This window comes from Mesoplodon bidens (genome assembly GCF_964165515.1).
Source record: "Mesoplodon bidens genome assembly, chromosome: 6".
In the NCBI taxonomy this organism is placed as follows: Eukaryota; Metazoa; Chordata; class Mammalia; order Artiodactyla; family Ziphiidae; genus Mesoplodon; species Mesoplodon bidens.
In genome coordinates, this window is record NC_138162.1 from 119,099,635 (window position 1) to 119,241,125 (window position 141,491).

A 141,491-nucleotide genomic window follows, 5' to 3' on the forward strand; every position below is an offset into this window, starting at 1 on the left:
GCAAGGCTTAGGGCACAGGTGAGGGTACGGAAACGTGGAAGGGTCAGGCTATGTGCTGACGCACGTGTCATTTCAGCGTACGTGTCAGGAGTAGGGTACGGCGTAAGTTAAGGTGTAGGGCTGGTGGTGGGTTTCTTTTCAGTTCTAGGTTTAGGGTTAGGGCACGGCAAGGCTTAGGGCACAGGTGAGGGCACGGAAATGTGGGAGGGTCAGGCTACGTGCTGACGCACGGTTCAGTGCCAGCTTACGGGCCAGGAATAGGGAAAGCCGTAAGGTAAGGTATAGGGCTGGTGGTGGGTTTCCGTTCCGGGCTAGGGTTAGTGTTAGGGAACGGCAAGGCTTAGGGCACAGGTGAGGGTACGGAAACGTGGGAGGGTCAGGCTACGTGCTGACGCACGGGTCAGTGCCAGCGTACGGGCCAGGAGTAGGGTACGGCGTAAGGTAAGGTGTAGGGCTTGTGGTTGATTTCCGTTCCAGGCTAGGGTTAGGGTTAGGGAACGGCAAGGCTTAGGGCACAGGTGAGGGTACGGAAACGTGGGAGGGTCGGGCTACGTGCTGACACACGGGTCAGTGCCAGCGTACGGGCCAGGAGTAGGCAACGGCGTAGGATAAAGTGTAGGGCTGGTGGTGGATTTGCGTTCTGGGCAAGGGTTAGGGCTAGGGAACGGCAAGGCTTAGGGCACAGGTCAGGGTACGGAAACGCGGGAGGGTAAGGCTACGTGCTGATGCACGGGTCAGTGCCAGAGTACAGGCCAGGAGTAGGCAACGGCTTAGGGTAAGGTGTAGGGCTGGTGGTGGGTTTCCGTTCAGGGCTAGGGTTAGGGTTAGGGAACGGCAAGGCTTAGGGCACAGGTGAGGGTACGGAAACGTGGGAGGGTCAGGCTACGTGCTGACGCACGGGTCAGTGCCAGCGTACGGGCCAGGAGTAGGCAACGGCGTAAGGTAAGGTGTAGGGCTGGTGGTAGGTTTCCGTTCCGGGCTAGGGTTAGGGTTAGGGAACGGCAAGGCTTAGGTCACAGGTGAGGGTACGGAAACGTGGGATGGTCGGGCTACGTGCTGACGCACAGGTCAGTGCCAGCGTACGGGCCAGGAGTAGGCAACGGCGTAGGATAAAGTGTAGGGTTGATGGTGGATTTGTGTTCCGGTGTAGGCTTAGGGTTAGGGAACGGCAAGGTTTAGGGCACAGGTGAGGGCACGGAAACGTGGGAGGGTCAGGCTATGTGCTGACGCACGCGTCAGTGCCAGCGTACGGGTCAGGCATAGGGTACGGCGTAAGGTAAGGTGTGGGGCTGGTGGTGGTTTTCTATTCCGGGCTAGGGTTACGGTTAGGGAACAGCAAGGCTTAGGGCACAGGTGAGGGTACAGAAACGTGGGAGGGTCAGGCTACGTGCTGACGCACGGTTCCGTGCCAGCGTACGGGCCAGGAATAGGGAACGGCGTAAGGTAAGGTGTAGGGCTGGTGGTGGGTTTCCGTTACGGGCTAGGGTTAGGGTTAGGGAATGGCAAGGCTTAGGGCACAGGTGAGGGTACGGAAACGTGGGAGGGTCAGGCTACGTGCTGACGTACGGGTCAGTGCCAGCGTACGGGCCAGGAGTAGGGTACGGCGTAATGTAAGGTGTTGGGCTTGTGGTTGATTTCCGTTCCAGGCTAGGGATAGGGTTAGGAAACGGCAAGGCTTAGGGCACAGGTGAGGGTACGGAAACGTGGGAGGGTCAGGCTACCTGCTGACGCACGGTTCAGTGCCAGCGTACGGGCCAGTAATAGGGTACGGCATAAGGTAAAGTGTAGGGCGGGTGGTGGGTTTCCTTTCAGGGCTAGGGTTAGGGTTAGGGAACGGCAAGGCTTAGGGCACAGGTGAGGTTACGGAAACGTGAGATGGTCAGGCTACGTGCTGACGCACAGGTCAGTGCCAGCATACGAGTCAGGAGTAGGGTACGGCGTCAGGTAAGGTGTAGGGCTGGTGGTGGGTTTCTATTCCGGGCTAGGGTTATGGTTAGGGAACGGCAAGGCTTAGGGCACAGGTCAGGGTACGGAAACGTGGGAGGGTCAGGCTACGTGCTGACGCACGGGTCAGTGCCAGCGTACGGGCCAGGAGTAGGCAACGGCGTAAGGTAAGGTGTAGGGCTGGTGGTTGGTTTCCGTTCCAGGCTAGGGTTAGGGTTAGGGAACGGCAAGGCTTAGGGCACAGGTGAGGGTACGGAAACGTGGGAGGGTCGGGCTACGTGCTGACGCACGGGTCAGTGCCAGCGTACGGGCCAGGAGTAGGCAACGGCGTAGGATAAAGTGTAGGGCTGGTGGTGGATTTGCGTTCCGGGCTAGGGTTAGGGTTAGGGAACGCCAAGGCTTAGGGCACAGGTCAGGGTACGGAAACGTGGGAGGGTCAGGCTACGTGCTGACGCACGGGTCAGTGCCAGCGTAGGGGCCAGTATTAGGGTACGGCGTAAGGTAAGGTGTAGGGCTGGTGGTGGGTTTCCGTTCCGGGCTAGGGTTAGGGTTAGGGAACGGCAAGGCTTAGGGCACAGGTGAGGGTACGGAAACGTGGGAGGGTCAGGCTACGTGCTGACGCACGGTTCAGTGCCAGCGTATGGGCCAGGAATAGGGTACGGCGTAAGGTAAGGTTAGGTTTAGGGTTAGGGTTAGGGTTAGGGTTAGGGTTAGGTTTAGAGAATTGCAAGGTTTAGGGCACAGGTGATGGTACGGAAATGTGTTAGGTTCAGGGTACGTGTTGACTCAAGGGTTAGTGTCAGTGTACGCATGAGTATTAGGGTACCGCGTAGAGTAAGGTGTAGGGTTGGTGGTAGATTTCCCTTCCAGTCTAGGGTTATGTTTAGGGACCGGCAAAGTTTAGGGCACAGGTTAGGGTACGAAACGTGTTAGGGTCAGGGTACGTGTTGATGCACAGGTTAGCGTCCGCATACGGATTAGGATTAGGGTACGGCGTAACGTAAGGTGTAGGGTTGGTGGAAGGTTTCCGTTCCGGTCTAGGGTTAGGGTTAGGGAACGGCAAGTTTTATTGCAGAGGTGAGGGAACCGAAACGTTTTAGGGTCAGGGTATGTGTTGACGTATGGATTAGGATTAGGGTACGGCTTAGGGTAAGGTGTAGGGCTGATGGTAGGTTTCCGTTCTGGGCTAAGGTTAAGGTTAGGCAACGGCAAAGTTTAGGGCACAGCTGAGGGTACGGAAAACTTTTAGGGTCTGGGTACGTGTTTACTCACTGGTTAGGGCCAGCGTACGGATTAGGATTAGTGCACGGCGTAGATAATGTGTAGGGTTCGTGGTAGGTTTCCGTTCCGGGCTATGGTTAGGGTTAGGGAAAGTCAAGGTTTCTATTTCTAGTTTTTTTAAGGAAACTCCATACTGTTCTCCATAGTGACTGTATCAATTTACATTCCCACCAATAGTGGAAGAGGGCTCCTTTTGTCCACACCCTCCCCAGAATTTGTTGTTTATAGATTTTCTAATGATGCCGATTCTAACAGGTGTGAGGTTATATCTCATTGTAGTTTTGATTTGCATTTCTCTAATAATTAGTGATGTTGAGCAACTTTTCATGTGCGTCTTGGCCATTTCTGTGTTTTTTTGAAGAAACGTCTCTTTAGATCTTCTGCCCATTTTTGTATTGGGTTGTTTGTTTTTTCAAAATTAAGCTGCATGAGCTGTTTATATATATTGGAGATTAAACCTTTGTCCATTGATTCGTTTGCAACGATTTTCGCCCATTCTGAGGGATGCCTTTTTCCATTCCCGTTTTTTTAACAAAAAAGGAAAGAAAGAAAAAGGAACAGAACACTAATGTGCGTAAAATATGCCTTTTGAAACGGTCGTTTTGAAATATGGACGTCCTTTAAATTTTTTGGTCGATATGTGACCCCAGGATTTGTTTTCAGGGCAGGTGTCATTTACAGGCCTGCAATGATTATGAATATCAAGTGACCATTAGCACTGCGATTAAATCTTCTGTTGTGAGAAACGGCCACAAGGTGGCAGCTGTTCTCCCTTACCAAATCTGGTTACTAGGGCAACAGAGCCTCAATGGAAGTCGTGTTCTAGATTGGAATTTAGAATGGAATGTGCCAGGAGAAAGCCCCTCAAGTTTGTCTCACTACTTCTTGTTCGTGTTTTTAATTTAATTTTTAATTTTTTATTACAGCAAGATTGATTACAATCTTTGGCTTGATGTAGTCGTGGAAGATGTGGTTCTTTTACACATATACAGATGTCTGTTCTTCCTGGGATCCTTTTCCCATGTACGTTATGACAGAATGTTGAGTAGTCTTCTCTTGGTATTCCGTAGGTCTTTGGTGATTATATATGTCACCTGTGATTGTATATGTCTGTTAACCCCAATATCGTAATGAAACCAGTCCTCACACCTTTCCATTGGTGAAACATAAGTTTGTTTAATGAATCTGTGATTGCCCTTCTCCGTGGAAATATCTGCCCTGGTATCCATTTTTAGGTAACACCTATAAGTGATATGATATGATATGTGTCTTTCACTTTCTGACTTACTACAAGTCACGTGATTACCTCTAGACTCATCTACGGGGCTGCAAATGGCATTGTGTCCTTTTATTCCTTGGCTTCTATTCTGCCTTAGTGAGGTCCATTTTCAACAATGTGATTCCATGAGGGTTGTGGATTAGCTGACCTGGGAAGCCTTGCCCTGCCGGCCGGCCCTCCCCAGGTGTGCCTGTTTGAGGTCAATATAAACAGCGCTCCAGGCAGCAATAGCCCCTGAAGCTGTGCCTGACTCCATATTCTCTGCCCCGTCAGCAGTCTCGGGGCTGTGCTGGTGGAAGGGAGCGAGGGGCCACAGTTTTGTGGTTGGCCAGGTGTGAGTGGGGTTCTGCTGGCCGTTCTGCAGGAGTTGTCTGGCTGCCACCTGTAAAGAAGAGGATGTGTCACCTATACCTTGCACTGGAATTTCTCTCCGGACAGAGGTGAGGAAGGAAAAAAGGAGTGGGTGCCGTGACAGGAGGGGTATTTCAGGCAGGGCAATGGAAAGCTTCTGGAAGAATGGCCGGTGCCAGGACCACCCTGGCTGGCCTGCTGGCACCAAGTTGGCCTCCGTGCTGTGGCTGGTGTGGCTCCGTGGCCCTTCCTCTAGGCTTTTAAGCCCTTGTACATATTCAGGTGTTTTACCTGGGAAGGGTGGGAACAGTTCAGCAGCAGCTGGCCTGGGGCTCAGCTCACGTTTACCCACAGATGCCTCGGCACGGTCCCCCAGCTTTGCAATGAGGACGCTCCGTGCGTGGGGGTGTTTCTGGCTGTATGGGAGATGGTTCCCCACCTCTGACCAATTTCAGAATTGTTTACCGCTGGAGCAAGTGCCCTGATAGCGTTTTCCTCTGTATAACTGGGGTGTTCAGCTTTTTTTATCTTTTATGTTTCAAGTTAGATTTTATTACTCTTTTATGTATTTATAGATATAAGCAGATAAATAATTCATTCCTATAAATACATCTGTGTGAAGGGAAGAAATTTTTTCTGTTTTATTTTTAAATTTTATTTTTTAAAATTTTGAAATTTATTATTTTTTATTTTTTTATACACCAGGTTATTATTAGTTATGTATTTTATGCATATACATGTATACAGGTCAATCTCAATCTCCCAACTCATCCCACCACCACCACCCCATGGCTTCCCACACTTGGTGTCCATACGTTTGTTCTCTACCTCTGTGTCTCTATTTCTTCCCTGCAAACCAGTGCATCTGTACCATTTTTTAGGTTCCATATATATGCATTAATATACAATATTTGTTTTCCTCTTTCTGACTTACTTCATTCTGTATGACAGTCTCTAGATCCATCGATGTCTCTACAAATGACCCAGTTTCATTCCTTTTTATGGCCGAGTAATATTCCATTTTATATATGTAGCCCATCTTTATCCATTCATCGGTCTGTGGGCATTTAGTTTGCTTCCATTAACTGGCTATTTTAAATAGTGCTGCAATGAACACTGTGGTGAATGTGCCTTTTTGATTTTCGGTTTTCTCTGGGTCTATGTCCGGAAGTGGGATTGCTGGATCAGATGGTAATTCTATTTCTAGTTTTTTAAAGGAAACTCCATACTCTTCTCCATAGTGACTGTATCAATTTACATTCCCACCAATAGTGGAAGAGGGCTCCTTTTGTCCACACCCTCCCCAGAATTTGTTGTTTGTTGATTTTCTGGTGATGCCGATTCTAACAGGTGTGAGGTGACACCTCATTGTAGTTTTGATTTGCATTTCTCTAATAATTAGTGCTGTTGAGCAGCTTTTCATGTGCTTCTTGGACAGCTCTGTGTCTTCTTTGAAGAAACGTCTTTTTAGATTTTCTGCCCATTTATATATTGGTTGTTTGTTTTTTTAATATTAAGCTGCATGAGCTGTTTATATATATTGGAGATTAAACCTTTGTCCATTGATTCGTTTGCAACGATTTTCGCCCATTCTGATGGATGCCTGTTTCCATTCCCGTTTTTTTAACAAAAAAGGAAAGAAAGAAAAAGAAGCAGAACACTAATGTGTGTTAAGTATGCCTTTTGAAACGGTCATTTTGAAATATGGACGTCCTTTGAATTTTTTGATCGATATGTGACCCCAGGATTTGTTTTCAGGGCAGGTGTCATTTACAGGCCTGCAATGATTTTGAATATCAACTGACCATTATCGCTGGGATTAAAGCTTCTGTTGTGTGAAACGGCCACAAGGTGGCCCTTACCAAATCTGGTTACTAGGGCAGCAGAGCCTCAATGGAAGTCGCGTTCTAGATTGGAATTTAGAACAGAATGTGCCAGGAGAAAGCCCCTCAAGTTTGTCTCACTACTTCTTGTTCGTGTTTTTAATTTAATTTTTTATTTTTTATTACAGCAAGTTTGATTACAACGTTTGGCCTGTTGTAGGTGTGCAAGATGTGTTTCTTTTACACATATACATATGTCTGTTCTTCCTGGGATCCTTTTCCCATGTACGTTATGACAGAATGTTGAGTAGTCTTCCCTTGGTATTCCGTAGGTCTTTGGTGATTATATATTTCACCTGTGTTTGTATATGTCTGTTAACCCCAATATCGTAATGAATCCAATCCTCACACCTTTCCATTGGTGAACCATAAGTGTGTTTAATGAATCTGTGATTGCCCTTCTCCGTGGAAATATCTGCCCTGGTATCCATTTTTAGGTAACACCTATAAGTGATATGATACGATATGTGTCTTTCACTTTCTGACTTACTACAAGTCACGTTAAATCCTCTCGACTCATCTACGGTGCTGCAAATGGCATTGTGTCCTTTTTTTCCTTGGCGAATATTCTGTCTTAGCGAGGTCCATTTTCTGCAATGTGATTCCCTGAGGGCTGAGGATTAGCTGACCTGGGCAGCCTGACCCTGCCGGCAAGTCCTCCCCAGGTGTGCCTGGGTTGAGGTCAATATAAACAGCACTCCAGGCAGCAATAGCCCCTGCAGCTGTGCCTGACTCCATATTCTCTGCCCCGTCAGCAGTCTCTGGGCTGTGCTGGTGGGAGGGTGTGAGGGTCCACGGCTTTGTGGGTGGCCCGGTGTGAGTGGGGCTCTGCTGGACTTTCTGCAGGAGTTGCCAGGCTGCCACCTGTAAAGAAGACGATGTGTCACCCATAACTTCCACTGGAATTTCTCTCCGGGCTTAGGTGAGGAAGGAAAAAAAGGAGTGGGTGCCAGGACAGGAGGGGTATCTCAGGCAGGGAAATGGAAAGCTTCCAGAAGAGTGCCCGGGGCCAGGACCATCCTGGCTGGCCTGCAGGCACCAAGTTGGCCTGCGTGCTGTCGCTGGTGTGGCTCCACGGCCCTTCCCTTAGGCTTTCAAGCCCTTGTACATATTCAGGTGTTTTACCTGGGAAGGGTGGGAACAGTTCAGCAGCAGCTGGCCTGGGGCTGAGATCACGTTTACTCACAGAGTCCTCGGCACGGTCCCCCAGGATTGCAATGAGGACGCTCCTTGCTTGGGGGGGCGGGGCTGCTGGCAGTGTGGGAGATGATTCCCCACCTCTGACCAATTTCAAAATTGTTTACCACTGGAGCAAGTGCCTTGGTAGGGTTTTCCTCTCTATAACTGTTAGGTTCAGGTATTTTTTTTCTTTTTCCGTCCCAGTTACTTTCTGTTCTTCTTTTATGTATTTATACATATAATCATGGAAATAATTCATTCATATAAATACATCTGTGTGAATGGAAGAACATTTTTCTGTTTTATTTTTAAATTTTATTTTTAAAAATTTTGAAATTTAAGTTTATTTATTTATTTTATACAGCAGGTTATTATTAGTTATCTATTTTATGCATATACATGTATACAGGTCAATCCCAATCTCCCAACTCATCCCACCACCACCACCCCATGGCTTCCCCCACTTGGTGTCCATACGTTTGTTCTCTACCTCTGTGTCTCTATTTCTGCCCTGCAAACCAGTTCATCTGTACCATTTTTCTAGGTTCCACATATAGGCATTAATATACAATATTTGTTTTTCTCTTTCTGACTTACTTCATTCCGTATGACAGTCTCTAGATCCATCCACTTCTCTACAAATGACCCAGTTTCATTCCTTTTTATGGCTGAGTAATATTCCATTTTATATATGTACCACATCTTTATCCATTCGCCTGTCTGTGGGCATTTAGGTTGCTTCCATTAGCTGGCTATTGTAAATAGTGCTGCAATGAACATTGTGGTGAATGTGTCTTTGTGATTTATGGTTTTCTCTGGGTATATGCCCAGAAGTGGGATTGCTGGATCCTATGGTAATTCTCCTTTTAGTTTTTTAAAGGAACCTCCATACTCTTCTCCATAGTGACTGTATCAATTTACATTCCCACCAATAGTGGAAGGGGGTTCCTTTTGTCCACACCCTCCCCAGAATTTGTTGTTTGTAGATTTTCGGATGATGCCGATTCTAACAGGTGTGAGGTCTTACCTCATTGTAGTTTTGATTTGCATTTCTCTAATAATTAGTGATGTTGAGCAGCTTTTCATGAGCGTCTTGGCCATCTCTGGGTCTTCTTTGAAGAAACGTCTATTTAGATCTTCTGCCCATTTCTGTATTGGGTTGTTTGTTTTATTAATATTAAGCTTCATGAGCTGTTTATATATATTGGCGATTGAACCTGTGTCCATTGATTCGTTTGCGAACGTTTTCGCCCATCTGAGTGTTGCCTTTTTCCATTCCCTTTTTTTTAACAAAGAAAGAAAGAAAGCAGAAGAAGCAGAACACTAATGTGCGTGAAATATGCCTCTTGAAATTGTCGTTTTGAAATATGGACGTCTTTTGAATTTTTTGGTCGATATATGACCCCAGGAATTGTTTTCAGGGCAGGTGTCATTTACAGGCCTGTAATGATTTGGAATATCCACTGACCATTAGTGCTGGGATTAAGGCTGCAGTTGTGTGAAACGGCCACATGGTGGCAGCAGTTCTCCCTTACCAAATCTGGTTACTAGGGCAGCAGAGCCTCAATGGAAGTCGCGTTCTAGATTGGAATTTAGAACGGAATGTGCCAGGAGAAAGCCCCTCAAGTTTGTCTCACTACTTCTTGTTCGTGTTTTTAATTTAATTTTTTATTTTTTATTACAGCAAGTTTGATTACAACGTTTGGCCTTTTGTAGGTGTGAAAGATGTGTTTCTTTTACACATATACATATGTCTGTTCTTCCTGGGATCCTTTTCCCATGTACGTTATGACAGAATGTTGAGTAGTCTTCCCCTGGTTCCGTAGGTCTTTGGTGATTATATATTTCACCTGTGTTTGTATATGTCTGTTAACCCCAATATCGTAATGAATCCAATCCTCACACCTTTCCATTGGTGAACCACAAGTGTGTTTAATGAATCTGTGATTGCCCTTCTCCGTGGAAATATCTACCCTGGTATCCATTTTTAGGTAACACCTATAAGTGATATGATACGATATGTATCTTTCACTTTCTGACTTACTACAAGTCACGTGATTACCTCTCGACTCATCTACGGTGCTGCAAATGGCATTGTGTCCTTTTATCCCTTGGCGAATATTCTGTCTTAGCGAGGTCCATTTTCTGCAATGTGATTCTCTGAGGGCTGAGGATTAGCTGACCTGGGCTGCCTGACCCTGCCGGCAAGCCCTGCCCAGGTGTGCCTGGGTTGAGGTCAATATAAACAGCACTCCAGGCAGCAATAGCCCCTGCAGCTGTGCCTGACTCCATATTCTCTGCCCCGTCAGCAGTCTCTGGGCTGTGCTGGTGGGAGGGTGTGAGGGTCCACGGCTTTGTGGGTGGCCCGGTGTGAGTGGGGCTCTGCTGGACTTTCTGCAGGAGTTGCCAGGCTGCCACCTGTAAAGAAGACGATGTGTCACCCATAACTTCCACTGGAATTTCTCTCCGGGCTGAGGTGAGGAAGGAAAAAAAGAGTGGGGGCCGGGACAGGAGGGGTATCTCAGGCAGGGAAATGGAAAGCTTCCAGAAGAGCGCCCGGGGCCAGGACCATCCTGGCTGGCCTGCAGGCACCAAGTTGGCCTGCGTGCTGTCGCTGGTGTGGCTCCACTGCCCTTCCTCTAGGCTTTCAAGCCCTTGTACATATTCAGGTGTTTTACCTGGGAAGGGTGGGAACAGTTCAGCAGCAGCTGGCCTGGGGCTGAGATCACGTTTACTCACAGAGTCCTCGGCACGGTCCCCCAGGATTGCAATGAGGACGCTCCTTGCGTGGGGGGCGGGGCTGCTGGCAGTATGGGAGATGATTCCCCACCTCTGACCAATTTCAGAATTGTTTACCACTGGAGCAAGTGCCTTGGTAGGGTTTTCCTCTCTATAACTGTTAGGTTCAGGTATTTTTTTTCTTTTTCCGTCCCAGTTACATTCTGTTCTTCTTTTATGTATTTATAGATATAAGCATGGAAATAATTCATTCATATAAATACATCTGTGTGAATGGAAGAACTTTTTTCTGTTTTATTTTTAAATTTTATTTTTAAAAATTTTGAAATTTAAGTTTATTTATTTATTTTATACAGCAGGTTATTATTAGTTATCTATTTTATGCATATACATGCATACAGGTCAATCCCAATCTCCCAACTCATCCCACCACCACCACCCCATGGCTTCCCCCACTTGGTGTCCATACGTTTGTTCTCTACCTCTGTGTCTCTATTTCTGCCCTGCAAACCAGTTCATCTGTACCATTTTTCTAGGTTCCACATATAGGCATTAATATACAATATTTGTTTTTCTCTTTCTGACTTACTTCATTCCGTATGACAGTCTCTAGATCCATCCACTTCTCTACAAATGACCCAGTTTCATTCCTTTTTATGGCTGAGTAATATTCCATTTTATATATGTACCACATCTTTATCCATTCGCCTGTCTGTGGGCATTTAGGTTGCTTCCATTAGCTGGCTATTGTAAATAGTGCTGCAATGAACATTGTGGTGAATGTGTCTTTGTGATTTATGGTTTTCTCTGGGTATATGCCCAGAAGTGGGATTGCTGGATCCTATGGTAATTCTCCTTTTAGTTTTTTAAAGGAACCTCCATACTCTTCTCCATAGTGACTGTATCAATTTACATTCCCACCAATAGTGGAAGGGGGTTCCTTTTGTCCACACCCTCCCCAGAATTTGTTGTTTGTAGATTTTCGGATGATGCCGATTCTAACAGGTGTGAGGTCTTACCTCATTGTAGTTTTGATTTGCATTTCTCTAATAATTAGTGATGTTGAGCAGCTTTTCATGAGCGTCTTGGCCATCTATGGGTCTTCTTTGAAGAAACGTCTCTTTAGATCTTCTGCCCATTTTTGTATTGGGTTGTTTGTTTTATTAATATTAAGCTTCATGAACTGTTTATATATATTGGCGATTGAACCTGTGTCCATTGATTCGTTTGCGAACGTTTTCGCCCATCTGAGTGTTGCCTTTTTCCATTCCCTTTTTTTTAACAAAGAAAGAAAGAAAGCAAAAGAAGCAGAACACTAATGTGCGTGAAATATGCCTCTTGAAATTGTCGTTTTGAAATATGGACGTCTTTTGAATTTTTTGGTCGATATATGACCCCAGGAATTGTTTTCAGGGCAGGTGTCATTTACAGGCCTGTAATGATTTGGAATATCCACTGACCATTAGTGCTGGGATTAAGGCTGCAGTTGTGTGAAACGGCCACATGGTGGCAGCAGTTCTCCCTTACCAAATCTGGTTACTAGGGCAGCAGAGCCTCAATGGAAGTCGCGTTCTAGATTGGAATTTAGAACGGAATGTGCCAGGAGAAAGCCCCTCAAGTTTGTCTCACTACTTCTTGTTCGTGTTTTTAATTTAATTTTTTATTTTTATTACAGCAAGTTTGATTACAACGTTTGGCCTTTTGTAGGTGTGCAAGATGTGTTTCTTTTACACATATACATATGTCTGTTCTTCCTGGGATCCTTTTCCCATGTACGTTATGACAGAATGTTGAGTAGTCTTCCCCTGGTATTCCGTAGGTCTTTGGTGATTATATATTTCACCTGTGTTTGTATATGTCTGTTAACCCCAATATCGTAATGAATCCAATCCTCACACCTTTCCATTGGTGAACCATAAGTGTGTTTAATGAATCTGTGATTGCCCTTCTCCGTGGAAATATCTGCCCTGGTATCCATTTTTAGGTAACACCTATAAGTGATATGATACGATATGTGTCTTTCACTTTCTGACTTACTACAAGTCACGTGATTACCTCTCGACTCATCTACGGTGCTGCAAATGGCATTGTGTCCTTTTTTCCCTTGGCGAATATTCTGTCTTAGCGAGGTCCATTTTCTGCAATGTGATTCCCTGAGGGCTGAGGATTAGCTGACCTGGGCAGCCTGACCCTGCCGGCAAGCCCTCCCCAGGTGTGCCTGGGTTGAGGTCAATATAAACAGCACTCCAGGCAGCAATAGCCCCTGCAGCTGTGCCTGACTCCATATTCTCTGCCCCGTCAGCAGTCTCGGGGCTGTGCTGGTGGGAGGGTGTGAGGGTCCACGGCTTTGTGGGTGGCCCGGTGTGAGTGGGGCTCTGCTGGACTTTCTGCAGGAGTTGCCAGGCTGCCACCTGTAAAGAAGACGATGTGTCACCCATAACTTCCACTGGAATTTCTCTCCGGGCTGAGGTGAGGAAGGAAAAAAAGGAGTGGGGGCCGGGACAGGAGGGGTATCTCAGGCAGGGAAATGGAAAGCTTCCAGAAGAGCGCCCGGGGCCAGGACCATCCTGGCTGGCCTGCAGGCACCAAGTTGGCCTGCGTGCTGTCGCTGGTGTGGCTCCACGGCCCTTCCTCTAGGCTTTCAAGCCCTTGTACATATTCAGGTGTTTTACCTGGGAAGGGTGGGAACAGTTCAGCAGCAGCTGGCCTGGGGCTCAGCTCACGTTTACTCACAGAGTCCTCGGCACGGTCCCCCAGGATTGAAATGAGGACGCTCCTTGCGTGGGGGGGCGGGGCTGCTGGCCGTATGGGAGATGATTCCCCACCTCTGACCAATTTCAGAATTGTTTACCACTGGAGCAAGTGCCTTGGTAGGGTTTTCCTCTCTATAACTGTTAGGTTCAGGTATTTTTTTTCTTTTTCAGTCCCAGTTACATTCTGTTCTTCTTTTATGTATTTATAGATATAAGCATGGAAATAATTCATTCATATAAATACATTTGTGTGAATGGAAGAACTTTTTTCTGATTTATTTTTATATTTTATTTTTAAAAATTTTGAAATTTAAGTTTATTTATTTATTTTATACAGCAGGTTATTATTAGTTATCTATTTTATGCATATACATGTATACAGGTCAATCCCAATCTCCCAACTCATCCCACCACCACCACCCCATGGCTTCCCCCACTTGGTGTCCATACGTTTGTTCTCTACCTCTGTGTCTCTATTTCTGCCCTGCAAACCAGTTCATCTGTACCATTTTTCTAGGTTCCACATATAGGCATTAATATACAATATTTGTTTTTCTCTTTCTGACTTACTTCATTCCGTATGACAGTCTCTAGATCCATCCACTTCTCTACAAATGACCCAGTTTCATTCCTTTTTATGGCTGAGTAATATTCCATTTTATATATGTACCACATCTTTATCCATTCGCCTGTCTGTGGGCATTTAGGTTGCTTCCATTAGCTGGCTATTGTAAATAGTGCTGCAATGAACATTGTGGTGAATGTGTCTTTGTGATTTATGGTTTTCTCTGGGTATATGCCCAGAAGTGGGATTGCTGGATCCTATGGTAATTCTCCTTTTAGTTTTTTAAAGGAACCTCCATACTCTTCTCCATAGTGACTGTATCAATTTACATTCCCACCAATAGTGGAAGGGGGTTCCTTTTGTCCACACCCTCCCCAGAATTTGTTGTTTGTAGATTTTCGGATGATGCCGATTCTAACAGGTGTGAGGTCTTACCTCATTGTAGTTTTGATTTGCATTTCTCTAATAATTAGTGATGTTGAGCAGCTTTTCATGAGCGTCTTGGCCATCTATGGGTCTTCTTTGAAGAAACGTCTCTTTAGATCTTCTGCCCATTTTTGTATTGGGTTGTTTGTTTTATTAATATTAAGCTTCATGAACTGTTTATATATATTGGCGATTGAACCTGTGTCCATTGATTCGTTTGCGAACGTTTTCGCCCATCTGAGTGTTGCCTTTTTCCATTCCCTTTTTTTTAACAAAGAAAGAAAGAAAGCAGAAGAAGCAGAACACTAATGTGCGTGAAATATGCCTCTTGAAATTGTCGTTTTGAAATATGGACGTCTTTTGAATTTTTTGGTCGATATATGACCCCAGGAATTGTTTTCAGGGCAGGTGTCATTTACAGGCCTGTAATGATTTGGAATATCCACTGACCATTAGTGCTGGGATTAAGGCTGCAGTTGTGTGAAACGGCCACATGGTGGCAGCAGTTCTCCCTTACCAAATCTGGTTACTAGGGCAGCAGAGCATCAATGGAAGTCGCGTTCTAGATTGGAATTTAGAACGGAATGTGCCAGGAGAAAGCCCCTCAAGTTTGTCTCACTACTTCTTGTTCGTGTTTTTAATTTAATTTTTTATTTTTATTACAGCAAGTTTGATTACAACGTTTGGCCTTTTGTAGGTGTGCAAGATGTGTTTCTTTTACACATATACATATGTCTGTTCTTCCTGGGATCCTTTTCCCATGTACGTTATGACAGAATGTTGAGTAGTCTTCCCCTGGTATTCCGTAGGTCTTTGGTGATTATATATTTCACCTGTGTTTGTATATGTCTGTTAACCCCAATATCGTAATGAATCCAATCCTCACACCTTTCCATTGGTGAACCATAAGTGTGTTTAATGAATCTGTGATTGCCCTTCTCCGTGGAAATATCTGCCCTGGTATCCATTTTTAGGTAACACCTATAAGTGATATGATACGATATGTGTCTTTCACTTTCTGACTTACTACAAGTCACGTGATTACCTCTCGACTCATCTACTGTGCTGCAAATGGCATTGTGTCCTTTTTTCCCTTGGCGAATATTCTGTCTTAGCGAGGTCCATTTTCTGCAATGTGATTCCCTGAGGGCTGAGGATTAGCTGACCTGGGCAGCCTGACCCTGCCGGCAAGCCCTCCCCAGGTGTGCCTGGGTTGAGGTCAATATAAACAGCACTCCAGGCAGCAATAGCCCCTGCAGCTGTGCCTGACTCCATATTCTCTGCCCCGTCAGCAGTCTCGGGGCTGTGCTGGTGGGAGGGTGTGAGTGTCCACGGCTTTGTGGGTGGCCCGGTGTGAGTGGGGCTCTGCTGGACTTTCTGCAGGAGTTGCCAGGCTGCCACCTGTAAAGAAGACGATGTGTCACCCATAACTTCCACTGGAATTTCTCTCCGGGCTGAGGTGAGGAAGGAAAAAAAGGAGTGGGGGCCAGGACAGGAGGGGTATCTCAGGCAGGGAAATGGAAAGCTTCCAGAAGAGCGCCCGGGGCCAGGACCATCCTGGCTGGCCTGCAGGCACCAAGTTGGCCTGCGTGCTGTCGCTGGTGTGGCTCCACGGCCCATCCTCTAGGCTTTCAAGCCCTTGTACATATTCAGGTGTTTTACCTGGGAAGGGTGGGAACAGTTCAGCAGCAGCTGGCCTGGGGCTCAGATCACGTTTACTCACAGAGTCCTCGGCACGGTCCCCCAGGATTGCAATGAGGACGCTCCTTGCGTGGGGGGGCGGGGCTGCTGGCCGTATGGGAGATGATTCCCCACCTCTGACCAATTTCAGAATTGTTTACCACTGGAGAAAGTGCCTTGGTAGTGTTTTCCTCTCTATAACTGTTAGTTTCAGGTATTTTTTTTTCTTTTTCGGTCCCAGTTACATTCTGTTCTTCCTTTATGTATTTATAGATATAAGCATGGAAATAATTCATTCATATAAATACATTTGTGTGAATGGAAGAACATTTTTCTGTTTTATTTTTAAATTTTACTTTTAAAAATTTTGAAATTTAAGTTTATTTATTTATTTTATACAGCAGGTTATTATTAGTTATCTATTTTATGCATATACATGCATACAGGTCAATCCCAATCTCCCAACTCATCCCACCACCACCACCCCATGGCTTCCCCCACTTGGTGTCCATACGTTTGTTCTCTACCTCTGTGTCTCTATTTCTGCCCTGCAAACCAGTTCATCTGTACCATTTTTCTAGGTTCCACATATAGGCATTAATATACAATATTTGTTTTTCTCTTTCTGACTTACTTCATTCCGTATGACAGTCTCTAGATCCATCCACTTCTCTACAAATGACCCAGTTTCATTCCTTTTTATGGCTGAGTAATATTCCATTTTATATATGTACCACATCTTTATCCATTCGCCTGTCTGTGGGCATTTAGGTTGCTTCCATTAGCTGGCTATTGTAAATAGTGCTGCAATGAACATTGTGGTGAATGTGTCTTTGTGATTTATGGTTTTCTCTGGGTATATGCCCAGAAGTGGGATTGCTGGATCCTATGGTAATTCTCCTTTTAGTTTTTTAAAGGAACCTCCATACTCTTCTCCATAGTGACTGTATCAATTTACATTCCCACCAATAGTGGAAGGGGGTTCCTTTTGTCCACACCCTCCCCAGAATTTGTTGTTTGTAGATTTTCGGATGATGCCGATTCTAACAGGTGTGAGGTCTTACCTCATTGTAGTTTTGATTTGCATTTCTCTAATAATTAGTGATGATGAGCAGCTTTTCATGAGCGTCTTGGCCATCTCTGTGTCTTCTTTGAAGAAACGTCTCTTTAGATCTTCTGCCCATTTTTGTATTGGGTTGTTTGTTTTATTAATATTAAGCTTCATGAGCTGTTTATATATATTGGCGATTGAACCTGTGTCCATTGATTCGTTTGCGAACGTTTTTGCCCATCTGAGTGTTGCCTTTTTCCATTCCCTTTTTTTTAACAAAGAAAGAAAGAAAGCAAAAGAAGCAGAACACTAATGTGCGTGAAATATGCCTCTTGAAATTGTCGTTTTGAAATATGGACGTCTTTTGAATTTTTTGGTCGATATATGACCCCAGGAATTGTTTTCAGGGCAGGTGTCATTTACAGGCCTGTAATGATTTGGAATATCCACTGACCATTAGTGCTGGGATTAAGGCTGCAGTTGTGTGAAACGGCCACATGGTGGCAGCAGTTCTCCCTTACCAAATCTGGTTACTAGGGCAGCAGAGCATCAATGGAAGTCGCGTTCTAGATTGGAATTTAGAACGGAATGTGCCAGGAGAAAGCCCCTCAAGTTTGTCTCACTACTTCTTGTTCGTGTTTTTAATTTAATTTTTTATTTTTATTACAGCAAGTTTGATTACAACGTTTGGCCTTTTGTAGGTGTGCAAGATGTGTTTCTTTTACACATATACATATGTCTGTTCTTCCTGGGATCCTTTTCCCATGTACGTTATGGCAGAATGTTGAGTAGTCTTCCCTTGGTATTCCGTAGGTCTTTGGTGATTATATATTTCACCTGTGTTTGTATATGTCTGTTAACCCCAATATCGTAATGAATCCAATCCTCACACCTTTCCATTGGTGAACCATAAGTGTGTTTAATGAATCTGTGATTGCCCTTCTCCGTGGAAATATCTGCCCTGGTATCCATTTTTAGGTAACACCTATAAGTGATATGATACGGAATGTGTCTTTCACTTTCTGACTTACTACAAGTCACGTGATTACCTCTCGACTCATCTACGGGGCTGCAAATGGCATTGTGTCCTTTTTCTCCTTGGCAAATATTCTGTCTTAGCGAAGTCCATTTTCTGCAATGTGATTCCCTGAGGGCTGAGGATTAGCTGACCTGGGCAGCCTGACACTGCCGGCAAGCCCTCCCCAGGTGTGCCTGGGTTGAGGTCAATATAAACAGCACTCCAGGCAACAATAGCCCTTGCAGCTGTGCCTGACTCCATATTCTCTGCCCCGTCAGCAGTCTCGGGGCTGTGCTGGTGGGAGGGTGTGAGTGTCCACGGCTTTGTGGGTGGCCCGGTGTGAGTGGGGCTCTGCTGGACTTTCTGCAGGAGTTGCCAGGCTGCCACCTGTAAAGAAGACGATGTGTCACCCATAACTTCCACTGGAATTTCTCTCCGGGCTGAGGTGAGGAAGGAAAAAAAGGAGTGGGGGCCGGGACAGGATGGGTATCTCAGGCAGGGAAATGGAAAGCTTCCAGAAGAGCGCCCGGGGCCAGGACCATCCTGGCTGGCCTGCAGGCACCAAGTTGGCCTGCGTGCTGTCGCTGGTGTGGCTCCACGGCCCTTCCTCTAGGCTTTCAAGCCCTTGTACATATTCAGGTGTTTTACCTGGGAAGGGTGGGAACAGTTCAGCAGCAGCTGGCCTGGGGCTCAGCTCACGTTTACTCACAGAGTCCTCGGCACGGTCCCCCAGGATTGAAATGAGGACGCTCCTTGCGTGGGGGGGCGGGGCTGCTGGCCGTATGGGAGATGATTCCCCACCTCTGACCAATTTCAGAATTGTTTACCACTGGAGCAAGTGCCTTGGTAGGGTTTTCCTCTCTATAACTGTTAGGTTCAGGTATTTTTTTTCTTTTTCAGTCCCAGTTACATTCTGTTCTTCTTTTATGTATTTATAGATATAAGCATGGAAATAATTCATTCATATAAATACATTTGTGTGAATGGAAGAACTTTTTTCTGATTTATTTTTAAATTTTATTTTTAAAAATTTTGAAATTTAAGTTTATTTATTTATTTTATACAGCAGGTTATTATTAGTTATCTATTTTATGCATATACATGTATACAGGTCAATCCCAATCTCCTAACTCATCCCACCACCACCACCCCATGGCTTCCCCCACTTGGTGTCCATACGTTTGTTCTCTACCTCTGTGTCTCTATTTCTGCCCTGCAAGCCAGTTCATCTGTACCATTTTTCTAGGTTCCACATATAGGCATTAATATACAATATTTGTTTTCCTCTTTCTGACTTACTTCATTCCGTATGACAGTCTCTAGATCCATCCACTTCTCTACAAATGACCCAGTTTCATTCCTTTTTATGGCTGAGTAATATTCCATTTTATATATGTACCACATCTTTATCCATTCGCCTGTCTGTGGGCATTTAGGTTGCTTCCATTAGCTGGCTATTGTAAATAGTGCTGCAATGAACATTGTGGTGAATGTGTCTTTGTGATTTATGGTTTTCTCTGGGTATATGCCCAGAAGTGGGATTGCTGGATCCTATGGTAATTCTCCTTTTAGTTTTTTAAAGGAACCTCCATACTCTTCTCCTTAGTGACTGTATCAATTTACATTCCCACCAATAGTGGAAGGGGGTTCCTTTTGTCCACACCCTCCCCAGAATTTGTTGTTTGTAGATTTTCGGATGATGCCGATTCTAACAGGTGTGAGGTCTTACCTCATTGTAGTTTTGATTTGCATTTCTCTAATAATTAGTGATGATGAGCAGCTTTTCATGAGCGTCTTGGCCATCTCTGTGTCTTCTTTGAAGAAACGTCTCTTTAGATCTTCTGCCCATTTTTGTATTGGGTTGTTTGTTTTATTAATATTAAGCTTCATGAGCTGTTTATATATATTGGCGATTGAACCTGTGTCCATTGATTCGTTTGCGAACGTTTTCGCCCATCTGAGTGTTGCCTTTTTCCATTCCCTTTTTTTTAACAAAGAAAGAAAGAAAGCAAAAGAAGCAGAACACTAATGTGCGTGAAATATGCCTCTTGAAATTGTCGTTTTGAAATATGGACGTCTTTTGAATTTTTTGGTCGATATATGACCCCAGGAATTGTTTTCAGGGCAGGTGTCATTTACAGGCCTGTAATGATTTTGAATATCCACTGACCATTAGTGCTGGGATTAAGGCTGCAGTTGTGTGAAACGGCCACATGGTGGCAGCAGTTCTCCCTTACCAAATCTGGTTACTAGGGCAGCAGAGCATCAATGGAAGTCGCGTTCTAGATTGGAATTTAGAACGGAATGTGCCAGGAGAAAGCCCCTCAAGTTTGTCTCACTACTTCTTGTTCGTGTTTTTAATTTAATTTTTTATTTTTATTACAGCAAGTTTGATTACAACGTTTGGCCTTTTGTAGGTGTGCAAGATGTGTTTCTTTTACACATATACATATGTCTGTTCTTCCTGGGATCCTTTTCCCATGTACATTATGACAGAATGTTGAGTAGTCTTCCCCTGGTATTCCGTAGGTCTTTGGTGATTATATATTTCACCTGTGTTTGTATATGTCTGTTAACCCCAATATCGTAATGAATCCAATCCTCACACCTTTCCATTGGTGAACCATAAGTGTGTTTAATGAATCTGTGATTGCCCTTCTCCGTGGAAATATCTGCCCTGGTATCCATTTTTAGGTAACACCTATAAGTGATATGATACGATATGTGTCTTTCACTTTCTGACTTACTACAAGTCACGTGATTACCTCTCGACTCATCTACGTTGCTGCAAATGGCATTGTGTCCTTTTTTTCCTTGGCGAATATTCTGTCTTAGCGAGGTCCATTTTCTGCAATGTGATTCCCTGAGGGCTGAGGATTAGCTGACCTGGGCAGCCTGACCCTGCCGGCAAGCCCTGCCCAGGTGTGCCTGGGTTGAGGTCAATATAAACAGCACTCCAGGCAGCAATAGCCCCTGCAGCTGTGCCTGACTCCATATTCTCTGCCCCGTCAGCAGTCTCTGGGCTGTGCTGGTGGGAGGGTGTGAGGGTCCACGGCTTTGTGGGTGGCCCGGTGTGAGTGGGGCTCTGCTGGACTTTCTGCAGGAGTTGCCAGGCTGCCACCTGTAAAGAAGACGATGTGTCACCCATAACTTCCACTGGAATTTCTCTCCGGGCTGAGGTGAGGAAGGAAAAAAAGAGTGGGTGCCGGGACAGGAGGGGTATCTCAGGCAGGGAAATGGAAAGCTTCCAGAAGAGTGCCCGGGGCCAGGACCATCCTGGCTGGCCTGCAGGCACCAAGTTGGCCTGCGTGCTGTCGCTGGTGTGGCTCCACGGCCCTTCCCTTAGGCTTTCAAGCCCTTGTACATATTCAGGTGTTTTACCTGGGAAGGGTGGGAACAGTTCAGCAGCAGCTGGCCTGGGGCTGAGATCACGTTTACTCACAGAGTCCTCGGCACGGTCCCCCAGGATTGCAATGAGGACGCTCCTTGCTTGGGGGGGCGGGGCTGCTGGCAGTGTGGGAGATGATTCCCCACCTCTGACCAATTTCAGAATTGTTTACCACTGGAGCAAGTGCCTTGGTAGGGTTTTCCTCTCTATAACTGTTAGGTTCAGGTATTTTTTTTCTTTTTCCGTCCCAGTTACTTTCTGTTCTTCTTTTATGTATTTATACATATAATCATGGAAATAATTCATTCATATAAATACATCTGTGTGAATGGAAGAACATTTTTCTGTTTTATTTTTAAATTTTATTTTTAAAAATTTTGAAATTTAAGTTTATTTATTTATTTTATACAGCAGGTTATTATTAGTTATCTATTTTATGCATATACATGTATACAGGTCAATCCCAATCTCCCAACTCATCCCACCACCACCACCCCATGGCTTCCCCCACTTGGTGTCCATACGTTTGTTCTCTACCTCTGTGTCTCTATTTCTGCCCTGCAAACCAGTTCATCTGTACCATTTTTCTAGGTTCCACATATAGGCATTAATATACAATATTTGTTTTTCTCTTTCTGACTTACTTCATTCCGTATGACAGTCTCTAGATCCATCCACTTCTCTACAAATGACCCAGTTTCATTCCTTTTTATGGCTGAGTAATATTCCATTTTATATATGTACCACATCTTTATCCATTCGCCTGTCTGTGGGCATTTAGGTTGCTTCCATTAGCTGGCTATTGTAAATAGTGCTGCAATGAACATTGTGGTGAATGTGTCTTTGTGATTTATGGTTTTCTCTGGGTATATGCCCAGAAGTGGGATTGCTGGATCCTATGGTAATTCTCCTTTTAGTTTTTTAAAGGAACCTCCATACTCTTCTCCATAGTGACTGTATCAATTTACATTCCCACCAATAGTGGAAGGGGGTTCCTTTTGTCCACACCCTCCCCAGAATTTGTTGTTTGTAGATTTTCGGATGATGCCGATTCTAACAGGTGTGAGGTCTTACCTCATTGTAGTTTTGATTTGCATTTCTCTAATAATTAGTGATGTTGAGCAGCTTTTCATGAGCGTCTTGGCCATCTCTGGGTCTTCTTTGAAGAAACGTCTATTTAGATCTTCTGCCCATTTCTGTATTGGGTTGTTTGTTTTATTAATATTAAGCTTCATGAGCTGTTTATATATATTGGCGATTGAACCTGTGTCCATTGATTCGTTTGCGAACGTTTTCGCCCATCTGAGTGTTGCCTTTTTCCATTCCCTTTTTTTTAACAAAGAAAGAAAGAAAGCAGAAGAAGCAGAACACTAATGTGCGTGAAATATGCCTCTTGAAATTGTCGTTTTGAAATATGGACGTCTTTTGAATTTTTTGGTCGATATATGACCCCAGGAATTGTTTTCAGGGCAGGTGTCATTTACAGGCCTGTAATGATTTGGAATATCCACTGACCATTAGTGCTGGGATTAAGGCTGCAGTTGTGTGAAACGGCCACATGGTGGCAGCAGTTCTCCCTTACTAAATCTGGTTACTAGGGCAGCAGAGCCTCAATGGAAGTCGCGTTCTAGATTGGAATTTAGAACGGAATGTGCCAGGAGAAAGCCCCTCAAGTTTGTCTCACTACTTCTTGTTCGTGTTTTTAATTTAATTTTTTATTTTTTATTACAGCAAGTTTGATTACAACGTTTGGCCTTTTGTAGGTGTGAAAGATGTGTTTCTTTTACACATATACATATGTCTGTTCTTCCTGGGATCCTTTTCCCATGTACGTTATGACAGAATGTTGAGTAGTCTTCCCCTGGTTCCGTAGGTCTTTGGTGATTATATATTTCACCTGTGTTTGTATATGTCTGTTAACCCCAATATCGTAATGAATCCAATCCTCACACCTTTCCATTGGTGAACCACAAGTGTGTTTAATGAATCTGTGATTGCCCTTCTCCGTGGAAATATCTACCCTGGTATCCATTTTTAGGTAACACCTATAAGTGATATGATACGATATGTATCTTTCACTTTCTGACTTACTACAAGTCACGTGATTACCTCTCGACTCATCTACGGTGCTGCAAATGGCATTGTGTCCTTTTTTTCCTTGGCGAATATTCTGTCTTAGCGAGGTCCATTTTCTGCAATGTGATTCTCTGAGGGCTGAGGATTAGCTGACCTGGGCTGCCTGACCCTGCCGGCAAGCCCTGCCCAGGTGTGCCTGGGTTGAGGTCAATATAAACAGCACTCCAGGCAGCAATAGCCCCTGCAGCTGTGCCTGACTCCATATTCTCTGCCCCGTCAGCAGTCTCGGGGCTGTGCTGGTGGGAGGGTGTGAGTGTCCACGGCTTTGTGGGTGGCCCGGTGTGAGTGGGGCTCTGCTGGACTTTCTGCAGGAGTTGCCAGGCTGCCACCTGTAAAGAAGACGATGTGTCACCCATAACTTCCACTGGAATTTCTCTCCGGGCTGAGGTGAGGAAGGAAAAAAAGGAGTGGGGGCCAGGACAGGAGGGGTATCTCAGGCAGGGAAATGGAAAGCTTCCAGAAGAGTGCCCGGGGCCAGGACCATCCTGGCTGGCCTGCAGGCACCAAGTTGGCCTGCGTGCTGTCGCTGGTGTGGCTCCATGGCCCATCCTCTAGGCTTTCAAGCCCTTGTACATATTCAGGTGTTTTACCTGGGAAGGGTGGGAACAGTTCAGCAGCAGCTGGCCTGGGGCTGAGATCACGTTTACTCACAGAGTCCTCGGCATGGTCCCCCAGGATTGCAATGAGGACGCTCCTTGCGTGGGGGGGCGGGGCTGCTGGCCGTATGGGAGATGATTCCCCACCTCTGACCAATTTCAGAATTGTTTACCACTGGAGAAAGTGCCTTGGTAGTGTTTTCCTCTCTATAACTGTTAGTTTCAGGTATTTTTTTTTCTTTTTCGGTCCCAGTTACATTCTGTTCTTCCTTTATGTATTTATAGATATAAGCATGGAAATAATTCATTCATATAAATACATTTGTGTGAATGGAAGAACATTTTTCTGTTTTATTTTTAAATTTTACTTTTAAAAATTTTGAAATTTAAGTTTATTTATTTATTTTATACAGCAGGTTATTATTAGTTATCTATTTTATGCATATACATGCATACAGGTCAATCCCAATCTCCCAACTCATCCCACCACCACCACCCCATGGCTTCCCCCACTTGGTGTCCATACGTTTGTTCTCTACCTCTGTGTCTCTATTTCTGCCCTGCAAACCAGTTCATCTGTACCATTTTTCTAGGTTCCACATATAGGCATTAATATACAATATTTGTTTTTCTCTTTCTGACTTACTTCATTCCGTATGACAGTCTCTAGATCCATCCACTTCTCTACAAATGACCCAGTTTCATTCCTTTTTATGGCTGAGTAATATTCCATTTTATATATGTACCACATCTTTATCCATTCGCCTGTCTGTGGGCATTTAGGTTGCTTCCATTAGCTGGCTATTGTAAATAGTGCTGCAATGAACATTGTGGTGAATGTGTCTTTGTGATTTATGGTTTTCTCTGGGTATATGCCAAGAAGTGGGATTGCTGGATCCTATGGTAATTCTCCTTTTAGTTTTTTAAAGGAACCTCCATACTCTTCTCCATAGTGACTGTATCAATTTACATTCCCACCAATAGTGGAAGGGGGTTCCTTTTGTCCACACCCTCCCCAGAATTTGTTGTTTGTAGATTTTCGGATGATGCCGATTCTAACAGGTGTGAGGTCTTACCTCATTGTAGTTTTGATTTGCATTTCTCTAATAATTAGTGATGTTGAGCAGCTTTTCATGAGCGTCTTGGCCATCTCTGTGTCTTCTTTGAAGAAACGTCTCTTTAGATCTTCTGCCCATTTTTGTATTGGGTTGTTTGTTTTATTAATATTAAGCTTCATGAGCTGTTTATATATATTGGCGATTGAACCTGTGTCCATTGATTCGTTTGCGAATGTTTTCGCCCATCTGAGGGTTGCCTTTTTCCATTCCCTTTTTTTTAACAAAGAAAGAAAGAAAGCAAAAGAAGCAGAACACTAATGTGCGTGAAATATGCCTCTTGAAATTGTCGTTTTGAAATATGGACGTCTTTTGAATTTTTTGGTCGATATATGACCCCAGGAATTGTTTTCAGGGCAGGTGTCATTTACAGGCCTGTAATGATTTTGAATATCCACTGACCATTAGTGCTGGGATTAAGGCTGCAGTTGTGTGAAACGGCCACATGGTGGCAGCAGTTCTCCCTTACCAAATCTGGTTACTAGGGCAGCAGAACCTCAATGGAAGTCGCGTTCTAGATTGGAATTTAGAACAGAATGTGCCAGGAGAAAGCCCCTCAAGTTTGTCTCACTACTTCTTGTTCGTGTTTTTAATTTAATTTTTTATTTTTTATTACAGCAAGTTTGATTACAACGTTTGGCTTGTTGTAGGTGTGCAAGATGTGTTTCTTTTACACATATACATATGTCTGTTCTTCCTGGGATCCTTTTCCCATGTACGTTATGGCAGAATGTTGAGTAGTCTTCCCTTGGTATTCCGTAGGTCTTTGGTGATTATATATTTCACCTGTGTTTGTATATGTCTGTTAACCCAAATATCGTAATGAATCCAATCCTCACACCTTTCCATTGGTGAACCATAAGTGTGTTTAATGAATCTGTGATTGCCCTTCTCCGTGGAAATATCTGCCCTGGTATCCATTTTTAGGTAACACCTATAAGTGATATGATACGGAATGTGTCTTTCACTTTCTGACTTACTACAAGTCACGTGATTACCTCTCGACTCATCTACGGGGCTGCAAATGGCATTGTGTCCTTTTTCTCCTTGGCAAATATTCTGTCTTAGCGAAGTCCATTTTCTGCAATGTGATTCCCTGAGGGCTGAGGATTAGCTGACCTGGGCAGCCTGACACTGCCGGCAAGCCCTCCCCAGGTGTGCCTGGGTTGAGGTCAATATAAACAGCACTCCAGGCAACAATAGCCCTTGCAGCTGTGCCTGACTCCATATTCTCTGCCCCGTCAGCAGTCTCGGGGCTGTGCTGGTGGGAGGGTGTGAGTGTCCACGGCTTTGTGGGTGGCCCGGTGTGAGTGGGGCTCTGCTGGACTTTCTGCAGGAGTTGCCAGGCTGCCACCTGTAAAGAAGACGATGTGTCACCCATAACTTCCACTGGAATTTCTCTCCGGGCTGAGGTGAGGAAGGAAAAAAAGGAGTGGGGGCCGGGACAGGATGGGTATCTCAGGCAGGGAAATGGAAAGCTTCCAGAAGAGCGCCCGGGGCCAGGACCATCCTGGCTGGCCTGCAGGCACCAAGTTGGCCTGCGTGCTGTCGCTGGTGTGGCTCCACGGCCCTTCCTCTAGGCTTTCAAGCCCTTGTACATATTCAGGTGTTTTACCTGGGAAGGGTGGGAACAGTTCAGCAGCAGCTGGCCTGGGGCTCAGCTCACGTTTACTCACAGAGTCCTCGGCACGGTCCCCCAGGATTGAAATGAGGACGCTCCTTGCGTGGGGGGGCGGGGCTGCTGGCCATATGGGAGATGATTCCCCACCTCTGACCAATTTCAGAATTGTTTACCACTGGAGCAAGTGCCTTGGTAGGGTTTTCCTCTCTATAACTGTTAGGTTCAGGTATTTTTTTTCTTTTTCAGTCCCAGTTACATTCTGTTCTTCTTTTATGTATTTATAGATATAAGCATGGAAATAATTCATTCATATAAATACATTTGTGTGAATGGAAGAACTTTTTTCTGATTTATTTTTAAATTTTATTTTTAAAAATTTTGAAATTTAAGTTTATTTATTTATTTTATACAGCAGGTTATTATTAGTTATCTATTTTATGCATATACATGTATACAGGTCAATCCCAATCTCCTAACTCATCCCACCACCACCACCCCATGGCTTCCCCCACTTGGTGTCCATACGTTTGTTCTCTACCTCTGTGTCTCTATTTCTGCCCTGCAAGCCAGTTCATCTGTACCATTTTTCTAGGTTCCACATATAGGCATTAATATACAATATTTGTTTTTCTCTTTCTGACTTACTTCATTCCGTATGACAGTCTCTAGATCCATCCACTTCTCTACAAATGACCCAGTTTCATTCCTTTTTATGGCTGAGTAATATTCCATTTTATATATGTACCACATCTTTATCCATTCGCCTGTCTGTGGGCATTTAGGTTGCTTCCATTAGCTGGCTATTGTAAATAGTGCTGCAATGAACATTGTGGTGAATGTGTCTTTGTGATTTATGGTTTTCTCTGGGTATATGCCCAGAAGTGGGATTGCTGGATCCTATGGTAATTCTCCTTTTAGTTTTTTAAAGGAACCTCCATACTCTTCTCCATAGTGACTGTATCAATTTACATTCCCACCAATAGTGGAAGGGGGTTCCTTTTGTCCACACCCTCCCCAGAATTTGTTGTTTGTAGATTTTCGGATGATGCCGATTCTAACAGGTGTGAGGTCTTACCTCATTGTAGTTTTGATTTGCATTTCTCTAATAATTAGTGATGTTGAGCAGCTTTTCATGAGCGTCTTGGCCATCTATGGGTCTTCTTTGAAGAAACGTCTCTTTAGATCTTCTGCCCATTTTTGTATTGGGTTGTTTGTTTTATTAATATTAAGCTTCATGAACTGTTTATATATATTGGCGATTGAACCTGTGTCCATTGATTCGTTTGCGAACGTTTTCGCCCATCTGAGTGTTGCCTTTTTCCATTCCCTTTTTTTTAACAAAGAAAGAAAGAAAGCAAAAGAAGCAGAACACTAATGTGCGTGAAATATGCCTCTTGAAATTGTCGTTTTGAAATATGGACGTCTTTTGAATTTTTTGGTCGATATATGACCCCAGGAATTGTTTTCAGGGCAGGTGTCATTTACAGGCCTGTAATGATTTTGAATATCCACTGACCATTAGTGCTGGGATTAAGGCTGCAGTTGTGTGAAACGGCCACATGGTGGCAGCAGTTCTCCCTTACCAAATCTGGTTACTAGGGCAGCAGAGCATCAATGGAAGTCGCGTTCTAGATTGGAATTTAGAACGGAATGTGCCAGGAGAAAGCCCCTCAAGTTTGTCTCACTACTTCTTGTTCGTGTTTTTAATTTAATTTTTTATTTTTATTACAGCAAGTTTGATTACAACGTTTGGCCTTTTGTAGGTGTGCAAGATGTGTTTCTTTTACACATATACATATGTCTGTTCTTCCTGGGATCCTTTTCCCATGTACATTATGACAGAATGTTGAGTAGTCTTCCCCTGGTATTCCGTAGGTCTTTGGTGATTATATATTTCACCTGTGTTTGTATATGTCTGTTAACCCCAATATCGTAATGAATCCAATCCTCACACCTTTCCATTGGTGAACCATAAGTGTGTTTAATGAATCTGTGATTGCCCTTCTCCGTGGAAATATCTGCCCTGGTATCCATTTTTAGGTAACACCTATAAGTGATATGATACGATATGTGTCTTTCACTTTCTGACTTACTACAAGTCACGTGATTACCTCTCGACTCATCGACGTTGCTGCAAATGGCATTGTGTCCTTTTTTTCCTTGGCGAATATTCTGTCTTAGCGAGGTCCATTTTCTGCAATGTGATTCCCTGAGGGCTGAGGATTAGCTGACCTGGGCAGCCTGACCCTGCCGGCAAGTCCTCCCCAGGTGTGCCTGGGTTGAGGTCAATATAAACAGCACTCCAGGCAGCAATAGCCCCTGCAGCTGTGCCTGACTCCATATTCTCTGCCCCGTCAGCAGTCTCTGGGCTGTGCTGGTGGGAGGGTGTGAGGGTCCACGGCTTTGTGGGTGGCCCGGTGTGAGTGGGGCTCTGCTGGACTTTCTGCAGGAGTTGCCAGGCTGCCACCTGTAAAGAAGACGATGTGTCACCCATAACTTCCACTGGAATTTCTCTCCGGGCTGAGGTGAGGAAGGAAAAAAAGAGTGGGTGCCGGGACAGGAGGGGTATCTCAGGCAGGGAAATGGAAAGCTTCCAGAAGAGTGCCCGGGGCCAGGACCATCCTGGCTGGCCTGCAGGCACCAAGTTGGCCTGCGTGCTGTCGCTGGTGTGGCTCCACGGCCCTTCCCTTAGGCTTTCAAGCCCTTGTACATATTCAGGTGTTTTACCTGGGAAGGGTGGGAACAGTTCAGCAGCAGCTGGCCTGGGGCTGAGATCACGTTTACTCACAGAGTCCTCGGCACGGTCCCCCAGGATTGCAATGAGGACGCTCCTTGCTTGGGGGGGCGGGGCTGCTGGCAGTGTGGGAGATGATTCCCCACCTCTGACCAATTTCAGAATTGTTTACCACTGGAGCAAGTGCCTTGGTAGGGTTTTCCTCTCTATAACTGTTAGGTTCAGGTATTTTTTTTCTTTTTCCGTCCCAGTTACTTTCTGTTCTTCTTTTATGTATTTATACATATAATCATGGAAATAATTCATTCATATAAATACATCTGTGTGAATGGAAGAACATTTTTCTGTTTTATTTTTAAATTTTATTTTTAAAAATTTTGAAATTTAAGTTTATTTATTTATTTTATACAGCAGGTTATTATTAGTTATCTATTTTATGCATATACATGTATACAGGTCAATCCCAATCTCCCAACTCATCCCACCACCACCACCCCATGGCTTCCCCCACTTGGTGTCCATACGTTTGTTCTCTACCTCTGTGTCTCTATTTCTGCCCTGCAAACCAGTTCATCTGTACCATTTTTCTAGGTTCCACATATAGGCATTAATATACAATATTTGTTTTTCTCTTTCTGACTTACTTCATTCCGTATGACAGTCTCTAGATCCATCCACTTCTCTACAAATGACCCAGTTTCATTCCTTTTTATGGCTGAGTAATATTCCATTTTATATATGTACCACATCTTTATCCATTCGCCTGTCTGTGGGCATTTAGGTTGCTTCCATTAGCTGGCTATTGTAAATAGTGCTGCAATGAACATTGTGGTGAATGTGTCTTTGTGATTTATGGTTTTCTCTGGGTATATGCCCAGAAGTGGGATTGCTGGATCCTATGGTAATTCTCCTTTTAGTTTTTTAAAGGAACCTCCATACTCTTCTCCATAGTGACTGTATCAATTTACATTCCCACCAATAGTGGAAGGGGGTTCCTTTTGTCCACACCCTCCCCAGAATTTGTTGTTTGTAGATTTTCGGATGATGCCGATTCTAACAGGTGTGAGGTCTTACCTCATTGTAGTTTTGATTTGCATTTCTCTAATAATTAGTGATGTTGAGCAGCTTTTCATGAGCGTCTTGGCCATCTCTGGGTCTTCTTTGAAGAAACGTCTATTTAGATCTTCTGCCCATTTCTGTATTGGGTTGTTTGTTTTATTAATATTAAGCTTCATGAGCTGTTTATATATATTGGCGATTGAACCTGTGTCCATTGATTCGTTTGCGAACGTTTTCGCCCATCTGAGTGTTGCCTTTTTCCATTCCCTTTTTTTTAACAAAGAAAGAAAGAAAGCAGAAGAAGCAGAACACTAATGTGCGTGAAATATGCCTCTTGAAATTGTCGTTTTGAAATATGGACGTCTTTTGAATTTTTTGGTCGATATATGACCCCAGGAATTGTTTTCAGGGCAGGTGTCATTTACAGGCCTGTAATGATTTGGAATATCCACTGACCATTAGTGCTGGGATTAAGGCTGCAGTTGTGTGAAACGGCCACATGGTGGCAGCAGTTCTCCCTTACCAAATCTGGTTACTAGGGCAGCAGAGCCTCAATGGAAGTCACGTTCTAGATTGGAATTTAGAACGGAATGTGCCAGGAGAAAGCCCCTCAAGTTTGTCTCACTACTTCTTGTTCGTGTTTTTAATTTAATTTTTTATTTTTTATTACAGCAAGTTTGATTACAACGTTTGGCCTTTTGTAGGTGTGAAAGATGTGTTTCTTTTACACATATACATATGTCTGTTCTTCCTGGGATCCTTTTCCCATGTACGTTATGACAGAATGTTGAGTAGTCTTCCCCTGGTTCCGTAGGTCTTTGGTGATTATATATTTCACCTGTGTTTGTATATGTCTGTTAACCCCAATATCGTAATGAATCCAATCCTCACACCTTTCCATTGGTGAACCACAAGTGTGTTTAATGAATCTGTGATTGCCCTTCTCCGTGGAAATATCTACCCTGGTATCCATTTTTAGGTAACACCTATAAGTGATATGATACGATATGTATCTTTCACTTTCTGACTTACTACAAGTCACGTGATTACCTCTCGACTCATCTACGGTGCTGCAAATGGCATTGTGTCCTTTTTTTCCTTGGCGAATATTCTGTCTTAGCGAGGTCCATTTTCTGCAATGTGATTCTCTGAGGGCTGAGGATTAGCTGACCTGGGCTGCCTGACCCTGCCGGCAAGCCCTGCCCAGGTGTGCCTGGGTTGAGGTCAATATAAACAGCACTCCAGGCAGCAATAGCCCCTGCAGCTGTGCCTGACTCCATATTCTCTGCCCCGTCAGCAGTCTCTGGGCTGTGCTGGTGGGAGGGTGTGAGGGTCCACGGCTTTGTGGGTGGCCCGGTGTGAGTGGGGCTCTGCTGGACTTTCTGCAGGAGTTGCCAGGCTGCCACCTGTAAAGAAGACGATGTGTCACCCATAACTTCCACTGGAATTTCTCTCCAGGCTGAGGTGAGGAAGGAAAAAAAGAGTGGGGGCCGGGACAGGAGGGGTATCTCAGGCAGGGAAATGGAAAGCTTCCAGAAGAGCGCCCGGGGCCAGGACCATCCTGGCTGGCCTGCAGGCACCAAGTTGGCCTGCGTGCTGTCGCTGGTGTGGCTCCACTGCCCTTCCTCTAGGCTTTCAAGCCCTTGTACATATTCAGGTGTTTTACCTGGGAAGGGTGGGAACAGTTCAGCAGCAGCTGGCCTGGGGCTGAGATCACGTTTACTCACAGAGTCCTCGGCACGGTCCCCCAGGATTGCAATGAGGACGCTCCTTGCGTGGGGGGCGGGGCTGCTGGCAGTATGGGAGATGATTCCCCACCTCTGACCAATTTCAGAATTGTTTACCACTGGAGCAAGTGCCTTGGTAGGGTTTTCCTCTCTATAACTGTTAGGTTCAGGTATTTTTTTTCTTTTTCCGTCCCAGTTACATTCTGTTCTTCTTTTATGTATTTATAGATATAAGCATGGAAATAATTCATTCATATAAATACATCTGTGTGAATGGAAGAACTTTTTTCTGTTTTATTTTTAAATTTTATTTTTAAAAATTTTGAAATTTAAGTTTATTTATTTATTTTATACAGCAGGTTATTATTAGTTATCTATTTTATGCATATACATGCATACAGGTCAATCCCAATCTCCCAACTCATCCCACCACCACCACCCCATGGCTTCCCCCACTTGGTGTCCATACGTTTGTTCTCTACCTCTGTGTCTCTATTTCTGCCCTGCAAACTAGTTCATCTGTACCATTTTTCTAGGTTCCACATATAGGCATTAATATACAATATTTGTTTTTCTCTTTCTGACTTACTTCATTCCGTATGACAGTCTCTAGATCCATCCACTTCTCTACAAATGACCCAGTTTCATTCCTTTTTATGGCTGAGTAATATTCCATTTTATATATGTACCACATCTTTATCCATTCGCCTGTCTGTGGGCATTTAGGTTGCTTCCATTAGCTGGCTATTGTAAATAGTGCTGCAATGAACATTGTGGTGAATGTGTCTTTGTGATTTATGGTTTTCTCTGGGTATATGCCCAGAAGTGGGATTGCTGGATCCTATGGTAATTCTCCTTTTAGTTTTTTAAAGGAACCTCCATACTCTTCTCCATAGTGACTGTATCAATTTACATTCCCACCAATAGTGGAAGGGGGTTCCTTTTGTCCACACCCTCCCCAGAATTTGTTGTTTGTAGATTTTCGGATGATGCCGATTCTAACAGGTGTGAGGTCTTACCTCATTGTAGTTTTGATTTGCATTTCTCTAATAATTAGTGATGTTGAGCAGCTTTTCATGAGCGTCTTGGCCATCTCTGGGTCTTCTTTGAAGAAACGTCTATTTAGATCTTCTGCCCATTTCTGTATTGGGTTGTTTGTTTTATTAATATTAAGCTTCATGAGCTGTTTATATATATTGGCGATTGAACCTGTGTCCATTGATTCGTTTGCGAATGTTTTCGCCCATCTGAGTGTTGCCTTTTTCCATTCCCTTTTTTTTAACAAAGAAAGAAAGAAAGCAGAAGAAGCAGAACACTAATGTGCGTGAAATATGCCTCTTGAAATTGTCGTTTTGAAATATGGACGTCTTTTGAATTTTTTGGTCGATATATGACCCCAGGAATTGTTTTCAGGGCAGGTGTCATTTACAGGCCTGTAATGATTTTGAATATCCACTGACCATTAGTGCTGGGATTAAGGCTGCAGTTGTGTGAAACGGCCACATGGTGGCAGCAGTTCTCCCTTACCAAATCTGGTTACTAGGGCAGCAGAGCCTCAATGGAAGTCGCGTTCTAGATTGGAATTTAGAACGGAATGTGCCAGGAGAAAGCCCCTCAAGTTTGTCTCACTACTTCTTGTTCGTGTTTTTAATTTAATTTTTTATTTTTTATTACAGCAAGTTTGATTACAACGTTTGGCCTTTTGTAGGTGTGAAAGATGTGTTTCTTTTACACATATACATATGTCTGTTCTTCCTGGGATCCTTTTCCCATGTACATTATGACAGAATGTTGAGTAGTCTTCCCCTGGTTCCGTAGGTCTTTGGTGATTATATATTTCACCTGTGTTTGTATATGTCTGTTAACCCCAATATCGTAATGAATCCAATCCTCACACCTTTCCATTGGTGAACCACAAGTGTGTTTAATGAATCTGTGATTGCCCTTCTCCGTGGAAATATCTGCCCTGGTATCCATTTTTAGGTAACACCTATAAGTGATATGATACGATATGTATCTTTCACTTTCTGACTTACTACAAGTCACGTGATTACCTCTCGACTCATCTACGGTGCTGCAAATGGCATTGTGTCCTTTTTTTCCTTGGCGAATATTCTGTCTTAGCGAGGTCCATTTTCTGCAATGTGATTCTCTGAGGGCTGAGGATTAGCTGACCTGGGCTGCCTGACCCTGCCGGCAAGCCCTGCCCAGGTGTGCCTGGGTTGAGGTCAATATAAACAGCACTCCAGGCAGCAATAGCCCCTGCAGCTGTGCCTGACTCCATATTCTCTGCCCCGTCAGCAGTCTCTGGGCTGTGCTGGTGGGAGGGTGTGAGTGTCCACGGCTTTGTGGGTGGCCCGGTGTGAGTGGGGCTCTGCTGGACTTTCTGCAGGAGTTGCCAGGCTGCCACCTGTAAAGAAGACGATGTGTCACCCATAACTTCCACTGGAATTTCTCTCCGGGCTGAGGTGAGGAAGGAAAAAAAGGAGTGGGGGCCGGGACAGGAGGGGTATCTCAGGCAGGGAAATGGAAAGCTTCCAGAAGAGCGCCCGGGGCCAGGACCATCCTGGCTGGCCTGCAGGCACCAAGTTGGCCTGCGTGCTGTCGCTGGTGTGGCTCCATGGCCCATCCTCTAGGCTTTCAAGCCCTTGTACATATTCAGGTGTTTTACCTGGGAAGGGTGGGAACAGTTCAGCAGCAGCTGGCCTGGGGCTCAGATCACGTTTACTCACAGAGTCCTCGGCACGGTCCCCCAGGATTGCAATGAGGACGCTCCTTGCGTGGGGGGGCGGAGCTGCTGGCAGTATGGGAGATGATTCCCCACCTCTGACCAATTTCAGAATTGTTTACCACTGGAGAAAGTGCCTTGGTAGTGTTTTCCTCTCTATAACTGTTAGTTTCAGGTATTTTTTTTCTTTTTCGGTCCCAGTTACATTCTGTTCTTCCTTTATGTATTTATAGATATAAGCATGGAAATAATTCATTCATATAAATACATTTGTGTGAATGGAAGAACATTTTTCTGTTTTATTTTTAAATTTTATTTTTAAAAATTTTGAAATTTAAGTTTATTTATTTATTTTATACAGCAGGTTATTATTAGTTATCTATTTTATGCATATACATGCATACAGGTCAATCCCAATCTCCCAACTCATCCCACCACCACCACCCCATGGCTTCCCCCACTTGGTGTCCATACGTTTGTTCTCTACCTCTGTGTCTCTATTTCTGCCCTGCAAACCAGTTCATCTGTACCATTTTTCTAGGTTCCACCTATAGGCATTAATATACAATATTTGTTTTTCTCTTTCTGACTTACTTCATTCCGTATGACAGTCTCTAGATCCATCCACTTCTCTACAAATGACCCAGTTTCATTCCTTTTTATGGCTGAGTAATATTCCATTTTATATATGTACCACATCTTTATCCATTCGCCTGTCTGTGGGCATTTAGGTTGCTTCCATTACCTGGCTATTGTAAATAGTGCTGCAATGAACATTGTGGTGAATGTGTCTTTGTGATTTATGGTTTTCTCTGGGTATATGCCCAGAAGTGGGATTGCTGGATCCTATGGTAATTCTCCTTTTAGTTTTTTAAAGGAACCTCCATACTCTTCTCCATAGTGACTGTATCAATTTACATTCCCACCAATAGTGGAAGGGGGTTCCTTTTGTCCACACCCTCCCCAGAATTTGTTGTTTGTAGATTTTCGGATGATGCCGATTCTAACAGGTGTGAGGTCTTACCTCATTGTAGTTTTGATTTGCATTTCTCTAATAATTAGTGATGATGAGCAGCTTTTCATGAGCGTCTTGGCCATCTCTGTGTCTTCTTTGAAGAAACGTCTATTTAGATCTTCTGCCCATTTCTGTATTGGGTTGTTTGTTTTATTAATATTAAGCTTCATGAGCTGTTTATATATATTGGCGATTGAACCTGTGTCCATTGATTCGTTTGCGAACGTTTTCGCCCATCTGAGTGTTGCCTTTTTCCATTCCCTTTTTTTTAACAAAGAAAGAAAGAAAGCAAAAGAAGCAGAACACTAATGTGCGTGAAATATGCCTCTTGAAATTGTCGTTTTGAAATATGGACGTCTTTTGAATTTTTTGGTCGATATATGACCCCAGGAATTGTTTTCAGGGCAGGTGTCATTTACAGGCCTGTAATGATTTTGAATATCCACTGACCATTAGTGCTGGGATTAAGGCTGCAGTTGTGTGAAACGGCCACATGGTGGCAGCAGTTCTCCCTTACCAAATCTGGTTACTAGGGCAGCAGAACCTCAATGGAAGTCGCGTTCTAGATTGGAATTTAGAACAGAATGTGCCAGGAGAAAGCCCCTCAAGTTTGTCTCACTACTTCTTGTTCGTGTTTTTAATTTAATTTTTTATTTTTTATTACAGCAAGTTTGATTACAACGTTTGGCTTGTTGTAGGTGTGCAAGATGTGTTTCTTTTACACATATACATATGTCTGTTCTTCCTGGGATCCTTTTCCCATGTACGTTATGGCAGAATGTTGAGTAGTCTTCCCTTGGTATTCCGTAGGTCTTTGGTGATTATATATTTCACCTGTGTTTGTATATGTCTGTTAACCCAAATATCGTAATGAATCCAATCCTCACACCTTTCCATTGGTGAACCATAAGTGTGTTTAATGAATCTGTGATTGCCCTTCTCCGTGGAAATATCTGCCCTGGTATCCATTTTTAGGTAACACCTATAAGTGATATGATACGGAATGTGTCTTTCACTTTCTGACTTACTACAAGTCACGTGATTACCTCTCGACTCATCTACGGGGCTGCAAATGGCATTGTGTCCTTTTTCTCCTTGGCAAATATTCTGTCTTAGCGAAGTCCATTTTCTGCAATGTGATTCCCTGAGGGCTGAGGATTAGCTGACCTGGGCAGCCTGACACTGCCGGCAAGCCCTCCCCAGGTGTGCCTGGGTTGAGGTCAATATAAACAGCACTCCAGGCAACAATAGCCCTTGCAGCTGTGCCTGACTCCATATTCTCTGCCCCGTCAGCAGTCTCGGGGCTGTGCTGGTGGGAGGGTGTGAGTGTCCACGGCTTTGTGGGTGGCCCGGTGTGAGTGGGGCTCTGCTGGACTTTCTGCAGGAGTTGCCAGGCTGCCACCTGTAAAGAAGACGATGTGTCACCCATAACTTCCACTGGAATTTCTCTCCGGGCTGAGGTGAGGAAGGAAAAAAAGGAGTGGGGGTCGGGACAGGAGGGGTATCTCAGGCAGGGAAATGGAAAGCTTCCAGAAGAGCGCCCGGGGCCAGGACCATCCTGGCTGGCCTGCAGGCACCAAGTTGGCCTGCGTGCTGTCGCTGGTGTGGCTCCACGGCCCTTCCTCTAGGCTTTCAAGCCCTTGTACATATTCAGGTGTTTTACCTGGGAAGGGTGGGAACAGTTCAGCAGCAGCTGGCCTGGGGCTCAGCTCACGTTTACTCACAGAGTCCTCGGCACGGTCCCCCAGGATTGAAATGAGGACGCTCCTTGCGTGGGGGGGCGGGGCTGCTGGCCGTATGGGAGATGATTCCCCACCTCTGACCAATTTCAGAATTGTTTACCACTGGAGCAAGTGCCTTGGTAGGGTTTTCCTCTCTATAACTGTTAGGTTCAGGTATTTTTTTTCTTTTTCAGTCCCAGTTACATTCTGTTCTTCTTTTATGTATTTATAGATATAAGCATGGAAATAATTCATTCATATAAATACATTTGTGTGAATGGAAGAACTTTTTTCTGATTTATTTTTAAATTTTATTTTTAAAAATTTTGAAATTTAAGTTTATTTATTTATTTTATACAGCAGGTTATTATTAGTTATCTATTTTATGCATATACATGTATACAGGTCAATCCCAATCTCCTAACTCATCCCACCACCACCACCCCATGGCTTCCCCCACTTGGTGTCCATACGTTTGTTCTCTACCTCTGTGTCTCTATTTCTGCCCTGCAAACCAGTTCATCTGTACCATTTTTCTAGGTTCCACATATAGGCATTAATATACAATATTTGTTTTTCTCTTTCTGACTTACTTCATTCCGTATGACAGTCTCTAGATCCATCCACTTCTCTACAAATGACCCAGTTTCATTCCTTTTTATGGCTGAGTAATATTCCATTTTATATATGTACCACATCTTTATCCATTCGCCTGTCTGTGGGCATTTAGGTTGCTTCCATTAGCTGGCTATTGTAAATAGTGCTGCAATGAACATTGTGGTGAATGTGTCTTTGTGATTTATGGTTTTCTCTGGGTATATGCCCAGAAGTGGGATTGCTGGATCCTATGGTAATTCTCCTTTTAGAGTTTTAAAGGAACCTCCATACTCTTCTCCATAGTGACTGTATCAATTTACATTCCCACCAATAGTGGAAGGGGGTTCCTTTTGTCCACACCCTCCCCAGAATTTGTTGTTTGTAGATTTTCGGATGATGCCGATTCTAACAGGTGTGAGGTCTTACCTCATTGTAGTTTTGATTTGCATTTCTCTAATAATTAGTGATGATGAGCAGCTTTTCATGAGCGTCTTGGCCATCTCTGTGTCTTCTTTGAAGAAACGTCTCTTTAGATCTTCTGCCCATTTTGGTATTGGGTTGTTTGTTTTATTAATATTAAGCTTCATGAGCTGTTTATATATATTGGCGATTGAACCTGTGTCCATTGATTCGTTTGCGAACGTTTTCGCCCATCTGAGTGTTGCCTTTTTCCATTCCCTTTTTTTTAACAAAGAAAGAAAGAAAGCAAAAGAAGCAGAACACTAATGTGCGTGAAATATGCCTCTTGAAATTGTCGTTTTGAAATATGGACGTCTTTTGAATTTTTTGGTCGATATATGACCCCAGGAATTGTTTTCAGGGCAGGTGTCATTTACAGGCCTGTAATGATTTTGAATATCCACTGACCATTAGTGCTGGGATTAAGGCTGCAGTTGTGTGAAACGGCCACATGGTGGCAGCAGTTCTCCCTTACCAAATCTGGTTACTAGGGCAGCAGAACCTCAATGGAAGTCGCGTTCTAGATTGGAATTTAGAACAGAATGTGCCAGGAGAAAGCCCCTCAAGTTTGTCTCACTACTTCTTGTTCGTGTTTTTAATTTAATTTTTTATTTTTTATTACAGCAAGTTTGATTACAACGTTTGGCTTGTTGTAGGTGTGCAAGATGTGTTTCTTTTACACATATACATATGTCTGTTCTTCCTGGGATCCTTTTCCCATGTACGTTATGGCAGAATGTTGAGTAGTCTTCCCTTGGTATTCCGTAGGTCTTTGGTGATTATATATTTCACCTGTGTTTGTATATGTCTGTTAACCCAAATATCGTAATGAATCCAATCCTCACACCTTTCCATTGGTGAACCATAAGTGTGTTTAATGAATCTGTGATTGCCCTTCTCCGTGGAAATATCTGCCCTGGTATCCATTTTTAGGTAACACCTATAAGTGATATGATACGGAATGTGTCTTTCACTTTCTGACTTACTACAAGTCACGTGATTACCTCTCGACTCATCTACGGGGCTGCAAATGGCATTGTGTCCTTTTTCTCCTTGGCAAATATTCTGTCTTAGCGAAGTCCATTTTCTGCAATGTGATTCCCTGAGGGCTGAGGATTAGCTGACCTGGGCAGCCTGACACTGCCGGCAAGCCCTCCCCAGGTGTGCCTGGGTTGAGGTCAATATAAACAGCACTCCAGGCAACAATAGCCCTTGCAGCTGTGCCTGACTCCATATTCTCTGCCCCGTCAGCAGTCTCGGGGCTGTGCTGGTGGGAGGGTGTGAGTGTCCACGGCTTTGTGGGTGGCCCGGTGTGAGTGGGGCTCTGCTGGACTTTCTGCAGGAGTTGCCAGGCTGCCACCTGTAAAGAAGACGATGTGTCACCCATAACTTCCACTGGAATTTCTCTCCGGGCTGAGGTGAGGAAGGAAAAAAAGGAGTGGGGGCCGGGACAGGAGGGGTATCTCAGGCAGGGAAATGGAAAGCTTCCAGAAGAGCGCCCGGGGCCAGGACCATCCTGGCTGGCCTGCAGGCACCAAGTTGGCCTGCGTGCTGTCGCTGGTGTGGCTCCACGGCCCTTCCTCTAGGCTTTCAAGCCCTTGTACATATTCAGGTGTTTTACCTGGGAAGGGTGGGAACAGTTCAGCGGCAGCTGGCCTGGGGCTCAGCTCACGTTTACTCACAGAGTCCTCGGCACGGTCCCCCAGGATTGAAATGAGGACGCTCCTTGCGTGGGGGGGCGGGGCTGCTGGCCGTATGGGAGATGATTCCCCACCTCTGACCAATTTCAGAATTGTTTACCACTGGAGCAAGTGCCTTGGTAGGGTTTTCCTCTCTATAACTGTTAGGTTCAGGTATTTTTTTTCTTTTTCAGTCCCAGTTACATTCTGTTCTTCTTTTATGTATTTATAGATATAAACATGGAAATAATTCATTCATATAAATACATTTGTGTGAATGGAAGAACTTTTTTCTGATTTATTTTTAAATTTTATTTTTAAAAATTTTGAAATTTAAGTTTATTTATTTATTTTATACAGCAGGTTATTATTAGTTATCTATTTTATGCATATACATGTATACAGGTCAATCCCAATCTCCCAACTCATCCCACCACCACCACCCCATGGCTTCCCCCACTTGGTGTCCATACGTTTGTTCTCTACCTCTGTGTCTCTATTTCTGCCCTGCAAACCAGTTCATCTGTACCATTTTTCTAGGTTCCACATATAGGCATTAATATACAATATTTGTTTTTCTCTTTCTGACTTACTTCATTCCGTATGACAGTCTCTAGATCCATCCACTTCTCTACAAATGACCCAGTTTCATTCCTTTTTATGGCTGAGTAATATTCCATTTTATATATGTACCACATCTTTATCCATTCGCCTGTCTGTGGGCATTTAGGTTGCTTCCATTAGCTGGCTATTGTAAATAGTGCTGCAATGAACATTGTGGTGAATGTGTCTTTGTGATTTATGGTTTTCTCTGGGTATATGCCCAGAAGTGGGATTGCTGGATCCTATGGTAATTCTCCTTTTAGAGTTTTAAAGGAACCTCCATACTCTTCTCCATAGTGACTGTATCAATTTACATTCCCACCAATAGTGGAAGGGGGTTCCTTTTGTCCACACCCTCCCCAGAATTTGTTGTTTGTAGATTTTCGGATGATGCCGATTCTAACAGGTGTGAGGTCTTACCTCATTGTAGTTTTGATTTGCATTTCTCTAATAATTAGTGATGATGAGCAGCTTTTCATGAGCGTCTTGGCCATCTCTGTGTCTTCTTTGAAGAAACGTCTCTTTAGATCTTCTGCCCATTTTGGTATTGGGTTGTTTGTTTTATTAATATTAAGCTTCATGAGCTGTTTATATATATTGGCGATTGAACCTGTGTCCATTGATTCGTTTGCGAACGTTTTCGCCCATCTGAGTGTTGCCTTTTTCCATTCCCTTTTTTTTAACAAAGAAAGAAAGAAAGCAAAAGAAGCAGAACACTAATGTGCGTGAAATATGCCTCTTGAAATTGTCGTTTTGAAATATGGACGTCTTTTGAATTTTTTGGTCGATATATGACCCCAGGAATTGTTTTCAGGGCAGGTGTCATTTACAGGCCTGTAATGATTTTGAATATCCACTGACCATTAGTGCTGGGATTAAGGCTGCAGTTGTGTGAAACGGCCACATGGTGGCAGCAGTTCTCCCTTACCAAATCTGGTTACTAGGGCAGCAGAGCCTCAATGGAAGTCGCGTTCTAGATTGGAATTTAGAACGGAATGTGCCAGGAGAAAGCCCCTCAAGTTTGTCTCACTACTTCTTGTTCGTGTTTTTAATTTAATTTTTTATTTTTTATTACAGCAAGTTTGATTACAACGTTTGGCCTTTTGTAGGTGTGAAAGATGTGTTTCTTTTACACATATACATATGTCTGTTCTTCCTGGGATCCTTTTCCCATGTACATTATGACAGAATGTTGAGTAGTCTTCCCCTGGTTCCGTAGGTCTTTGGTGATTATATATTTCACCTGTGTTTGTATATGTCTGTTAACCCCAATATCGTAATGAATCCAATCCTCACACCTTTCCATTGGTGAACCATAAGTGTGTTTAATGAATCTGTGATTGCCCTTCTCCGTGGAAATATCTGCCCTGGTATCCATTTTTAGGTAACACCTATAAGTGATATGATACGATATGTATCTTTCACTTTCTGACTTACTACAAGTCACGTGATTACCTCTCGACTCATCTACGGTGCTGCAAATGGCATTGTGTCCTTTTTTTCCTTGGCGAATATTCTGTCTTAGCGAGGTCCATTTTCTGCAATGTGATTCTCTGAGGGCTGAGGATTAGCTGACCTGGGCTGCCTGACCCTGCCGGCAAGCCCTGCCCAGGTGTGCCTGGGTTGAGGTCAATATAAACAGCACTCCAGGCAGCAATAGCCCCTGCAGCTGTGCCTGACTCCATATTCTCTGCCCCGTCAGCAGTCTCTGGGCTGTGCTGGTGGGAGGGTGTGAGTGTCCACGGCTTTGTGGGTGGCCCGGTGTGAGTGGGGCTCTGCTGGACTTTCTGCAGGAGTTGCCAGGCTGCCACCTGTAAAGAAGACGATGTGTCACCCATAACTTCCACTGGAATTTCTCTCCGGGCTGAGGTGAGGAAGGAAAAAAAGGAGTGGGGGCCGGGACAGGAGGGGTATCTCAGGCAGGGAAATGGAAAGCTTCCAGAAGAGCGCCCGGGGCCAGGACCATCCTGGCTGGCCTGCAGGCACCAAGTTGGCCTGCGTGCTGTCGCTGGTGTGGCTCCATGGCCCATCCTCTAGGCTTTCAAGCCCTTGTACATATTCAGGTGTTTTACCTGGGAAGGGTGGGAACAGTTCAGCAGCAGCTGGCCTGGGGCTCAGATCACGTTTACTCACAGAGTCCTCGGCACGGTCCCCCAGGATTGCAATGAGGACGCTCCTTGCGTGGGGGGGCGGAGCTGCTGGCAGTATGGGAGATGATTCCCCACCTCTGACCAATTTCAGAATTGTTTACCACTGGAGAAAGTGCCTTGGTAGTGTTTTCCTCTCTATAACTGTTAGTTTCAGGTATTTTTTTTCTTTTTCGGTCCCAGTTACATTCTGTTCTTCCTTTATGTATTTATAGATATAAGCATGGAAATAATTCATTCATATAAATACATTTGTGTGAATGGAAGAACATTTTTCTGTTTTATTTTTAAATTTTATTTTTAAAAATTTTGAAATTTAAGTTTATTTATTTATTTTATACAGCAGGTTATTATTAGTTATCTATTTTATGCATATACATGCATACAGGTCAATCCCAATCTCCCAACTCATCCCACCACCACCACCCCATGGCTTCCCCCACTTGGTGTCCATACGTTTGTTCTCTACCTCTGTGTCTCTATTTCTGCCCTGCAAACCAGTTCATCTGTACCATTTTTCTAGGTTCCACATATAGGCATTAATATACAATATTTGTTTTTCTCTTTCTGACTTACTTCATTCCGTATGACAGTCTCTAGATCCATCCACTTCTCTACAAATGACCCAGTTTCATTCCTTTTTATGGCTGAGTAATATTCCATTTTATATATGTACCACATCTTTATCCATTCGCCTGTCTGTGGGCATTTAGGTTGCTTCCATTAGCTGGCTATTGTAAATAGTGCTGCAATGAACATTGTGGTGAATGTGTCTTTGTGATTTATGGTTTTCTCTGGGTATATGCCCAGAAGTGGGATTGCTGGATCCTATGGTAATTCTCCTTTTAGTTTTTTAAAGGAACCTCCATACTCTTCTCCATAGTGACTGTATCAATTTACATTCCCACCAATAGTGGAAGGGGGTTCCTTTTGTCCACACCCTCCCCAGAATTTGTTGTTTGTAGATTTTCGGATGATGCCGATTCTAACAGGTGTGAGGTCTTACCTCATTGTAGTTTTGATTTGCATTTCTCTAATAATTAGTGATGATGAGCAGCTTTTCATGAGCGTCTTGGCCATCTCTGTGTCTTCTTTGAAGAAACGTCTATTTAGATCTTCTGCCCATTTCTGTATTGGGTTGTTTGTTTTATTAATATTAAGCTTCATGAGCTGTTTATATATATTGGCGATTGAACCTGTGTCCATTGATTCGTTTGCGAACGTTTTCGCCCATCTGAGTGTTGCCTTTTTCCATTCCCTTTTTTTAACAAAGAAAGAAAGAAAGCAAAAGAAGCAGAACACTAATGTGCGTGAAATATGCCTCTTGAAATTGTCGTTTTGAAATATGGACGTCTTTTGAATTTTTTGGTCGATATATGACCCCAGGAATTGTTTTCAGGGCAGGTGTCATTTACAGGCCTGTAATGATTTTGAATATCCACTGACCATTAGTGCTGGGATTAAGGCTGCAGTTGTGTGAAACGGCCACATGGTGGCAGCAGTTCTCCCTTACCAAATCTGGTTACTAGGGCAGCAGAACCTCAATGGAAGTCGCGTTCTAGATTGGAATTTAGAACAGAATGTGCCAGGAGAAAGCCCCTCAAGTTTGTCTCACTACTTCTTGTTCGTGTTTTTAATTTAATTTTTTATTTTTTATTACAGCAAGTTTGATTACAACGTTTGGCTTGTTGTAGGTGTGCAAGATGTGTTTCTTTTACACATATACATATGTCTGTTCTTCCTGGGATCCTTTTCCCATGTACGTTATGGCAGAATGTTGAGTAGTCTTCCCTTGGTATTCCGTAGGTCTTTGGTGATTATATATTTCACCTGTGTTTGTATATGTCTGTTAACCCAAATATCGTAATGAATCCAATCCTCACACCTTTCCATTGGTGAACCATAAGTGTGTTTAATGAATCTGTGATTGCCCTTCTCCGTGGAAATATCTGCCCTGGTATCCATTTTTAGGTAACACCTATAAGTGATATGATACGGAATGTGTCTTTCACTTTCTGACTTACTACAAGTCACGTGATTACCTCTCGACTCATCTACGGGGCTGCAAATGGCATTGTGTCCTTTTTCTCCTTGGCAAATATTCTGTCTTAGCGAAGTCCATTTTCTGCAATGTGATTCCCTGAGGGCTGAGGATTAGCTGACCTGGGCAGCCTGACACTGCCGGCAAGCCCTCCCCAGGTGTGCCTGGGTTGAGGTCAATATAAACAGCACTCCAGGCAACAATAGCCCTTGCAGCTGTGCCTGACTCCATATTCTCTGCCCCGTCAGCAGTCTCGGGGCTGTGCTGGTGGGAGGGTGTGAGGGTCCACGGCTTTGTGGGTGGCCCGGTGTGAGTGGGGCTCTGCTGGACTTTCTGCAGGAGTTGCCAGGCTGCCACCTGTAAAGAAGACGATGTGTCACCCATAACTTCCACTGGAATTTCTCTCCGGGCTGAGGTGAGGAAGGAAAAAAAGGAGTGGGGGTCGGGACAGGAGGGGTATCTCAGGCAGGGAAATGGAAAGCTTCCAGAAGAGCGCCCGGGGCCAGGACCATCCTGGCTGGCCTGCAGGCACCAAGTTGGCCTGCGTGCTGTCGCTGGTGTGGCTCCACTGCCCTTCCTCTAGGCTTTCAAGCCCTTGTACATATTCAGGTGTTTTACCTGGGAAGGGTGGGAACAGTTCAGCAGCAGCTGGCCTGGGGCTCAGCTCACGTTTACTCACAGAGTCCTCGGCACGGTCCCCCAGGATTGAAATGAGGACGCTCCTTGCGTGGGGGGGCGGGGCTGCTGGCCGTATGGGAGATGATTCCCCACCTCTGACCAATTTCAGAATTGTTTACCACTGGAGCAAGTGCCTTGGTAGGGTTTTCCTCTCTATAACTGTTAGGTTCAGGTATTTTTTTTCTTTTTCAGTCCCAGTTACATTCTGTTCTTCTTTTATGTATTTATAGATATAAGCATGGAAATAATTCATTCATATAAATACATTTGTGTGAATGGAAGAACTTTTTTCTGATTTATTTTTAAATTTTATTTTTAAAAATTTTGAAATTTAAGTTTATTTATTTATTTTATACAGCAGGTTATTATTAGTTATCTATTTTATGCATATACATGTATACAGGTCAATCCCAATCTCCTAACTCATCCCACCACCACCACCCCATGGCTTCCCCCACTTGGTGTCCATACGTTTGTTCTCTACCTCTGTGTCTCTATTTCTGCCCTGCAAACCAGTTCATCTGTACCATTTTTCTAGGTTCCACATATAGGCATTAATATACAATATTTGTTTTTCTCTTTCTGACTTACTTCATTCCGTATGACAGTCTCTAGATCCATCCACTTCTCTACAAATGACCCAGTTTCATTCCTTTTTATGGCTGAGTAATATTCCATTTTATATATGTACCACATCTTTATCCATTCGCCTGTCTGTGGGCATTTAGGTTGCTTCCATTAGCTGGCTATTGTAAATAGTGCTGCAATGAACATTGTGGTGAATGTGTCTTTGTGATTTATGGTTTTCTCTGGGTATATGCCCAGAAGTGGGATTGCTGGATCCTATGGTAATTCTCCTTTTAGAGTTTTAAAGGAACCTCCATACTCTTCTCCATAGTGACTGTATCAATTTACATTCCCACCAATAGTGGAAGGGGGTTCCTTTTGTCCACACCCTCCCCAGAATTTGTTGTTTGTAGATTTTCGGATGATGCCGATTCTAACAGGTGTGAGGTCTTACCTCATTGTAGTTTTGATTTGCATTTCTCTAATAATTAGTGATGATGAGCAGCTTTTCATGAGCGTCTTGGCCATCTCTGTGTCTTCTTTGAAGAAACGTCTCTTTAGATCTTCTGCCCATTTTTGTATTGGGTTGTTTGTTTTATTAATATTAAGCTTCATGAGCTGTTTATATATATTGGCGATTGAACCTGTGTCCATTGATTCGTTTGCGAACGTTTTCGCCCATCTGAGTGTTGCCTTTTTCCATTCCCTTTTTTTTAACAAAGAAAGAAAGAAAGCAAAAGAAGCAGAACACTAATGTGCGTGAAATGTGCCTCTTGAAATTGTCGTTTTGAAATATGGACGTCTTTTGAATTTTTTGGTCGATATATGACCCCAGGAATTGTTTTCAGGGCAGGTGTCATTTACAGGCCTGTAATGATTTTGAATATCCACTGACCATTAGTGCTGGGATTAAGGCTGCAGTTGTGTGAAACGGCCACATGGTGGCAGCAGTTCTCCCTTACCAAATCTGGTTACTAGGGCAGCAGAACCTCAATGGAAGTCGCGTTCTAGATTGGAATTTAGAACAGAATGTGCCAGGAGAAAGCCCCTCAAGTTTGTCTCACTACTTCTTGTTCGTGTTTTTAATTTAATTTTTTATTTTTTATTACAGCAAGTTTGATTACAACGTTTGGCTTGTTGTAGGTGTGCAAGATGTGTTTCTTTTACACATATACATATGTCTGTTCTTCCTGGGATCCTTTTCCCATGTACGTTATGGCAGAATGTTGAGTAGTCTTCCCTTGGTATTCCGTAGGTCTTTGGTGATTATATATTTCACCTGTGTTTGTATATGTCTGTTAACCCAAATATCGTAATGAATCCAATCCTCACACCTTTCCATTGGTGAACCATAAGTGTGTTTAATGAATCTGTGATTGCCCTTCTCCGTGGAAATATCTGCCCTGGTATCCATTTTTAGGTAACACCTATAAGTGATATGATACGGAATGTGTCTTTCACTTTCTGACTTACTACAAGTCACGTGATTACCTCTCGACTCATCTACGGGGCTGCAAATGGCATTGTGTCCTTTTTCTCCTTGGCAAATATTCTGTCTTAGCGAAGTCCATTTTCTGCAATGTGATTCCCTGAGGGCTGAGGATTAGCTGACCTGGGCAGCCTGACACTGCCGGCAAGCCCTCCCCAGGTGTGCCTGGGTTGAGGTCAATATAAACAGCACTCCAGGCAACAATAGCCCTTGCAGCTGTGCCTGACTCCATATTCTCTGCCCCGTCAGCAGTCTCGGGGCTGTGCTGGTGGGAGGGTGTGAGGGTCCACGGCTTTGTGGGTGGCCCGGTGTGAGTGGGGCTCTGCTGGACTTTCTGCAGGAGTTGCCAGGCTGCCACCTGTAAAGAAGACGATGTGTCACCCATAACTTCCACTGGAATTTCTCTCCGGGCTGAGGTGAGGAAGGAAAAAAAGGAGTGGGGGCCGGGACAGGAGGGGTATCTCAGGCAGGGAAATGGAAAGCTTCCAGAAGAGCGCCCGGGGCCAGGACCATCCTGGCTGGCCTGCAGGCACCAAGTTGGCCTGCGTGCTGTCGCTGGTGTGGCTCCACGGCCCTTCCTCTAGGCTTTCAAGCCCTTGTACATATTCAGGTGTTTTACCTGGGAAGGGTGGGAACAGTTCAGCGGCAGCTGGCCTGGGGCTCAGCTCACGTTTACTCACAGAGTCCTCGGCACGGTCCCCCAGGATTGAAATGAGGACGCTCCTTGCGTGGGGGGGCGGGGCTGCTGGCCGTATGGGAGATGATTCCCCACCTCTGACCAATTTCAGAATTGTTTACCACTGGAGCAAGTGCCTTGGTAGGGTTTTCCTCTCTATAACTGTTAGGTTCAGGTATTTTTTTTCTTTTTCAGTCCCAGTTACATTCTGTTCTTCTTTTATGTATTTATAGATATAAACATGGAAATAATTCATTCATATAAATACATTTGTGTGAATGGAAGAACTTTTTTCTGATTTATTTTTAAATTTTATTTTTAAAAATTTTGAAATTTAAGTTTATTTATTTATTTTATACAGCAGGTTATTATTAGTTATCTATTTTATGCATATACATGTATACAGGTCAATCCCAATCTCCCAACTCATCCCACCACCACCACCCCATGGCTTCCCCCACTTGGTGTCCATACGTTTGTTCTCTACCTCTGTGTCTCTATTTCTGCCCTGCAAACCAGTTCATCTGTACCATTTTTCTAGGTTCCACATATAGGCATTAATATACAATATTTGTTTTTCTCTTTCTGACTTACTTCATTCCGTATGACAGTCTCTAGATCCATCCACTTCTCTACAAATGACCCAGTTTCATTCCTTTTTATGGCTGAGTAATATTCCATTTTATATATGTACCACATCTTTATCCATTCGCCTGTCTGTGGGCATTTAGGTTGCTTCCATTAGCTGGCTATTGTAAATAGTGCTGCAATGAACATTGTGGTGAATGTGTCTTTGTGATTTATGGTTTTCTCTGGGTATATGCCCAGAAGTGGGATTGCTGGATCCTATGGTAATTCTCCTTTTAGAGTTTTAAAGGAACCTCCATACTCTTCTCCATAGTGACTGTATCAATTTACATTCCCACCAATAGTGGAAGGGGGTTCCTTTTGTCCACACCCTCCCCAGAATTTGTTGTTTGTAGATTTTCGGATGATGCCGATTCTAACAGGTGTGAGGTCTTACCTCATTGTAGTTTTGATTTGCATTTCTCTAATAATTAGTGATGATGAGCAGCTTTTCATGAGCGTCTTGGCCATCTCTGTGTCTTCTTTGAAGAAACGTCTCTTTAGATCTTCTGCCCATTTTGGTATTGGGTTGTTTGTTTTATTAATATTAAGCTTCATGAGCTGTTTATATATATTGGCGATTGAACCTGTGTCCATTGATTCGTTTGCGAACGTTTTCGCCCATCTGAGTGTTGCCTTTTTCCATTCCCTTTTTTTTAACAAAGAAAGAAAGAAAGCAAAAGAAGCAGAACACTAATGTGCGTGAAATATGCCTCTTGAAATTGTCGTTTTGAAATATGGACGTCTTTTGAATTTTTTGGTCGATATATGACCCCAGGAATTGTTTTCAGGGCAGGTGTCATTTACAGGCCTGTAATGATTTTGAATATCCACTGACCATTAGTGCTGGGATTAAGGCTGCAGTTGTGTGAAACGGCCACATGGTGGCAGCAGTTCTCCCTTACCAAATCTGGTTACTAGGGCAGCAGAACCTCAATGGAAGTCGCGTTCTAGATTGGAATTTAGAACAGAATGTGCCAGGAGAAAGCCCCTCAAGTTTGTCTCACTACTTCTTGTTCGTGTTTTTAATTTAATTTTTTATTTTTTATTACAGCAAGTTTGATTACAACGTTTGGCTTGTTGTAGGTGTGCAAGATGTGTTTCTTTTACACATATACATATGTCTGTTCTTCCTGGGATCCTTTTCCCATGTACGTTATGGCAGAATGTTGAGTAGTCTTCCCTTGGTATTCCGTAGGTCTTTGGTGATTATATATTTCACCTGTGTTTGTATATGTCTGTTAACCCAAATATCGTAATGAATCCAATCCTCACACCTTTCCATTGGTGAACCATAAGTGTGTTTAATGAATCTGTGATTGCCCTTCTCCGTGGAAATATCTGCCCTGGTATCCATTTTTAGGTAACACCTATAAGTGATATGATACGGAATGTGTCTTTCACTTTCTGACTTACTACAAGTCACGTGATTACCTCTCGACTCATCTACGGGGCTGCAAATGGCATTGTGTCCTTTTTCTCCTTGGCAAATATTCTGTCTTAGCGAGGTCCATTTTCTGCAATGTGATTCTCTGAGGGCTGAGGATTAGCTGACCTGGGCTGCCTGACCCTGCCGGCAAGCCCTGCCCAGGTGTGCCTGGGTTGAGGTCAATATAAACAGCACTCCAGGCAGCAATAGCCCCTGCAGCTGTGCCTGACTCCATATTCTCTGCCCCGTCAGCAGTCTCTGGGCTGTGCTGGTGGGAGGGTGTGAGTGTCCACGGCTTTGTGGGTGGCCCGGTGTGAGTGGGGCTCTGCTGGACTTTCTGCAGGAGTTGCCAGGCTGCCACCTGTAAAGAAGACGATGTGTCACCCATAACTTCCACTGGAATTTCTCTCCGGGCTGAGGTGAGGAAGGAAAAAAAGGAGTGGGGGCCGGGACAGGAGGGGTATCTCAGGCAGGGAAATGGAAAGCTTCCAGAAGAGCGCCCGGGGCCAGGACCATCCTGGCTGGCCTGCAGGCACCAAGTTGGCCTGCGTGCTGTCGCTGGTGTGGCTCCATGGCCCATCCTCTAGGCTTTCAAGCCCTTGTACATATTCAGGTGTTTTACCTGGGAAGGGTGGGAACAGTTCAGCAGCAGCTGGCCTGGGGCTCAGATCACGTTTACTCACAGAGTCCTCGGCACGGTCCCCCAGGATTGCAATGAGGACGCTCCTTGCGTGGGGGGGCGGTGCTGCTGGCCATATGGGAGATGATTCCCCACCTCTGACCAATTTCAGAATTGTTTACCACTGGAGAAAGTGCCTTGGTAGTGTTTTCCTCTCTATAACTGTTAGTTTCAGGTATTTTTTTTTCTTTTTCGGTCCCAGTTACATTCTGTTCTTCCTTTATGTATTTATAGATATAAGCATGGAAATAATTCATTCATATAAATACATTTGTGTGAATGGAAGAACATTTTTCTGTTTTATTTTTAAATTTTACTTTTAAAAATTTTGAAATTTAAGTTTATTTATTTATTTTATACAGCAGGTTATTATTAGTTATCTATTTTATGCATATACATGCATACAGGTCAATCCCAATCTCCCAACTCATCCCACCACCACCACCCCATGGCTTCCCCCACTTGGTGTCCATACGTTTGTTCTCTACCTCTGTGTCTCTATTTCTGCCCTGCAAACCAGTTCATCTGTACCATTTTTCTAGGTTCCACATATAGGCATTAATATACAATATTTGTTTTTCTCTTTCTGACTTACTTCATTCCGTATGACAGTCTCTAGATCCATCCACTTCTCTACAAATGACCCAGTTTCATTCCTTTTTATGGCTGAGTAATATTCCATTTTATATATGTACCACATCTTTATCCATTCGCCTGTCTGTGGGCATTTAGGTTGCTTCCATTAGCTGGCTATTGTAAATAGTGCTGCAATGAACATTGTGGTGAATGTGTCTTTGTGATTTATGGTTTTCTCTGGGTATATGCCCAGAAGTGGGATTGCTGGATCCTATGGTAATTCTCCTTTTAGTTTTTTAAAGGAACCTCCATACTCTTCTCCATAGTGACTGTATCAATTTACATTCCCACCAATAGTGGAAGGGGGTTCCTTTTGTCCACACCCTCCCCAGAATTTGTTGTTTGTAGATTTTCGGATGATGCTGATTCTAACAGGTGTGAGGTCTTACCTCATTGTAGTTTTGATTTGCATTTCTCTAATAATTAGTGATGTTGAGCAGCTTTTCATGAGCGTCTTGGCCATCTCTGTGTCTTCTTTGAAGAAACGTCTCTTTAGATCTTCTGCCCATTTTGGTATTGGGTTGTTTGTTTTATTAATATTAAGCTTCATGAGCTGTTTATATATATTGGCGATTGAACCTGTGTCCATTGATTTGTTTGCGAATGTTTTCGCCCATCTGAGGGTTGCCTTTTTCCATTCCTTTTTTTTTAACAAAGAAAGAAAGAAAGCAAAAGAAGCAGAACACTAATGTGCGTGAAATATGCCTCTTGAAATTGTCGTTTTGAAATATGGACGTCTTGAATTTTTTGGTCGATATATGACCCCAGGAATTGTTTTCAGGGCAGGTGTCATTTACAGGCCTGTAATGATTTTGAATATCCACTGACCATTAGTGCTGGGATTAAGGCTGCAGTTGTGTGAAACGGCCACATGGTGGCAGCAGTTCTCCCTTACCAAATCTGGTTACTAGGGCACCAGAACCTCAATGGAAGTCGCGTTCTAGATTGGAATTTAGAACAGAATGTGCCAGGAGAAAGCCCCTCAAGTTTGTCTCACTACTTCTTGTTCGTGTTTTTAATTTAATTTTTTATTTTTTATTACAGCAAGTTTGATTACAACGTTTGGCTTGTTGTAGGTGTGCAAGATGTGTTTCTTTTACACATATACATATGTCTGTTCTTCCTGGGATCCTTTTCCCATGTACGTTATGGCAGAATGTTGAGTAGTCTTCCCTTGGTATTCCGTAGGTCTTTGGTGATTATATATTTCACCTGTGTTTGTATATGTCTGTTAACCCAAATATCGTAATGAATCCAATCCTCACACCTTTCCATTGGTGAACCATAAGTGTGTTTAATGAATCTGTGATTGCCCTTCTCCGTGGAAATATCTGCCCTGGTATCCATTTTTAGGTAACACCTATAAGTGATATGATACGGAATGTGTCTTTCACTTTCTGACTTACTACAAGTCACGTGATTACCTCTCGACTCATCTACGGGGCTGCAAATGGCATTGTGTCCTTTTTCTCCTTGGCAAATATTCTGTCTTAGCGAAGTCCATTTTCTGCAATGTGATTCCCTGAGGGCTGAGGATTAGCTGACCTGGGCAGCCTGACACTGCCGGCAAGCCCTCCCCAGGTGTGCCTGGGTTGAGGTCAATATAAACAGCACTCCAGGCAACAATAGCCCTTGCAGCTGTGCCTGACTCCATATTCTCTGCCCCGTCAGCAGTCTCGGGGCTGTGCTGGTGGGAGGGTGTGAGGGTCCACGGCTTTGTGGGTGGCCCGGTGTGAGTGGGGCTCTGCTGGACTTTCTGCAGGAGTTGCCAGGCTGCCACCTGTAAAGAAGACGATGTGTCACCCATAACTTCCACTGGAATTTCTCTCCGGGCTGAGGTGAGGAAGGAAAAAAAGGAGTGGGGGTCGGGACAGGAGGGGTATCTCAGGCAGGGAAATGGAAAGCTTCCAGAAGAGCGCCCGGGGCCAGGACCATCCTGGCTGGCCTGCAGGCACCAAGTTGGCCTGCGTGCTGTCGCTGGTGTGGCTCCACGGCCCTTCCTCTAGGCTTTCAAGCCCTTGTACATATTCAGGTGTTTTACCTGGGAAGGGTGTGAACAGTTCAGCAGCAGCTGGCCTGGGGCTCAGCTCACGTTTACTCACAGAGTCCTCGGCACGGTCCCCCAGGATTGAAATGAGGACGCTCCTTGCGTGGGGGGGCGGGGCTGCTGGCCGTATGGGAGATGATTCCCCACCTCTGACCAATTTCAGAATTGTTTACCACTGGAGCAAGTGCCTTGGTAGGGTTTTCCTCTCTATAACTGTTAGGTTCAGGTATTTTTTTTCTTTTTCAGTCCCAGTTACATTCTGTTCTTCCTTTATGTATTTATAGATATAAGCATGGAAATAATTCATTCATATAAATACATTTGTGTGAATGGAAGAACATTTTTCTGTTTTATTTTTAAATTTTACTTTTAAAAATTTTGAAATTTAAGTTTATTTATTTATTTTATACAGCAGGTTATTATTAGTTATCTATTTTATGCATATACATGTATACAGGTCAATCCCAATCTCCCAACTCATCCCACCACCACCACCCCATGGCTTCCCCCACTTGGTGTCCATACGTTTGTTCTCTACCTCTGTGTCTCTATTTCTGCCCTGCAAACCAGTTCATCTGTACCATTTTTCTAGGTTCCACCTATAGGCATTAATATACAATATTTGTTTTTCTCTTTCTGACTTACTTCATTCCGTATGACAGTCTCTAGATCCATCCACTTCTCTACAAATGACCCAGTTTCATTCCTTTTTATGGCTGAGTAATATTCCATTTTATATATGTACCACATCTTTATCCATTCGCCTGTCTGTGGGCATTTAGGTTGCTTCCATTAGCTGGCTATTGTAAATAGTGCTGCAATGAACATTGTGGTGAATGTGTCTTTGTGATTTATGGTTTTCTCTGGGTATATGCCCAGAAGTGGGATTGCTGGATCCTATGGTAATTCTCCTTTTAGTTTTTTAAAGGAACCTCCATACTCTTCTCCATAGTGACTGTATCAATTTACATTCCCACCAATAGTGGAAGGGGGTTCCTTTTGTCCACACCCTCCCCAGAATTTGTTGTTTGTAGATTTTCGGATGATGCCGATTCTAACAGGTGTGAGGTCTTACCTCATTGTAGTTTTGATTTGCATTTCTCTAATAATTAGTGATGATGAGCAGTTTTTCATGAGCGTCTTGGCCATCTCTGTGTCTTCTTTGAAGAAACGTCTCTTTAGATCTTCTGCCCATTTTTGTATTGGGTTGTTTGTTTTATTAATATTAAGCTTCATGAGCTGTTTATATATATTGGCGATTGAACCTGTGTCCATTGATTCGTTTGCGAACGTTTTTGCCCATCTGAGGGTTGCCTTTTTCCATTCCCTTTTTTTTAACAAAGAAAGAAAGAAAGCAAAAGAAGCAGAACACTAATGTGCGTGAAATATGCCTCTTGAAATTGTCGTTTTGAAATATGGACGTCTTTTGAATTTTTTGGTCGATATATGACCCCAGGAATTGTTTTCAGGGCAGGTGTCATTTACAGGCCTGTAATGATTTGGAATATCCACTGACCATTAGTGCTGGGATTAAGGCTGCAGTTGTGTGAAACGGCCACATGGTGGCAGCAGTTCTCCCTTACCAAATCTGGTTACTAGGGCAGCAGAGCCTCAATGGAAGTTGCGTTCTAGATTGGAATTTAGAACGGAATGTGCCAGGAGAAAGCCCCTCAAGTTTGTCTCACTACTTCTTGTTCGTATTTTTAATTTAATTTTTTATTTTTTATTACAGCAAGTTTGATTACAACGTTTGGCCTTTTGTAGGTGTGCAAGATGTGTTTCTTTTACACATATACTTATGTCTGTTCTTCCTGGGATCCTTTTCCCATGTACGTTATGATAGAATGTTGAGTAGTCTTCCCTTGGTATTCCGTAGGTCTTTGGTGATTATATATTTCACCTGTGTTTGTATATGTCTGTTAACCACAATATCGTAATGAATCCAATCCTCACACCTTTCCATTGGTGAACCATAAGTGTGTTTAATGAATCTGTGATTGCCCTTCTCTGTGGAAATATCTGCACTGGTATCCATTTTTAGGTAACACCTATAAGTGATATGATATGGTATGTGTCTTTCACTTTCTGACTTACTACAAGTCACGTGATTACCTCTCGACTCATCTACGTTGCTGCAAATGGCATTGTGTCCTTTTTTTCCTTGGTTTCTATTCTGCCTTAGTGAGGTCCATTTTCAAGAATGTGATTCCCTGAGGGTTGTGGATTAGCTGACCTGGGCAGCCTGACCCTGCCGGCCGGCCCTCCCCAAGTGTGCCTGCTTGAGGTCAATATAAAGAGTGCTACAGGCAGCAATAGCCCCTGAAGCTGTGCCTGACTCCATATTCTCTGCCCAATCAGCAGTCTCGGGGCTCTGCTGTTGGGAGGGAGTGAGGGGCCACGGCTTTGTGGGTGGCCCGGTGTGAGTGGGGCTCTGCTGGCCTTTCTTCAGTAGTTGCCAGGCTGCCATCTGTAAAGAAGATGATGTGTCGCCCATACCATCTGCTTGAATTTATCTCCGGACAGAGGTGAGGAAGGAAAAAAGCAGTGGGGGCCGGGACAGGAGGGGTATCTCAGGCAGGGAAATGGAAAGCTTCCAGAAGAGCGCCCGGGGCCAGGACCCTCCTAGCTGGCCTGCAGGCACCAAGTTGGCCTGCGTGCTGTCGCTGGTGTGGCTCCACCGCCCTTCCTCTAGGCTTTCAAGCCCTTGTACATATTCAGGTGTTTTACCTGGGAAGGGTGGGTACAGTTTAGCAGCAGCTGGCCTGGGGCTCAGCTCACGTTTACTCACAGATGCCTCAGCATGGTCCCACAGCTTTGCAATGAGGACGCTCCTTGCATGGGGGGTGGGTTGCTGGCTGAATTGGAGATGATTCCCCACCTCTGACCAATTTCAGAATTGTTTACCCCTGGAGCAAGTGCCCTGATAGGGTTTTCCTCTGTATAACTACTGGGTTCAGGTTTTTTTTTTCTTTTATGGTTCAAGTTAGATTTTATTCCTCTTTTATGTATTTATAGATATAAGCATGGAAATAATTCATTCTTATAAATACATCTGTGTGAAGGGAAGAACTTTTTTCTGTTTCATTGTCAAATTTTATTTTTTAAAATTTTGAAATTTAATTTTATTTACTTTTTTATACAGCAGGTTATTATTAGTTATGTATTTTATGCATATACATGTATACAGGTCAATCTCAATCTCCCAACTCATCCCACCACCAACACCCCATGGCTTCCCACTCTTGGTGTCCATACGTTTGTTCTCTACCTCTGTGTCTCTATTTCTTCCCTGCAAACCAGTTCAACTGTACCATATTTTAGTTTCCACATATATGCATTAATATACAATATTTGTTTTCTTCTTTCTGACTTACTTCATTCTGTATGACAGTCTCTAGATCCATCGATTTCTCTACAAATGACCCAGTTTCATTCCTTTTTATGGCCGAGTAATATTCCATTTGATATATGGACACCATCTTTATCCATTCATTTGTCTGTGGGCATTTAGTTTGCTTCCATTACCTGGCTATTGTAAATAGTGGTGCAAAGAACATTGTGGTGACTGTGCCTTTTTGATTTATTGTTTTCTCTGGGTATATGCCCAGAAGTTGGATTGCTGGATCAGTTGGTATTTCTATTTCTAGATTTTTTTTTTTTTTTTTTTTTTTTTGCGGTAGGCTGGCCTCTCACTGTTGCGGCCTCTCCCCCTGCAGAGCACAGGCTCCGGACGCACAGACCCAGCGGCCATGGCTCACGGGCCCAGCCGCTCCGCGGCATGTGGGATCCCCCCAGACCGGGGCACGAACCCGTGTCCCCTGCATCGGCAGGCGGACTCCCAACCACTGCGCCACCAGGGAAGCCCTATTTCTAGATTTTTAAAGGAAACTCCATACTGTTCTCCATAGTGACTGTATAAATTTACATTCCCATCAATAGTGGAATATGGCTCCTTTTGTCCACACCCTCCCCAGAATTTGTTGTTTGTAGATTTTCTGATGATGACGATTCTAACAGGTGTGAGGTGATACCTCATTGTAATTTTGAGTTGCACTTCTCAAATAATTAGTGATGTTGAGGAGCTTTTCATGTGCGTCTTGGCCATCTCTGTGTCTTCTTTGAAGAAACGTCTCTTTAGATCTTCTGCCCATTTTTGTATTGGGTTGTTTGTTTTTTTAATATTAAGCTGCATGAGCTGTTTATATATATTGGAGATTAAACCTTTGTCCATTGATTCGTTTGCAACGATTTTCGCACATTCTGAGGGATGCCTTTTTCCATTCCCGTTTTTTTAACCAAAAAAGACAGAAAGAAAAACAAGCAGAACACTAATGTGTTTAAAATATGCCTTTTGAAACGGTCGTTTTGAAATATGGACGTCCTTTGAATTTTTTGGTCGATATGTGACCCCAGGATTTGTTTTCTGGGCAGGTGTCATTTACAGGCCTGCAATGATTTTGAATATCTACTGACCATTAGCGCTGGGATTAAAGCTGCTGTTTTGTGAAACGGCCACAAGGTGGCAGCAGTTCTGCCTTACCAAATCTGGTTACAAGGGCAACAGAGCCTCAAAGGAAGTCGTGTTCTAGATTGGAATTTAGAATGGAATGTGCCAGGAGAAAGCCCCTCAAGTTTCTCTCACTCCTACTTGCACGTGTTTTTAATTTAATTTTTTATTTTTTGTTACAGCAAGTTTGATTACAACGTTTGGCCTTTTGTAGGTGTGCAAGATGTGTTTCTTTTACACATATACATATGTCTGTTCTTCCTGGGATCCTTTTCCCATGTACGTTATGACAGAATGTTGAGTAGTCTTCCCCTGGTATTCCGTAGGTCTTTGGTGATTATATATGTCACCTGTGTTTGTATATGTCTGTTAACCCCAATATCGTAATGAAACCAATCCTCACACCTTTCCATTGGTGAACCTTAAGTTTGTTTAATGAATATGTCGTTGCACTTCTCCATGGAAATATCTACCCTCGTATCCATTTTTAGGTTACACCTATAAGTGACATGATATGATATGTGTCTTTCACTTTCTGACTTACTACAAGTCACGTGATTACCTCTAGACTCATCTATGGTGCTGCAAATGGCATTGTGTCCTTATTTTCGTTGGCTTCTATACTGCCTTATCGAGGTCCATTTTCAACAATGTGATTCCCTGAGGTTTGTGGATTAGGTGACCTGGGCAGCCTTACACTGCCGGCCAGTCATCCCCAGGTTTGCCTGGTTGAGGTCAATATAAACAGCGCTCCAGGCAGCAATAGCCCCTGAAGCTGTGCCTGACTCCATATTCTCTGCCCCGTCAGCAGTCTCGGGGCTATGTTGGTGGGAGGGAGTGAGGGGCCACAGTTTTGTGGGTGGCGTGGTGTGAGTGGGGCTCTGCTGGCTTTTCTGCAGGAGTTGCCAGGCTGCCACCTGTAAAGAAGAGGATTTATCACCCATAACTTTCGCTGGAATTTCTCTCGGGACAGAGGTGAGGAAGGAAAAAAGCAGTGGGGGCCGGGACAGGAGGGGTATCTGAGGCAGGGCAATGGAAAGATACTGAAGAGTGCCCGGGGTCAGGACCACACTGGATGGCCTGCAGGCACCAAGTAGGCCTGCGTGCTGTCGCTGGTGTGGTTCCGTGGATCTTCGTCTAGGCTTTTAAGCCCTTGTACATATTCAGGTGTTTTACCTGGGAAGGGTGGGAACATTTCAGCAGCAGCTAGCCTGGGGCTCAGCTCACGTTTACTCACAGATGCCTCGGCACGGTCCCCCAGCTTTGCAATGAGGACGCTCCTTGCGTGGGGGGTGGGTTGCTGTCTGTATGGGAGATGGTTCCCCACCTCTGACCAATTTCAGAATTGTTTACCACTGGAGCAAGTGCGTGATAGGGTTTTTCTCTGTATAACTGGTGGGTTCAGGTTTTTTTTTTTTCTTTTAAGGTTTAAGTTAAATTTTATTCCTCTTTTATGTATTTATAGATATAATCATGGAATTAATCATTCCTATAAATACATCTGTGTGAAGGGAAGAAAGTTTTTCTGTTTTCTGTTTAAATTTTATTTTTTAAAATTTTGAAATTTAATTTTATTTATTTTTTTATACAAAAGGTTTTTATTAGTTATATATTTTATGCATATACATGTAAACAGGTCAATCCCAATCTCCCATCTCATCCCACCACCACCACCCCATGGCTTCCCACACTTGGTGTCCATACGTTTTTTCTCTACCTCTGTGTCTCTACTTCTTCCCTGCAAACCAGTTCATCTGTCCCATTTTTTTGGTTCCACATATATGCATTAATATACAATATTTGTTTTCCTCTTTCTGACTTACTTCATTCTGTATGACAGTCTCTATATCCATCGATGTCTCTACAAATGACCCAGTTTCATTCCTTTTTATGGCTGAGTAATATTCCATTTTATATATGTACCACATCTTTATCCATTCATCTGTTTGTGGGCATTTATGTTGCTTCCCTTACCTGGCTACTGTAAATAATGCTGCAATGAACATTGTGGTGAATGTGCCTTTTTGATTTATGGTTTTCTCTGGGTATATGCCCAGAAGTGGGATGGCTGGATCAGATGGTAATTCTATTTCTAGTTTTTTTAAGGAAACTCCACACTGTTCTCCATAGTGACTGTATCAATTTACATTCCCACCAATAGTGGAAGAGGGATCCTTTTGTCCACACCCTCCCCAGAATTTGTTTTTTGTAGGTTTTCTGATGATTCCGATTCTAACAGGTGTGAGGTGATACCTCATTGTAGTTTTGATTTGCATTTCTCTCATAATTAGTGTTGTTGAGCAGATTTTCATGTGCGTCTTGGCCATCATTTTGTCTTCTTTGAAGAAAAGTCTCTTGAGATCTTCTGCCCATTTCTGTATTGGGAGGGTGGTGGGAGGGTCAGGCTACGTGCTGACGCACGTGTCAGTGCCAGCGTAAGGGCCAGGAGTAGTGTACAGCGTAGGGTAAAGTGTAGGTCTTGTGGTGCCTTTCCATTCAGGGCTAGGTGTAGGGTATGGGAACGGCAAGGCTTAGGGAACAGGTGAGGGTACAGAAACGTGGGAGCATCTGGCTACGTGCAGACGCATGGGTCAGTGCCAGCGTACGGGCCAGGAGTAGGCTATGGCGTAGGGTAAGGTATAGGGCAAGTTGTGGGTCCCTGTTCTGGGCTCGAGTTAGGGTTAGGGAATGGGAAGGCTTAGGGCATAGGTGAGGGTACGGAAACGTGGAACGGTCAGGCTACTTTCTTACGCACGATTCAGTGCCAGCGTACGGGCCAGGAGTAGGGTACGGCATAGCGTAAAGTTTAGGGCTGGGGGTGGGTTTCCGTTCCGGGATATGGTTAGGGTTACAGAACGACAAGCCTTAGGGCACAGGTGCGGGTACGGAAACGTGGGAGGTTCAGGCTATGTGCTGACACACGGGTTAGTGACAGCGTACAGGGCAGGAGTAGGCAACGGCGTAGGGTAAGGTGTAGGGCTGGTGGTGCGTTTCCTTTCTGGGCGAGGGTAAGGGTTAGGGAACGGCAAGGCTTAGGGCCCAGGTGAGGGTAGGTAAAAGTTGGAGTGTCAGGCTACGTGCTGACGCACAGGGCAGTGCCAGGTTACGGGCCAGGAGTAGGCTACAGCATAGGTAAAGGGTAGCGCTGGTGTTGGGTTTCCGTTCCGGGCTAGGGTTAGGGTTAGGGAACGGCAAGGTTTAGGGCACAGGTGAGGTTACGGAAACGTGGGAGGGTCAGGCTGCGTGTGGAAGCATGGGTCAGTGCCAGCGTATGGGCAAGGAGTAGGCTACGGCATAGGGTAAGGTGTAGAGCTGGTGGTGGGTTTCCGTTCCAGGCTAGGGTTAGGGTTAGGGAACAACAAGGTTTACGGGACAGGTGAGGGTACGGAAACGTGGGAGGGTCAGTCTACGTGGGGACGCACGGGTCAGTGCCAGCGTACAGGCCAGGAGTAGGCAACGGCTTAGGGTAAGGTGTAGGGCTGGTGGTGGGTTTCTGTTCCGGGCTAGGGTTAGGGTTAGGGAACGGCAAGGCTTAGGGCACAGGTGAAGGTACGGAAACGTGGCAGGGACAGGCTTCATGCTGACTCACGGGTCAGTGCCAGCGTATGGGCCAGGAGTAGGATACGGCGTAGGGTAAGGTGTAGGGCTGGTGGTAGGTTTCCGTCCGGGCTAGGGTTATGATTAGGGAACGGCAAGGTTTAGGGCCCAGGTGACGGTACGGAAACGTGGGAGGGTCAGGATATGTGCTGACGCATGTGTCAGTGCCAGCGTACGGGCGAGGATTATGGTACGGCGTAGTGTAAGGTGTAGGGCTGGTGGTGCATTACTGTTCTGGGCTAAGGTTAGGGCTAGGGAACCGCAAGGCTTAGGGAACAGGTGAGTGTACGGAAACGTGGGAGGGTCAGGCAACGTGCTGACGCACGGGTAAGTGCCAGCGTACAGGCCAGAGATAGGGTACGGCGTAGCGTAAGGTTTAGGGCTGGGGGTGGGTTTCCGTTCCGGGATATGGTTAGGGTTACAGAACGACAAGCCTTAGGGCACAGGTGCTGGTACGGAAACGTGGGAGGTTCAGGCTATGTGCTGACACACGGGTTAGTGCCAGTGTACAGGGCAGGAGTAGGCAACGGCGTAGGGTAAGGAGTAGGGCTGGTGGTGCGTTTCCTTTCTGGGCTATGGTTAGGGTTAGGGAACGGCAAGGATTAGGGCACAAGTGAGGGTAGGTAAAAGTGGGAGTGTCAGGCTACGTGCTGACGCACAGGGCAGTGCCAGCTTACGGGCCTGGAGTAGGCAACAGCATAGGTAAGGGGTAGCGCTGGAGTTGGGTTTCCGTTCCGGGATAGGTTTAGTGTTAGGGAATGGCAAGGCTTAGGGCACAGGTGAGGGTACGGAAACGTGGGAATGTCAGGCTACGTGCGGAAGCAGGTGTCAGTGCCAGCGTATGGGCAAGGAGTAGACTACGGCATAGGGTAAGGTGTAGAGCTGGTGGTGGGTTTCTGTTCCAGGCTAGGGTTAGGGTTAGGGAACGACAAGGTTTACGGGACAGGTGAGGGTACGGAAACGTGGGAGGGACAGGCTACGTGGTGACGCACGGGTCAGTGCCAGCGTACAGGCCAGGAGTAGGCAACGGCTTAGGGTAAGGTGTAGGGCTGGTGGTGGATTTCTGTTCCTGGCTAGGGTTAGGGTTAGGGAACGGCAAGGCTTAGGGCACAGGTGAGGGTACAGAAACGTGGGAGGGTCAGGCTACGTGCTGACGCACGTGTCAGTGCCAGTGTACGGGACAGAAGTAGGGTACAGCGTAGGGTAAAGTTTAGGGCTGGTGGTGGGTTTCCGTTCTGGGGTTGGGTTAAGGTTAGGGAACAGCAAGGCTTAGGGAACAGGTGAAGGTACGGAAACGTGAGAGGGTCAGGCTATGTGCTGACGCACAGGTCAGTGCCAGCGTACGGGCCAGGAGTAGGGTACGGCATAGGGTAAGGTGTAGGGCTGGTGGTGGGTTAACATTCCGGGTTAGGGATAGGTTTAGGGAACGGTAAGGCTTTGGGCACAGGTGAGGGTATGGAAACGTGGGAAGGTTAGGCTACGTGCTGATGCACAGATCAGTGCCAGGTTACGTGACAGGATTAGGCTATGGCATAGGGTAAGGTTTAGGGCTGGTGGTGGGTTTCCGTTCATGGCTAGGGTTAGGGTTAGCGAACGGCAAGGCTTAGAGCACAGGTGAGGGTACGGAAACGTGTGAGGGGCAGGCTACATGCTGACGCACGGGTCAGTGCCAGCATACTGGCTAGGAGTTGGCTACGGCGTAGGGTAAGCTTTAGGGCTGGTGGTGCATTTCCTTTCCGGGCTAGGGTTAGGGTTAGGGAATGGCAAGGCATAGGGCACAGGTGAGGTTACGGAAACATGGGAGGGTCAGGCTACGTGCTGACGCACAGGTCAGTGACAGCGTCCGGGCCAGGTGTAGGCTACGGCGTAGGGTAAGGTGTAGTTCCGGTGGTGGGTTTCCGTTCCGGGCTATGGTTAGGGTTAGCGAACGGCAAGGCTTAGGGCACAGGCGAGGGTACAGAAACGTGGGAGGGTCAGGCTACGTGCTCACGCACGGGTCAGTGCCAGCTTCCGGGCAGGAGTAGGCTTCAACGTAGGGTAAGTTGTAGGGCTGCTGGTGCATCTCCGTTTCGAGCTAGAGTTAGGGTTAGGGAACGGCAATGCTTAGGGCACAGGTGAGTGTACGGCAACGTGGGAGAGGTAGGCTACGTGCAGACGGACGGTTCAGTGCCAGCGTATGGGCCAGGAGTAGTGTACGGCGTAGGGTGAGGTGTAGGGCTGGTGGTGGTTTTCCGTACAGGGCTAGGGTTAGGGAACGGCAAGGCTTAGGGCACAGGTGAGGGTACGGAAACGTGGGAGGGTCAGGCTACGTGCTGACGCATGTGTCAGTGCAAGCGTACGGGCCAGGAGTAGGCAACGGCGTAGGGTAAAGTGTACGGCTGGTGGTTGATTTGCGTTCAGGGCTAGGGTTAGTGTTAGGGAACGGCAAGGCTTAGGGCAGAGGTCAGGGTACGGAAACGCGGGAGGGTAAGGCTACGTGCTGATGCACGGGTCAGTGCGAGTACAGGTCAGGAGTAGGCAACGGCGTAGGGTAAGGTGTAGGGCTGGTGGTGGGTTTCCATTCCGGGCTAGGGTTAGGGTTAGGGAACGGCAAGGCTTAGGGCACAGGTGAGGGTACGGAAACGTGGGAGGGTCAGGCTACGTGCTGACGCACGTGTCAGTGCCAGCGTACGGGCCAGGAGTAGGCAACGGCGTAAGGTAAGGTGTAGGGCTGGTGGTTGGTTTCCGTTCCAGGCTAGGGTTAGGGTTAGGGAACGTCAAGGCTTAGGGCACAGGTGAGGGTACGGAAACGAGGGAGGGTCGGGCTACGTGCTGACGCACGGTTCAGTGCCAGCGTTCGGGCCAGGAATAGGGTACGGCGCAAGGTAAGGTGTAGGGCTTGTTGTGGGTTTCCGTTCAGGGCTAGGGTTAGGGTTAGGGAACGGCAAGGGTTAGGGCACAGATGAAGATACGGAAACGTGGGAGGGTCAGGCTACGTGCTGACGCACGAGTCAGTGCCAGCGTACGGGCCAGGAGTAGGGTTCGGCTTAAGGTAAGGTGTAGGGCTTGTGGTTGTTTTTCGTTCCCGGCTATGGTTAGGGTTAGGGAACGGCAAGGCTTAGGGCACAGGTGAGGGTACGGAAACGAGGGAGGGTCGGGCTACGTGCTGACGCACGGTTCAGTGCCAGCGTACGGGCCAGGAATAGGGTACGGCGCAAGGTAAGGTGTAGGGCTGGTTGTGGGTTTCCGTTCCGGGCTAGGGTTAGGGTTAGGGAACGGCAAGGCTTAGGTCACAGGTGAGGGTACGGAAACTTGGGAGGGTCGGGCTACGTGCTGATGCACGGGTCAGTGCCAACGTACGGGCCAGGAGTAGGCAACGGCGTAGGATAAAGTGTAGGGCTGGTGGTGGATTTGCGTTCCGGGCTAGGGTTAGGGTTAGGGAACGGCAAGGCTTAGGGCACAGGTGAGGGTACGGAAACGTGGGAGGGTCAGGCTACGTGCTGACGCACCGTTCAGTGCCAGCGTACGGGCCAGGAATAGGGTATGGCGTAAGGTAAGGTGTAGGGTTGGTGGTGGATTTCCCTTCCGGGCTAGGGTTAGGGTAAGGGAACGGCAAGGCTTAGGGCACAGGTGAGGGTACGGAAACGTGGGAGGGTCAGGCTACGTGCTGACGCACGGGTCCGTGCCAGCGTACGATCCAGGAGTGGGCAACGGCGTAAGGTAAGGTGTAGGGTTGGTGGTTGGTTTCCGTTCCAGGCTAGGGTTAGGGTTAGGGAACGGCAAGGCTTAGGGCACAGGTGAGGGTACGGAAACGTGGGAGATTCAGGCTACGTGCTGACGCACGGGTCCGTGCCAGCGTACGGGCCAGGAGTGGGCAACGGCGTAAGGTAAGGTGTAGGGCTGGTGGTGGGTTTCCATTCCGGGCTAGGGTTAGGGTTAGGGAACGGCAAGGCTTAGGGCACAGTTTAGGGTACGGAAACGTTGGAGGGTAAGGCTACGTTCTGGTGCACGGGTCGGTGCCAGAGTACAGGCCAGGAGTAGGCAACGGCGTAGGGTAAGGTTTAGGGCTGGTGGTGGGTTTCCATTCCGGGCTAGGGTTAGGGTTAGGGAACGGCAAGGCTTAGGGCACAGGTGAGGGTACGGAAACGTGGGAGGGTCAGGCTACGTGCTGACGCACGTGTCAGTGCCAGCGTATGGGCCAGGAGTAGGCAACGGCGTAAGGTAAGGTGTAGGGCTGGTGGTTGTTTTCCGTTCCGGTCTAGGGTTAGGGTTAGGGAATGGCAAGGCTTAGGGCACATGTGAGGCTACGGAAACGTGGGAGGGTCAGGCTACGTGCTGACGCACGGGTCAGTGCCAGCGTAGTGGCCAGGAGTAGGCAACGGTGTAGGGTAAAGTGTAGGGCTGGTGGTGGATTTGAGTTCCGGGCTAGGGTTAGGGTTAGGGAACGGCAAGGCTTAGGGCACAGGTGAGGGTACGGAAACGTGGGAGGGTCAGGCTACGTGCTGACGCACGGGTCAGTGCCAGCGTACGGGTCAGGAGTAGGGTACGGCGTAAGGTAAGGTGTAGGGCTGGTGGTGGGTTTCCGTTCCGGGCTAGGGTTAGGGTTAGGAAACGGCAAGGCTTAGGGCACAGGTGAGGGTATGGAAACGTGGGAGAGTCGGGCTACGTGCTGACGCACGGGTCACTGCCAGCGTACGGGCCAGGAGTAGGCAGCGGCGTAGGTTAAGGTGTAGGGCTGGTGGTGGGTTTCCATTCCGGGCTAGGGTTAGGGTTAGGGAACGGCAAGGCTTAGGGCACAGGTGAGGGTACGGAAACGTGGGAGGGTCAGGCTACGTGCTGACGCACGGGTCAGTGCCAGCGTACGGGCCAGGAGTAGGCAACGGCGTAAGGTAAGATGTAGGGCTGGTGGTTGGTTTCCGTTCCAGGCTAGGGTTAGGGTTAGGGAACGGCAAGGCTTAGGGCACAGGTTAGGGTACGGAAACGCGGGAGGGTAAAGTTACGTGCTGATGCACGGATCAGTGCCAGAGTACAAGCCAGGAATAGGCAACGGCGTAGGGTAAGGTGTAGGGATGGTGGTTGTTTTCCGTTCCGGGCTAGTGTTAGGGTTAGGGAACGGCAAGGCTTAGGGCACAGGTGAGGGTACGGAAACGTGGGTGGGTCAGGCTACGTGCTGACGCACGGGTCAGTGCCAGCGTACGGGCCAGGAGTAGGCAACGGCGTAAGGTAAGGTGTAGGGCTGGTGGTTGGTTACCATTCCAGGCTAGGGTTAGGGTTAGGGAACGGCAAGGCTTAGGGCACAGGTGAGGGTACGGAAACGTGGGAGGGTCGGGCTACGTGCTGACGCACGGGTTAGTGCCAGCGTACGGGCCAGGAGTAGGCAACGGCGTTGGATAAAGTGTAGGGCTGGTGGTGGGTTTCCATTCTGGGCTAGGGTTAGGGTTAGGGAACGGCAAGGCTTAGGGCACAGGTGAGGGTACGGAAACGTAGGAGGGTCAGGCTACGTGCTGACACATGGGTCAGTGCCAGCGTACGTGACAGGAGTAGGGTACGGCGTAAGGTAAGGTGTAGGGCTGGTGGTGGGGTTCTATTCCGGGCTAGGGTTAGGGTTAGGGAACGGCAAGGCTTAGGGCACAGGTGAGGGCACGGAATAGTGGGAGGGTCAGGCTACGTGCTGACGCACGGTTCAGTGCCAGCGTACGGGCCAGGAGCAGGGTACGGCGTAAGTTAAGGTGTAGGGCTTTGGTTGATTTCCGTTCCAGGCTAGGGTTAGGGTTAGGGAACGGCAAGGCTTAGGGCACAGGTGAAGGTACGGAAACGTGGGAGGCTCGGGCTACGTGCTGACGCACGGGTCAGGGCCAGCGTACGGGCCAGGAGTAGGCAACGGCGTAGGATAAAGTGTAGGGCTGGTGGTGGATTTGCGTTCTGGGCTAGGGTTAGGGTTAGGGAACGGCAAGGCTTAGGGCACAGGTGAGGGTACGGAAACGTGGGAGGGTGAGGCTACGTGCTGACGCACGGGTCCGTGCCAGCATACAGGCCAGGAGTAGGCAACGGCGTAAGGTAAGGTGAAGGGCTTGTGGTTGATTTCCTTTCCCGGCTAGGGTTAGGGGTAGGGAACGGCAAGGCTTAGGGCACAGGTGAGGGTACGGAAACGTGGGAGGGTCAGGCTACGTGCTGACGCATGGGTCAGTGCCAGCGTACGGGCCAGGAGTAGGCAACGGCGTAGGGTAAAGTGTACGGCTGGTGGTGGATTTGCGTTCAGGGCTAGGGTTAGTGTTAGGGAACGGCAAGGCTTAGGGCACAGGTCAGGGTACGGAAACGCGGGAGGGTAAGGCTACGTACTGATGCACGGGTCAGTGCCAGAGTACAGGCCAGGAGTAGGCAACGGCGTAGGGTAAGGTGTAGGGCTGGTGGTGGGTTTCCATTCCGGGATAGGGTTAGGGTTAGGGTACGGCAAGGCTTAGGGCACAGGTGAGCGTACGGAAACGTGGGAGGGTCAGGCTACGTGCTGACGCACGGTTCAGTGCCAGCGTACGGGCCAGGAATAGGTTACGGCATAAGGTAAGGTGCAGGGCTGGTGGTGGGTTTCCGTTCCGGGCTAGGGTTAGGGTTAGGGAACGGCAAGGCTTAGGGCACAGGTGAGGGTACGGAAACGTGGGAGGGTGAGGCTACGTGCTGACGCACGGGTCCGTGTCAGCGTACAGGCCAGGAATAGGCAACGGTGTAAGGTAAGGTGAAGGGCTTGAGGTTGATTTCCATTCCAGGCTAGGGTTAGGGTTAGGGAATGGCATGGCTTAGGGCACAGGTGAGGGTATGGAAACGTGGGAGGGTCAGGCTACGTGCTGACGCACGGGTCAGTGCCAGCGTACGGGCCAGGAGTAGGCAACGGCGTAGGATAAAGTGTACGGCTGGTGGTGAATTTGCGTTCAGGGCTAGGGTTAGGGTTAGGGAACGGCAAGGCTTAGGGCACAGGTCAGAGTAAGGAAACGCGGGAGGTTAAGGCTACGTGCTGATGCACGGGTCAGTGCCAGAGTACAGGCCAGGAGTAGGCAACGGCGTAGGGTAAGGTTTAGGGCTGGTGGTGGGTTTCCATTCCGGGCTAGTGTTAGGGTTAGGGAACGGCAAGGCTTAGGGCACAGGTGAGGGTACGGAAACGTGGGAGGTTCAGGCTACGTGCTGACGCACGGGTCACTGCCAGCGTACGGGCCAGGAGTAGGCAACGGCGTATGGTAAGCTGTAGGGCTGGTGCTTGGTTTCCGTTCCAGGCCAGGGTTAGGGTTATGGAACGGCAAGGCTTAGGGCACAGGTGAGGGTACGGAAACGAGGGCGGGTCGGGCTACGTGCTGACGCACGGTTCAGTGCCAGCGTACGGGCCAGGAATAGGGTACGGCGCAAGGTAAGGTTTAGGGCTGGTTGTGGGTTTCCGTTCCGGGCTAGGGTTAGGGTTAGGGAACGGCAAGGCTTAGGGCACACTTGAGGGTACGGAAACTTGGGAGGTTCGGGCTACGTGCTGAAGCACGGGTCAGTTGCAACGTACGGGCCAGGAGTAGGCAAGGCGTAGGATAAAGTGTAGGGCTGGTGGTGGATTTGCGTTCCGGGCTACGGTTAGGGTTAGGGAACGGTAAGGCTTAGGGCATACATGAGGGTACGGAAACGTGGGAGGGTCAGGCTACGTGCTGACGGACGGGTCAGTGCCAGCGTACGGGTCAGGAGTAGGGTACGGCGTAAGGTAAGGTTTAGGGCTGGTGGTGGGTTTCTATTCCGGGCTAGGGTTAGGGTTAGGGAACGGCAAGGCTTAGGGCACAGGTGAGGGTACGGAATCGTGGGAGGGTCAGGCTACGTGCTGACGCACGGTTCAGTGCCAGCGTACGGGCCAGGAATAGGGTACGGCGTAAGGTAAGGTGTAGGGCTGGTGGTGGGTTTCCGTTCCGGGCTAGGGTTAGGGTAAGGGAACGGCAAGGCTTAGGGCACAGGTGAGGGTACAGAAACGTGGGAGGGTCAGGCTACGTGCTGACGCACGGGTCAGTGCAGGTGTACGATCCAGTTGTGGGCAACGGCGTAAGGTAAGGTGTAGGGTTGGTGGTTGGTTTCCGTTCCAGGCTAGGGTTAGGGTTAGGGAACGGCAAGGCTTAGGGCACAGGTGAGGGTACGGAAACGTGGGAGATTCAGGCTACGTGCTGACGCACGGGTCCGTGCCAGCGTACGGGCCAGGAGTGGGCAACGGCGTAAGGTAAGGTGTAGGGCTGGTGGTGGGTTTCCTTTCCGGGCTAGGGTTAGGGTTAGGGAACGGCAAGGCTTAGGACACAGGTTAGGGTACGGAAACGTTGGAGGGTAAGGCTACGTTCTGATGCACGGGTCAGTGCCAGAGTACAGGCCAGGAGTAGGCAACGGCGTAGGGTAAGGTGTAGGGCTGGTGGTGGGTTTCCATTCCGGGCTAGGGTTAGGGTTAGGGAACGGCAAGGCTTAGGGCACAGGTGAGGGTACGGAAACGTGGGAGGGTCAGGCTACGTGCTGACGCACGGGTCAGTGCCAGCGTACGGGCCAGGAGTAGGCAACGGCGTAAGGTAAGGTGTAGGGCTGGTGGTTGTATTTCGTGCCAGGCTAGGGTTAGGGTGAGGGAACGGCAAGGCTTAGGGCACATGTGAGGGTACGGAAACGTGGGAGGGTCGGGCTACGTGCTGACGCACGGGTCAGTGCCAGTGTACTGGCCAGGAGTAGGCAACGGCGTAGGGTAAAGTGTAGGGCTGGTGGTGGATTTGCGTTCCGGGCTAAGGTTAGGGTTAGGGAACGGCAGGGCTTAGGGCACAGGTGAGGGTACGGAAAAGTGGGAGGGTCAGGCTACGTGCTGACGCATGGGTCAGTGCCAGCGTACGGGTCAGGAGTATGGTACGGCGTAAGGTAAGGTGTAGGGCTGGTGGTGGGTTTCTATTCCCGGCTAGGGTTAGGGTTAGGGAACGGCAAGGCTTAGGGCACAGGTGAGGGTACGGAAACGTGGGAGGGTCAGGCTACGTGCTGACGCACGGTTCAGTGCCAGCGTACGGGCCAGGAATAGGGTACGGCGTAAGGTAAGGTGTAGGGCTGGTGGTGGGTTTCGTTCCGGGCTAGGGTTAGGGTTAGGGAACGGCAAGGCTTAGGGCACAGGTGAGGGTACGGAAACGTGGGAGGGTCAAGCTACGTGCTGACGCACGGGTCCGTGCCAGCGTACGGGCCAGGAGTGGGCAACGGCGTAAGGTAAGGTGTAGGGCTTGTGGTTGATTTCCGTTCCGGGCTAGGGTTAGCGTTAGGGAACGTCAAAGCTTAGGGCACAGGTGAGGGTTTGGAAACGTGGGAGGGTCGGGCTACGTGCTGACGCATGGGTCACTGCCAGCGTACAGGCCAGGAGTAGGCAACGGCGTAGCATAAAGTGTACGGCTGGTGGTGGATTTGCGTTGTGGGCTAGGGTTAGGGTTAGGGAACGGCAAGGCTTAGGGCACAGGTCAGGGTACGGAAACGCGGGAGGGTAAGGCTACGTGCTGATGCACGGGTCAGTGCCAGAGTACAGGCCAGGAGTAGGCAACGGCGTAGGGTAAGGTGTAGGGCTGGTGTTGGGTTTCCATTCCGGGCTAGGGTTAGGGTTAGGGAACGGAAAGGCTTAGGGCATAGGTGAGGGTACGGAAACGTGGGAGGGTCAGGCTACGTGCTGACGCACGTGTCAGTGCCAGCGTACGGGCCTGGAGTAGGCAACGGCGTAAGGTAAGGTGTAGGGCTCGTGGTTGTTTTCCATTCCAGGCTAGGGTTACAGTTAGGGAACGAGAAGGCTTAGGGCACATGTGAGGGTACGGAAACGTGGGAGGGTCGGGCTACGTGCTGACGCACGGGTCAGTGCCAGCGTACTGGCCAGGAGTAGGCAACGGCGTAGGGTAAAGTGTAGGGCTGGTGGTGGATTTGCGTTCCGGGCTAGGGTTAGGGTTAGGGAACGGCAAGGCTTAGGGCACAGGTGAGGGTACGGAAACGTGGGAGGGTCAGGCTACGTGCTGACACACGGGTCAGTGCCAGCGTACGGGTCAGGAGTAGGGTACGGCGTAAGGTAAGTTGTAGGGCTGGTGGTGGGTTTCTATTCCGGGCTAGGGTTAGGGTTAGGAAACGGCAAGGCTTAGGGCACAGGTGAGGGTACGGAAACGTGGGAGGGTCAGGCTACGTGCTGACGCACGGTTCAGTGCCAGCGTACGGGCCAGGAATAGGGTACGGCGTAAGGTAAGGTGTAGGGATGGTGGTGGGTTTCCGTTCCGGGCTAGGGTAAGGGTTAGGAAACGGCAAGGCTTAGGGCACAGGTGAGGGTACGGAAACGTGGGAGGGTCAGGCTACGTGCTGACGCACGGGTCAGTGCCAGCGTACGGGCCTGGAGTAGGCAACGGCGTAAGGTAAGATGTAGGGCTGGTGGTTGTTTTCCGTTCTTGGCTAGGGTTAGGGTTAGGGAACGGCAAGGCTTAGGGCACAGGTTAGGGTACGGAAACGCGGGAGGGTAAGGCTACGTGCTGATGCACGGATCAGTGCCAGAGTACAAGCCAGGAATAGGCAACGGCGTAGGGTAAGGTGTAGGGATGGGGGTTGGTTTCCGTTCAGGGCTAGTGTTAGGGTTAGGGAACGGCAAGGCTTAGGGCACAGGTGAGGGTACGGAAACGTGGGTGGGTCAGGCTACGTGCTGACGCACGGGTCAGTGCCAGCGTACGGGCCAGGAGTAGGCAACGGCGTAAGGTAAGGTGTAGGACTGGTGGTTGGTTTCCGTTCCAGGCTAGAGTTAGGGTTAGGGAACGGCAAGGCTTAGGGCACAGGTGAGGGTACGGAAACGAGGGAGGGTCGGGCTACGTGCTGACGCACGGTTCAGTGCCAGCGTACGGGCCAGGAATAGGGTACGGTGCAAGGTAAGGTGTAGGGCTGGTTGTGGGTTTCCGTTCAGGGCTAGGGTTAGGGTTAGGGAACGGTAAGGCTTAGGGCACAGGTGAGGGTACGGAAACGTGGGAGGGTCAGGCTACGTGCTGACGCACGGGTCAGTGCCAGCGTACGGGCCAGGATTAGGGTACGGCGTAAGGTAAGGTGTAGGGCTTGTGGTTGATTTCCGTTCCCGGCTAGGGTTAGGGTTAGGGAACGGCAAGGCTTAGGGCAAAAGTGAGGGTACGGAAACTTGGGAGGGTCGGGCTACGTGCTGACGCACGTGTCAGTGCCAGCGTACGGGCCAGGAGTACGCAACGGCGTAGTATAAAGTGTAGGGCTGGTGGTGGATTTGCGTTCCGGGCTAGGGTTAGGGTTAGGGAACGGCAAGGCTTAGGGCACAGGTGATGGTATGGAAACGTGGGAGGTTCAGGCTACGTGCTGACGCACGGGTCAGTGCCAGCGTACGGGTCAGGAGTAGGGTACGGCGTAAGGTAAGTTGTAGGGCTGGTGGTGGGTTTCTATTCCGGGCTAGGTTTAGGGTTAGGGAACGGCAAGGCTTAGGGCACAGGAGAGGGTACGGAAACGTGGGAGGGTCAGGCTACGTGCTGACGCCCGGGTCCGTGCCAGCGTACGGGCCAGGAGTGGGCAACGGCGTAAGGTAAGGTGTAGGGCTGCTGGTTGGTTTCCGTTCCAGGCTAGGGTTAGGGTTAGGGAACGGCAAGGCTAAGGGCACAGGTTGGGGTACGGAAACGCGGGAGGGTAAGGCTACGTGCTGATGCATGGATCAGTGCCAGAGTACAAGCCAGGAGTAGGCAACGGCGTAAGGTAAGGTGTAGGGCTGATGGTTGTGTTCCGTTCCAGGCTAGGGTTAGGGTTAGGGAACGGCAAGGCTTAGGGCACATGTGAGGGTACGGAAACGTGGGAGGGTCGTGCTCCGTGCTGACGCACGGGTCAGTGCCAGCGTACTGGCCAGGAGTAGGCAACGGCGTAGGGTAAAGTGTAGGGCTGGTGGTGGATTTGCGTTCCGGGCTAGGTTTAGGGTTAGGGAACGGCAAGGCTTAGGGCACAGGTGAGGGTACGGAAACGTGGGAGGGTCAGGCTACGTGCTGACGCACGGGTCAGTGCCAGCGTACGGGTCAGGAGTAGGGTACGGCGTAAGGTAAGTTGTAGGGCTGGTGGTGGGTTTCTATTCCGGGCTAGGGTTAGGGTTAAGGAACGGCAAGGCTTAGGGCACAGGTGAGGGTACGGAAACGTGGGAGGGTCAAGCTACGTGCTGACGCACGGTTCAGTGCCAGCGTACGGGCCAGGAATAGGGTACGGCGTAAGGTAAGGTGTAGGGCTGGTGGTGGGTTTCCGTTCCGGGCTAGGGTTAGGGTTAGGAAACGGCAAGGCTTAGGGCACAGGTGAGGGTATGGAAACGTGGGAGGGTCGGGCTACGTGCTGACTCACGGGTCACTGCCAGCGTACGGGCCAGGAGTAGGCAACGGCGTAGGTTAAGGTGTAGGGCTGGTGGTGGGTTTCCATTCCGGGCTAGGGTTAGGGTTAGGGAACGGCAAGGCTTAGGGCACAGGTGAGGGTACGGAAACGTGGGAGGGTCAGGCTACGTGCTGACGCACGGGTCAGTGCCAGCGTACGGGCCAGGAGTAGGCAACGGCATAAGGTAAGATGTAGGGCTGGTGGTTGGTTTCCGTTCCAGGCTAGGGTTAGGGTTAGGGAACGGCAAGGCTTAGGGCACAGGTTAGGGTACGGAAACGCGGGAGGGTAAGGCTACGTGCTGATGCACGGATCAGTGCCAGAGTACAAGCCAGGAATAGGCAACGGCGTAGGGTAAGGTGTAGGGATGGTGGTTGGTTTCCGTTCCGGGCTAGTGTTAGGGTTAGGGAATGGCAAGGCTTAGGGCACAGGTGAGGGTACGGAAACGTGGGTGGGTCAGGCTACATGCTGACGCACGGGTCAGTGTCAGCGTACGGGCCAGGAGTAGGCAACGGCGTAAGGTAAGGTGTAGGGCTGGTGGTTGGTTTCCATTCCAGGCTAGGGTTAGGGTTAGGGAACGGCAAGGCTTAGGGCACAGGTGAGGGTACGGAAACGTGGGAGGGTCGGGCTACGTGCTGACGCACAGGTTAGTGCCAGCGTACGGGCCAGGAGTAGGCAACGGCGTTGGATAAAGTGTAGGGCTGGTGGTGGGTTTCCATTCCGGGCTAGGGTTAGGGTTAGGGAACGGCAAGGCTTAGGGCACAGGTGAGGGTACGGAAACGTTGGAGGGTCAGGCTACGTGCTGACGCACGGGTCAGTGCCAGCGTACGGGTCAGGAGTAGGGTACAGCGTAAGGTAAGGTGTACGGCTGGTGGTGGGTTTCCATTCCGGGCTAGGGTTAGGGTTAGGGAACGGCAAGGCTTAGGGCACAGGTGAGGGTACGTGAACGTGGGAAGGTCAGGCTACGTGCTGACGCACGGTTTAGTGCCAGCGTACGGGCCAGGAATATGGTACGGCGTAAGGTAAGGTGTAGGGCTGGTGGTGGGTTTCCGTTCCGGGCTAGGGTTAGGGTTAGGGAACGGCAAGGCTTAGGGCACAGGTGAGGGTACGGAAACGTGGGAGGGTCAGGCTACGTGGTGACGCACGGGTCAGTTCCAGCGTACGGGCCAGGAGTAGGCAACGGCGTAGGATAAAGTGTACGGCTGGTGGTGGATTTGCGTTCTGTGCTAGGGTTAGAGTTAGGGAACGGCAAGGCTTAGGGCACAGGTGAGGGTACGGAAACGCGGGAGGGTAAGGCTACGTGCTGATGCACGGGTCAGTGCCAGAGTACAGGCCAGGAGTAGGCAACGGCGTAGCGTAAGGTGTAGGGCTGGTGGTGGGTTTCCATTCCGGGCTAGGGTTAGGGTTAGGGAACAGCAAGGCTTAGGGCACAGGTGAGGGTACGGAAACGTGGGAGGGTCAGGCTACGTGCTGACGCACGGGTCAGTGCCAGCGTACGGGCCAGGAGTAGGCAACGGCGTAAGGTAAGGTGTAGGACTGGTGGATGGTTTCCGTTCCAGGCTAGGGTTAGGGTTAGGGAACGGCAAGGCTTAGGGCACAGGTGAGGGTACGGAAACGAGGGAGGGTCGGGCTACGTGCTGACGCACGGTTCTGTGCCAGCGTACGGGCCAGGAATAGGGTACGGTGCAAGGTAAGGTGTAGGGCTGGTTGTGGGTTTCCGTTCCGGGCTTGGGTTAGGGTAAGGGAACGGCAAGGCTTAGGGCACAGGTGAGGGTACGGAAACGTGGGAGGGTCAGGCTACGTGCTGACGCACGGGTCAGTGCCAGCGTACGGGCCCGGATTATGGTACGGCGTAAGGTAAGGTGTAGGGCTTGTGGTCGATATCCGTTCCGGGCTAGGGTTAGGGTTAGGGAACGGCAAGGCTTAGGGCACAGGTGAGGGTACGGAAACGTGGGAGGGTCGGGCTACGTGCTGACACACGGTTCAGTGCCAGCGTACGGGCCAGGAGTAGGCAACGGCGTAGGATAAAGTGTAGGGCTGGTGGTGGATTTGCGTTCTGGGCTAGGGTTAAGGTTAGGGAACGGCAAGGCTTCGGGCACAGGTGATGGTACGGAAACGTGGGAGGTTCAGGCTACGTGCTGAAGCACGGGTCAGTGCCAGCGTACGGGTCAGGAGTAGGGTACGGCGTAAGGTAAGTTGTAGGGCTGGGGGTGGGTTTCTATTCCGGGCTAAGGTTAGGGTTAGGGAACGGCAAGGCTTAGGGCACAGGTGAGGGTACGGAAACGTGGGAGGGTCAGGCTACGTGCTGACGCACGGTTCAGTGCCAGCGTACTGGTCAGGAATAGGGTACGGCGTAAGGTAAGGTGTAGGGCTGGTGGTGGGTTTTCGTTCCGGGCTAGGGTTAGGATAAGGGAACGGCAAGGCTTAGGGCACAGGAGAGGGTACGGAAACGTGGGAGGGTCAGGCTACGTGCTGACGCCCGGGTCCGTGCCAGCGTACGGGCCAGGAGTGGGCAACGGCGTAAGGTAAGGTGTAGGGCTGGTGGTTGGTTTCCGTTCCAGGCTAGGGTTAGGGTTAGGGAACGGCAAGGCTTAGGGCACAGGTTAGGGTACGGAAACGCGGGAGGGTAAGGCTACGTGCTGATGCACGGAGCAGTGCCAGAGTACAAGCCAGGAGTAGGCAACGGCGTAGGGTAAGGTGTAGGGATTGTGGTGAGTTTCCGTTCCGGGCTATTGTTAGGGTTAGGGAACGGCAAGGCTTAGGGCACAGGTGAGGGTACGGAAACGTGGGAGGGTCAGGCTACGTGCTGACGCACGTGTCAGTGCCAGCGTACGGGCCAGGAGTAGGCAACGGCATAAGGTAAGGTGTAGGGCTGGTGGTTGTTTTCCGTTCCAGGCTAGGGTTAGGGTTAGGGAACGGCAAGGCTTAGGGCACATGTGAGGGTACGGAAACGTGGGAGGGTCGGGCTACGTGATGACGCACGGGTCAGTGCCAGCGTACTGGTCAGGAATAGGGTACGGCGTAAGGTAAGGTGTAGGGCTGGTGGTGGGTTTCCGTTCCGGGCTAGGGTTAGGGTTAGGGAACGGCAAGGCTTAGGGCACAGGTGAGGGTACGGAAACGAGGGAGGGTCGGGCTACGTGCTGACGCACGGTTCAGTGCCAGCGTGCGGGCCAGGAATAGGGTACGGTGCAAGGTAAGGTGTAGGGCTTGTTGTGGGTTTCCGTTCCGGGCTTGGGTTAGGGTAAGGGAATGGCAAGGCTTAGGGCACAGGTGAGGGTAAGGAAACGTGGGAGGGTCAGGCTACGTGCTGACGCACGGGTCAGTGCCAGTGTACGGGTCAGGATTAGGGTACGGCGTAAGGTAAGGTGTAGGGCTTGTGGTTGATATCCGTTCCCGGCTAGGGTTAGGGTTAGGGAACGGCAAGGCTTACGGCACAGGTGAGGGTACGGGAACTTGGGAGGGTCGGGCTACGTGCTGACGCACGGGTCAGTGCCAGCGTACGGGCCAGGAGTAGGCAACGGCGTAGGATAAAGTGTAGGGCTGGTGGTGGATTTGCGTTCCGGGCTAGCGTTAGGGTTAGGGAACGGCAAGGCTTAGGGCACAGGTGATGGTACAGAAACGTGGGAGGTTCAGGCTACGTGCTCACGCACGGGTCAGTGCCAGCGTACGGGTCAGGAGTAGGCAACGGCGTAGGGTAAGGTGTAGGGCTGGTGGTTGGTTTCCGTTCCAGGCTAGGGTTAGGGTTAGGGAACGGCAAGGCTTAGGGCACAGGTTAGGGTACGGAAACGCGGGAGGGTAAGGCTACGTGCTCATGCACGGATCAGTGCCAGAGTACATGCCAGGAGTAGGCAACGGCGTAGGGTAAGGTGTAGGGCTGGTGGTGGGTTTCCGTTCCGGGCTAGGGTTAGGGTTAGGAAACGGCAAGGCTTAGGGCACAGGTGAGGGTATGGAAAGGTGGGAGGGTCGGGCTACGTGCTGACGCACGGTTCACTGCCAGCGTACGGGCCAGGAGTAGGCAACGGCGTAGGTTAAGGTGTAGGGCTGGTGGTGGGTTTCCATTCCGGGCTAGGGTTAGGGTTAGGGAACGGCAAGGCTTAGGGCACAGGTGAGGGTACGGAAACGTGGGAGGGTCAGGCTACGTGCTGACGCACCGTTCAGTGCCAGCGTACGGGCCAGGAATAGGGTATGGCGTAAGGTAAGGTGTAGGGTTGGTGGTGGATTTCCCTTCCGGGCTAGGGTTAGGGTTAGGGAACGGCAAGGCTTAGGGCACAGGTGAGGGTACGGAAACGTGGGAGATTCAGGCTACGTGCTGACGCACGGGTCCGTGCCAGCGTACGGGCCAGGAGTGGGCAACGGCGTAAGGTAAGGTGTAGGGCTGGTGGTGGGTTTCCATTCCGGGCTAGGGTTAGGGTTAGGGAACGGCAAGGCTTAGGGCACAGTTTAGGGTACGGAAACGTTGGAGGGTAAGGCTACGTTCTGGTGCACGGGTCGGTGCCAGAGTACAGGCCAGGAGTAGGCAACGGCGTAGGGTAAGGTTTAGGGCTGGTGGTGGGTTTCCATTCCGGGCTAGGGTTAGGGTTAGGGAACGGCAAGGCTTAGGGCACAGGTGAGGGTACGGAAACGTGGGAGGGTCAGGCTACGTGCTGACGCACGTGTCAGTGCCAGCGTATGGGCCAGGAGTAGGCAACGGCGTAAGGTAAGGTGTAGGGCTGGTGGTTGTTTTCCGTTCCGGTCTAGGGTTAGGGTTAGGGAATGGCAAGGCTTAGGGCACATGTGAGGCTACGGAAACGTGGGAGGGTCAGGCTACGTGCTGACGCACGGGTCAGTGCCAGCGTAGTGGCCAGGAGTAGGCAACGGTGTAGGGTAAAGTGTAGGGCTGGTGGTGGATTTGAGTTCCGGGCTAGGGTTAGGGTTAGGGAACGGCAAGGCTTAGGGCACAGGTGAGGGTACGGAAACGTGGGAGGGTCAGGCTACGTGCTGACGCACGGGTCAGTGCCAGCGTACGGGTCAGGAGTAGGGTACGGCGTAAGGTAAGGTGTAGGGCTGGTGGTGGGTTTCCGTTCCGGGCTAGGGTTAGGGTTAGGAAACGGCAAGGCTTAGGGCACAGGTGAGGTTATGGAAACGTGGGAGAGTCGGGCTACGTGCTGACGCACGGGTCACTGCCAGCGTACGGGCCAGGAGTAGGCAGCGGCGTAGGTTAAGGTGTAGGGCTGGTGGTGGGTTTCCATTCCGGGCTAGGGTTAGGGTTAGGGAACGGCAAGGCTTAGGGCACAGGTGAGGGTACGGAAACGTGGGAGGGTCAGGCTACGTGCTGACGCACGGGTCAGTGCCAGCGTACGGGCCAGGAGTAGGCAACGGCGTAAGGTAAGATGTAGGGCTGGTGGTTGGTTTCCGTTCCAGGCTAGGGTTAGGGTTAGGGAACGGCAAGGCTTAGGGCACAGGTTAGGGTACGGAAACGCGGGAGGGTAAAGTTACGTGCTGATGCACGGATCAGTGCCAGAGTACAAGCCAGGAATAGGCAACGGCGTAGGGTAAGGTGTAGGGATGGTGGTTGTTTTCCGTTCCGGGCTAGTGTTAGGGTTAGGGAACGGCAAGGCTTAGGGCACAGGTGAGGGTACGGAAACGTGGGTGGGTCAGGCTACGTGCTGACGCACGGGTCAGTGCCAGCGTACGGGCCAGGAGTAGGCAACGGCGTAAGGTAAGGTGTAGGGCTGGTGGTTGGTTACCATTCCAGGCTAGGGTTAGGGTTAGGGAACGGCAAGGCTTAGGGCACAGGTGAGGGTACGGAAACGTGGGAGGGTCGGGCTACGTGCTGACGCACGGGTTAGTGCCAGCGTACGGGCCAGGAGTAGGCAACGGCGTTGGATAAAGTGTAGGGCTGGTGGTGGGTTTCCATTCTGGGCTAGGGTTAGGGTTAGGGAACGGCAAGGCTTAGGGCACAGGTGAGGGTACGGAAACGTAGGAGGGTCAGGCTACGTGCTGACACATGGGTCAGTGCCAGCGTACGTGACAGGAGTAGGGTACGGCGTAAGGTAAGGTGTAGGGCTGGTGGTGGGGTTCTATTCCGGGCTAGGGTTAGGGTTAGGGAACGGCAAGGCTTAGGGCACAGGTGAGGGCACGGAATAGTGGGAGGGTCAGGCTACGTGCTGACGCACGGTTCAGTGCCAGCGTACGGGCCAGGAGCAGGGTACGGCGTAAGTTAAGGTGTAGGGCTTTGGTTGATTTCCGTTCCAGGCTAGGGTTAGGGTTAGGGAACGGCAAGGCTTAGGGCACAGGTGAAGGTACGGAAACGTGGGAGGCTCGGGCTACGTGCTGACGCACGGGTCAGGGCCAGCGTACGGGCCAGGAGTAGGCAACGGCGTAGGATAAAGTGTAGGGCTGGTGGTGGATTTGCGTTCTGGGCTAGGGTTAGGGTTAGGGAACGGCAAGGCTTAGGGCACAGGTGAGGGTACGGAAACGTGGGAGGGTGAGGCTACGTGCTGACGCACGGGTCCGTGCCAGCATACAGGCCAGGAGTAGGCAACGGCGTAAGGTAAGGTGAAGGGCTTGTGGTTGATTTCCTTTCCCGGCTAGGGTTAGGGGTAGGGAACGGCAAGGCTTAGGGCACAGGTGAGGGTACGGAAACGTGGGAGGGTCAGGCTACGTGCTGACGCATGGGTCAGTGCCAGCGTACGGGCCAGGAGTAGGCAACGGCGTAGGGTAAAGTGTACGGCTGGTGGTGGATTTGCGTTCAGGGCTAGGGTTAGTGTTAGGGAACGGCAAGGCTTAGGGCACAGGTCAGGGTACGGAAACGCGGGAGGGTAAGGCTACGTACTGATGCACGGGTCAGTGCCAGAGTACAGGCCAGGAGTAGGCAACGGCGTAGGGTAAGGTGTAGGGCTGGTGGTGGGTTTCCATTCCGGGATAGGGTTAGGGTTAGGGTACGGCAAGGCTTAGGGCACAGGTGAGCGTACGGAAACGTGGGAGGGTCAGGCTACGTGCTGACGCACGGTTCAGTGCCAGCGTACGGGCCAGGAATAGGTTACGGCATAAGGTAAGGTGCAGGGCTGGTGGTGGGTTTCCGTTCCGGGCTAGGGTTAGGGTTAGGGAACGGCAAGGCTTAGGGCACAGGTGAGGGTACGGAAACGTGGGAGGGTGAGGCTACGTGCTGACGCACGGGTCCGTGTCAGCGTACAGGCCAGGAATAGGCAACGGTGTAAGGTAAGGTGAAGGGCTTGAGGTTGATTTCCATTCCAGGCTAGGGTTAGGGTTAGGGAATGGCATGGCTTAGGGCACAGGTGAGGGTATGGAAACGTGGGAGGGTCAGGCTACGTGCTGACGCACGGGTCAGTGCCAGCGTACGGGCCAGGAGTAGGCAACGGCGTAGGATAAAGTGTACGGCTGGTGGTGAATTTGCGTTCAGGGCTAGGGTTAGGGTTAGGGAACGGCAAGGCTTAGGGCACAGGTCAGAGTAAGGAAACGCGGGAGGTTAAGGCTACGTGCTGATGCACGGGTCAGTGCCAGAGTACAGGCCAGGAGTAGGCAACGGCGTAGGGTAAGGTTTAGGGCTGGTGGTGGGTTTCCATTCCGGGCTAGTGTTAGGGTTAGGGAACGGCAAGGCTTAGGGCACAGGTGAGGGTACGGAAACGTGGGAGGTTCAGGCTACGTGCTGACGCACGGGTCACTGCCAGCGTACGGGCCAGGAGTAGGCAACGGCGTATGGTAAGCTGTAGGGCTGGTGCTTGGTTTCCGTTCCAGGCCAGGGTTAGGGTTATGGAACGGCAAGGCTTAGGGCACAGGTGAGGGTACGGAAACGAGGGCGGGTCGGGCTACGTGCTGACGCACGGTTCAGTGCCAGCGTACGGGCCAGGAATAGGGTACGGCGCAAGGTAAGGTTTAGGGCTGGTTGTGGGTTTCCGTTCCGGGCTAGGGTTAGGGTTAGGGAACGGCAAGGCTTAGGGCACACTTGAGGGTACGGAAACTTGGGAGGTTCGGGCTACGTGCTGAAGCACGGGTCAGTTGCAACGTACGGGCCAGGAGTAGGCAAGGCGTAGGATAAAGTGTAGGGCTGGTGGTGGATTTGCGTTCCGGGCTACGGTTAGGGTTAGGGAACGGTAAGGCTTAGGGCATACATGAGGGTACGGAAACGTGGGAGGGTCAGGCTACGTGCTGACGGACGGGTCAGTGCCAGCGTACGGGTCAGGAGTAGGGTACGGCGTAAGGTAAGGTTTAGGGCTGGTGGTGGGTTTCTATTCCGGGCTAGGGTTAGGGTTAGGGAACGGCAAGGCTTAGGGCACAGGTGAGGGTACGGAATCGTGGGAGGGTCAGGCTACGTGCTGACGCACGGTTCAGTGCCAGCGTACGGGCCAGGAATAGGGTACGGCGTAAGGTAAGGTGTAGGGCTGGTGGTGGGTTTCCGTTCCGGGCTAGGGTTAGGGTAAGGGAACGGCAAGGCTTAGGGCACAGGTGAGGGTACAGAAACGTGGGAGGGTCAGGCTACGTGCTGACGCACGGGTCAGTGCAGGTGTACGATCCAGTTGTGGGCAACGGCGTAAGGTAAGGTGTAGGGTTGGTGGTTGGTTTCCGTTCCAGGCTAGGGTTAGGGTTAGGGAACGGCAAGGCTTAGGGCACAGGTGAGGGTACGGAAACGTGGGAGATTCAGGCTACGTGCTGACGCACGGGTCCGTGCCAGCGTACGGGCCAGGAGTGGGCAACGGCGTAAGGTAAGGTGTAGGGCTGGTGGTGGGTTTCCATTCCGGGCTAGGGTTAGGGTTAGGGAACGGCAAGGCTTAGGACACAGGTTAGGGTACGGAAACGTTGGAGGGTAAGGCTACGTTCTGATGCACGGGTCAGTGCCAGAGTACAGGCCAGGAGTAGGCAACGGCGTAGGGTAAGGTGTAGGGCTGGTGGTGGGTTTCCATTCCGGGCTAGGGTTAGGGTTAGGGAACGGCAAGGCTTAGGGCACAGGTGAGGGTACGGAAACGTGGGAGGGTCAGGCTACGTGCTGACGCACGGGTCAGTGCCAGCGTACGGGCCAGGAGTAGGCAACGGCGTAAGGTAAGGTGTAGGGCTGGTGGTTGTATTCCGTGCCAGGCTAGGGTTAGGGTGAGGGAACGGCAAGGCTTAGGGCACATGTGAGGGTACGGAAACGTGGGAGGGTCGGGCTACGTGCTGACGCACGGGTCAGTGCCAGTGTACTGGCCAGGAGTAGGCAACGGCGTAGGGTAAAGTGTAGGGCTGGTGGTGGATTTGCGTTCCGGGCTAAGGTTAGGGTTAGGGAACGGCAGGGCTTAGGGCACAGGTGAGGGTACGGAAAAGTGGGAGGGTCAGGCTACGTGCTGACGCATGGGTCAGTGCCAGCGTACGGGTCAGGAGTATGGTACGGCGTAAGGTAAGGTGTAGGGCTGGTGGTGGGTTTCTATTCCCGGCTAGGGTTAGGGTTAGGGAACGGCAAGGCTTAGGGCACAGGTGAGGGTACGGAAACGTGGGAGGGTCAGGCTACGTGCTGACGCACGGTTCAGTGCCAGCGTACGGGCCAGGAATAGGGTACGGCGTAAGGTAAGGTGTAGGGCTGGTGGTGGGTTTCGTTCCGGGCTAGGGTTAGGGTTAGGGAACGGCAAGGCTTAGGGCACAGGTGAGGGTACGGAAACGTGGGAGGGTCAAGCTACGTGCTGACGCACGGGTCCGTGCCAGCGTACGGGCCAGGAGTGGGCAACGGCGTAAGGTAAGGTGTAGGGCTTGTGGTTGATTTCCGTTCCGGGCTAGGGTTAGGGTTAGGGAACGTCAAAGCTTAGGGCACAGGTGAGGGTTTGGAAACGTGGGAGGGTCGGGCTACGTGCTGACGCATGGGTCACTGCCAGCGTACAGGCCAGGAGTAGGCAACGGCGTAGCATAAAGTGTACGGCTGGTGGTGGATTTGCGTTGTGGGCTAGGGTTAGGGTTAGGGAACGGCAAGGCTTAGGGCACAGGTCAGGGTACGGAAACGCGGGAGGGTAAGGCTACGTGCTGATGCACGGGTCAGTGCCAGAGTACAGGCCAGGAGTAGGCAACGGCGTAGGGTAAGGTGTAGGGCTGGTGTTGGGTTTCCATTCCGGGCTAGGGTTAGGGTTAGGGAACGGAAAGGCTTAGGGCATAGGTGAGGGTACGGAAACGTGGGAGGGTCGGGCTACGTGCTGACGCACGGGTCAGTGCCAGCGTACTGGCCAGGAGTAGGCAACGGCGTAGGGTAAAGTGTAGGGCTGGTGGTGGATTTGCGTTCCGGGCTAGGGTTAGGGTTAGGGAACGGCAAGGCTTAGGGCACAGGTGAGGGTACGGAAACGTGGGAGGGTCAGGCTACGTGCTGACACACGGGTCAGTGCCAGCGTACGGGTCAGGAGTAGGGTACGGCGTAAGGTAAGTTGTAGGGCTGGTGGTGGGTTTCTATTCCGGGCTAGGGTTAGGGTTAGGAAACGGCAAGGCTTAGGGCACAGGTGAGGGTACGGAAACGTGGGAGGGTCAGGCTACGTGCTGACGCACGGTTCAGTGCCAGCGTACGGGCCAGGAATAGGGTACGGCGTAAGGTAAGGTGTAGGGATGGTGGTGGGTTTCCGTTCCGGGCTAGGGTAAGGGTTAGGAAACGGCAAGGCTTAGGGCACAGGTGAGGGTACGGAAACGTGGGAGGGTCAGGCTACGTGCTGACGCACGTGTCAGTGCCAGCGTACGGGCCAGGAGTACGCAACGGCGTAGTATAAAGTGTAGGGCTGGTGGTGGATTTGCGTTCCGGGCTAGGGTTAGGGTTAGGGAACGGCAAGGCTTAGGGCACAGGTGATGGTATGGAAACGTGGGAGGTTCAGGCTACGTGCTGACGCACGGGTCAGTGCCAGCGTACGGGTCAGGAGTAGGGTACGGCGTAAGGTAAGTTGTAGGGCTGGTGGTGGGTTTCTATTCCGGGCTAGGTTTAGGGTTAGGGAACGGCAAGGCTTAGGGCACAGGAGAGGGTACGGAAACGTGGGAGGGTCAGGCTACGTGCTGACGCCCGGGTCCGTGCCAGCGTACGGGCCAGGAGTGGGCAACGGCGTAAGGTAAGGTGTAGGGCTGCTGGTTGGTTTCCGTTCCAGGCTACGGTTAGGGTTAGGGAACGGCAAGGCTAAGGGCACAGGTTAGGGTACGGAAACGCGGGAGGGTAAGGCTACGTGCTGATGCATGGATCAGTGCCAGAGTACAAGCCAGGAGTAGGCAACGGCGTAAGGTAAGGTGTAGGGCTGATGGTTGTGTTCCGTTCCAGGCTAGGGTTAGGGTTAGGGAACGGCAAGGCTTAGGGCACATGTGAGGGTACGGAAACGTGGGAGGGTCGGGCTCCGTGCTGACGCACGGGTCAGTGCCAGCGTACTGGCCAGGAGTAGGCAACGGCGTAGGGTAAAGTGTAGGGCTGGTGGTGGATTTGCGTTCCGGGCTAGGTTTAGGGTTAGGGAACGGCAAGGCTTAGGGCACAGGTGAGGGTACGGAAACGTGGGAGGGTCAGGCTACGTGCTGACGCACGGGTCAGTGCCAGCGTACGGGTCAGGAGTAGGGTACGGCGTAAGGTAAGTTGTAGGGCTGGTGGTGGGTTTCTATTCCGGGCTAGGGTTAGGGTTAAGGAACGGCAAGGCTTAGGGCACAGGTGAGGGTACGGAAACGTGGGAGGGTCAAGCTACGTGCTGACGCACGGTTCAGTGCCAGCGTACGGGCCAGGAATAGGGTACGGCGTAAGGTAAGGTGTAGGGCTGGTGGTGGGTTTCCGTTCCGGGCTAGGGTTAGGGTTAGGAAACGGCAAGGCTTAGGGCACAGGTGAGGGTATGGAAACGTGGGAGGGTCGGGCTACGTGCTGACTCACGGGTCACTGCCAGCGTACGGGCCAGGAGTAGGCAACGGCGTAGGTTAAGGTGTAGGGCTGGTGGTGGGTTTCCATTCCGGGCTAGGGTTAGGGTTAGGGAACGGCAAGGCTTAGGGCACAGGTGAGGGTACGGAAACGTGGGAGGGTCAGGCTACGTGCTGACGCACGGGTCAGTGCCAGCGTACGGGCCAGGAGTAGGCAACGGCATAAGGTAAGATGTAGGGCTGGTGGTTGGTTTCCGTTCCAGGCTAGGGTTAGGGTTAGGGAACGGCAAGGCTTAGGGCACAGGTTAGGGTACGGAAACGCGGGAGGGTAAGGCTACGTGCTGATGCACGGATCAGTGCCAGAGTACAAGCCAGGAATAGGCAACGGCGTAGGGTAAGGTGTAGGGATGGTGGTTGGTTTCCGTTCCGGGCTAGTGTTAGGGTTAGGGAATGGCAAGGCTTAGGGCACAGGTGAGGGTACGGAAACGTGGGTGGGTCAGGCTACATGCTGACGCACGGGTCAGTGTCAGCGTACGGGCCAGGAGTAGGCAACGGCGTAAGGTAAGGTGTAGGGCTGGTGGTTGGTTTCCATTCCAGCCTAGGGTTAGGGTTAGGGAACGGCAAGGCTTAGGGCACAGGTGAGGGTACGGAAACGTGGGAGGGTCGGGCTACGTGCTGACGCACAGGTTAGTGCCAGCGTACGGGCCAGGAGTAGGCAACGGCGTTGGATAAAGTGTAGGGCTGGTGGTGGGTTTCCATTCCGGGCTAGGGTTAGGGTTAGGGAACGGCAAGGCTTAGGGCACAGGTGAGGGTACGGAAACGTTGGAGGGTCAGGCTACGTGCTGACGCACGGGTCAGTGCCAGCGTACGGGTCAGGAGTAGGGTACAGCGTAAGGTAAGGTGTACGGCTGGTGGTGGGTTTCCATTCCGGGCTAGGGTTAGGGTTAGGGAACGGCAAGGCTTAGGGCACAGGTGAGGGTACGTGAACGTGGGAAGGTCAGGCTACGTGCTGACGCACGGTTTAGTGCCAGCGTACGGGCCAGGAATATGGTACGGCGTAAGGTAAGGTGTAGGGCTGGTGGTGGGTTTCCGTTCCGGGCTAGGGTTAGGGTTAGGGAACGGCAAGGCTTAGGGCACAGGTGAGGGTACGGAAACGTGGGAGGGTCAGGCTACGTGGTGACGCACGGGTCAGTTCCAGCGTACGGGCCAGGAGTAGGCAACGGCGTAGGATAAAGTGTACGGCTGGTGGTGGATTTGCGTTCTGTGCTAGGGTTAGAGTTAGGGAACGGCAAGGCTTAGGGCACAGGTGAGGGTACGGAAACGCGGGAGGGTAAGGCTACGTGCTGATGCACGGGTCAGTGCCAGAGTACAGGCCAGGAGTAGGCAACGGCGTAGCGTAAGGTGTAGGGCTGGTGGTGGGTTTCCATTCCGGGCTAGGGTTAGGGTTAGGGAACAGCAAGGCTTAGGGCACAGGTGAGGGTACGGAAACGTGGGAGGGTCAGGCTACGTGCTGACGCACGGGTCAGTGCCAGCGTACGGGCCAGGAGTAGGCAACGGCGTAAGGTAAGGTGTAGGACTGGTGGATGGTTTCCGTTCCAGGCTAGGGTTAGGGTTAGGGAACGGCAAGGCTTAGGGCACAGGTGAGGGTACGGAAACGAGGGAGGGTCGGGCTACGTGCTGACGCACGGTTCTGTGCCAGCGTACGGGCCAGGAATAGGGTACGGTGCAAGGTAAGGTGTAGGGCTGGTTGTGGGTTTCCGTTCCGGGCTTGGGTTAGGGTAAGGGAACGGCAAGGCTTAGGGCACAGGTGAGGGTACGGAAACGTGGGAGGGTCAGGCTACGTGCTGACGCACGGGTCAGTGCCAGCGTACGGGCCCGGATTATGGTACGGCGTAAGGTAAGGTGTAGGGCTTGTGGTCGATATCCGTTCCGGGCTAGGGTTAGGGTTAGGGAACGGCAAGGCTTAGGGCACAGGTGAGGGTACGGAAACGTGGGAGGGTCGGGCTACGTGCTGACACACGGTTCAGTGCCAGCGTACGGGCCAGGAGTAGGCAACGGCGTAGGATAAAGTGTAGGGCTGGTGGTGGATTTGCGTTCTGGGCTAGGGTTAAGGTTAGGGAACGGCAAGGCTTCGGGCACAGGTGATGGTACGGAAACGTGGGAGGTTCAGGCTACGTGCTGAAGCACGGGTCAGTGCCAGCGTACGGGTCAGGAGTAGGGTACGGCGTAAGGTAAGTTGTAGGGCTGGGGGTGGGTTTCTATCCCGGGCTAAGGTTAGGGTTAGGGAACGGCAAGGCTTAGGGCACAGGTGAGGGTACGGAAACGTGGGAGGGTCAGGCTACGTGCTGACGCACGGTTCAGTGCCAGCGTACTGGTCAGGAATAGGGTACGGCGTAAGGTAAGGTGTAGGGCTGGTGGTGGGTTTTCGTTCCGGGCTAGGGTTAGGATAAGGGAACGGCAAGGCTTAGGGCACAGGAGAGGGTACGGAAACGTGGGAGGGTCAGGCTACGTGCTGACGCCCGGGTCCGTGCCAGCGTACGGGCCAGGAGTGGGCAACGGCGTAAGGTAAGGTGTAGGGCTGGTGGTTGGTTTCCGTTCCAGGCTAGGGTTAGGGTTAGGGAACGGCAAGGCTTAGGGCACAGGTTAGGGTACGGAAACGCGGGAGGGTAAGGCTACGTGCTGATGCACGGAGCAGTGCCAGAGTACAAGCCAGGAGTAGGCAACGGCGTAGGGTAAGGTGTAGGGATGGTGGTGAGTTTCCGTTCCGGGCTATTGTTAGGGTTAGGGAACGGCAAGGCTTAGGGCACAGGTGAGGGTACGGAAACGTGGGAGGGTCAGGCTACGTGCTGACGCACGTGTCAGTGCCAGCGTACGGGCCAGGAGTAGGCAACGGCATAAGGTAAGGTGTAGGGCTGGTGGTTGTTTTCCGTTCCAGGCTAGGGTTAGGGTTAGGGAACGGCAAGGTTTAGGGCACATGTGAGGGTACGGAAACGTGGGAGGGTCGGGCTACGTGATGACGCACGGGTCAGTGCCAGCGTACTGGTCAGGAATAGGGTACGGCGTAAGGTAAGGTGTAGGGCTGGTGGTGGGTTTCCGTTCCGGGCTAGGGTTAGGGTTAGGGAACGGCAAGGCTTAGGGCACAGGTGAGGGTACGGAAACGAGGGAGGGTCGGGCTACGTGCTGACGCACGGTTCAGTGCCAGCGTGCGGGCCAGGAATAGGGTACGGTGCAAGGTAAGGTGTAGGGCTTGTTGTGGGTTTCCGTTCCGGGCTTGGGTTAGGGTAAGGGAATGGCAAGGCTTAGGGCACAGGTGAGGGTAAGGAAACGTGGGAGGGTCAGGCTACGTGCTGACGCACGGGTCAGTGCCAGTGTACGGGTCAGGATTAGGGTACGGCGTAAGGTAAGGTGTAGGGCTTGTGGTTGATATCCGTTCCCGGCTAGGGTTAGGGTTAGGGAACGGCAAGGCTTACGGCACAGGTGAGGGTACGGGAACTTGGGAGGGTCGGGCTACGTGCTGACGCACGGGTCAGTGCCAGCGTACGGGCCAGGAGTAGGCAACGGCGTAGGATAAAGTGTAGGGCTGGTGGTGGATTTGCGTTCCGGGCTAGCGTTAGGGTTAGGGAACGGCAAGGCTTAGGGCACAGGTGATGGTACAGAAACGTGGGAGGTTCAGGCTACGTGCTCACGCACGGGTCAGTGCCAGCGTACGGGTCAGGAGTAGGCAACGGCGTAGGGTAAGGTGTAGGGCTGGTGGTTGGTTTCCGTTCCAGGCTAGGGTTAGGGTTAGGGAACGGCAAGGCTTAGGGCACAGGTTAGGGTACGGAAACGCGGGAGGGTAAGGCTACGTGCTCATGCACGGATCAGTGCCAGAGTACAAGCCAGGAGTAGGCAACGGCGTAGGGTAAGGTGTAGGGCTGGTGGTGGGTTTCCGTTCTGGGCTAGGGTTAGGGTTAGGAAACGGCAAGGCTTAGGGCACAGGTGAGGGTATGGAAAGGTGGGAGGGTCGGGCTACGTGCTGACGCACGGTTCACTGCCAGCGTACGGGCCAGGAGTAGGCAACGGCGTAGGTTAAGGTGTAGGGCTGGTGGTGGGTTTCCATTCCGGGCTAGGGTTAGGGTTAGGGAACGGCAAGGCTTAGGGCACAGGTGAGGGTACGGAAACGTGGGAGGGTCAGGCTACGTGCTGACGCACCGTTCAGTGCCAGCGTACGGGCCAGGAGTAGGCAGCGGCGTAGGTTAAGGTGTAGGGCTGGTGGTGGGTTTCCATTCCGGGCTAGGGTTAGGGTTAGGGAACGGCAAGGCTTAGGGCACAGGTGAGGGTACGGAAACGTGGGAGGGTCAGGCTACGTGCTGACGCCCGGGTCAGTGCCAGCGTACGGGCCAGGAGTGGGCAACGGCGTAAGGTAAGGTGTAGGGCTGCTGGTTGGTTTCCGTTCCAGGCTAGGGTTAGGGTTAGGGAACGGCAAGGCTAAGGGCACAGGTTAGGGTACGGAAACGCGGGAGGGTAAGGCTACGTGCTGATGCATGGATCAGTGCCAGAGTACAAGCCAGGAGTAGGCAACGGCGTAAGGTAAGGTGTAGGGCTGATGGTTGTGTTCCGTTCCAGGCTAGGGTTAGGGTTAGGGAACGGCAAGGCTTAGGGCACATGTGAGGGTACGGAAACGTGGGAGGGTCGGGCTCCATGCTGACGCACGGGTCAGTGCCAGCGTACTGGCCAGGAGTAGGCAACGGCGTAGGGTAAAGTGTAGGGCTGGTGGTGGATTTGCGTTCCGGGCTAGGTTTAGGGTTAGGGAACGGCAAGGCTTAGGGCACAGGTGAGGGTACGGAAACGTGGGAGGGTCAGGCTACGTGCTGACGCACGGGTCAGTGCCAGCGTACGGGTCAGGAGTAGGGTACGGCGTAAGGTAAGTTGTAGGGCTGGTGGTGGGTTTCTATTCCGGGCTAGGGTTAGGGTTAAGGAACGGCAAGGCTTAGGGCACAGGTGAGGGTACGGAAACGTGGGAGGGTCAAGCTACGTGCTGACGCACGGTTCAGTGCCAGCGTACGGGCCAGGAATAGGGTACGGCGTAAGGTAAGGTGTAGGGCTGGTGGTGGGTTTCCGTTCCGGGCTAGGGTTAGGGTTAGGAAACGGCAAGGCTTAGGGCACAGGTGAGGGTATGGAAACGTGGGAGGGTCGGGCTACGTGCTGACTCACGGGTCACTGCCAGCGTACGGGCCAGGAGTAGGCAACGGCGCAGGTTAAGGTGTAGGGCTGGTGGTGGGTTTCCATTCCGGGCTAGGGTTAGGGTTAGGGAACGGCAAGGCTTAGGGCACAGGTGAGGGTACGGAAACGTGGGAGGGTCAGGCTACGTGCTGACGCACGGGTCAGTGCCAGCGTACGGGCCAGGAGTAGGCAACGGCATAAGGTAAGATGTAGGGCTGGTGGTTGGTTTCCGTTCCAGGCTAGGGTTAGGGTTAGGGAACGGCAAGGCTTAGGGCACAGGTTAGGGTACGGAAACGCGGGAGGGTAAGGCTACGTGCTGATGCACGGATCAGTGCCAGAGTACAAGCCAGGAATAGGCAACGGCGTAGGGTAAGGTGTAGGGATGGTGGTTGGTTTCCGTTCCGGGCTAGTGTTAGGGTTAGGGAATGGCAAGGCTTAGGGCACAGGTGAGGGTACGGAAACGTGGGTGGGTCAGGCTACATGCTGACGCACGGGTCAGTGCCAGCGTACGGGCCAGGAGTAGGCAACGGCGTAAGGTAAGGTGTAGGGCTGGTGGTTGGTTTCCATTCCAGGCTAGGGTTAGGGTTAGGGAACGGCAAGGCTTAGGGCACAGGTGAGGGTACGGAAACGTGGGAGGGTCGGGCTACGTGCTGACGCACAGGTTAGTGCCAGCGTACGGGCCAGGAGTAGGCAACGGCGTTGGATAAAGTGTAGGGCTGGTGGTGGGTTTCCATTCCGGGCTAGGGTTAGGGTTAGGGAACGGCAAGGCTTAGGGCACAGGTGAGGGTACGGAAACTTTGGAGGGTCAGGCTACGTGCTGACACACGGGTCAGTGCCAGCGTACGGGTCAGGAGTAGGGTACAGCGTAAGGTAAGGTGTACGGCTGGTGGTGGGTTTCCATTCCGGGCTAGGGTTAGGGTTAGGGAACGGCAAGGCTTAGGGCACAGGTGAGGGTACGTGAACGTGGGAAGGTCAGGCTACGTGCTGACGCACGGTTTAGTGCCAGCGTACGGGCCAGGAATATGGTACGGCGTAAGGTAAGGTGTAGGGCTGGTGGTGGGTTTCCGTTCCGGGCTAGGGTTAGGGTTAGGGAACGGCAAGGCTTAGGGCACAGGTGAGGGTACGGAAACGTGGGAGGGTCAGGCTACGTGGTGACGCACGGGTCAGTTCCAGCGTACGGGCCAGGAGTAGGCAACGGCGTAGGATAAAGTGTACGGCTGGTGGTGGATTTGCGTTCTGTGCTAGGGTTAGAGTTAGGGAACGGCAAGGCTTAGGGCACAGGTGAGGGTACGGAAACGCGGGAGGGTAAGGCTACGTGCTGATGCACGGGTCAGTGCCAGAGTACAGGCCAGGAGTAGGCAACGGCGTAGCGTAAGGTGTAGGGCTGGTGGTGGGTTTCCATTCCGGGCTAGGGTTAGGGTTAGGGAACAGCAAGGCTTAGGGCACAGGTGAGGGTACGGAAACGTGGGAGGGTCAGGCTACGTGCTGACGCACGGGTCAGTGCCAGCGTACGGGCCAGGAGTAGGCAACGGCGTAAGGTAAGGTGTAGGACTGGTGGATGGTTTCCGTTCCAGGCTAGGGTTAGGGTTAGGGAACGGCAAGGCTTAGGGCACAGGTGAGGGTACGGAAACGAGGGAGGGTCGGGCTACGTGCTGACGCACGGTTCTGTGCCAGCGTACGGGCCAGGAATAGGGTACGGTGCAAGGTAAGGTGTAGGGCTGGTTGTGGGTTTCCGTTCCGGGCTTGGGTTAGGGTAAGGGAACGGCAAGGCTTAGGGCACAGGTGAGGGTACGGAAACGTGGGAGGGTCAGGCTACGTGCTGACGCACGGGTCAGTGCCAGCGTACGGGCCAGGATTATGGTACGGCGTAAGGTAAGGTGTAGGGCTTGTGGTCGATATCCGTTCCGGGCTAGGGTTAGGGTTAGGGAACGGCAAGGCTTAGGGCACAGGTGAGGGTACGGAAACTTGGGAGGGTCGGGCTACGTGCTGACACACGGTTCAGTGCCAGCGTACGGGCCAGGAGTAGGCAACGGCGTAGGATAAAGTGTAGGGCTGGTGGTGGATTTGCGTTCTGGGCTAGGGTTAAGGTTAGGGAACGGCAAGGCTTCGGGCACAGGTGATGGTACGGAAACGTGGGAGGTTCAGGCTACGTGCTGAAGCACGGGTCAGTGCCAGCGTACGGGTCAGGAGTAGGGTACGGCGTAAGGTAAGTTGTAGGGCTGGGGGTGGGTTTCTATTCCGGGCTAAGGTTAGGGTTAGGGAACGGCAAGGCTTAGGGCACAGGTGAGGGTACGGAAACGTGGGAGGGTCAGGCTACGTGCTGACGCACGGTTCAGTGCCAGCGTACTGGTCAGGAATAGGGTACGGCGTAAGGTAAGGTGTAGGGCTGGTGGTGGGTTTTCGTTCCGGGCTAGGGTTAGGATAAGGGAACGGCAAGGCTTAGGGCACAGGAGAGGGTACGGAAACGTGGGAGGGTCAGGCTACGTGCTGACGCCCGGGTCCGTGCCAGCGTACGGGCCAGGAGTGGGCAACGGCGTAAGGTAAGGTGTAGGGCTGGTGGTTGGTTTCCGTTCCAGGCTAGGGTTAGGGTTAGGGAACGGCAAGGCTTAGGGCACAGGTTAGGGTACGGAAACGCGGGAGGGTAAGGCTACGTGCTGATGCACGGAGCAGTGCCAGAGTACAAGCCAGGAGTAGGCAACGGCGTAGGGTAAGGTGTAGGGATGGTGGTGAGTTTCCGTTCCGGGCTATTGTTAGGGTTAGGGAACGGCAAGGCTTAGGGCACAGGTGAGGGTACGGAAACGTGGGAGGGTCAGGCTACGTGCTGACGCACGTGTCAGTGCCAGCGTACGGGCCAGGAGTAGGCAACGGCATAAGGTAAGGTGTAGGGCTGGTGGTTGTTTTCCGTTCCAGGCTAGGGTTAGGGTTAGGGAACGGCAAGGCTTAGGGCACATGTGAGGGTACGGAAACGTGGGAGGGTCGGGCTACGTGATGACGCACGGGTCAGTGCCAGCGTACTGGTCAGGAATAGGGTACGGCGTAAGGTAAGGTGTAGGGCTGGTGGTGGGTTTCCGTTCCGGGCTAGGGTTAGGGTTAGGGAACGGCAAGGCTTAGGGCACAGGTGAGGGTACGGAAACGAGGGAGGGTCGGGCTACGTGCTGACGCACGGTTCAGTGCCAGCGTGCGGGCCAGGAATAGGGTACGGTGCAAGGTAAGGTGTAGGGCTTGTTGTGGGTTTCCGTTCCGGGCTTGGGTTAGGGTAAGGGAATGGCAAGGCTTAGGGCACAGGTGAGGGTAAGGAAACGTGGGAGGGTCAGGCTACGTGCTGACGCACGGGTCAGTGCCAGTGTACGGGTCAGGATTAGGGTACGGCGTAAGGTAAGGTGTAGGGCTTGTGGTTGATATCCGTTCCCGGCTAGGGTTAGGGTTAGGGAACGGCAAGGCTTACGGCACAGGTGAGGGTACGGGAACTTGGGAGGGTCGGGCTACGTGCTGACGCACGGGTCAGTGCCAGCGTACGGGCCAGGAGTAGGCAACGGCGTAGGATAAAGTGTAGGGCTGGTGGTGGATTTGCGTTCCGGGCTAGCGTTAGGGTTAGGGAACGGCAAGGCTTAGGGCACAGGTGATGGTACAGAAACGTGGGAGGTTCAGGCTACGTGCTCACGCACGGGTCAGTGCCAGCGTACGGGTCAGGAGTAGGCAACGGCGTAGGGTAAGGTGTAGGGCTGGTGGTTGGTTTCCGTTCCAGGCTAGGGTTAGGGTTAGGGAACGGCAAGGCTTAGGGCACAGGTTAGGGTACGGAAACGCGGGAGGGTAAGGCTACGTGCTCATGCACGGATCAGTGCCAGAGTACAAGCCAGGAGTAGGCAACGGCGTAGGGTAAGGTGTAGGGCTGGTGGTGGGTTTCCGTTCCGGGCTAGGGTTAGGGTTAGGAAACGGCAAGGCTTAGGGCACAGGTGAGGGTATGGAAAGGTGGGAGGGTCGGGCTACGTGCTGACGCACGGTTCACTGCCAGCGTACGGGCCAGGAGTAGGCAACGGCGTAGGTTAAGGTGTAGGGCTGGTGGTGGGTTTCCATTCCGGGCTAGGGTTAGGGTTAGGGAACGGCAAGGCTTAGGGCACAGGTGAGGGTACGGAAACGTGGGAGGGTCAGGCTACGTGCTGACGCACGGGTCAGTGCCAGCGTACGGGCCAGGAGTAGGCAACGGCATAAGGTAAGATGTAGGGCTGGTGGTTGGTTTCCGTTCCAGGCTAGGGTTAGGGTTAGGGAACGGAAAGGCTTAGGGCACAGGTTAGGGTACGGAAACGCTGGAAGGTAAGGCTACGTGCTGATGCATTGATCAGTGCCAGAGTACAAGCCAGGAATAGGCAACGGCGTAGGGTAAGGTGTAGGGATGTTGGTTGGTTTCCGTTCCGGGCTAGTGTTAGGGTTAGGGAACGGCAAGGCTTAGGGCACAGGTGAGGGTACGGAAACGAGGGAGGGTCGGGCTACGTGCTGACGCACGGTTCAGTGCCAGCGTACGGGCCAGGAATAGGGTACGGTGCAAGGTAAGGTGTAGGGCTGGTTGTGGGTTTCCGTTCCGGGCTAGGTTTAGGGTTAGGGAACGGCAAGGTTTAGGGCACAGGTGAGGGTACGGAAACGTGGGAGGGTCAGGCTACGTGCTGACGCACGGGTCAGTGCCAGCGTACGGGCCAGGGGTAGGGTACGGCGTAAGGTAAGGTGTAGGGCTTGTGGTTGATTTCCGTTCCCGGCTAGGGTTAGGGTTAGGGAACGGCAAGGCTTAGGGCACAGGTGAGGGTACGGAAACTTGGGAGGGTCGGGCTACGTGCTGACGCACATGTCAGTGCCAGCGTACTGGCCAGGAGTAGGCAACGGCGTAGGATAAAGTGTAGGGCTGGTGGTGGATTTGCGTTCCGGGCTAGGGTTAGGGTTAGGGAACGGCAATGCTTAGGGCACAGGTGATGGTACGGAAACGTGGGAGGGTCAGGGTACGTGCTGACGCACGGGTCAGTGCCAGCGTACGGGTCAGGAGTAGGGTACGGCATAAGGTAAGTTGTAGGGCTGGTGGTGGGTTTCTATTCCGGGCTAAGGTTAGGCTTAGGGAACGGCAAGGCTTAGGGCACAGGTGAGGGTACGGAAACGAGGGAGGGTCGGGCTACGTGCTGACGCACGGGTCAGTGCCAGCGTACGGGTCAGGTGTAGGGTACGACGTAAGGTAAGTTATAGGGCTGGTGGTGGGTTTCTATTCCGGGCTAGGGTTAGGGTTAGGGAATGGCAAGGCTTAGGGCACAGGTGAGGGTACGGAAACGTGGGAGGGTCAGGCTACTTGCTGACGCACAGTTCAGTGCCAGCGTACGGGCCAGGAATAGGGTACGGCGTAAGGTAAGGTGTAGGGCTGGTGGTGGGTTTCCGTTCCGGGCTAGGGTTAGGGTTAGGAAACCGCAAGTCTTAGGGCACAGGTGAGGTTATGGAAACGTGGGAGGGTCGGGCTACGTGCTGACGCATGGGTCAGTGCCAGCGTACGGGCCAGGAGTAGGCAACGGCGTAAGGTAAGGTGTAGGGCTGGTGGTTGGTTTCCGTTCCAGGCTAGGGTTAGGGTTAGGGAACGGCAAGGCTTAGGGCACAGGTCAGGGTACGGAAACGAGGGAGGGTCGGGCTACGTGCTGACGCACGGTTCAGTGCCAGCGTACGGGCCAGGAATAGGGTACGGTATAAGGTAAGGTGTAGGGCTGGTGGTGGGTTTCCGTTCCGGGCTAGGGTTAGGGTTAGGGAACGGCAAGGCTTAGGGCACAGGTGAGGGTACGGAAACGGGAGGGTGAGGCTACGTGCTGACACACGGGTCCGTGCCAGCGTACAGGCCAGGAATAGGCAACGGCGTAAGGTAAGGTGAAGGGCTTGAGGTTGATTTCCGTTCCCGGCTAGGGTTAGGGTTAGGGAATGGCATGGCTTAGGGCACAGGTCAGGGTATGGAAACGTGGGAGGGTCAGGCTACGTGCTGACGCACGGGTCAGAGCCAGCGTACGGGCCAGGAGTAGGCAACGGCGTAGGATAAAGTGTACGGCTGGTGGTGGATTTGCGTTCTGGGCTAGCGTTAGGGTTAGGGAAAGGCAAGGCTTAGGGCACAGGTCAGGGTACGGAAACGCGGGAGGGTAAGGCTACGTGCTGATGCACGGGTCAGTTCCAGAGCGCAGGCCAGGAGTAGGCAACGGCGTAGGGTAAGGTGTAGGGCTGGTGGTGGGTTTCCATTCCGGGATAGGGTTAGGGTTAGGGAACGGCAAGGCTTAGGGCACAGGTGAGGGTACGGAAACGTGGGAGGGTCAGGCTACGTGCTGACGCACGGGTCAGTGCCAGCGTACGGGCCAGGAGTAGGCAACGGCGTAAGGTAAGCTGTAGGGCTGGTGGTTCGTTTCCGTTTCAGGCTAGGGTTATGGTTAGGGAACGGCAAGGCTTAGGGCACAGGTGAGGGTACGGAAACGAGGGAGGGTCGGGCTACGTGCTGACGCACGGTTCATTGCCAGCGTACGGGCCAGGAATAGGGTACGGCGCAAGGTAAGGTGTAGGGCTGGTTGTGGGTTTCCGTTCCGGGCTAGGGTTAGGGTTAGGGAACGGCAAGGCTTAGGGCACAGGTGAGGGTACGGAAACGATGGAGGGTCGGGCTACGTGCTGACGCACGGGTCAGTGCCAGCGTACGGGTCAGGTGTAGGGTACGACGTAAGGTAAGTTATAGGGCTGGTGGTGGGTTTCTATTCCGGGCTAGGGTTAGGGTTAGGGAATGGCAAGGCTTAGGGCACAGGTGAGGGTACGGAAACGTGGGAGGGTCAGGCTACTTGCTGACGCACAGTTCAGTGCCAGCGTACGGGCCAGGAATAGGGTACGGCGTAAGGTAAGGTGTAGGGCTGGTGGTGGGTTTCCGTTCCGGGCTAGGGTTAGGGTTAGGAAACCGCAAGTCTTAGGGCACAGGTGAGGTTATGGAAACGTGGGAGGGTCGGGCTACGTGCTGACGCATGGGTCAGTGCCAGCGTACGGGCCAGGAGTAGGCAACGGCGTAAGGTAAGGTGTAGGGCTGGTGGTTGGTTTCCGTTCCAGGCTAGGGTTAGGGTTAGGGAACGGCAAGGCTTAGGGCACAGGTGAGGGTACGGAAACGAGGGAGGGTCGGGCTACGTGCTGACGCACGGTTCAGTGCCAGCGTACGGGCCAGGAATAGGGTACGGTATAAGGTAAGGTGTAGGGCTGGTGGTGGGTTTCCATTCCGGGCTAGGGTTAGGGTTAGGGAACGGCAAGGCTTAGGGCACAGGTGAGGGTACGGAAACGTGGGAGGGTGAGGCTACGTGCTGACACACGGGTCCGTGCCAGCGTACAGGCCAGGAATAGGCAACGGCGTAAGGTAAGGTGAAGGGCTTGAGGTTGATTTCCATTCCCGGCTAGGGTTAGGGTTAGGGAACGGCATGGCTTAGGGCACAGGTCAGGGTATGGAAACGTGGGAGGGTCAGGCTACGTGCTGACGCACGGGTCAGAGCCAGCGTACGGGCCAGGAGTAGGCAACGGCGTAGGATAAAGTGTACGGCTGGTGGTGGATTTGCGTTCTGGGCTAGCGTTAGGGTTAGGGAACGGCAAGGCTTAGGGCACAGGTCAGGGTACGGAAACGCGGGAGGGTAAGGCTACGTGCTGATGCACGGGTCAGTGCCAGAGCGCAGGCCAGGAGTAGGCAACGGCGTAGGGTAAGGTGTAGGGCTGGTGGTGGGTTTCCATTCCGGGATAGGGTTAGGGTTAGGGAACGGCAAGGCTTAGGGCACAGGTGAGGGTACGGAAACGTGGGAGGGTCAGGCTACGTGCTGACGCACGAGTCAGTGCCAGCGTACGGGCCAGGAGTAGGCAACGGCGTAAGGTAAGCTGTAGGGCTGGTGGTTGGTTTCCGTTTCAGGCTAGGGTTATGGTTAGGGAACGGCAAGGCTTAGGGCACAGGTGAGGGTACGGAAACGAGGGAGGGTCGGGCTACGTGCTGACGCACGGTTCATTGCCAGCGTACGGGCCAGGAATAGGATACTGCGCAAGGTAAGGTGTAGGGCTGGTTGTGGGTTTCCGTTCCGGGCTAGGGTTAGGGTTAGGGAAAGGCAAGGCCTAGGGCACAGGTGAGGGTACGGAAACTTGGGAGGGTCGGGCTACGTGCTGACGCACGGGTCAGTGCCAACGTACGGGCCAGGAGTAGGCAACGGCGTAGGATAAAGTGTAGGGCTGGTGGTGGATTTGCGTTCCGGGCTAGGGTTAGGGTAAGGGAACGGCAAGGCTTAGGGCACAGGTGAGGGTACGGAAACGTGGGAGATTCAGGCTACATGCTGACGCACGGGTCCGTGCCAGCGTACGGGCCAGGAGTAGGCAAAGGCTTAGGATAAAGTGTAGGGCTGGTGGTGGATTTGCGTTCCGGGCTAGGGTTAGGGTTAGGGAACGGCAAGGCTTAGGGCACATGTGAGGGTACGGAAACGTGGGAGGGTCGGGCTACGTACTTACGCATGGGTCAGTGCCAGCGTACTGGCCAGGAGTAGGCAACGGCGTAGGGTAAAGTGTAGGGCTGGTGGTGGATTTGCGTTCCGGGCTAAGGTTAGGGTTACGGAACGGCAAGGCTTAGGGCACAGGTGAGGGTACGGAAAAGTGCGTGGGTCAGGCTACGTGCTGACGCACGGGTCAGTGCCAGCGTACGGGTCAGGAGTAGGGTACGGTGTAAGGTAAGTTGTAGGGCTGGTGGTGGGTTTCTATTCCGGGCTAGGGTTAGGGTTAGGGAACGGCAAGGCTTAGGGCACGGGTGAGGGTACGGAAACGTGGGAGGGTCAGGCTACGTGCTGACGCACGGTTCAGTGCCAGCGTACGGGCCAGGAATAGGGTACGGCGTAAGGTAAGGTGTAGGGCTGGTGGTGGGTTTCGTTCCGGGCTAGGGTTAGGGTTAGGGAACGGCAAGGCTTAGGGCACAGGTGAGGGTACGGAAACGTGGGAGGGTCAGGCTACGTGCTGACGCATGGGTCCGTGCCTGCGTACGGGCCAGGAGTGGGCAACGGCGTAAGGTAAGGTGTAGGGCTTGTGGTTGATTTCCGTTCCGGGCTAGGGTTAGGGTTAGGGAACGTCAAAGCTTAGGGCACAGGTGAGGGTATGGAAACGTGGGAGGGTCGGGCTACATGCTGACGCACGGGTCACTGCCAGCGTACGGGCCAGGAGTAGGCAACGGCGTAGGATAAAGTGTACGGCTGGTGGTGGATTTGCGTTCTGGGCTAGGGTTAGGGTTAAGGAACGGCAAGGCTTAGGGCACAGGTCAGGGTACGGAAACGCGGGAGGGTAAGGCTACGTGCTGATGCACGGGTCAGTGCCAGAGTACAGGCCAGGAGTAGGCAACGGCGTAGGGTAAGGTGTAGGGCTGGTGGTGGGTTTCCATTCCGGGCTAGTGTTAGGGTTAGGGAATGGCAAGTCTTAGGGCACATGTGAGGGTACGGAAACGTGGGAGGGTCGGGCTACGTGCTGACGCACGGGTCAGTGCCAGCGTACTGGCCAGGAGTAGGCAACGGCGTAGGGTAAAGTGTAGGGCTGGTGGTGGATTTGCGTTCCGGGCTAGGGTTAGGGTTAGGGAACGGCAAGGCTTAGGGCACAGGTGAGGGTACGGAAACGTGGGAGGGTCAGGCTACGTGCTGACGCACGGGTCAGTGCCAGCGTACGGGTCAGGAGTAGGGTACGGTGTAAGGTAAGTTTTAGGGCTGGTGGTGGGTTTGTATTCTGGGCTAGGGTTAGGGTTAGGGAACGGCAAGGCTTAGGGCACAGGTGAGGGTACGGAAACGTGGGAGGGTCAGGCTACGTGCTGACGCACGTGTCAGTGCCAGCGTACGGGCCAGGAGTAGGCAACGGCGTAAGGTAAGGTGTAGGGCTGGTGGTTGTTTTCTGTGCCAGGCTAGGGTTAGGGTGAGGGAACGGCAAGGCATAGGGCACATGTGAGGGTACGGAAACATGGGAGGGTCGGGCTACGTGCTGACGAACGTGTCAGTGCCAGCGTACTGGCCAGGAGTAGGCAACGGCGTAGGGTAAAGTGTAGGGCTGGTGGTGGATTTGCGTTTCGGGCTAAGGTTAGGGTTAGGGAACGGCAAGTCTTAGGGCACAGGTGAGGGTACGGAAACGTGGGAGGGTCAGGCTATGTGCTGAGGCACGGTTCAGTGCCAGTGTATGGGTCAGGAGTAGGGTACGGCGTAAGGTAAGGTGTAGGGCTGGTGGTGGGTTTCGTTCCGGGCTAGGGTTAGGGTTAGGGAACGGCAAGGCTTAGGGCACAGGTGAGGGTACGGAAACGTGGGAGGGTCAGGCTACGTGCTGACGCACGGGTCCGTGCCAGCGTACGGGCCAGGAGTGGGTAACGGCGTAAGGTAAGGTGTAGGGCTTGTGGTTGATTTCCGTTCCGGGCTAGGGTTAGGGTTAGGGAACGTAAAAGCTTAGGGCACAGGTGAGGGTATGGAAACGTGGGAGGGTCGGGCTACGTGCTGACACACGGGTCACTGCCAGCGTACGGGCCAGGAGTAGGCAACGGCGTAGGATAAAGTGTACGGCTGGTGGTGGATTTGCGTTCTGGGCTAGGGTTAGGGTTAGGGAACGGCAAGGCTTAGGGCACAGGTCAGGGTACGGAAACGCGGGAGGGTAAGGCTACGTGCTGATGTACGGGTCAGTGCCAGAGTAAAGGCCAGGAGTAGGCAACGGCGTAGGGTAAGGTGTAGGGCTGGTGGTGGGTTTCCATTCCGGGCTAGGGTTAGGGTTAGGGAACGGCAAGGCTTAGGGCACAGGTGAGGGTACGGAAACGTGGGAGGGTCAGGCTACGTGCTGACGCACGTGTCAGTGCCAGCGTACGGGCCAGGAGTAGGCAACGGCGTAAGGTAAGGTGTAGGGCTGGTGGTTGTTTTCCGTTCCAGGCTAGGGTTAAGCTTAGGGAACGGCAAGGCTTAGGGCACATGTGAGGGTACGGAAACGTGGGAGGTTCGGGCTACGTGCTGACGCACGGGTCAGTGCCAGCGTACTGACCAGGAGAAGGCAACGGCGTAGGGTAAAGTGTAAGGCTGGTGGTGGATTTGCGTTCCGGGCTAGGGTTAGGGTTAGGGAACGGCAAGGCTTAGGGCACAGGTGAGGGTACGGAAACGTGGGAGGGTCAGGCTACGTGCTGACGCACGGGTCAGTGCCAGCGTACGGGTCAGGAGTAGGGTACGGCTTAAGGTAAGGTGTAGGGCTGGTGGTGGGTTTCTATTCCGGGCTAGGGTTAGGGTTAGGGAACGGCAAGGCTTAGGGTACAGGTGAGGGTACGGAAACGTGGGAGGGTCAGGCTACGTGCTGACGCACGGTTCAATGCCAGCGTACGGGCCAGGAATACGGTACGGCGTAAGGTAAGGTGTAGGGCTGTTGGTGGGTTTCTATTCCGGGCTAGGGTTAGGGTTAGGGAACGGCAAGGTTTAGGTCACAGGTGAGGGCATGGAAACGTGGGAGGGTCAGGCTACGTGATGACGCACGGTTCAGTGCCAGCGTACGGGCCAGGAGCAGGGTACGGCGTAAGTTAAGGTTTAGGGCTTTGGTTGATTTCCGTTCCAGGCTAGGGTTAGGGTTAGGGAACGGCAAGGCTTAGGGCACATGGGAGGGTACGGAAACGTGGGAGGGTCGGGCTACGTGCTGACGCACGGGTCAGTGCCAGCGTACGGGCCAGGAGTAGGCAACGGCGTAGGATAAAGTGTAGGGCTGGAAGTGGATTTGCGTTCTGGGCTAGGGTTAGGGTTAGGGAACGGCAAGGCTTAGGGCACAGGTGAGGGTACGGAAACGTGGGAGGGTGAGGCTACGTGCTGACGCACGGGTCCGTGCCAGCATACAGGCCAGGAGTAGGCAACGGCGTAAGGTAAGGTGAAGGGCTTGTGGTTCATTTCCGTTCCAGGCTAGGGTTAGGGTTAGGGAACGGCAAGGCTTAGGGCACAGTTGAGGGTACGGAAACGTGAGTGGGTCAGGCTACGTGGTGACGCACGGGTCAGTGCCAGCGTACGGGCCAGGAGTAGGCAACGGCGTAAGGTAAGGTGTAGTGCTGGTTGTTGGTTTCCGTTCAAGGCTAGGGTTAGGGTTAGGGAACGGCAAGGCTTAGGGAACAGGTGAGGGTACGGAAACGTGGTAGGGTCGGGCTACGTGCTGACGCACGGGTTAATGCCAGCGTACGGGCCAGGAATAGGCAACGGCGTTGGATAAAGTGTAGGGCTGGTGGTGGGTTTCCATTCCGGGCTAGGGTTAGGGTTAGGGAACGGCAAGGCTTAGGGCACAGGTGAGGGTACGGAAACGTGGGAGGGTCAGGCTACGTGCTGACGCACGGTTCAGTGCCAGCGTATGGGCCAGGAGCAGGGTACGGCGTAAGTTAAGGTGTAGGGCTTTGGTTGATTTCCGTTCCAGGCTAGGGTTAGGGTTAAGGAACGGCAAGGCTTAGGGCACAGGTGAAGGTACGGAAACGTGGGAGGCTAGGGCTACGTGCTGACGCACGGGTCAGTGCCAGCGTACGGGCCAGGAGTAGGCAACGGCGTAGGATAAAGTGTAGGGCTGGTGGTGGATTTGCGTTCTGGGCTAGGGTTAGGGTTAGGGAACGGAAAGGCTTAGGGCACAGGTGAGGGTACGGAATCGTGGGAGGGTGAGGCTACGTGCTGGCGCACGTGTCCGTGCCAGCATACAGGCCAGGAGTAGGCAACGGCGTAAGGTAAGGTGAAGGGCTTGTGGTTGATTTCCATTCCCGGCTAGGGTTAGGGTTAGGGAACGGCAAGGCTTAGGGCACAGGTGAGGGTACGGAAACGTGGGAGGGTCAGGCTACGTGCTGACGCATGGGTCAGTGCCAGCGTACGGGCCAGGAGTAGGCAACGGCGTAGGGTAAAGTGTACGGCTGGTGGTGGATTTGCGTTCAGGGCTAGGGTTAGTGTTAGGAACGGCAAGGCTTAGGGCACAGGTCAGGGTACGGAAACGCGGGAGGGTAAGGCTACGTGCTGATGCACGGGTTAGTGCCAGAGTACAGGCCAGGAGTAGGCAACGGCGTAGGGTAAGGTGTAGGGCTGGTGGTGGGTTTCCATTCCGGGCTAGGGTTAGGGTTAGGGAACGGCAAGGCTTAGGGCACAGGTGAGGGTACGGAAATGTGGGAGGGTCAGGCTACGTGCTGACGCACGGGTCCGTGCCAGCATACAGGCCAGGAGAAGGCAACGGCGTAAGGTAAGGTGAAGGGCTTGTGGTTGATTTCAGTTCCCGGCTAGGGTTAGGGTTAGGGAACGGCAAGGCTTAGGGCAGAGGTGAGGGTATGGAAACGTGGGAGGGTCAGGCTACGTGCTGACGCATGGGTCAGTGCCAGCGTACGGGCCAGGAGTAGGCAACGGCGTAGGATAAAGTGTACGGCTGGTGGTGGATTTGCGTTCAGGGCTAGGGTTAGGGTTAGGGAACGGCAAGGCTTAGGGCACAGGTCAGGGTACGGAAACGCGGGAGGGTAAGGCTACGTGCTGATGCACGGGTCAGTGCCAGAGTACAGGCCAGGAGTAGGCAACGGCGTAGGGTAAGGTGTAGGGCTGGTGGTGGGTCTCCATTCCGGGCTAGGGTTAGGGTTAGGGAACGGCAAGGCTTAGGGCACAGGTGAAGGTACGGAAACGTGGGAGGGTCAGGCTACGTGCTGACGCACGGGTCAGTGCCAGCGTACGGGCCAGGAGTAGGCAACAGCGTAAGGTAAGACGTAAGGCTGGTGGTTGGTTTCCTTTCCAGGCTATGGTTAGTGTCAGGGAACGGCAAGGCTTAGGGCACAGGTTAGGGTACGGAAACGCGGGAGGGTAAGGCTACGTGCTGATGCACGGATCAGTGCCAGAGTACAAGCCAGGAGTAGGCAACGGCGTAGGGTAAGGTGTAGGGATGGTGCTGGGTTTCTGTTCCGGGCTAGTGTTAGGGTTAGGGAATGGCAAGGCTTAGGGCACAGGTGAGGGTACGGAAATGCGGGAGGGTAAGGATACGTGCTGATGCACGGGTCAGTGCCAGAGTACAGGCCAGGAGTAGGCAACGGCGTAGGGTAAGGTGTAGGGCTGGTGGTGGGTTTCCATTTCGGGCTAGGGTTAGGGTTAGGGAACGGCAAGGCTTAGGGCACAGGTGAGGGTACGGAAACGTGGGAGGGTCAGGCTACATGCTGACGCACGAGTCAGTGCCAGCGTACGGGTCAGGAGTAGGGTACGGCGTAAGGTATGTTGTAGGGCTGGTGGTGGGGTTCTATTCCGGGCTAGGGTTAGGGTTAGGGAACGGCAAGGCTTAGGGAACAGGTGAGGGTACGGAAACGTGGGAGGGTCAGGCTACGTGCTGACGCACGGTTCAGTGCCAGCGTACTGGCCAGGAATAAGTTACGGCGTAAGGTAAGGTGTAGGGCTGGTGGTGGGTTTCCGTTCCGGGCTAGGGTTAGGGTAAGGGAACGCCAAGGCTTAGGGCACAGGAGAGGGTACGGAAATGTGGGAGGGTCAGGCTACGTGCTGACGCACGGGTCCGTGCCAGCGTACGGGCCAGGAGTGGGCAACGGCGTAAGGTAAGGTGTAGGGCTGGTGGTTGGTTTCCGTTCCAGGCTAGGGTTAGGGTTAGGGAACGGCAAGGCTTAGGGCACAGGTTAGGGTACGGAAACGCGGGAGGGTAAGGCTACGTGCTGATGCACGGATCAGTGCCAGAGTACAAGCCAGGAGTAGGCAACGGCGTAGGGTAAGGTGTAGGGATGGTGGTGGGTTTCCATTCCGGGCTAGTGTTAGGGTTAGGGAACGGCAAGGCTTAGGGCACAGGTGAGGGTACGGAAACGTGGGTGGGTCAGGCTACGTGGTGACGCACGGGTCAGTGCCAGCGTACGGGCCAGGAGTATGCAACGGCGTAAGGTAAGGTGTAGGGCTGGTTGTTGGTTTCCGTTCAAGGCTAGGGTTAGGGTTAGGGAACGGCAAGGCTTAGGGAACAGGTGAGGGTACGGAAACGTGGGAGGGTCGGGCTACGTGCTGACGCACGGGTTAATGCCAGCGTACGGGCCAGGAGTAGGCAACGGCGTTGGATAAAGTGTAGGGCTGTTGGTGGATTTCCATTCCGGGCTAGGGTTAGGGTTAGGGAACGGCAAGGCTTAGGGCACAGGTGAGGGTACGGAAACGTGGGAGGGTCAGGCTACGTGCTGACACACGGGTCAGTGCCAGCGTACGGGACAGGAGTAGGGTACGGCGTAAGGTAAGGTGTGGGGCTGGTGGTGGGTTTCTATTCCGGGCTAGGGTTAGGGTTAGGGAACGGCAAGGCTTAGGGCACAGCTGAGGGCACAGAAACGTGGGAGGGTCAGGCTACGTGCTGACGCACGGTTCAGTGCCAGCGTACGGGCCAGGAGCAGGGTACGGTGTAAGTTAAGGTGTAGGGCTTTGGTTGATTTCCGTTCCAGGCTAGGGTTAGGGTTAGGGAACGGCAAGGCTTAGGGCACAGGTGAAGGTACGGAAACGTGGGAGGCTCGGGCTACGTGCTGACGCACGGGTCAGTGCCAGCGTACGGGCCAGGAGTAGGCAACGTCGTAGGATAAAGTGTACGGCTGGTGGTGGATTTGTGTTCTGGGCTAAGGTTAGGGTTAGGGAACGGCAAGGCTTAGGGCACAGGTGAGGGTACGGAAACGTGGGAGGGTCAGGCTACATGCTGACGCACGTGTCAGTGCCAGCGTACGGGCCAGGAGTAGGCAACGGCGTAAGGTAAGGTGTAGGGCTGGTGGTTGTTTTCCGTTCCAGGCTAGGGTTAGGGTTAGGGAACAGCAAGGCTTAGGGCACATGTGAGGGTACGGAAACGTGGGAGGGTCGGGATACGTGCTGACGCACGGGTCAGTGCCAGCGTAGTGGCCAGGAGTAGGCAACGGCGTAGGGTAAAGTGTAGGGCTGCTGGTGGATTTGCGTTCCGGGCTAGGGTTAGGGTTAGGGAACGGCAAGGCTTAGGGCACAGGTGAGGGTACGGAAACGCAGGAGGGTTAGGCTACGTGCTGATGCATGGGTCAGTGCCAGAGTACAAGCCAGGAATAGGCAACGGCGTAGGGTAAGGTGTAGGGATGGTGGTTGGTTTCCGTTCCGGGCTAGTGTTAGGGTTAGGGTTAGGGTTAGGGAACGGCAAGGCTTAGGGCACAGGTGAGGGTACGGAAACGTGGGAGGGTCAGGCCCCGTGCTGACGCACGGGTCAGTGCCAGCGTACGGGCCAGGAGTAGGCAATGGCGTAAGGTAAGATGTAGGGCTGGTGGTTGGTTTCCGTTCCAGGCTAGGGTTAGGGTTAGGGAACGGCAAGGCTTAGGGCACAGGTGAGGGTACGGAAACGCAGGAGGGTTAGGCTACGTGCTGATGCATGGGTCAGTGCCAGAGTACAAGCCAGGAGTAGGCAACGGCGTAGGGTAAGGTGTAGGGATGGTGGTTGGTTTCCGTTCCGGGCTAGTGTTAGGGTTAGGGAATGGCAAGGCTTAGGGCACAGGTGAGGGTACGGAAACGTGGGTGGGTGAGGCTACGTGCTGACGCACGGGTCAGTGCAAGCGTACGGGCCAGGAGTAGGCAACGGCGTAAGGTAAGGTGTAGGGCTGGTGGTTGGTTTCCGTTCCAGGCTAGGGTTAGGGTTAGGGAACGGCAAGGCTTGGGGCACAGGTGAGGGTACGGAAATGAGGGAGGGTCGGGCTACGTGCTGACGCACGGTTCAGTGCCAGCGTACGGGCCAGGAGTAGGCAACGGCGTAAGGTAAGGTGTAGGGCTGGTGGTTGGTTTCCGTTCCAGGCTAGGGTTAGGGTTAGCAAACGGCAAGGCTTAGGGCACAGGTGAGGGTACGGAAACGAAGGAGGGTCGGGCTACGTGCTGACGCACGGTTCAGTGCCAGCGTACGGGCCAGGAATAGGGTACGGCGCAAGGTAAGGTGTAGGGCTGGTTGTGGGTTTCCGTTCCGGGTTAGGGTTAGGGTTAGGGAACGGCAAGGCTTAGGGCACAGGTGAGGGTACGTGAACGAGGGAGGGTCAGGCTACGTGCTGACGCACGGGTCAGTGCCAGCGTACGGGCCAGGAGAAGGCAACGGCGTAAGGTAAGGTGTAGGGCTGGTGGTTGGTTTCCGTTCCAGGCTAGGGTTAGGCTTAGGGAACGGCAAGGCTTAGGGCACAGGTGAGGGTACGGAAACGAGGGAGGGTCGGGCTACGTGCTGACGCACGGTTCAGTGCCAGCGTACGGGCCAGGAGTAGGCAACGGCGTAAGGTAAGGTGTAGGGCTGGTGGTTGGTTTCCGTTCCAGGCTAGGGTTAGGGTTAGGGAACGGCAAGGCTTAGGGCACAGGTGAGCGTACGGAAACGAGGGAGGGTCGGGCTACGTGCTGACGCACGGTTCAGTGCCAGCGTACGGGCCAGGAATAGGGTACGGCGCAAGGTAAGGTGTAGGGCTGGTTGTGGGTTTCCATTCCGGGCTAGGGTTATGGTTAGGGAACGGCAAGGCTTAGGGCACAGGTGAGGATACGGAAACGTGGGAGGGTCAGGCTACGTGCTGACGCACGGGTCAGTGCCAGCGTACGGGTCAGGAGTAGGGTACAGCGTAAGGTAAGGTGTACGGCTGGTGGTGGGTTTCCATTCCGGGCTAGGGTTAGGGTTAGGGAACGGCAAGGCTTAGGGCACAGGTGAGGGTACGTGAACGTGGGAGGGTCAGGCTACGTGCTGACGCACGGGTCAGTGCCAGCGTACTGGCCAGGAGTAGGCAACGGCGTAGGATAAAGTGTAGGGCTGGTGGTGGATTTGTGTTCCGGGCTAGGGTTAGGGTTAGGGAACGGCAAGGCTTAGGGCACAGGTGAGGGTACGGAAACGTGGGAGGGTCAGGCTACGTGCTGACGCACGGTTCAGTGCCAGCGTATGGGCCAGGAATAGGGTACGGCATAAGGTAAGGTGTAGGGCTGGTGGTGTGTTTCCGTTCCGGGCTAGGGTTAGGGTTAGGGAACGGCAAGGCTTAGGGCACAGGTGAGGGTACGGAAACGTGGGAGGGTGAGGCTACGTGCTGACGCATGGTTCCGTGCCAGCGTACAGGCCAGGAGTAGGCAACGGCGTATGGTAAGGTGAAGGGCTTGAGGTTGATTTCCGTTCCCGGCTAGGGTTAGGGTTAGGGAACGGCATGGCTTAGGGCACAGGTGAGGGTATGGAAACGTGGGAGGGTCAGGCTACGTGCTGACGCACGGGTCAGTGCCAGCGTACGGGACAGGAGTAGGGTACGGCGAAAGGTAAGGTTTAGGGCTGGTGGTGGGTTTCTATTCCGGGCTAGGGTTAGGGTTAGGGAACGGCAAGGCTTAGGGCACAGGTCAGGGTACGGAAACGCGGGAGGGTAAGGCTACGTGCTGATGCACGGGTCAGTGCCAGAGTACAGGCCAGGAGTAGGCAACGGCGTAGGGTAAGGTGTAGGTCTGGTGGTGGGTTTCCATTCCGGGCTAGGGTTAGGGTTAGGGAACGGCAAGGCTTAGGGCACAGGTGAGGGTACGGAAACGTGGGAGGTTCAGGCTACGTGCTGACGCACGGGTCACTGCCAGCGTACGGGCCAGGAGTAGGCAACGGCGTAAAGTAAGCTCTAGGGCTGGTGGTTGGTTTCCGTTCCAGGCTAGGGTTAGGGTTAGGGAACGGCAAGGCTTAGGGCACAGGTGAGGGTACGGAAACGAGGGAGGGTCGGGCTACGTGCTGACGCACGGTTCAGTGCCAGCGTACGGGCCAGGAATAGGGTACGGCACAAGGTAAGGTGTAGGGCTGGTTGTGGGTTTCCGTTCCGGGCTAGGGTTAGGGTTAGGGAACGGCAAGGCTTAGGGCACAGGTGAGGGTACGCAAACTTGGGAGGGTCGGGCTACGTGCTGACGCACGGGTCAGTGCCAACGTACGGGCCAGGAGTAGGCAACGGCGTAGGATAAAGTGTAGGGCTGGTGGTGGATTTGCGTTCCGGGTTAGGGTTAGGGAACGGCAAGGCTTAGGGCATAGGTGAGGGTATGGAAACGTGGGAGGGTCAGGCTACGTGCTGACGCACGGGTCAGTGCCAGCGTACGGGTCAGGAGTAGGGTACGGCAAAAGGTAAGGTTTAGGGCTGGTGGTGGGTTTCTATTCCGGGCTAGGGTTAGGGTTAGGGAACGGCAAGGCTTAGGGCACAGGAGAGGGTACGGAAACGTGGGAGGGTCAGGCTACGTGCTGACGCACGGTTCAGTGCCAGCGTACGGGCCAGGAATAGGGTACGGCGTAAGGTAAGGTGTAGGGCTGCTGGTGGGTTTCCGTTCCGGGCTAGGGTTAGGTTAAGGGAACGGCAAGGCTTAGGGCACAGGTGAGGGTACGGATACGTGGGAGGGTCAGGCTACGTGCTGACGCACGGGTCAGTGCCAGCGTACGATCCAGGAGTGGGCAACGGCGTAAGGTAAGGTGTAGGGTTGGTGGTTGGTTTCCGTTCCAGGCTAGGGTTAGGGTTAGGGAACGGCAAGGCTTAGGGCAGAGGTGAGGGTACGGAAACGTGCGAGATTCAGGCTACGTGCTGACGCACGGGTCCGTGCCAGCGTACGGGCCAGGAGTGGGCAACGGCGTAAGGCAAGGTGTAGGGCTGGTGGTGGGTTTCCATTCCGGGCTAGGGTTAGGGTTAGGGAACGGCAAGGCTTAGGGCACAGGTCAGGGTACGGAAACGCGGGAGGGTAAGGCTACGTGCTGATGCACGGGTCAGTGCCAGAGTACAGGCCAGGAGTAGGCAACGGCGTAGGGTAAAGTGTAGGGCTTGTGGTTGATTTCCGTTTCGGGCTAGGGTTAGGGTTAGGGAACGTCAAAGCTTAGGGCACAGGTGAAGGTATGGAAACGTGGGAGGGTCGGGCTACGTGCTGACGCACGGGTCACTGCCAGTGTACGGGCCAGGAGTAGGCAACGTCGTAGGATAAAGTGTACGGCTGGTGGTGGATTTGCGTTCTGGGCTAGGGTTAGGTTTAGGGAACGGCAAGGCTTAGGGCACAGGTCAGGGTACGGAAACGCGGGAGGGTAAGGCTACGTGCTGATGCACGGGTCAGTGCCAGAGTACAGGCCAGGAGTAGGCAACGGCGTAGGGTATGGTGTAGGGCTGGTGGTGGGTTTCCATTCCGGGCTAGGGTTAGGGTTAGGGAACGGCAAGGCTTAGGGCACAGGTGAGGGTGCGGAAACGTGGGAGGGTCAGGCTACGTGCTGACGCACGTGTCAGTGCCAGCGTACTGGCCAGGAATAGTGTACGGCGTAAGGTAAGGTGTAGGGCTGGTGTTGGGTTTCCGTTCCGGGCTAGGGTTAGGGTAAGGGAACAGCAAGGCTTAGGGCACATGAGAGGGTACGGAAACGTGGGAGGGTCAGGCTACGTGCTGACGCACGGGTCCGTGCCAGCGTACGGGCCAGGAGTTGGCAACGGCGTAAGGTAAGGTGTAGGGATGGTGGTTGGTTTCCGTTCCAGGCTAGGGTTAGGGTTAGGGAACGGCAAGGCTTAGGGCACAGGTTAGGGTACGGAAACGCGGGAGGGTAAGGCTACGTGCTGATGCACGGAGCAGTGCCAGAGTACAAGCCAGGAGTAGGCAACTGCGTAGGGTAAGGTGTAGGGATGGTGGTGGGTTTCCGTTCCGGTCTATTGTTAGGGTTAGGGAACGGCAAGGCTTAGGGCACAGGTGAGGGTACGGAAAAGTGGGTGGGTCAGGCTACGTGCTGACTCACGGTTCAGTGCCAGCGTACGGGCCAGGAATAGGGTACGGCGTATGGTAAGGTGTAGGGCTGGTGGTGGGTTTCGTTCCGGGCTAGGGTTAGGGTTAGGGAACGGCAAGGCTTAGGGCACAGGTGAGGGTACGGAAACGTGGGAGGGTCAGGCTACGTGCTGACGCACGGGTCCGTGCCAGCGTACGGGCCAGGATTGGGCAACGGCGTAAGGTAAGGTGTAGGGCTTGTGGTTGATTTCCGTTCCGGGCTAGGGTTAGCGTTAGGGAACGTCAAAGCTTAGGGCACAGGTGAGGGTATGGAAACGTGGGAGGGTCGGGCTACGTGCTGACGCACGGGTCACTGCCAGCGTACGGGCCAGGAGTAGGCAACGGCGTAGGATAAAGTGTACGGCTGGTGGTGGATTTGCGTTCTGGGCTAGGGTTAGGGTTAGGGAACGGCAAGGCTTAGGGCACAGGTCAGGGTACGGAAACGCGGGAGGGTAAGGCTACGTGCTGATGCACGGGTCAGTGCCAGAGTACAGGCCAGGAGTAGGCAACGGCGTAGGGTAAGGTTTAGGGCTGGTGGTGGGTTTCCATTCCGGGCTAGGGTTAGTGTTAGGGAACGGCAAGGCTTAGGGCACAGGTGAGGGTACAGAAACGTGGGAGGGTCAGGCTACGTGCTGACGCACGTGTCAGTGCCAGCGTACGGGCCAGGAGTAGGCAACGGCGTAAGGTAAGGTGTAGGGCTGGTGGTTGTTTTCCGTTCCAGGCTAGGGTTAGGGTTAGGGAACGGCAAGGCTTAGGGCAGAGGTGAGGGTACGGAAACGAAGGAGGGTCGGGCTACGTGCTGACGCACGGTTCAGTGCCAGCGTACGGGCCAGGAATAGGGTACGGCGCAAGGTAAGGTGTAGGGCTGGTTGTGGGTTTCCGTTCCGGGTTAGGGTTAGGGTTAGGGAACGGCAAGGCTTAGGGCACAGGTGAGGGTACGTGAACGAGGGAGGGTCAGGCTACGTGCTGACGCACGGGTCAGTGCCAGCGTACGGGCCAGGAGTAGGCAACGGCGTAAGGTAAGGTGTAGGGCTGGTGGTTGGTTTCCGTTCCAGGCTAGGGTTAGGGTTAGGGAACGGCAAGGCTTAGGGCACAGGTGAGCGTACGGAAACGAGGGAGGGTCGGGCTACGTGCTGACGCACGGTTCAGTGCCAGCGTACGGGCCAGGAATAGGGTACGGCGCAAGGTAAGGTGTAGGGCTGGTTGTGGGTTTCCATTCCGGGCTAGGGTTATGGTTAGGGAACGGCAAGGCTTAGGGCACAGGTGAGGATACGGAAACGTGGGCGGGTCAGGCTACGTGCTGACGCACGGGTCAGTGCCAGCGTACGGGTCAGGAGTAGGGTACAGCGTAAGGTAAGGTGTACGGCTGGTGGTGGGTTTCCATTCCGGGCTAGGGTTAGGGTTAGGGAACGGCAAGGCTTAGGGCACAGGTGAGGGTACGGAAACGTGGGAGGGTCGGGCTACGTGCTGACGCACATGTCAGTGCCAGCGTACTGGCCAGGAGTAGGCAACGGCGTAGGATAAAGTGTATGGCTGGTGGTGGATTTGCGTTCCGGGCTAGGGTTAGGGTTAGGGAATGACAAGGCTTAGGGCACAGGTGAGGGTACGGAAACGTGGGAGGGTCAGGCTACGTGCTGACGCACAGGTCAGTGCCAGCGTACAGGTCAGGAGTAGGGTACGGCGTAAGGAAAAGTGTAGGGCTGGTGGTGGGTTTCTATTCCGGGCTAGGGTTAGGGTTAGGGAACGGCAAGGCTTAGGGCACAGGTGAGGGTACGGAAACGTGCGAGGGTCAGGCTACGTGCTGACGCACGTGTCAGTGCCAGCGTACGGGTCAGGAGTAGGGTACGGTGTAAGGTAAAGTGTAGGGCTGGTGGTGGCTTTCTATTCCCGGCTAGGGTTAGGGTTAGGGAACGGCAAGGCTTAGGGCACAGGTGAGGGTACGGAAACGTGGGAGGGTCAGGCTACGTGCTGACGCACGGGTCAGTGCCAGCGTACGGGCCAGGAGTAGGCAACGGCTTAAGGTAAGGTGTAGGGCTGGTGGTGGGTTTCTATTCCGGGCTAGGGTTAGGGTTAGGGAACGGCAAGGCTTAGGGCACAGGTGAGGGTACGGAAACGTGGGAGGGTCAGGCTACGTGCTGATGCACGTGTCAGTGCCAGCGTACGGGCCAGGAGTAGGCAACGGCGTAGGATAAAGTGTATGGCTGGTGGTGGATTTGCGTTCCGGGCTAGGGTTAGGGTTAGGGAACGGCAAGGCTTAGGGCACAGGTGAGGGTACGGAAACGTGGCAGGGTCAGGCTACGTGCTGACGCACAGCTCAGTGCCAGCGTACAGGTCAGGAGTAGGGTACGGCGTAAGGAAAAGTGTAGGGCTGGTGGTGGGTTTCTATTCCGGGCTAGGGTTAGGGTTAGGGAACGGCAAGGCTTAGGGCACAGGTGAGGGTACGGAAACGTGGGAGGGTCAGGCTACGTGCTGATGCACGTGTCAGTGCCAGCGTACGGGTCAGGAGTAGGGTACGGCGTAAGGTAAGGTGTAGGGCTGGTGGTGGGTTTCTATTCCGGGCTAGGGTTAGGGTTAGGGAACGGCAAGGCTTAGGGCACAGGTGAGGGTACGGAAACGTGGGAGGGTCAGGCTACGTGCTGACGCACGGGTCAGTGCCAGCGTACGGGCCAGGAGTAGGCAACGGTTTAAGGTAGGGTGTAGGGCTGGTGGTGGGGGTCTATTCCGGGCTAGGGTTAGGGTTAGGGAACGGCAAGGCTTAGGGCACAGGTGAGGGTACAGAAACGTGGGAGGGTCGGGCTACGTGCTGACACACGGGTCAGTGCCAGCATACGGGTCAGGAGTAGGCAACGACGTAGGATAAAGTGTAGGGCTGGTGGTGGGTTTCCTTTCCGGGCTAGGGTTAGGGTTAGGGAACGGCAACGCTTAGTGCACAGGTGAGGGTACGGAAACGTGGGAGGGTCAGGCTACGTGCTGACGCACGGGTCAGTGCCAGCGTACGGGCCAGGAGTAGGCAACGGCGTAGGATAAAGTGTATGGCTGGTGGTGGATTTGCGTTCCGGGCTAGGGTTAGGGTTAGGGAATGACAAGGCTTAGGGCACAGGTGAGGGTACGGAAACGTGGGAGGGTCAGGCTACGTGCTGACGCACAGGTCAGTGCCAGCGTACAGGTCAGGAGTAGGGTACGGCGTAAGGAAAAGTGTAGGGCTGGTGGTGGGTTTCTATTCCGGGCTAGGGTTAGGGTTAGGGAATGGCAAGGCTTAGGGCACAGGTGAGGGTACGGAAACGTGGGAGGGTCAGGCTACGTGCTGACGCACGTGTCAGTGCCAGCGTACGGGTCAGGAGTAGGGTACGGCGTAAGGTAAGGTGTAGGGCTGGTGGTGGCTTTCTATTCCCGGCTAGGGTTAGGGTTAGGGAACGGCAAGGCTTAGGGCACAGGTGAGGGTACGGAAACGTGGGAGGGTCAGGCTACGTGCTGACGCACGTTTCAGTGCCAGCGTACGGGTCAGGAGTAGGGTACGGCGTAAGGTAAGGTGTAGGCCTGGTGGTGGGTTTCTATTCCGGGCTAGGGTTAGGGTTAGGGAACGGCAAGGCTTAGGGCACAGGTGAGGGTACGGAAACGTGGGAGGGTCAGGCTACGTGCTGACGCACTGGTCAGTGCCAACGTACGGGCCAGGAGTAGGGTACGGCGTAAGGTAAGGTGTAGGGCTTGTGGTTGATTTCCGTTCCAGGCTATGGTTAGGGTTAGGGAACGGCAAGGCTTAGGGTAAAGGAGAGGGTACGGAAACGTTGGAGGGTCGGGCCCCGTGCTGACGCACGGGTTAGTGCCAGCATACGGGCCAGGAGTAGGCAACGGCGTAGGATAAAGTGTAGGGCTGGTGGTGGGTTTCCATTCCGGGCTAGGGTTAGGGTTAGGGAACGGCAACGCTTAGGGCACAGGTGAGGGTACGGAAACGTGGGAGGGTCAGGCTACGTGCTGACGCACGGGTCAGTGCCAGCGTACGGGCCAGGAGTAGGCAACGGCTTAAGGTAAGGTGTAGGGCTGGTGGTGGGTTTCTATTCCGGGCTAGGGTTAGGGTTAGGGAACGGCAAGGCTTAGGGCACAGGTGAGGGTACAGAAACGTGGGAGGTTCGGGCTACGTGCTGACGCACGGGTCAGTGCCAGCGTACGGGCCAGGAGTAGGCAACGGCTTAAGGTAAGGTGTAGGGCTGGTGGTGGGTTTCTATTCCGGGCTAGGGTTAGGGTTAGGGAACGGCAAGGCTTAGGGCACAGGTGAGCACACGGAAACGTGGGAGGGTCAGGCTACGTGCTGACACACGGGTCAGTGCCAGCGTACGGGTCAGGAGTAGGGTATGGCGTAAGGTAAGGTGTAGGGCTGGTGGTGGGTTTCTATTCCGGGATAGGTTTAGGGTTAGGGAACGGCAAGGCATAGGGCACAGGTGAGGGTACAGAAACGTGGGAGGGTCGGGCTACGTGCTGACACACGGGTCAGTGCCAGCGTACGGGCCAGGAGTAGGCAACGGCGTAGGATAAAGTGTAGGGCTGGTGGTTGATTTCCGTTCCGGGCTAGTGTTAGGGCTAGGGAACGGCAAGGCTTAGGGCACAGGTGAGGTTACGGAAACGTGGGAGGGTCAGGCTACGTGCTGACGCTCGGGTCAGTGCCAGCGTACGGGCCAGGAGTAAGCAACGGCGTAAGGTAAGGTGTAGGGCTCGTGGTTGGTTTCCGTTCCAGGCTAGGGTTAGGGTTAGGGAACGGCAAGGCTTAGGGCACAGGTGAGGGTACGGAAACGTGGGAGGGTCAGGCTACGTGCTGACGCACGTGTCAGTGCCAGCGTACGGGCCAGGAGTAGGCAACGGCGTAGGATAAAGTGTATGGCTGGTGGTGGATTTGCGTTCCGGGCTAGGGTTAGTGTTAGGGAATGACAAGGCTTAGGGCACAGGTGAGGGTACGGAAACGTGGGAGGGTCAGGCTACGTGCTGACGCACAGGTCAGTGCCAGCGTACAGGTCAGGAGTAGGGTACGGCGTAAGGAAATGTGTAGGGCTGGTGGTGGGTTTCTATTCCGGGCTAGGGTTAGGGTTAGGGAACGGCAAGGCTTAGGGCACAGGTGAGGGTACGGAAACGTGGGAGGGTCAGGCTACGTGCTGACGCACGTGTCAGTGCCAGCGTACGGGTCAGGAGTAGGGTACGGCGTAAGGTAAGGTGTAGGGCTGGTGGTGGCTTTCTATTACCGGCTAGGGTTAGGGTTAGGGAACGGCAAGGCTTAGGGCACAGGTGAGGGTACGGAAACGTGGGAGGGTCAGGCTACGTGCTGACGCACGGGTCCGTGCCAGCGTACGGGCCAGGAGTAGGCAACGGCTAAAGGTAGGGTGTAGGGCTGGTGGTGGGTTTCTATTCCGGGCTAGGGTTAGGGTTAGGGAACGGCAAGGCTTAGGGCACAGGTGAGGGTACAGAAACGTGGGAGGGTCGGGCTACGTGCTGACGCACGGGTCAGTGCCAGCATACGGGTCAGGAGTAGGCAACGACGTAGGATAAAGTGTAGGGCTGGTGGTGGGTTTCCATTCCGAGCTAGGGTTAGGGTTAGGGAACGGCAACGCTTAGGTCACAGGTGAGGGTACGGAAACGTGGGAGGGTCAGGCTACGTGCTGACGCACGGGTCAGTGCCAGCGTACGGGCCAGGAGTAGGCAACGGCTTAAGGTAAGGTGTAGGGCTGGTGGTGGGTTTCTATTCCGGGCTAGGGTTAGGGTTAGGGAACGGCAAGGCTTAGGGCACAGGTGAGGGTACAGAAACGTGGGAGGGTCGGGCTACGTGCTGACGCACGGGTCAGTGCCAGCGTACGGGCCAGGAGTAGGCAACGGCTTAAGGTAAGGTGTAGGCCTGGTGGTGGGTTTCTATTCCGGGCTAGGGTTAGGGTTAGGGAACGGCAAGGCTTAGGGCACAGGTGAGGGTACGGAAACGTGGGAGGGTCGGGCTACGTGCTGACGCACGGGTCAGTACCAGCGTACGGGCCAGGAGCAGGCAACGGCGTAGGATAAAGTGTAGGGCTGGTGGTGGATTTGCGTTCGGGGCTAGGGTTAGGGTTAGGGAACGGCAAGGCTTAGGGCACAGGTGAGGGTACGGAAACGTGGGAGGGTCAGGCTTCGTGCTGACGCACGGGTCAGTGCCAGCGTTCTGGTCAGGATTAGGTTATGGCGTAAGGTAAGGTGTAGGGCTGGTGGTGGGTTTCCGTTCCGGGCTAGGGTTAGGGTTAGGGAACGGCAAGGCTTAGGGCACAGGTGAAGGTACGGAAACGTGGGAGGCTCGTGCTACGTGCTGACGCACGGGTCAGTGCCAGCGTACGGGCCAGGAGTAGGCAACGGCGTAGGATAAAGTGTAGGCTGGTGGTGGATTTGCGTTCTGGGCTAGGGTTAGGGTTAGGGAACGGCAAGGCTTACGGCACAGGAGAGGGTACGGAAACGCCAGAGTGTAAGGCTACGTGCTGATGCACGGGGCAGTGCCAGAGTACAGGCCAGGAGTAGGCAACGGCGTAGGATAAAGTGTAGGGCTGTTGGTGGGTTTCTATTCCGGGCTAGGGTTAGGGTTAGGGAACGGCAAGGCTTAGGGCACAAGTGAGGGTACGGAAACGTGGGAGGGTCAGGCTACGTGCTGACGCACGGTTCAGTGCCAGCGTACGGGCCAGGAATAGGGTACGGCGTAATGTAAGGTGTAGGGCTGGTGGTGGGTTTCCATTCCGGGCTAGGGTTAGGGTTAGGGAATGGCAAGGCTTAGGGCACAGCTGAGGGTACGGAAACGTGGGAGGGTCAGGCTACGTGCTGACGCACTGGTCAGTGCCAACGTACGGGCCAGGAGTAGGGTACGGCGTAAGGTAAGGTGTAGGGCTTGTGGTTGATTTCCGTTCCAGGCTAGGGTTAGGGTTAGGGAACGGCAAGGCTTAGGGCAAAGGAGAGGGTACGGAAACGTGGGAGGGTCGGGCCCCGTGCTGACGCACGGGTTAGTGCCAGCATACGGGCCAGGAGTAGGCAACGGCGTAGGATAAAGTGTAGGGCTGGTGGTGGGTTTCCATTCCGGGCTAGGTTTAGGGTTAGGGAACGGCAACGCTTAGGGCACAGGTGAGGGTACGGAAACGTGGGAGGGTCAGGCTACGTGCTGACGCACGGGTCAGTGCCAGTGTACGGGCCAGGAGTAGGCAACGGCTTAAGGTAAGGTGTAGGGCTGGTGGTGGGTTTCTATTCCGGGCTAGGGTTAGGGTTAGGGAACGGCAAGGCTTAGGGCACAGGTGAGGGTACAGAAACGTGGGAGGTTCGGGCTACGTGCTGACGCACGGGTCAGTGCCAGCGTACGGGCCAGGAGTAGGCAACGGCTTAAGGTAAGGTGTAGGGATGGTGGTGGGTTTCTATTCCGGGCTAGGGTTAGGGTTAGGGAACGGCAAGGCTTAGGGCACAGGTGAGGGTACAGAAACGTGGGAGGGTCGGGCTACGTGCTGACGCACGGGTCAGTGCCAGCGTACGGGCCAGGAGTAGGCAACGGCGTAGGATAAAGTGTAGGGCTGGTGGTGGATTTGCATTCGGGGCTAGGGTTAGGGTTAGGGAACGGCAAGGCTTAGGGCACAGGTGAGGGTACGGAAACGTGGGAGGGTCAGGCTACGTGCTGACGCACAGGTCAGTGCCAGCATACAGGTCAGGAGTATGGTACGGCGTAAGGAAAAGTGTAGGGCTGGTGGTGGGTTTCTATTCCGGGCTATGGTTAGGGTTAGGGAACGGCAAGGCTTAGGGCACAGGTGAGGGTACGGAAACGTGGGAGGGTCAGGCTACGTGCTGACGCACTGGTCAGTGCCAACGTACGGGCCAGGAGTAGGGTACGGCGTAAGGTAAGGTGTAGGGCTTGTGGTTGATTTCCGTTCCAGGCTAGGGTTAGGGTTAGGGAACGGCAAGGCTTAGGGCAAAGGAGAGTGTACGGAAACGTGGGAGGGTCGGGCCCCGTGCTGACGCAAGGGTCAGTGCCAGCGTACGGGCCAGGAGTAGGCAACGGCTTAAGGTAGGGTGTAGGGCTGGTGGTGGGTTTCTATTCCGGGCTATGGTTAGGGTTAGGGAACGGCAAGGCTTAGGGCACAGGTGAGGGTACGGAAACGTGGGAGGGTCAGGCTACGTGCTGACGCACGTGTCAGTGCCAGCGTACGGGTCAGGAGTAGGGTACGGCGTAAGGTAAGGTGTAGGGCTGGTGGTGGGTTTCTATTCCGGGCTAGGGTTAGGGTTAGGGAACGGCAAGGCTTAGGGCACAGGTGAGGGTACGGAAACGTGGGAGGGTCAGGCTACGTGCTGACGCACGGGTCAGTGCCAGCGTACGGGCCAGGAGTAGGCAACGGCTTAAGGTAGGGTGTAGGGCTGGTGGTGTGTTTCTATTCCGGGCTAGGGTTAGGGTTAGGGAACGTCAAAGCTTAGGGCACAGGTGAGGGTACAGAAACGTGGGAAGGTCGGGCTACGTGCTGACGCACGGGTTAGTGCCAGCATACGGGCCAGGATTAGGCAACGGCGTAGGATAAAGTGTAGGCTGGTGGTGGATTTGCATTCTGGGCTAGGGTTAGGGTTAGGGAACGGCAAGGCTTACGGCACAGGAGAGGGTACGGAAACGCCAGAGTGTAAGGCTACGTGCTGATGCACGGGGCAGTGCCAGAGTACAGGCCAGGAGTAGGCAACGGCGTAGGATAAAGTGTAGGGCTGGTGGTGGGTTTCTATTCCGGGCTAGGGTTAGGGTTAGGGAACGGCAAGGCTTAGGGCACAAGTGAGGGTACGGAAACGTGGGAGGGTCAGGCTACGTGCTGACGCACGGTTCAGTGCCAGCGTACGGGCCAGGAATAGGGTACGGCGTAAGGTAAGGTGTAGGGCTGGTGGTGGGTTTCCATTCCGGGCTAGGGTTAGGGTTAGGGAACGGCAAGGCTTAGGGCACAGCTGAGGGTACGGAAACGTGGGAGGGTCAGGCTACGTGCTGACGCACTGGTCAGTGCCAACGTACGGGCCAGGAGTAGGGTACGGCATAAGGTAAGGTGTAGGGCTTGTGGTTGATTTCCGTTCCAGGCTAGGGTTAGGGTTAGGGAATGGCAAGGCTTAGGGCAAAGGAGAGGGTACGGAAACGTGGGAGGGTCGGGCCCCGTGCTGACGCACGGGTTAGTGCCAACATACGGGCCAGGAGTAGGCAACGGCGTAGGATAAAGTGTAGGGCTGGTGGTGGGTTTCCATTCCGGGCTAGGGTTAGGGTTAGGGAACGGCAACGCTTAGGGCACAGGTGAGGGTACGGAAACGTGGGAGGGTCAGGCTACGTGCTGACGCACGGGTCAGTGCCAGCGTACGGGCCAGGAGTAGGCAACGGCTTAAGGTAAGGTGTAGGGCTGGTGGTGGGTTTCTATTCCGGGCTAGGGTTAGGGTTAGGGAACGGCAAGGCTTAGGGCACAGGTGAGGGTACAGAAACGTGGGAGGTTCGGGCTACGTGCTGACGCACGGGTCAGTGCCAGCGTACGGGCCAGGAGTAGGCAATGGCTTAAGGTAAGGTGTAGGGCTGGTGGTGGGTTTCTCTTCCGGGCTAGGGTTAGGGTTAGGGAACGGCAAGGCTTAGGGCACAGGTGAGGGTACAGAAACGTGGGAGGGTCGGGCTACGTGCTGACGCACGGGTCAGTGCCAGCGTACGGGCCAGGAGTAGGCAACGGCGTAGGATAAAGTGTAGGGCTGGTGGTGGATTTGCATTCGGGGCTAGGGTTAGGGTTAGGGAACGGCAAGGCTTAGGGCACAGGTGAGGGTACGGAAACGTGGGAGGGTCAGGCTACGTGCTGACGCACAGGTCAGTGCCAGCGTACAGGTCAGGAGTATGGTACGGCGTAAGGTACCGTGTAGGGCTGGTGGTGGGTTTCTATTCCGGGCTAGGGTTAGGGTTAGGGAACGGCAAGGCTTAGGGCACAGGTGAGGTTACGGAAACGTGGGAGGGTCAGGCTACGTGCTGACGCTCGGGTCAGTGCCAGCGTACGGGCCAGGAGTAAGCAACGGCGTAAGGTAAGGTGTAGGGCTCGTGGTTGGTTTCCGTTCCAGGCTAGGGTTAGGGTTAGGGAACGGCAAGGCTTAGGGCACAGGTGAGGGTACGGAAACGTGGGAGGGTCGGGCTACGTGCTGACGCACGTGTCAGTGCCAGCGTACTGGCCAGGAGTAGGCAACGGCGTAGGATAAAGTGTATGGCTGGTGGTGGATTTGCGTTCCGGGCTAGGGTTAGGGTTAGGGAATGACAAGGCTTAGGGCACAGGTGAGGGTACGGAAACGTGGGAGGGTCAGGCTACGTGCTGACGCACAGGTCAGTGCCAGCGTACAGGTCAGGAGTAGGGTACGGCATAAGGAAAAGTGTAGGGCTGGTGGTGGGTTTCTATTCCGGGCTAGGGTTAGGGTTAGGGAACGGCAAGGCTTAGGGCACAGGTGAGGGTACGGAAACGTGGGAGGGTCAGGCTACGTGCTGACGCACGTGTCAGTGCCAGCGTACGGGTCAGGAGTAGGGTACGGTGTAAGGTAAGGTGTAGGGCTGGTGGTGGCTTTCTATTCCCGGCTAGGGTTAGGGTTAGGGAACGGCAAGGCTTAGGGCACAGGTGAGGGTACGGAAACGTGGGAGGGTCAGGCTACGTGCTGACGCACGGGTCAGTGCCAGCGTACGGGCCAGGAGTAGGCAACGGCTTAAGGTAAGGTGTAGGGCTGGTGGTGGGTTTCTATTCCGGGCTAGGGTTAGGGTTAGGGAACGGCAAGGCTTAGGGCACAGGTGAGGGTACAGAAACGTGGGAGGGTCGGGCTACGTGCTGACGCACGGGTCAGTGCCAGCGTACGGGCCAGGAGCAGGCAACGGCGTAGGATAAAGTGTAGGGCTGGTGGTGGATTTGCGTTCGGGGCTAGGGTTAGGGTTAGGGAATGGCAAGGCTTAGGGCACAGGTGAGGGTACGGAAACGTGGGAGGGTCAGGCTACGTGCTGACGCACAGGTCAGTGCCAGCGTACAGGTCAGGAGTAGGGTACGGCGTAAGGTAAGGTGTAGGGCTGGTGGTGGGTTTCCGTTCCGGGCTAGGGTTAGGGTTAGGGAACGGCAAGGCTTAGGGCACAGGTGAAGTTACGGAAACGTGGGAGGCTCGTGCTACGTGCTGACGCACGGGTCAGTGCCAGCATACGGGCCAGGAGTAGGCAACGGCGTAGGATAAAGTGTAGGCTTGTGGTGGATTTGCGTTCTGGGCTAGGGTTAGGGTTAGGGAACGGCAAGGCTTACGGCACAGGAGAGGGTACGGAAACGCCAGAGTGTAAGGCTACGTGCTGATGCACGGGGCAGTGCCAGAGTACAGGCCAGGAGTAGGCAACGGCGTAGGATAAAGTGTAGGGCTGGTGGTGGGTTTCTATTCCGGGCTAGGGTTAGGGTTAGGGAACGGCAAGGCTTAGGGCACAAGTGAGGGTACGGAAACGTGGGAGGGTCAGGCTACGTGCTGACGCACGGTTCAGTGCCAGCGTACGGGCCAGGAATAGGGTACGGCGTAAGGTAAGGTGTAGGGCTGGTGGTGGGTTTCCATTCCGGGCTAGGGTTAGGGTTAGGGAACGGCAAGGCTTAGGGCACAGCTGAGGGTACGGAAACGTGGGAGGGTCAGGCTACGTGCTGACGCACTGGTCAGTGCCAACGTACGGGCCAGGAGTAGGGTACGGCGTAAGGTAAGGTGTAGGGCTTGTGGTTGATTTCCGTTCCAGGCTAGGGTTAGGGTTAGGGAACGGCAAGGCTTAGGGCAAAGGAGAGGGTACGGAAACGTGGGAGGGTCGGGCCCCGTGCTGACGCACGGGTTAGTGCCAGCATACGGGCCAGGAGTAGGCAACGGCGTAGGATAAAGTGTAGGGCTGGTGGTGGGTTTCCATTCCGGGCTAGGTTTAGGGTTAGGGAACGGCAACGCTTAGGGCACAGGTGAGGGTACGGAAACGTGGGAGGGTCAGGCTACGTGCTGACGCACGGGTCAGTGCCAGTGTACGGGCCAGGAGTAGGCAACGGCTTAAGGTAAGGTGTAGGGCTGGTGGTGGGGTTCTATTCCGGGCTAGGGTTAGGGTTAGGGAACGGCAAGGCTTAGGGCACAGGTGAGGGTACAGAAACGTGGGAGGTTCGGGCTACGTGCTGACGCACGGGTCAGTGCCAGCGTACGGGCCAGGAGTAGGCAACGGCGTAAGGTAAGGTGTAGGGCTGGTGGTTGGTTTCCGTTCCAGGCTAGGGTTAGGGTTAGGGAACGGCAAGGCTTAGGGCACAGGTGAGGGTACGGAAACGTGGGAGGGTCGGGCTACGTGCTGACGCACGGGTCAGTGCCAGCGTACGGGCCAGGAGTAGGCAACGGCGTAGGATAAAGTGTAGGGCTAGTGGTGGATTTGCGTTCCAGGCTAGGGTTAGGGTTAGGGAACGGCAAGGCTTAGGGCACAGGTGAGGGTACGGAAACGTGGGAGGGTCGGGCTACGTGCTGACGCACGGGTCAGTGCCAGCGTACGGGCCAGGAGTAGGCAACGGCGTACAATAAAGTGTAGGGCTGGTGGTGGATTTGCGTTCGGGGCTAGGGTTAGGGTTAGGGAACGGCAAGGCTTAGGGCACAGGTGAGGGTACGGAAACGTGGGAGGGTCAGGCTACGTGCTGACGCACAGGTCAGTGCCAGCGTACAGGTCAGGAATATGGTACGGTGTAAGGTAACGTGTAGGGCTGGTGGTGGGTTTCTATTCCGGGCTAGGGTTAGGGTTAGGGAACCGCAAGGCTTAGGGCACAGGTGTGGGCACGGAAACGTGGGAGGGTCAGGCTACGTGCTGACGCACGGGTCAGTGCCAGCGTACGGGTCAGGAGTAGGGTATGGCGTAAGGTAAGGTGTAGGGCTGGTGGTGGGTTTCTATTCCGGGCTAGGGTTAGGGTTAGGGAACGGCAAGGCTTAGGGCACAGGTGAGGGTACAGAAACGTGGGAGGGTCGGGCTACGTGCTGACGCACGGGTCAGTGCCAGCGTACGGGCCAGGAGTATGCAACGGCGTAGGATACAGTGTAGGGCTGGTGGTTGATTTCCGTTCCGGGCTAGTGTTAGGGTTAGGGAACGGCAAGGCTTAGGGCTCAGGTGAGGTTACGGAAACGTGGGAGGGTCAGGCTACGTGCTGACGCACGGGTCAGTGCCAGCGTACGGGCCAGGAGTAAGCAACGGCGTAAGGTAAGGTGTAGGGCTGGTGGTTGGTTTCCGTTCCAGGCTAGGGTTAGGGTTAGGGAACGGCAAGGTTTAGGGCACAGGTGAGGGTACGGAAACGTGGGAGGGTCGGGCTACGTGCTGACGCACGTGTCAGTGCCAGCGTACGGGCCAGGAGTAGGCAACGGCGTAGGATAAAGTGTATGGCTGGTGGTGGATTTGCGTTCCGGGCTAGGGTTAGGGTTAGGGAACGGCAAGGCTTAGGGCACAGGTGAGGGTACGGAAACGTGGCAGGGTCAGGCTACGTGCTGACGCACAGCTCAGTGCCAGCGTACAGGTCAGGAGTAGGGTACGGCGTAAGGAAAAGTGTAGGGCTGGTGGTAGGTTTCTATTCCGGGCTAGGGTTAGGGTTAGGGAACGGCAAGGCTTAGGGCACAGGTGAGGGTACGGAAACGTGGGAGGGTCAGGCTACGTGCTGACGCACGTGTCAGTGCCAGCGTACGGGTCAGGAGTAGGGTACGGCGTAAGGTAAGGTGTAGGGCTGGTGGTGGGTTTCTATTCCGGGCTAGGGTTAGGGTTAGGGAACGGCAAGGCTTAGGGCACAGGTGAGGGTACGGAAACGTGGGAGGGTCAGGCTACGTGCTGACGCACGGGTCAGTGCCAGCGTACGGGCCAGGAGTAGGCAACGGCTTAAGGTAGGGTGTAGGGCTGGTGGTGGGTTTCTATTCCAGGCTAGGGTTAGGGTTAGGGAACGGCAAGGCTTAGGGCACAGGTGAGGGTACAGAAACGTGGGAGGGTCGGGCTACGTGCTGACACACGGGTCAGTGCCAGCATACGGGTCAGGAGTAGGCAACGACGTAGGATAAAGTGTAGGGCTGGTGGTGGGTTTCTATTCCGGGCTAGGGTTAGGGTTAGGGAACGGCAACGCTTAGGGCACAGGTGAGGGTACGGAAACGTGGGAGGGTCAGGCTACGTGCTGACGCACGGGTCAGTGCCAGCGTACGGGCCAGGAGTAGGCAACGGCTTAAGGTAAGGTGTAGGGCTGGTGGTGGGTTTCTATTCCGGGCTAGGGTTAGGGTTAGGGAACGGCAAGGCTTAGGGCACAAGTGAGGGTACAGAAACGTGGGAGGGTCGGGCTACGTGCTGATGCACGGGTCAGTGCCAGCGTACGGGCCAGGAGTAGGCAACGGCTTAAGGTAAGGTGTAGGGCTGGTGGTGGGTTTCTATTCCGGGCTAGGGTTAGGGTTAGGGAACGGCAAGGCTTAGGGCACAGGTGAGGGTACAGAAACGTGGGAGGGTCGGGCTACGTGCTGACGCACGGGTCAGTGCCAGCGTACGGGCCAGGAGCAGGCAACGGCGTAGGATAAAGTGTAGGGCTGGTGGTGGATTTGCGTTCGGGGCTAGGGTTAGGGTTAGGGAACGGCAAGGCTTAGGGCACAGGTGAGGGTACGGAAACGTGGGAGGGTCAGGCTACGTGCTGACGCACAGGTCAGTGCCAGCGTACAGGTCAGGAGTAGGGTACGGCGTAAGGTAAGGTGTAGGGCTGGTGGTGGGTTTCTATTCCGGGCTAGGGTTAGGGTTAGGGAACGGCAAGGCATAGGGCACAGGTGAGGGTACGGAAACGTGGGAGGGTCAGGCTTCGTGCTGACGCACGGGTCAGTGCCAGCGTTCGGGTCAGGAGTAGGTTATGGCGTAAGGTAAGGTGTAGGGCTGGTGGTGGGTTTCCGTTCCGGGCTAGGGTTAGGGTTAGGGTACGGCAAGGCTTACGGCACAGGTGAAGGTACGGAAACGTGGGAGGCTCGTGCTACGTGCTGACGCACGGGTCAGTGCCAGCATACGGGCCAGGAGTAGGCAACGGCGTAGGATAAAGTGTAGGCTTGTGGTGGATTTGCGTTCTGGGCTAGGGTTAGGGTTAGGGAACGGCAAGGCTTATGGCACAGGAGAGGGTACGGAAACGCCAGAGTGTAAGGCTACGTGCTGATGCACGGGGCAGTGCCAGAGTACAGGCCAGGAGTAGGCAACGGCGTAGGATAAAGTGTAGGGCTGGTGGTGGGTTTCTATTCCGGGCTAGGGTTAGGGTTAGGGAACGGCAAGGCTTAGGGCACAAGTGAGGGTACGGAAACGTGGGAGGGTCAGGCTACGTGCTGACGCACGGTTCAGTGCCAGCGTACGGGCCAGGAATAGGTTACGGCGTAAGGTAAGGTGTAGGGCTGGTGGTGGGTTTCCATTCCGGGCTAGGGTTAGGGTTAGGGAACGGCAAGGCTTAGGGCACAGCTGAGGGTACGGAAACGTGGGAGGGTCAGGCTACGTGCTGACGCACTGGTCAGTGCCAACGTACGGGCCAGGAGTAGGGTACGGCGTAAGGTAAGGTGTAGGGCTTGTGGTTGATTTCCGTTCCAGGCTATGGTTAGGGTTAGGGAACGGCAAGGCTTAGGGTAAAGGAGAGGGTACGGAAACGTGGGAGGGTCGGGCCCCGTGCTGACGCATGGGTTAGTGCCAGCATACGGGCCAGGAGTAGGGTACGGCGTAAGGAAATGTGTAGGGCTGGTGGTGGGTTTCTATTCCGGGCTATGGTTAGGGTTAGGGAACGGCAAGGCTTAGGGCACAGGTGAGGGTACGGAAACGTGGGAGGGTCGGGCTACGTGCTGACGCACGGGTCAGTGCCAGCATACGGGTCAGGAGTAGGCAACGGCGTAGGATAAAGTGTAGGGCTGGTGGTGGGTTTCCATTCCGGGCTAGGGTTAGGGTTAGGGAACGGCAACGCTTAGGGCACTGGTGAGGGTACGGAAACGTGGGAGGGTCAGGCTACGTGCTGACGCACGGGTCAGTGCCAGCGTACGGGCCGGGAGTAGGCAACGGCTTAAGGTAAGGTGTAGGGCTGGTGGTGGGTTTCTATTCCGGGCTAGGGTTAGGGTTAGGGAACGGCAAGGCTTAGGGCACAGGTGAGGGTACAGAAACGTGGGAGGGTCGGGCTACGTGCTGACGCACGGGTCAGTGCCAGCGTACGGGCCAGGAGTAGGCAACGGCTTAAGGTAAGGTGTAGGGCTGGTGGTGGGTTTCCGTTCCGGGCTAGGGTTAGGGTTAGGGAACGGCAAGGCTTAGGGCACAGGTGAGGGTACGGAAACGAGGGAGGGTCGGGCTACGTGCTGACGCACGGTTCAGTGCCAGCGTGCGGGCCAGGAATAGGGTACGGTGCAAGGTAAGGTGTAGGGCTTGTTGTGGGTTTCCGTTCCGGGCTTGGGTTAGGGTAAGGGAATGGCAAGGCTTAGGGCACAGGTGAGGGTAAGGAAACGTGGGAGGGTCAGGCTACGTGCTGACGCACGGGTCAGTGCCAGTGTACGGGTCAGGATTAGGGTACGGCGTAAGGTAAGGTGTAGGGCTTGTGGTTGATATCCGTTCCCGGCTAGGGTTAGGGTTAGGGAACGGCAAGGCTTACGGCACAGGTGAGGGTACGGGAACTTGGGAGGGTCGGGCTACGTGCTGACGCACGGGTCAGTGCCAGCGTACGGGCCAGGAGTAGGCAACGGCGTAGGATAAAGTGTAGGGCTGGTGGTGGATTTGCGTTCCGGGCTAGCGTTAGGGTTAGGGAACGGCAAGGCTTAGGGCACAGGTGATGGTACAGAAACGTGGGAGGTTCAGGCTACGTGCTCACGCACGGGTCAGTGCCAGCGTACGGGTCAGGAGTAGGCAACGGCGTAGGGTAAGGTGTAGGGCTGGTGGTTGGTTTCCGTTCCAGGCTAGGGTTAGGGTTAGGGAACGGCAAGGCTTAGGGCACAGGTTAGGGTACGGAAACGCGGGAGGGTAAGGCTACGTGCTCATGCACGGATCAGTGCCAGAGTACAAGCCAGGAGTAGGCAACGGCGTAGGGTAAGGTGTAGGGCTGGTGGTGGGTTTCCGTTCCGGGCTAGGGTTAGGGTTAGGAAACGGCAAGGCTTAGGGCACAGGTGAGGGTATGGAAAGGTGGGAGGGTCGGGCTACGTGCTGACGCACGGTTCACTGCCAGCGTACGGGCCAGGAGTAGGCAACGGCGTAGGTTAAGGTGTAGGGCTGGTGGTGGGTTTCCATTCCGGGCTAGGGTTAGGGTTAGGGAACGGCAAGGCTTAGGGCACAGGTGAGGGTACGGAAACGTGGGAGGGTCAGGCTACGTGCTGACGCACGGGTCAGTGCCAGCGTACGGGCCAGGAGTAGGCAACGGCATAAGGTAAGATGTAGGGCTGGTGGTTGGTTTCCGTTCCAGGCTAGGGTTAGGGTTAGGGAACGGAAAGGCTTAGGGCACAGGTTAGGGTACGGAAACGCTGGAAGGTAAGGCTACGTGCTGATGCATTGATCAGTGCCAGAGTACAAGCCAGGAATAGGCAACGGCGTAGGGTAAGGTGTAGGGATGTTGGTTGGTTTCCGTTCCGGGCTAGTGTTAGGGTTAGGGAACGGCAAGGCTTAGGGCACAGGTGAGGGTACGGAAACGAGGGAGGGTCGGGCTACGTGCTGACGCACGGTTCAGTGCCAGCGTACGGGCCAGGAATAGGGTACGGTGCAAGGTAAGGTGTAGGGCTGGTTGTGGGTTTCCGTTCCGGGCTAGGTTTAGGGTTAGGGAACGGCAAGGTTTAGGGCACAGGTGAGGGTACGGAAACGTGGGAGGGTCAGGCTACGTGCTGACGCACGGGTCAGTGCCAGCGTACGGGCCAGGGGTAGGGTACGGCGTAAGGTAAGGTGTAGGGCTTGTGGTTGATTTCCGTTCCCGGCTAGGTTTAGGGTTAGGGAACGGCAAGGCTTAGGGCACAGGTGAGGGTACGGAAACTTGGGAGGGTCGGGCTACGTGCTGACGCACATGTCAGTGCCAGCGTACTGGCCAGGAGTAGGCAACGGCGTAGGATAAAGTGTAGGGCTGGTGGTGGATTTGCGTTCCGGGCTAGGGTTAGGGTTAGGGAACGGCAATGCTTAGGGCACAGGTGATGGTACGGAAACGTGGGAGGGTCAGGGTACGTGCTGACGCACGGGTCAGTGCCAGCGTACGGGTCAGGAGTAGGGTACGGCATAAGGTAAGTTGTAGGGCTGGTGGTGGGTTTCTATTCCGGGCTAAGGTTAGGCTTAGGGAACGGCAAGGCTTAGGGCACAGGTGAGGGTACGGAAACGAGGGAGGGTCGGGCTACGTGCTGACGCACGGGTCAGTGCCAGCGTACGGGTCAGGTGTAGGGTACGACGTAAGGTAAGTTATAGGGCTGGTGGTGGGTTTCTATTCCGGGCTAGGGTTAGGGTTAGGGAATGGCAAGGCTTAGGGCACAGGTGAGGGTACGGAAACGTGGGAGGGTCAGGCTACTTGCTGACGCACAGTTCAGTGCCAGCGTACGGGCCAGGAATAGGGTACGGCGTAAGGTAAGGTGTAGGGCTGGTGGTGGGTTTCCGTTCCGGGCTAGGGTTAGGGTTAGGAAACCGCAAGTCTTAGGGCACAGGTGAGGTTATGGAAACGTGGGAGGGTCGGGCTACGTGCTGACGCATGGGTCAGTGCCAGCGTACGGGCCAGGAGTAGGCAACGGCGTAAGGTAAGGTGTAGGGCTGGTGGTTGGTTTCCGTTCCAGGCTAGGGTTAGGGTTAGGGAACGGCAAGGCTTAGGGCACAGGTCAGGGTACGGAAACGAGGGAGGGTCGGGCTACGTGCTGACGCACGGTTCAGTGCCAGCGTACGGGCCAGGAATAGGGTACGGTATAAGGTAAGGTGTAGGGCTGGTGGTGGGTTTCCGTTCCGGGCTAGGGTTAGGGTTAGGGAACGGCAAGGCTTAGGGCACAGGTGAGGGTACGGAAACGGGAGGGTGAGGCTACGTGCTGACACACGGGTCCGTGCCAGCGTACAGGCCAGGAATAGGCAACGGCGTAAGGTAAGGTGAAGGGCTTGAGGTTGATTTCCGTTCCCGGCTAGGGTTAGGGTTAGGGAACGGCATGGCTTAGGGCACAGGTCAGGGTATGGAAACGTGGGAGGGTCAGGCTACGTGCTGACGCACGGGTCAGAGCCAGCGTACGGGCCAGGAGTAGGCAACGGCGTAGGATAAAGTGTACGGCTGGTGGTGGATTTGCGTTCTGGGCTAGCGTTAGGGTTAGGGAAAGGCAAGGCTTAGGGCACAGGTCAGGGTACGGAAACGCGGGAGGGTAAGGCTACGTGCTGATGCACGGGTCAGTTCCAGAGCGCAGGCCAGGAGTAGGCAACGGCGTAGGGTAAGGTGTAGGGCTGGTGGTGGGTTTCCATTCCGGGATAGGGTTAGGGTTAGGGAACGGCAAGGCTTAGGGCACAGGTGAGGGTACGGAAACGTGGGAGGGTCAGGCTACGTGCTGACGCACGGGTCAGTGCCAGCGTACGGGCCAGGAGTAGGCAACGGCGTAAGGTAAGCTGTAGGGCTGGTGGTTGGTTTCCGTTTCAGGCTAGGGTTATGGTTAGGGAACGGCAAGGCTTAGGGCACAGGTGAGGGTACGGAAACGAGGGAGGGTCGGGCTACGTGCTGACGCACGGTTCATTGCCAGCGTACGGGCCAGGAATAGGGTACGGCGCAAGGTAAGGTGTAGGGCTGGTTGTGGGTTTCCGTTCCGGGCTAGGGTTAGGGTTAGGGAACGGCAAGGCTTAGGGCACAGGTGAGGGTACGGAAACGATGGAGGGTCGGGCTACGTGCTGACGCACGGGTCAGTGCCAGCGTACGGGTCAGGTGTAGGGTACGACGTAAGGTAAGTTATAGGGCTGGTGGTGGGTTTCTATTCCGGGCTAGGGTTAGGGTTAGGGAATGGCAAGGCTTAGGGCACAGGTGAGGGTACGGAAACGTGGGAGGGTCAGGCTACTTGCTGACGCACAGTTCAGTGCCAGCGTACGGGCCAGGAATAGGGTACGGCGTAAGGTAAGGTGTAGGGCTGGTGGTGGGTTTCCGTTCCGGGCTAGGGTTAGGGTTAGGAAACCGCAAGTCTTAGGGCACAGGTGAGGTTATGGAAACGTGGGAGGGTCGGGCTACGTGCTGACGCATGGGTCAGTGCCAGCGTACGGGCCAGGAGTAGGCAACGGCGTAAGGTAAGGTGTAGGGCTGGTGGTTGGTTTCCGTTCCAGGCTAGGGTTAGGGTTAGGGAACGGCAAGGCTTAGGGCACAGGTCAGGGTACGGAAACGAGGGAGGGTCGGGCTACGTGCTGACGCACGGTTCAGTGCCAGCGTACGGGCCAGGAATAGGGTACGGTATAAGGTAAGGTGTAGGGCTGGTGGTGGGTTTCCGTTCCGAGCTAGGGTTAGGGTTAGGGAACGGCAAGGCTTAGGGCACAGGTGAGGGTACGGAAACGGGAGGGTGAGGCTACGTGCTGACACACGGGTCCGTGCCAGCGTACAGGCCAGGAATAGGCAACGGCGTAAGGTAAGGTGAAGGGCTTGAGGTTGATTTCCGTTCCCGGCTAGGGTTAGGGTTAGGGAACGGCATGGCTTAGGGCACAGGTCAGGGTATGGAAACGTGGGAGGGTCAGGCTACGTGCTGACGCACGGGTCAGAGCCAGCGTACGGGCCAGGAGTAGGCAACGGCGTAGGATAAAGTGTACGGCTGGTGGTGGATTTGCGTTCTGGGCTAGCGTTAGGGTTAGGGAAAGGCAAGGCTTAGGGCACAGGTCAGGGTACGGAAACGCGGGAGGGTAAGGCTACGTGCTGATGCACGGGTCAGTTCCAGAGTGCAGGCCAGGAGTAGGCAACGGCGTAGGGTAAGGTGTAGGGCTGGTGGTGGGTTTCCATTCCGGGATAGGGTTAGGGTTAGGGAACGGCAAGGCTTAGGGCACAGGTGAGGGTACGGAAACGTGGGAGGGTCAGGCTACGTGCTGACGCACGGGTCAGTGCCAGCGTACGGGCCAGGAGTAGGCAACGGCGTAAGGTAAGCTGTAGGGCTGGTGGTTGGTTTCCGTTTCAGGCTAGGGTTATGGTTAGGGAACGGCAAGGCTTAGGGCACAGGTGAGGGTACGGAAACGAGGGAGGGTCGGGCTACGTGCTGACGCACGGTTCATTGCCAGCGTACGGGCCAGGAATAGGGTACGGCGCAAGGTAAGGTGTAGGGCTGGTTGTGGGTTTCCGTTCCGGGCTAGGGTTAGGGTTAGGGAACGGCAAGGCCTAGGGCACAGGTGAGGGTACGGAAACTTGGGAGGGTCGGGCTACGTGCTGACGCACGGGTCAGTGCCAACGTACGGGCCAGGAGTAGGCAACGGCGTAGGATAAAGTGTAGGGCTGGTGGTGGATTTGCGTTCCGGGCTAGGGTTAGGGTAAGGGAACGGCAAGGCTTAGGGCACAGGTGAGGGTACGGAAACGTGGGAGATTCAGGCTACATGCTGACGCACGGGTCCGTGCCAGCGTACGGGCCAGGAGTAGGCAAAGGCGTAGGATAAAGTGTAGGGCTGGTGGTGGATTTGCGTTCCGGGCTAGGGTTAGGGTTAGGGAACGGCAAGGCTTAGGGCACATGTGAGGGTACGGAAACGTGGGAGGGTCGGGATACGTACTGACGCATGGGTCAGTGCCAGCGTACTGGCCAGGAGTAGGCAACGGCGTAGGGTAAAGTGTAGGGCTGGTGGTGGATTTGCGTTCCGGGCTAAGGTTAGGTTTAGGGAACGGCAAGGCTTAGGGCACAGGTGAGGGTACGGAAAAGTGCGTGGGTCAGGCTACGTGCTGACGCACGTGTCAGTGCCAGCGTACGGGTCAGGAGTAGGGTACGGTGTAAGGTAAGTTGTAGGGCTGGTGGTGGGTTTCTATTCCGGGCAAGGGTTAGGGTTAGGGAACGGCAAGGCTTAGGGCACGGGTGAGGGTACGGAAACGTGGGAGGGTCAGGCTACGTGCTGACGCACGGTTCAGTGCCAGCATACGGGCCAGGAATACGGTACGGCGTAAGGTAAGGTGTAGGGCTGGTGGTAGGTTTCGTTCCGGGCTAGGGTTAGGGTTAGGGAACGGCAAGGCTTAGGGCACAGGTGAGGGTACGGAAACGTGGGAGGGTCAGGCTACGTGCTGACGCATGGGTCCGTGCTAGCGTACGGGCCAGGAGTGGGCAACGGCGTAAGGTAAGGTGTAGGGCTTGTGGTTGATTTCCGTTCCGGGCTAGGGTTAGGGTTAGGGAACGTCAAAGCTTAGGGCACAGGTGAGGGTATGGAAACGTGGGAGGGTCGGGCTACGTGCTGACGCACGGGTCACTGCCAGCGTACGGGCCAGGAGTAGGCAACGGCGTAGGATAAAGTGTACGGCTGGTGGTGGATTTGCGTTCTGGGCTAGGGTTAGGGTTAAGGAACGGCAAGGCTTAGGGCACAGGTCAGGGTACGGAAACGCGGGAGGGTAAGGCTACGTGCTGATGCACGGGTCAGTGCCAGAGTACAGGCCAGGAGTAGGCAACGGCGTAGGGTAAGGTGTAGGGCTGGTGGTGGGTTTCCATTCCGGGCTAGTGTTAGGGTTAGGGAATGGCAAGTCTTAGGGCACATGTGAGGGTACGGAAACGTGGGAGGGTCGGGCTACGTGCTGACGCACGGGTCAGTGCCAGCGTACTGGCCAGGAGTAGGCAACGGGGTAGGGTAAAGGGTAGGGCTGGTGGTGGATTTGCGTTCCGGGCTAGGGTTAGGGTTAGGGAACGGCAAGGCTTAGGGCACAGGTGAGGGTACGGAAACGTGGGAGGGTCAGGCTACGTGCTGATGCACGTGTCAGTGCCAGCGTACGGGCCAGGAGTAGGCAACGGCGTAGGATAAAGTGTATGGCTGGTGGTGGATTTGCGTTCCGGGCTAGGGTTAGGGTTAGGGAACGGCAAGGCTTAGGGCACAGGTGAGGGTACGGAAACGTGGGAGGGTCAGGCTACGTGCTGACGCACGGGTCCGTGCCAGCGTACGGGCCAGGAGTGGGTAACGGCGTAAGGTAAGGTGTAGGGCTTGTGGTTGATTTGCGTTCCGGGCTAAGGTTAGGGTTAGGGAACGGCAAGTCTTAGGGCACAGGTGAGGGTACGGAAACGTGGGAGGGTCGGGCTACGTGCTGACGAACGGGTCAGTGCCAGCGTACTGGCCAGGAGTAGGCAAAGGCGTAGGGTAAAGTGTAGGGCTGGTGGTGGATTTGCGTTCCGGGCTAAGGTTAGGGTTAGGGAACGGCAAGTCTTAGGGCACAGGTGAGGGTACGGAAACGTGGGAGGGTCAGGCTATGTGCTGAGGCACGGTTCAGTGCCAGTGTATGGTTCAGGAGTAGGGTACGGCGTAAGGTAAGGTGTAGGGCTGGTGGTGGGTTTCGTTCCGGGCTAGGGTTAGGGTTAGGGAACGGCAAGGCTTAGGGCACAGGTGAGGGTACGGAAACGTGGGAGGGTCAGGCTACGTGCTGACGCACGGGTCCGTGCCAGCGTACGGGCCAGGAGTGGGTAACGGCGTAAGGTAAGGTGTAGGGCTTGTGGTTGATTTCCGTTCCGGGCTAGGGTTAGGGTTAGGGAACGTAAAAGCTTAGGGCACAGTTGAGGGTATGGAAACGTGGGAGGGTCGGGCTACGTGCTGACACACGGGTCACTGCCAGCGTACGGGCCAGGAGTAGGCAACGGCGTAGGATAAAGTGTACGGCTGGTGGTGGATTTGCGTTCTGGGCTAGGGTTAGGGTTAGGGAACGGCAAGGCTTAGGGCACAGGTCAGGGTACGGAAACGCGGGAGGGTAAGGCTACGTGCTGATGTACGGGTCAGTGCCAGAGTACAGGCCAGGAGTAGGCAACGGCGTAGGGTAAGGTGTAGGGCTGGTGGTGGGTTTCCATTCCGGGCTAGGGTTAGGGTTAGGGAACGGCAAGGCTTAGGGCACAGGTGAGGGTACGGAAACGTGGGAGGGTCAGGCTACGTGCTGACGCACGTGTCAGTGCCAGCGTACGGGCCAGGAGTAGGCAACGGCGTAAGGTAAGGTGTAGGGCTGGTGGTTGTTTTCCGTTCCAGGCTAGGGTTAGGGTTAGGGAACGGCAAGGCTTAGGGCACATGTGAGGGTACGGAAACGTGGGAGGTTCGGGCTACGTGCTGACGCACGGGTCAGTGCCAGCGTACTGACCAGGAGAAGGCAACGGCGTAGGGTAAAGTGTAAGGCTGGTGGTGGATTTGCGTTCCGGGCTAGGGTTAGGGTTAGGGAACGGCAAGGCTTAGGGCACAGGTGAGGGTACGGAAACGTGGGAGGGTCAGGCTACGTGCTGACGCACGGGTCAGTGCCAGCGTACGGGTCAGGAGTAGTGTACGGCTTAAGGTAAGGTGTAGGGCTGGTGGTGGGTTTCTATTCCGGGCTAGGGTTAGGGTTAGGGAACGGCAAGGCTTAGGGTACAGGTGAGGGTACGGAAACGTGGGAGGGTCAGGCTACGTGCTGACGCACGGTTCAATGCCAGCGTACGGGCCAGGAATACGGTACGGCGTAAGGTAAGGTGTAGGGCTGGTGGTGGGTTTCTATTCCGGGCTAGGGTTAGGGTTAGGGAACGGCAAGGTTTAGGTCACAGGTGAGGGCATGGAAACGTGGGAGGGTCAGGCTACGTGCTGACGCACGGTTCAGTGCCAGCGTACGGGCCAGGAGCAGGGTACGGCGTAAGTTAAGGTTTAGGGCTTTGGTTGATTTCCGTTCCAGGCTAGGGTTAGGGTTAGGGAACGGCAAGGCTTAGGGCACATGGGAGGGTACGGAAACGTGGGAGGGTCGGGCTACGTGCTGACGCACGGGTCAGTGCCAGCGTACGGGCCAGGAGTAGGCAACGGCGTAGGATAATGTGTAGGGCTGGAGGTGGATTTGCGTTCTGGGCTAGGGTTAGGGTTAGGGAACGGCAAGGCTTAGGGCACAGGTGAGGGTACGGAAACGTGGGAGGGTGAGGCTACGTGCTGACGCACGGGTCCGTGCCAGCATACAGGCCAGGAGTAGGCAACGGCGTAAGGTAAGGTGAAGGGCTTGTGGTTGATTTCCGTTCCAGGCTAGGGTTAGTGTTAGGCAACGGCAAGGCTTAGGGCACAGTTGAGGGTACGGAAACGTGAGTGGGTCAGGCTACGTGGTGACGCACGGGTCAGTGCCAGCGTACGGGCCAGGAGTAGGCAACGGCGTAAGGTAAGGTGTAGGGCTGGTTGTTGGTTTCCGTTCAAGGCTAAGGTTAGGGTTAGGGAACGGCAAGGCTTAGGGAACAGGTGAGGGTACGGAAACGTGGTAGGGTCGGGCTACGTGCTGACGCACGGGTAAATGACAGCGTACGGGCCAGGAGTAGGCAACGGCGTAAGGTAAGACGTAAGGCTGGTGGTTGGTTTCCTTTCCAGGCTATGGTTAGTGTCAGGGAACGGCAAGGCTTAGGGCACAGGTTAGGGTACGGAAACGCGGGAGGGTAAGGCTACGTGCTGATGCACGGATCAGTGCCAGAGTACAAGCCAGGAGTAGGCAACGGCATAGGGTGAGGTGTAGGGATGGTGCTGCGTTTCTGTTCCGGGCTAGTGTTAGGGTTAGGGAATGGCAAGGCTTAGGGCACAGGTGAGGGTACGGAAACTTGGGAGGGTCGGGCTACGTGCTGACGCACATGTCAGTGCCAGCGTACTGGCCAGGAGTAGGCAACGGCGTAGGATAAAGTGTAGGGCTGGTGGTGGATTTGCGTTCCGGGCTAGGGTTAGGGTTAGGAAACCGCAAGTCTTAGGGCACAGGTGAGGTTATGGAAACGTGGGAGGGTCGGGCTACGTGCTGACGCATGGGTCAGTGCCAGCGTACGGGCCAGGAGTAGGCAACGGCGTAAGGTAAGGTGTAGGGCTGGTGGTTGGTTTCCGTTCCAGGCTAGGGTTAGGGTTAGGGAACGGCAAGGCTTAGGGCACAGGTGAGGGTACGGAAACGAGGGAGGGTCGGGCTACGTGCTGACGCACGGTTCAGTGCCAGCGTACGGGCCAGGAATAGGGTACGGTATAAGGTAAGGTGTAGGGCTGGTGGTGGGTTTCCATTCCGGGCTAGGGTTAGGGTTAGGGAACGGCAAGGCTTAGGGCACAGGTGAGGGTACGGAAACGTGGGAGGGTGAGGCTACGTGCTGACACACGGGTCCGTGCCAGCGTACAGGCCAGGAATAGGCAACGGCGTAAGGTAAGGTGAAGGGCTTGAGGTTGATTTCCGTTCCCGGCTAGGGTTAGGGTTAGGGAACGGCATGGCTTAGGGCACAGGTCAGGGTATGGAAACGTGGGAGGGTCAGGCTACGTGCTGACGCACGGGTCAGAGCCAGCGTACGGGCCAGGAGTAGGCAACGGCGTAGGATAAAGTGTACGGCTGGTGGTGGATTTGCGTTCTGGGCTAGCGTTAGGGTTAGGGAACGGCAAGGCTTAGGGCACAGGTCAGGGTACGGAAACGCGGGAGGGTAAGGCTACGTGCTGATGCACGGGTCAGTGCCAGAGCGCAGGCCAGGAGTAGGCAACGGCGTAGGGTAAGGTGTAGGGCTGGTGGTGGGTTTCCATTCCGGGATAGGGTTAGGGTTAGGGAACGGCAAGGCTTAGGGCACAGGTGAGGGTACGGAAACGTGGGAGGGTCAGGCTACGTGCTGACGCACGAGTCAGTGCCAGCGTACGGGCCAGGAGTAGGCAACGGCGTAAGGTAAGCTGTAGGGCTGGTGGTTGGTTTCCGTTTCAGGCTAGGGTTATGGTTAGGGAACGGCAAGGCTTAGGGCACAGGTGAGGGTACGGAAACGAGGGAGGGTCGGGCTACGTGCTGACGCACGGTTCATTGCCAGCGTACGGGCCAGGAATAGGATACTGCGCAAGGTAAGGTGTAGGGCTGGTTGTGGGTTTCCGTTCCGGGCTAGGGTTAGGGTTAGGGAACGGCAAGGCCTAGGGCACAGGTGAGGGTACGGAAACTTGGGAGGGTCGGGCTACGTGCTGACGCACGGGTCAGTGCCAACGTACGGGCCAGGAGTAGGCAACGGCGTAGGATAAAGTTTAGGGCTGGTGGTGGATTTGCGTTCCGGGCTAGGGTTAGGGTAAGGGAACGGCAAGGCTTAGGGCACAGGTGAGGGTACGGAAACGTGGGAGATTCAGGCTACATGCTGACGCACGGGTCCGTGCCAGCGTACGGGCCAGGAGTAGGCAAAGGCTTAGGATAAAGTGTAGGGCTGGTGGTGGATTTGCGTTCCGGGCTAGGGTTAGGGTTAGGGAACGGCAAGGCTTAGGGCACATGTGAGGGTACGGAAACGTGGGAGGGTCGGGCTACGTACTTACGCATGGGTCAGTGCCAGCGTACTGGCCAGGAGTAGGCAACGGCGTAGGGTAAAGTGTAGGGCTGGTGGTGGATTTGCGTTCCGGGCTAAGGTTAGGGTTACGGAACGGCAAGGCTTAGGGCACAGGTGAGGGTACGGAAAAGTGCGTGGGTCAGGCTACGTGCTGACGCACGGGTCAGTGCCAGCGTACGGGTCAGGAGTAGGGTACGGTGTAAGGTAAGTTGTAGGGCTGGTGGTGGGTTTCTATTCCGGGCTAGGGTTAGGGTTAGGGAACGGCAAGGCTTAGGGCACGGGTGAGGGTACGGAAACGTGGGAGGGTCAGGCTACGTGCTGACGCACGGTTCAGTGCCAGCGTACGGGCCAGGAATAGGGTACGGCGTAAGGTAAGGTGTAGGGCTGGTGGTGGGTTTCGTTCCGGGCTAGGGTTAGGGTTAGGGAACGGCAAGGCTTAGGGCACAGGTGAGGGTACGGAAACGTGGGAGGGTCAGGCTACGTGCTGACGCATGGGTCCGTGCCTGCGTACGGGCCAGGAGTGGGCAACGGCGTAAGGTAAGGTGTAGGGCTTGTGGTTGATTTCCGTTCCGGGCTAGGGTTAGGGTTAGGGAACGTCAAAGCTTAGGGCACAGGTGAGGGTATGGAAACGTGGGAGGGTCGGGCTACATGCTGACGCACGGGTCACTGCCAGCGTACGGGCCAGGAGTAGGCAACGGCGTAGGATAAAGTGTACGGCTGGTGGTGGATTTGCGTTCTGGGCTAGGGTTAGGGTTAAGGAACGGCAAGGCTTAGGGCACAGGTCAGGGTACGGAAACGCGGGAGGGTAAGGCTACGTGCTGATGCACGGGTCAGTGCCAGAGTACAGGCCAGGAGTAGGCAACGGCGTAGGGTAAGGTGTAGGGCTGGTGGTGGGTTTCCATTCCGGGCTAGTGTTAGGGTTAGGGAATGGCAAGTCTTAGGGCACATGTGAGGGTACGGAAACGTGGGAGGGTCGGGCTACGTGCTGACGCACGGGTCAGTGCCAGCGTACTGGCCAGGAGTAGGCAACGGCGTAGGGTAAAGTGTAGGGCTGGTGGTGGATTTGCGTTCCGGGCTAGGGTTAGGGTTAGGGAACGGCAAGGCTTAGGGCACAGGTGAGGGTACGGAAACGTGGGAGGGTCAGGCTACGTGCTGACGCACGGGTCAGTGCCAGCGTACGGGTCAGGAGTAGGGTACGGTGTAAGGTAAGTTTTAGGGCTGGTGGTGGGTTTGTATTCTGGGCTAGGGTTAGGGTTAGGGAACGGCAAGGCTTAGGGCACAGGTGAGGGTACGGAAACGTGGGAGGGTCAGGCTACGTGCTGACGCACGTGTCAGTGCCAGCGTACGGGCCAGGAGTAGGCAACGGCGTAAGGTAAGGTGTAGGGCTGGTGGTTGTTTTCTGTGCCAGGCTAGGGTTAGGGTGAGGGAACGGCAAGGCATAGGGCACAGGTGAGGGTACGGAAACGTGGGAGGGTCAGGCTATGTGCTGAGGCACGGTTCAGTGCCAGTGTATGGGTCAGGAGTAGGGTACGGCGTAAGGTAAGGTGTAGGGCTGGTGGTGGGTTTCGTTCCGGGCTAGGGTTAGGGT